The 117,363-nt window shown below is 34.1% G+C and overlaps 18 protein-coding genes and 1 pseudogene across 38 annotated transcripts; 11 read left to right on the forward strand and 8 right to left on the reverse strand.

Moving 5' to 3' along the window:
* The first annotated feature begins 2,429 nt into the window (after nucleotides 1-2,429).
* On the forward strand, nucleotides 2,430-5,962 carry LOC8258474 (zinc finger CCCH domain-containing protein 48). Its single transcript, XM_015729084.2, has 8 exons — nucleotides 2,430-2,567; nucleotides 3,125-3,908; nucleotides 4,150-4,335; nucleotides 4,429-4,536; nucleotides 4,764-4,919; nucleotides 5,147-5,326; nucleotides 5,442-5,539; nucleotides 5,618-5,962. The coding sequence occupies exons 2-8, from the start codon at nucleotides 3,126-3,128 to the stop codon at nucleotides 5,757-5,759; spliced, it is 1,653 nt and encodes a 550-aa protein (XP_015584570.1). The 5' UTR covers nucleotides 2,430-2,567; nucleotide 3,125; the 3' UTR covers nucleotides 5,760-5,962.
* A 141-nt stretch (nucleotides 5,963-6,103) lies between these two features.
* LOC8258475 (glyoxylate/hydroxypyruvate reductase HPR3) lies at nucleotides 6,104-10,167 on the forward strand. Of its 3 annotated transcripts, XR_007215016.1 has the most exons (5): nucleotides 6,104-6,849; nucleotides 7,042-7,574; nucleotides 7,948-8,158; nucleotides 9,323-9,690; nucleotides 9,878-10,167. XR_007215016.1 is itself a non-coding variant. In XM_015729018.3 (3 exons), exons 1-2 carry the CDS (start codon nucleotides 6,388-6,390, stop codon nucleotides 7,564-7,566), a joined length of 987 nt encoding a protein of 328 aa, XP_015584504.1. In that variant the 5' UTR covers nucleotides 6,104-6,387; the 3' UTR covers nucleotides 7,567-7,574; nucleotides 7,948-8,294. The 3 variants fall into 3 exon arrangements, 1 of the variants encoding a protein (XP_015584504.1); XR_007215017.1 differs by lacking the exon at nucleotides 7,948-8,158; XM_015729018.3 differs by lacking the exons at nucleotides 9,323-9,690; nucleotides 9,878-10,167 and having other exon boundaries at nucleotides 7,948-8,294.
* LOC8258477 (glyoxylate/hydroxypyruvate reductase HPR3) lies at nucleotides 9,559-11,993 on the forward strand. 8 transcript variants are annotated; one of them, XM_048371596.1, is made up of 5 exons: nucleotides 9,623-9,690; nucleotides 9,878-9,946; nucleotides 10,214-10,329; nucleotides 10,801-11,313; nucleotides 11,397-11,993. In XM_048371596.1, exons 4-5 carry the CDS (start codon nucleotides 10,843-10,845, stop codon nucleotides 11,925-11,927), a joined length of 1,002 nt encoding a protein of 333 aa, XP_048227553.1. In that variant the 5' UTR covers nucleotides 9,623-9,690; nucleotides 9,878-9,946; nucleotides 10,214-10,329; nucleotides 10,801-10,842; the 3' UTR covers nucleotides 11,928-11,993. The 8 variants fall into 8 exon arrangements, with proteins under 8 accessions (XP_048227556.1, XP_048227571.1, XP_048227553.1 ...); XM_048371609.1 differs by having other exon boundaries at nucleotides 10,828-11,313; XM_048371594.1 differs by having other exon boundaries at nucleotides 9,653-9,690; nucleotides 9,878-9,975.
* A 1,458-nt stretch (nucleotides 11,994-13,451) lies between these two features.
* LOC112536713 lies at nucleotides 13,452-17,655 on the reverse strand. Of its 2 annotated transcripts, XM_025159555.2 has the most exons (5): nucleotides 17,175-17,655; nucleotides 15,535-16,959; nucleotides 14,482-15,449; nucleotides 14,143-14,319; nucleotides 13,452-14,069 (listed from the first exon to the last, which is right to left on the reverse strand). In XM_025159555.2, the coding sequence occupies exons 3-5, from the start codon at nucleotides 14,626-14,628 to the stop codon at nucleotides 13,731-13,733; spliced, it is 663 nt and encodes a 220-aa protein (XP_025015323.2). In that variant the 5' UTR covers nucleotides 14,629-15,449; nucleotides 15,535-16,959; nucleotides 17,175-17,655; the 3' UTR covers nucleotides 13,452-13,730. The 2 variants fall into 2 exon arrangements, with proteins under 2 accessions (XP_025015323.2, XP_048231770.1); XM_048375813.1 differs by having other exon boundaries at nucleotides 14,482-16,959.
* LOC8258478 lies at nucleotides 17,644-18,810 on the forward strand (annotated as a pseudogene).
* Nucleotides 18,811-19,226: 416 nt separating this feature from the next.
* LOC125369043 (gibberellin 20 oxidase 1-like) lies at nucleotides 19,227-20,365 on the forward strand. The gene is made up of 3 exons (XM_048370432.1): nucleotides 19,227-19,430; nucleotides 19,513-19,786; nucleotides 20,139-20,365. The coding sequence occupies exons 1-3, from the start codon at nucleotides 19,227-19,229 to the stop codon at nucleotides 20,228-20,230; spliced, it is 570 nt and encodes a 189-aa protein (XP_048226389.1). The 3' UTR covers nucleotides 20,231-20,365.
* Nucleotides 20,366-30,091: 9,726 nt separating this feature from the next.
* On the forward strand, nucleotides 30,092-32,452 carry LOC8258480 (gibberellin 20 oxidase 2). Its single transcript, XM_002511716.4, has 3 exons — nucleotides 30,092-31,108; nucleotides 31,214-31,535; nucleotides 31,825-32,452. The coding sequence occupies exons 1-3, from the start codon at nucleotides 30,525-30,527 to the stop codon at nucleotides 32,086-32,088; spliced, it is 1,170 nt and encodes a 389-aa protein (XP_002511762.1). The 5' UTR covers nucleotides 30,092-30,524; the 3' UTR covers nucleotides 32,089-32,452.
* A 4,378-nt stretch (nucleotides 32,453-36,830) lies between these two features.
* Nucleotides 36,831-41,557, reverse strand: LOC8258481 (polygalacturonate 4-alpha-galacturonosyltransferase). 3 transcript variants are annotated; one of them, XM_015729004.3, is made up of 11 exons: nucleotides 41,404-41,557; nucleotides 40,970-41,130; nucleotides 40,433-40,467; nucleotides 40,278-40,337; nucleotides 40,015-40,149; nucleotides 39,812-39,875; nucleotides 39,679-39,725; nucleotides 39,244-39,578; nucleotides 38,758-39,115; nucleotides 38,008-38,595; nucleotides 36,831-37,451 (listed from the first exon to the last, which is right to left on the reverse strand). In XM_015729004.3, the coding sequence occupies exons 2-11, from the start codon at nucleotides 41,112-41,114 to the stop codon at nucleotides 37,176-37,178; spliced, it is 2,043 nt and encodes a 680-aa protein (XP_015584490.2). In that variant the 5' UTR covers nucleotides 41,115-41,130; nucleotides 41,404-41,557; the 3' UTR covers nucleotides 36,831-37,175. The 3 variants fall into 3 exon arrangements, with proteins under 3 accessions (XP_015584490.2, XP_015584492.2, XP_015584489.2); XM_015729006.3 differs by lacking the exon at nucleotides 41,404-41,557 and adding an exon at nucleotides 41,234-41,394 and having other exon boundaries at nucleotides 40,994-41,130; XM_015729003.3 differs by lacking the exon at nucleotides 41,404-41,557 and adding an exon at nucleotides 41,234-41,394.
* A 920-nt stretch (nucleotides 41,558-42,477) lies between these two features.
* Nucleotides 42,478-45,067, reverse strand: LOC8258482 (histone deacetylase complex subunit SAP18). Of its 2 annotated transcripts, none has more exons than XM_002511718.3 (6): nucleotides 44,797-45,041; nucleotides 44,544-44,576; nucleotides 44,195-44,305; nucleotides 43,314-43,409; nucleotides 42,914-42,985; nucleotides 42,478-42,823 (listed from the first exon to the last, which is right to left on the reverse strand). In XM_002511718.3, exons 1-6 carry the CDS (start codon nucleotides 44,893-44,895, stop codon nucleotides 42,791-42,793), a joined length of 444 nt encoding a protein of 147 aa, XP_002511764.1. In that variant the 5' UTR covers nucleotides 44,896-45,041; the 3' UTR covers nucleotides 42,478-42,790. The 2 variants fall into 2 exon arrangements, 1 of the variants encoding a protein (XP_002511764.1); XR_003080634.2 differs by having other exon boundaries at nucleotides 42,766-42,823; nucleotides 42,914-43,032; nucleotides 44,797-45,067.
* Nucleotides 45,068-52,772: 7,705 nt separating this feature from the next.
* LOC8258483 (agamous-like MADS-box protein MADS3) lies at nucleotides 52,773-57,173 on the forward strand. The gene is made up of 8 exons (XM_002511719.3): nucleotides 52,773-53,481; nucleotides 55,276-55,351; nucleotides 55,563-55,624; nucleotides 55,823-55,922; nucleotides 56,015-56,056; nucleotides 56,377-56,418; nucleotides 56,501-56,640; nucleotides 56,933-57,173. Exons 1-8 carry the CDS (start codon nucleotides 53,300-53,302, stop codon nucleotides 57,021-57,023), a joined length of 735 nt encoding a protein of 244 aa, XP_002511765.1. The 5' UTR covers nucleotides 52,773-53,299; the 3' UTR covers nucleotides 57,024-57,173.
* Nucleotides 57,174-59,787: 2,614 nt separating this feature from the next.
* LOC8258484 (probable fructokinase-6, chloroplastic) lies at nucleotides 59,788-62,504 on the forward strand. Of its 4 annotated transcripts, none has more exons than XM_002511720.3 (7): nucleotides 59,788-59,926; nucleotides 60,341-60,558; nucleotides 60,818-61,030; nucleotides 61,165-61,362; nucleotides 61,469-61,609; nucleotides 61,801-61,917; nucleotides 62,177-62,504. In XM_002511720.3, exons 1-7 carry the CDS (start codon nucleotides 59,803-59,805, stop codon nucleotides 62,309-62,311), a joined length of 1,146 nt encoding a protein of 381 aa, XP_002511766.3. In that variant the 5' UTR covers nucleotides 59,788-59,802; the 3' UTR covers nucleotides 62,312-62,504. The 4 variants fall into 4 exon arrangements, with proteins under 4 accessions (XP_002511766.3, XP_048225761.1, XP_048225757.1 ...); XM_048369804.1 differs by lacking the exon at nucleotides 59,788-59,926 and adding an exon at nucleotides 60,001-60,024; XM_048369800.1 differs by lacking the exon at nucleotides 59,788-59,926 and adding an exon at nucleotides 60,017-60,038.
* A 257-nt stretch (nucleotides 62,505-62,761) lies between these two features.
* LOC8258485 (MADS-box protein SOC1) lies at nucleotides 62,762-69,163 on the reverse strand. The gene is made up of 9 exons (XM_002511721.4): nucleotides 68,333-69,163; nucleotides 68,165-68,253; nucleotides 67,813-68,008; nucleotides 64,685-64,766; nucleotides 64,078-64,142; nucleotides 63,870-63,969; nucleotides 63,717-63,758; nucleotides 63,456-63,497; nucleotides 62,762-63,105 (listed from the first exon to the last, which is right to left on the reverse strand). The coding sequence occupies exons 3-9, from the start codon at nucleotides 67,992-67,994 to the stop codon at nucleotides 62,962-62,964; spliced, it is 657 nt and encodes a 218-aa protein (XP_002511767.2). The 5' UTR covers nucleotides 67,995-68,008; nucleotides 68,165-68,253; nucleotides 68,333-69,163; the 3' UTR covers nucleotides 62,762-62,961.
* A 4,576-nt stretch (nucleotides 69,164-73,739) lies between these two features.
* Nucleotides 73,740-78,449, reverse strand: LOC8258486 (lysophospholipid acyltransferase LPEAT2). 3 transcript variants are annotated; one of them, XM_015728890.3, is made up of 14 exons: nucleotides 77,887-78,440; nucleotides 77,612-77,792; nucleotides 77,455-77,514; nucleotides 77,009-77,172; nucleotides 76,851-76,914; nucleotides 76,663-76,731; nucleotides 76,353-76,448; nucleotides 76,209-76,253; nucleotides 75,621-75,691; nucleotides 75,441-75,507; nucleotides 74,802-74,852; nucleotides 74,415-74,525; nucleotides 74,266-74,313; nucleotides 73,740-74,111 (listed from the first exon to the last, which is right to left on the reverse strand). In XM_015728890.3, exons 1-14 carry the CDS (start codon nucleotides 78,321-78,323, stop codon nucleotides 73,941-73,943), a joined length of 1,635 nt encoding a protein of 544 aa, XP_015584376.2. In that variant the 5' UTR covers nucleotides 78,324-78,440; the 3' UTR covers nucleotides 73,740-73,940. The 3 variants fall into 3 exon arrangements, with proteins under 3 accessions (XP_015584376.2, XP_048235374.1, XP_048235377.1); XM_048379417.1 differs by lacking the exons at nucleotides 73,740-74,111; nucleotides 74,266-74,313 and adding an exon at nucleotides 74,594-74,654 and having other exon boundaries at nucleotides 74,481-74,525; nucleotides 77,887-78,449; XM_048379420.1 differs by lacking the exons at nucleotides 73,740-74,111; nucleotides 74,266-74,313 and adding an exon at nucleotides 74,594-74,643 and having other exon boundaries at nucleotides 74,481-74,525; nucleotides 77,887-78,448.
* A 1,245-nt stretch (nucleotides 78,450-79,694) lies between these two features.
* On the reverse strand, nucleotides 79,695-82,960 carry LOC8258488 (CRS2-associated factor 1, mitochondrial). 2 transcript variants are annotated; one of them, XM_015728896.2, is made up of 5 exons: nucleotides 82,291-82,960; nucleotides 81,208-81,335; nucleotides 80,774-80,999; nucleotides 80,559-80,686; nucleotides 79,695-80,426 (listed from the first exon to the last, which is right to left on the reverse strand). In XM_015728896.2, exons 1-5 carry the CDS (start codon nucleotides 82,748-82,750, stop codon nucleotides 80,214-80,216), a joined length of 1,155 nt encoding a protein of 384 aa, XP_015584382.2. In that variant the 5' UTR covers nucleotides 82,751-82,960; the 3' UTR covers nucleotides 79,695-80,213. The 2 variants fall into 2 exon arrangements, with proteins under 2 accessions (XP_015584382.2, XP_002511770.2); XM_002511724.3 differs by having other exon boundaries at nucleotides 82,210-82,956.
* Nucleotides 82,961-84,231: 1,271 nt separating this feature from the next.
* On the forward strand, nucleotides 84,232-87,946 carry LOC8258489 (subtilisin-like protease SBT4.14). The gene is made up of 11 exons (XM_002511725.4): nucleotides 84,232-84,604; nucleotides 84,690-84,781; nucleotides 84,873-84,970; nucleotides 85,085-85,228; nucleotides 85,297-85,402; nucleotides 85,623-86,136; nucleotides 86,256-86,353; nucleotides 86,448-86,672; nucleotides 86,755-86,863; nucleotides 86,933-87,146; nucleotides 87,245-87,946. Exons 1-11 carry the CDS (start codon nucleotides 84,509-84,511, stop codon nucleotides 87,784-87,786), a joined length of 2,238 nt encoding a protein of 745 aa, XP_002511771.2. The 5' UTR covers nucleotides 84,232-84,508; the 3' UTR covers nucleotides 87,787-87,946.
* Nucleotides 87,947-92,592: 4,646 nt separating this feature from the next.
* On the forward strand, nucleotides 92,593-95,457 carry LOC8258490 (subtilisin-like protease SBT1.1). The gene has a single exon (XM_002511726.4). It carries the CDS (start codon nucleotides 93,004-93,006, stop codon nucleotides 95,323-95,325), a length of 2,322 nt encoding a protein of 773 aa, XP_002511772.3. The 5' UTR covers nucleotides 92,593-93,003; the 3' UTR covers nucleotides 95,326-95,457.
* A 926-nt stretch (nucleotides 95,458-96,383) lies between these two features.
* On the forward strand, nucleotides 96,384-102,491 carry LOC8258491 (phospholipase D beta 2). 2 transcript variants are annotated; one of them, XM_015728924.3, is made up of 10 exons: nucleotides 96,384-98,432; nucleotides 98,863-98,979; nucleotides 99,284-99,478; nucleotides 99,688-99,936; nucleotides 100,055-100,123; nucleotides 100,242-100,392; nucleotides 100,608-100,756; nucleotides 100,974-101,150; nucleotides 101,637-101,834; nucleotides 101,940-102,491. In XM_015728924.3, exons 1-10 carry the CDS (start codon nucleotides 96,696-96,698, stop codon nucleotides 102,231-102,233), a joined length of 3,336 nt encoding a protein of 1,111 aa, XP_015584410.2. In that variant the 5' UTR covers nucleotides 96,384-96,695; the 3' UTR covers nucleotides 102,234-102,491. The 2 variants fall into 2 exon arrangements, with proteins under 2 accessions (XP_015584410.2, XP_002511773.2); XM_002511727.4 differs by having other exon boundaries at nucleotides 96,386-98,432; nucleotides 100,245-100,392.
* Nucleotides 102,492-102,780: 289 nt separating this feature from the next.
* LOC8258492 lies at nucleotides 102,781-105,156 on the reverse strand. Its single transcript, XM_002511728.4, has 3 exons — nucleotides 104,896-105,156; nucleotides 104,028-104,618; nucleotides 102,781-103,935 (listed from the first exon to the last, which is right to left on the reverse strand). Exons 2-3 carry the CDS (start codon nucleotides 104,614-104,616, stop codon nucleotides 103,031-103,033), a joined length of 1,494 nt encoding a protein of 497 aa, XP_002511774.2. The 5' UTR covers nucleotides 104,617-104,618; nucleotides 104,896-105,156; the 3' UTR covers nucleotides 102,781-103,030.
* A 2,886-nt stretch (nucleotides 105,157-108,042) lies between these two features.
* Nucleotides 108,043-110,275, reverse strand: LOC8258493 (transcription factor TCP9). Its single transcript, XM_015727389.3, has one exon. The coding sequence runs from the start codon at nucleotides 109,847-109,849 to the stop codon at nucleotides 108,824-108,826; it is 1,026 nt and encodes a 341-aa protein (XP_015582875.3). The 5' UTR covers nucleotides 109,850-110,275; the 3' UTR covers nucleotides 108,043-108,823.
* Between the last annotated feature and the right edge of the window lie 7,088 nt (nucleotides 110,276-117,363).

Here is a 117,363-nt window from a genome sequence, read left to right on the forward strand (position 1 = left end):
AGTTGTCTAGGAGATTAAATAAAAATTACGCCCGATAATGAACTATTCCACTATGTTAGTGCACGATAAAAATATTAATTTCATTTCTTCTTTATCCAATAATGTCTCAACTTTCCAATTAAAGGAATTATTATCAATGTTTAGATTTTATGGTGTTATAATGCATATATGAGAAAAAATCTTTATTTTTTACATATATGTCATGTGTGATATTTCTTTAATTGGTGTGACATTTTGCATGCATATGCCATGTCTTTTTATTATGTCCTTTGCATTAGATGATGAAATAATTTGATGTGTCATATGCTATATGCATGTTCTGTTTGGTTTTTATTATTTTTATATTTTTTTTTGATTATGTTTGGTTTATCTTTTTTTATAAATCAACATTTGTATTTCAGAATATACAGATTTTGATTTAATTTTTTTTATGCTATAATTTACCTTTAAGTATGTTTTTTTAGTTTATTTTTCAATAATTTAATATTTTTAGTTTATCTTAATAACAAATTAGTATTTTTGGTTTATTTTCTATCATGCTATGGTTACCTTGCAATATGTTATTTTTTATTTTTTATATTTTTATATTTTTTTACAATAAATCAATATTTTTATTTCAAAGTATTCATTTTTTGGTTATGTTATAGTTTACATTCAATTATGTTGCTTTTTGGTTTATTTTTACGATAAATTAACCTTTTTTATTTGTTTCTAGTATGTTGATTTTTTTTGGTTGATTTTTTTTTTATAACAGATCAATAATATTTCTAGGTTTGCTTTTTACCTTTCTTTTCAGATTTGATCTTTTGAAATCAACTCTAATTGATTAATCATCTTTAAAACTCCTATAAATATGTCGATTTCATCAATTTGGTTGGAAATCGACCAAAATAAATAAAAATTTGAAGAAAAATATAAAACTTTGTGAGATTTATAATTTTATTTTAAAGATTCGAAACTCACATTTTTTCTGACTTTTTTGAATATAGTTGTCGATTTTAGCTTTAAAATCAATTGTGAAAATAAAGTTTTATCAATCTATTTGTTTTTTATTTGATCTAGTGGATTTGTATTGATTTATTCTTTGGTTTTTAGATTTTACGCTTTATTTCTAAGAATCAGGTATTTTTTTTATATTAGTTTCAAAAATTCTAGGTATTTTTTATATTATTTTCAAAAATTCTAGTATTTTTGTAATAAGTCTTGGGACACAGTATTTTTGATAAAAGTACCCCATTTTCCATATTTTTGAAATTTTTTTATAATATATTTGTGTAAAATCTGAATCTTGTATGAGTTATTGATCCAATAATTAGAGACAGAATTGGCTAATTAAAGACAAGTTGGAATTGTTTTGTAATGTTTCTTTCAAGAAATACAATTAATTTTTATTAGTTTCTTTTGTCGCTTCCATTTCCTTCATAATTTTGCCTCTAAAGACAGATAGACGAGGCTCGATAACTAAGAGATAAGAGTACATTTGTCCACGACCGTAGATAATCTCAGAAATTTATTGACATAAATATGTGTTAGGGTTCAAAAAATTTCTTGACCTTTCTTTTAGAAAACTCAACTCTCTCTTATTAATTCTACATATTGCGTGCATAGAGTCGGAGTTAGACCCAAAGTAAACCTATAAATATTAACAGTAATTCATTTGAACTCTTATAAACAGATCTGATTGGAATATTACGATATTTTTCACTTGAAATTTTAACATCCTCTTCAAACTATAGTCTGATAGTTCGGAAATGTAACCCACTAAAGCGAGTCATGACCAAATCAGCATGAATTACTGACCTAACAACTAGAGATAAATTAAATCAACCACACAATCCAAAGTAAATGCTAAGTTTTATTAGTAATTTATTTAGACCCTTTTAAATATATTAAACCAACAATTATTTTGCTAATATGGATGGTGTATTATAATTTGAATATGTATTTTTATTTAATATATTTATACGTATTATAATTGATATGGTCTAACATAAAAATTAAGTAAATAAAATTCGGATATTTATTAAATTAAATTTAAATTAGAAGTATGTAAAAGATAAAAATATAATTTAAATATTTATTAAGTCAAACTTTTAATAAAATTGTAAAAGTGGTTAAATGGTGAAAATTCCGATATTTAAATACACATTCTGTCATATGTTAATTTAAGTTAAAACTAAAAAAATTGAAACACAAATAAACAATTAAACAGAAATGATAGGATTAGTCTCTTCCAAAATTTGATAGGATTAGTAATTGGTTCATACGATAACGTTTTTGGAAGAGACACTCAATTTATTTCGCTAAATATCGTGGATGAAACGCCAACCTATAGGTCGCCTCTCCGCTTAACGCTCACGCTATTAACTCCGACTGACAATTGGACGTCACGTGGCAATATCTCAGATCGCACGTGACTCATACCTATAAATATGAAGGCCTAGACACTGTCTGTGATTGTGCTACAGAGCTTTTTTCTTTGTAATAATAGCGACGACCTTTCTCAGAGATTGATCATTGGTTTTGAAGATTTCAGTTGCTTTTGTCTTCATTCGAGGCACATTCAGGTTCGCTTCTTAATCGCGTGCGTCTCTGCATTTGACTATTATCTCCATTTTTTTCTCGGGTTTGTTTCTTTATCATCAACCGCCGCAAATGGATCTTCAAGAAGTTATAATTTCGATGGAGTCGGTTACCGTGGCGATGATGATATCGATCAAATCTGGTTTACTTGCTCGTCCTTGGCAGATTTTTAGGGTTTCGTTTTTAGGTTTAATTGGATTTCATTACTCTTGTTTATTTTTAGCTACAGGTTCGGTTTAGGGTTAGGCATGCCGAACTGGTAGTTTATTTTCCTTTTCTATTATGGCAAGTTGATGGACTGTGGAATCAAGAAAAAATTAGGGTTTTATCGTCAACTGGTATGGTGTGCTTTTTAGGGTTTTCCCGTTGCTGGATGGATCTCTCTTTGGGGTTTGACACGTGGATAATCAAAAGATCTCTGGAATTCTAAGAATCTTTATTCAATGGTTTAGTGGTTTTGGCCTTTGTTTATGGCGTTGGCCAAAATATAATGGTATAACATCGGATGGTTTGCTCATCCTCGTGTTTTTGTGTTTTATAGTATGGATGCTCAGATCACAACCAGGACCAATCATAGAGTATTTGGACAGAGACCAGCAACCAGCAGAAACAGTGTTTGTCGATTCTGGAAGGCAGGCAAGTGCAATAGAAATCCCTGTAGGTTTTTGCACAGGGACTTGCTGCCTGCTAATAATAATGTCTACTTGAGAACACCTAAGCAATCCAATACTTCATTGGATGAACAGCAAAGGAGGCCTGTTAACAACGTTCCCAAGAGTTCACTGGCTTTGTGCAATGGACTTGAAAACCAATGTACCCAGAAAATCCCTAATCACGTTAATCATACTGATGTACCTAAGACCTGTTCCAAAAGGAAGACTTATTTGGTTTCAACTACCGAAGATGACGGTACAGAAGATAGAAAAATTAAGAAGCCATCAAAAGCTCAGAAGATCTCTATTCCTGCCACTGAGGATGTACCTATGAAGCACCCTGAAACCAAGACTTCTTTGGATTCAACTACTGAAGGTAATGAGGATAAAAGGATTTCTTCAGTTACAATTATTGAAGGTGATGCATCAGAAAAGAACGATACTTCCTTGGTCTCAGATACTAAAGGTGATGCTGCTGAAGATAAAGAGACTTGTTTGGTTTCTACCACTGAAGGTGCTGCTCTAGAAGATAAATCTGAGGTGGGCATAAGGAGGCCTTGTATGGACTGGATGTGTGGCACTTGTGTGAAAGGCGACGAGTGCCAGTTTTTACATAAGTGGTACTTTGGTGATTGGTTTTCAATGCTGGCAAGGCTCGGGGAGCACGACCAGGTATGTTTATTTTTTCTTTCAAATGTTCTATTCATGCATTGATGTTGGCCCTATTTGTATTCGCTTTTGCTAGTAGGTGCAGACAGAGTTATGTGTTCAATATCTTCTATTATTATCCTGAGTAAAAATGAATTGTCCATCACACATGTCTCTGAATAATTTTTCTTGGTTGAAGTAAATTCTTTTCCTATTTAAAATGGAAATAAAGGCTGAATTTCACCGATGGAATTTTCTATGCCAGGCGGTCTCTGGCATTACACTTCCTCCAAGGTGTGACAAGCTCTTCTCAGCCAGCAGTGATGGTACTGTACATGTTTGGGATTGCCATACTGGCGAGACTACAAGGGTGATAAGTCTCGGTGATGAGATTGGGTCATTAATCAGTGAAGGCCCATGGACTTTTATTGGTTTGCCAAATGTCATTAAGGTTAGCTCACACATCATATGATGTCCAAACTTTCATCTACTGGGGTTAGTTAGTGCTGTGACCTAAGTGGAATTCTTTTATGTGTTCTTGCAGGCATGGAATTTACAATCAGGGACTGACTTGAGTCTTGATGCACATGGCCCATTTGGGCAAGTGTATGCTATGGCTGTTACTGAAGATACTCTTTTTGCTGGGGCACAGGTAATTTATGTTATTGCAATTTAACAAATATAAAAAATTTGCATAGGAACTAGGAAATATTTTTATTCATTTATTTTATTAGTCAATAGTGATGATCTGGAAGGTTTAAGCTGATGAGTTGTTTTTTTCCTGTACATTATTTGCCTTCATAGTAAAGTATAGTACTCTTTTGGAGTATGTTTTTATGGTCATATATTATTCAAATCCTTATGTTTTTCGAAATGCAGGACGGTTCCATTTTGGTTTGGAGAGGCAGCACCGAGAGTCCAATGCCTTTTCAATTGGCTACATCTTTGAATGCTCATACTGGTGCTGTGATATGTTTAATCGTTGGAAATGGAGAAAAGAGGCTATATTCTGGTTCGACAGACGGTACAATCAGGGTAAGCCATGAATTATAGTTTTTGTTTGCTATTTTATCCTTTTCATTGCAACTTTGCATACAAGAGAGCTTTGATTGCTGGCCGTTGATGATATTTGATCTCAGCGTTTTATGTATTTTCTTTTCTTTTCTTTTCTTGGGATATGCTTGAAACTGTAAGCTTTGGATATTCACTGGGATATTCCTCTTCCTACCAACTCTCTAATTCTTCTTTCCATTTACTTTCAGGCATGGGATGTTGATACTTTACAGTGTGTCCATACATTGAATGAGCATGCTGATGCTGTGACATCTCTTATTTGCTGGGATAATTATCTTCTATCTTGTTCATTGGATCGGACAATAAAAGTTTGGGCTTGTACTGCTGAGGGCAACTTGGAAGTGATCTATACACATAATCTGGAACATGTAAGTTATTTAATTGACCTTTTTATATGCTTTCAGAAAAAGTAAAAGCAAATGGATTTGCTTCTTTGGTGAATTAATGAAGTCATATTGATGGTGAAATGTTGAATTGTTGCAGGGTGCTGTTACACTTTGTGGGCTATCCGACTTAGAAGCCAAACCAGTTTTATGCTGTTCTTGTAATGACAATTCTGTTTGCTTATTTGACTTGCCATCGTAAGTACTCTTCATAACCGGTAAATGAAAGGCTATTGTGCTTTTTGGCAGCTTGTCTCATAAGATATTCTTGTTCAGATTCAGTGAAAGGGGCAGGATTTTCTCAAAGCAAGAAGTGAGGACAATTCAGACAGGCCCCAATGGTCTATTTTTCACTGGCGATGAAGCAGGACTGGTGACTGTATGGAGACTAACAGAATCATATGGGAGTTTTCCATAGGATCTGCAAGTTTTGGCGACTCTTCTTTTAGTTTGTATGTTGAGGAAGGGATACAAAATGGTTGTCCCTTGCTGCATTAGTTTACATCTAGACCCCATAATTTTTGCTGGGGTTCTATGTAATCTTGTTACGATTGTTGACTAGAAAACATTGCTATTTAAATCCTTATGATCAATGAGATTGACTTCATTCCAGTTTTGCCATGGGAAGCATGTTCATGTAAAACAGCAGACTGTTTAGCTTAACTTTTTTTTTTTTTTTTTTATGAGAAATTGTGTTTTGAAGTTGAATCCATTTAATTATTATTATGAAGATTAAAGATGCTGAGTTGAGATGGTAAGAGAAGAAAGCAGTTCAGTGCGGTGGAATGACAATCAAGTGTAAAATCCTCATTATTGTTGAATAGTGATAGAGAGAGATTTAAAGTAAAAATATACTAATTGTTAATTAAAATTATATTAAGAAAATCATATATAAACACGAGTGTGAGGCATCTGGAACTTTTAACTTCTTATCTTTTCCTTGAACAATGATCCCTCCACGCCGCTATTTTGCTGTCGTCTTTTCTTCAACTCCGTGCTGATTACAGTCTCCCCTCTTGGCTTGGCTAAGCTCTGAAGAAAAGTAAATGGCATCAACCGATTCGCAAGAATCATTTCCAAAAGTACTACTCTTCATTAAACCACCAGCTTTCACCGTCATCGGAGAAGAATCCTTCACTTCTACTAAATTCCGTTACTTAAAAGCATACGAGTCACCTCTCCCTCTCCATCAATTTTTGGCCCAACATGCTCAGTCCGTACAAGCCATCCTTTCCTCCGGTGGTGCTCCCGTCACCGCCGACATCCTTCGCTTCCTTCCATCTGTCCGCGTAATAGTCACCACCAGTGCGGGCCTCAACCAGATTGACCTCCCTGAATGCCGCCGCCGTGGAATCTCAATCGCCAATGCCGGCGACGTGTACTCTGCTGATGTGGCTGATCTCGCAATTGGTTTGTTAATCGATGTTCTGAGAAACATTTCGGCTAGTGATCGCTATGTTAAACAAGGGCTTTGGTCTTCCAAAGGAGACTATCCTCTTGGCTTTAAGGTCGAAACCTTTGCTCCAACTTAATAGCTGTAATTTTTTGATTTTACAAAAGCAACTAAATTTCTCTATAATTCTTCGGGTTTTCCTTTAAATCCAATTAATTGTACTGAAAGATAAACTTGTTATACATTTTTTGCAAACTAGGATTGAATTATCTGATAAAAATGTAATCTTGCTAATTGGTGATTCCAGTTGAGTGGCAAGCGGATTGGGATTGTTGGATTAGGAAGTATTGGATATGAAGTTGCTAAAAGGCTTGATGCCTTTGGTTGCTATATATCTTACAACTCCAGGAAGCAAAAATTTTATGTATCGTACCCTTTCTATCCAAATGTTTGTGAACTTGCAGCCAACTGTGATGCCCTCGTCATCTGTTGCGGCTTGACAGACCAAACTTTCCACATGATTAATGAGCAAGTCTTTTCAGCATTGGGGAAGAATGGAGTCGTTGTTAATATTGGGCGTGGGCCTATTATCGATGAAAAGGAATTGATTAGGTGTTTGGTAGAAGGAGAGATTGCAGGTGCTGGATTGGATGTGTTCGAGAATGAGCCTAATATTCCTCAGGAGTTTGTTTCCATGAATAATGTTGTCTTGTCACCGCATTGTGCTGTCTTTACTCCAGAATCTATGAAGGACTTGAGTGAACTTGTGGTGGGGAATCTGGAAGCTTTCTTCGCGAACAAACCATTACTTTCTGAATATTTGGACGAGTGAATTCACAGGTTAGTTTCTTAAATTAGTCACCGCTCGGTCAGCAAACAAATGCGTGTTGTCTCTTGTAAAAATGACTGCTTTCTTTTTCTGAAAGAAGTTATCATATATTTATTCTGCTTTAAGCTAATAACAACATCAATTCTCTCTTAAAATTTCATATGGATATTAGAAACTACTTGAGCAATCCAGGTTAATAAAGTTTATGCGACTCCTCTTTAGTTATTTCCATAGTCACAGACTTCTTTTCCACGTGATACCAACAAGCAATGTGCTTATGAAGTCGAATAAAATTTGCTATAACAAATTTCTTGGTAGTTTGATGTGTATGCTGAATGTTAATAATTCTTTTTAGTAATTGCTGTGTAAGTTTTATGCATGCAGGATACGTAAGAGTGATGTAGTAAAGATGAAGAACTGTATTGTCACAGTTACGAACATAAATTACAAGTGGGACATCAGAATCACCATTAACAACAATTCGATTGTTATAGTGGGTTGGGATTTTTAATGTACGTAATTTAGCAATGATTCCTTATGTGCTAATGGCACATGAGTGCCTAGAAAATCTGAGTGCAGAGAAATGTATATACAGGTATGGTTAAACATGTCTGGTCAATGGTTCATTGTCGGCCTTCAGATGACTATGTTTTTATTCCAGTAATTTTCTCCTATAACATCCTTGATCTGCTATGTCAATCAGATATGAAAAATCATCTTATTTACCATGACGTAGAAAATGGACGATGCAGTCACTTTTTCATAGTATTGAGCTTGCTTTGGATTCGTATTTTTCTTATGTTAAGAAAGTGATAGAAGGGTAGTTTTATTCAAAAGAAAAAAAAAAGAAAAAGATAGAAGGATAGTTTTGTGCCTTCTGCTGAGTGAGAAAAGCCGAATACAGGATTAGGAATATTTGATCTTCCATTTTTACTCAAGAAGACAAGACTTAGATAATGGCCCTCAATGAGCTCTAAATTTAAAAATCTTGGAAGGTAAGTAGCATAATGAACAATATCTTTATTACCCGTATAATTACTGATGTCACCGTAAGTGAGAGGCAATAAGAGACTTTATTTTTAGTAGGAGCTCAAAGGATTAGTGTTTACAGGTTGTAAAAGCATTAGTCTGTTATAGGTGTCTTAGGGGGATATTTATAGGTGATGCGTTGGTTACATGCATGTCTGGTAGTGGTCCTAAGAACAAGGAGAAACATGAGTGCCGATTTTCTAGGGAAAATGCCTGTATGGTTGAGGAGTTAGTGGGTCACCTAGCGATGTGTTTACCGGGTGAGTTCCGAGTCTCTGGGTGGAGGCTAGTTCTCAACTAGCTTCGGGATTTGACTCTAGGCGAGTCTCCATCAATTACATTATTACCTTTTTCTTTCTTAAGTTCTGCATCTGTCAAACTCTTAGGCCCTTGAAATAGAATCACTCGAGGAAGGCCAATTAATTTATTTGTTAAGATCAGCCTGCTAGCTATCTTATTCTGAGACCGGGGCAGTCCTATGATAATTAACTAATAATTCCTCATCAGATCAGTCCAACTTTGGCTAAAAAGTTGTTTAGTGTTATTGTAGCTTGCATGTGATAGACACCTGAGCTAGCAAATTCTACTATTACCAAAGGCATGACCGATAAGTGAAAAGACTCTTGATAACCTGCTTGTCTTTCAAACTTTAACATCTAACTCTAACAATGGCACACCATCGTCAAAATAGCCTTGATTATCACCAACCATAAAAATTCTGCTTCTGCAGGTCCTAATCTTTGAAGTTTGAACCACCACCAGTCTTCATATTCCATCAATATCAAGTATCCCAAAAGCAATGGTTCTTGAAAGCATGGGAGTCTCCTCTTTCTTTTCACCAGTTCTTGACCGCTCATGTATATTATATCCAAGCTATGCTCTCTTCAGGCTCTGTGTGTCATTGTCATCTCCAGCTGTGGTCTCAACCACATTGACATGCAAGTGTCCGCGACAAGGGATTGCCATATCCAATGCTGGAACCACTTGTTCTGAAGATGTTGCAGATATAGCTGTAAGTTTATTAATTGATCCATCGGGAAAGATTTCTGCCGCCGATTGGTATGCGATGCAAGGATCCATGGACTACCAGGTCCTAAGGTCAGAATTTCACTCCTTAGTATTCCTTTTTATAAAAGAGCTAGCCTAATGTTTTCTAAGGAGCTCACTGCATTAGACAGCTTTGTGTGAACTTGTCATAGGCAATTTGGAAGCTTTTTTTTTTTTTTTTTTTGTTTTCTTTTTGTTTTGTTAACCTCTACTAACCCTGTTATAGATGATTAAACAGGATACAGCTCATTATCAAGTAGTCAAGCACAGTGGAGTTTATTTGAATCCTCGAGTGATCTTCAGAGGAGTGAGTGTCAAGCTCTGTAGCTTAGGATTGTGAGTGTGCTTCTTCTGTTGTGAAAATACTATAGGATAGGCTTGTATGCCTAAACTCGGTGCGTCTAGGACCAATTTTTACTCGAGTTGACTAAACTTGGTAATGGCAACCCTCAATGGCACTGTTTGCTAAAATTCTTGGAAAATAAGTAGCATAATAAATGGATTCTTGATACCCATTGAAATATGTTATCGCCATCTTATCGATCAAGGATAATCAAATTAATTTATTTGTCAGGCAATAATCCCAGTGTGATATAGGAATGAAAGGACAGGACTGGTGTTGATTAAAGTAATTCAGAAAAACTGAATCAAATAGGAAAGCCGACTTGAGATCGATTCCGAACCTCTCTGGTTAGTTAACCGAATTCTTTCTTCAGATTTTTATTATTAATCAGTGGTTAACCTATCAATTTAATGGGTTTGTGTGGATTATATATTTTTCAGAATTTTATCTTTTGTTTATTTTTTTAAAGATTTTTCAATTAACCCGTCATTATTGATTGATTTCTTTTGCTAAGCAAATTTGGTAGCTTTATATATTTTTTTGTTACGGAGCCGATTGGATTGTGAGATTTTGAATTTAACGTAAATCTATTATCTCTAAGTGAAAAAATAGTTTAAATCTATAAAAAAAAATTTTAAAAAATTCACTCTTCAATAAATTATATATCTCAAAAGTTATTTTCAACTGTAGATAATAATCTATTATTTTTATATTTAATTCAAATAATAAAACTTTTAAAATTGATGTAGCACTAAAAAATTTGGACAAGCTGGTTTGAAATGGGGCTTTATTGATAAACTCCATGGCCATAACTGCAGACGCGATTCTTGTTCACTATTTCTCAGCGGCTAGGTCTTATAATGGCAAATCATCCTCAAAATTATCAACAACCACAAAGCCTTCTTCCAGAGGTTCTAGTCCTTGAAAGATCACCAGTTTTCAAATTCCACGAACATCGACTGTCCCAAAAGTTCCATTTCTTGAAAGCATGGGAGTCGCAACTTCCTCTCCACCAATTCTTGGCCGCTCATGCTTACTCAGTCCAAGTTCTGCTCTCCTCAGGAAGAGATCCAGTCACCGCTAATAATATTCGGCTGCTCCCATCGCTGCGGCTCATCGTCACCACAAGCGCAGGTCTCAACCACATAGACTTGCAAGAGTGTCGGCGACAAGGGATTGCCATAGCAACTGCTGGAAGCTTGTATTCTGAAGATGTTGCAGATTTAACAGTAGGACTTTTTATTGATGTATTGAGAAAGATTTCTGCTTCCGATCAGTATGTTAGACAAGGGTCATGGCCTACCAAAGGAGACTTTCCTCTTGGCTTTAAGGTCTCTCTTTCCATTCTCTTTTTTATTTTTATTTTTGGGTTCACTTGATTGCTTCTTGATGTACTAACAATTATTAATTTCAGTTGAGAGGAAGACAAGTTGGGATTGTTGGACTGGGAAGCATTGGCTTGGAGGTTGCAAAAAGGGTAGAAGCATTTGGTTGCAAAATTATGTATAATTCAAGAAACAAGAAACCATCTGTACCCTATCCATACTATTCAAATGTCTGTGAACTAGCAGCTAATTGTGATGTTCTCATAATTTGCTGCGGATTAACAGACCAAACCCGCCACATGATCAACAAAGAAGTCTTTGAAGCACTGGGGAAGGAAGGAGTGATTGTTAATGTTGGGCGTGGGGTTATTATAGATGAGCAAGAAATGGTGCAACGTTTAGTGCAAGGAGAGATTGCAGGTGCTGGGTTGGATGTTTTTGAGAATGAGCCTCATGTTCCTAAGGAGCTCACTGTATTGAACAATGTTGTTCTGTCTCCACATAGAGCTGTCCATACCACGGAAAACTTGGTTGCTTTATGTGAACTTGTCATAGGGAACTTGGAAGCGTTCTTTTCCAACAAACCTCTTCTGACTCCAATAATTGCTATAGATGATTGAATATGATTCTGTATTAGATTTTAATTTTAATGTATGATGTTTATGAATTGCGATGATCGTTGAGAAGTTGTTGGTGTTGAATATTTGTTGCTGAAATTAATTAGTGGCTGCTAGCCAACTGTAGATGAGAAAGAAAATAGAACAAATGGGTCCTATTGAAATTGGTCATTGCCAACTGTAGAAGGGAAAAAGAAAATAGAACAAATGGATCCTACTGAAATTGGCCATTGCAATCATTCTCCACCATATGGAATTAAATACCGAAGTTGTTATCTTTTTGGGATGACTCGAAGTTCATATCTTTGAACAGGAAGATCGCTAAAGGTCCTTGCGTGTAGATTTTAGCTTCGATTTCATTTTCAAAATGGGGAATAATCAAGAACACAATCATAATCACCATTCGAATCTTAAAGCCGCCACCAGTTATGACCGTTCTTGGAGAGCATCAATTTAATCGAACAAACTCAAGTTCTTGAAAGCATGGGAATCGGGTTAAATGTCCTGTTGGTATCAAACCTTAGTCACTTATATCCAATTGGTACCAAACCTTCAATTTGTTTCTTTTTGGTACTACTATTATTTTTGTATCTTTTGCCAGTACCAATGAGGAATCCGACACTTATTTGCTGATGTGGCTGCAAGATTTATGAAGGATAACACACTACTTGCCACATCTGTTGCTGACTCAACAAACAGTTATCCAGGCCAACAATTAACAACATCTCAACCCCAAATAAATAACCCTAAATCAGGAAAATTTCCAATTTATGAAACCTAGTTTTAATTATTTCGATCGATTTACTTTCTCTAATAATCGATTTTGTAGCTTCCTTGTTCTTTATCTTGTCGAATAAATGGTTCAAGAAACAACAGAAAGTGTGTTTAGTGTTGGAGTTAAGCCACTGATCTATATGTGCATGTAGAATGGCAAGTAAAGCTTTGCCAAAAACAACTGAAAGTGAAGCTTCGTCTCTCGAACTGGAAGGAGACCTGGGCGCAAGTTTTGAGGATGCTCTCTAGGTTTACATTGATATGTTTTTAGTTGTAATGAAGGTTTCTTCTTGTACAGGTTCTTCATCTGTCATTTTATTAAGATAAGAATGGATATTGGTGAATCTGACTTTACAACTGAGCTGCTGAATGAGTACAAGAATGGATTAGTTTGCTAAATTCAAAACTGTAGAAAATGAAAGAAGAAAGAAGGAGCATGAAGTGCAGAATGAACCTGTCTAAGCTTGGTTGTTATGGTGTGGCTATGATTGTTATTTAGAAGATATACTTTTGTTAGCATAACTTAAAGATGTACTTTGGATACAGTAGTATTTACAACTACTGTTACTTATGTAATTTAATGATGAATGAATGAAATGATAAATAAGTATTTGGTTTTTACAGTAGTTGATTACTATTGCTTCATTTGAATGTTACTATTATGATAAATATGCACAGACATGTTATATAGAGCAACCCCGGTAACAGACAAATTGAGTGACAATGTAATAAATAAGTAAGGCTGTTGATTAATTTAAATAATGAAATCTTTAAACAAAAACTGAATGGATGTGGAAATTCCATCCACATGAACCCTACACCCAAAGCTGTCAAAAGCCATTACAAAAAATATGGATGTGGAAATTCTGTCAAACGACCACATGTTAGGTCCACACATATATTAACATATTAACAACACAACAACCAAAATAAACATTATTTTTTAGGGTTTCCAAATCTAATTCCTTTGTTCTTTGCATTTCCTGGAGGCACCCAAGCTCTTTTCTTTGTTGAAACACTTCCATCAATCTTTTATTTTTCTTTGTCTGATTTTATTATTGTGCTAACTCTTTTAGCCCCAACATCTTTGCTCAACAACCTTGGAGGTTTGAAAGTCTTTTTTCCCTTAGCTTCAGTTCCTCCTTTATGTGTTTGTGAAAGTCTTCCAATGCCCAGATCTGGTGGCAGCTCACTCAATAAATCATTAATGCTTTTACTCTTCTTGCTCGTAGCTTTTGAAGGTGATGTAGTAGAGTGTAAATGTGCTTTCCATTGTGAAGCATAATCACCACAATCAACTAAATGAGCTGGTATGCCAAGCTGAACTGTAGGTTTTTCTACTTCTTTTGTTGATGGTGTTACATTGAATAACTGTATAATAAAGTCTCAAGTTAGCATACAGTTGACATTACTGAATAAATATTAGATGTGACATATTAGTTACCTGTGACAATAGTATTAGTGGTGATAAATTGTTAAATATTGAAGCTGTTCCTAAAGGAGCTGTGCCTGTAGGAGCTACATGATCAGGTTGGTCATCTTCATGTGTTTGAACATTCTGTGCAGTATTTTCAGCATTTGATTCCTTTTTCTTTTGTTGTTTCTTTGTCTTCCTCATCACCTAGTATAAGAAAGAAAGAAATTGAAGGGTTAATACAAATTGGATGTACCAACTGGATATAAGTGACCAATGTTTTATACCAATTTGATATAAGTAACCAATGTTTGGTACCAATTGGATATAAGTGGAGGCATAATTAAATGAGAGGAATGACATACTTATATGCAGTTTTTTCCTCCTCTGTTGCCTTGTAGAAGCACCAGTACCAGCACCATGAAACCTCTTGTTATGGCCCTTACCACCACAAACTATGCATGTCATCACAGAGCCCTTCTTGGTGACCTTGCCATTTCTTATCAGACCCTTCATCTCTTCTTCCTCTAACCTTCTCTTTTTAGCAGGTTTGCCTTTTCTAGGTTTGATTGGTTTGGGGGGGTAAGACTGGTGGGGCAGTTACTTTGGGCCAAAATTCTTTATTGGTGGTTGGTTTAATCAAATGGCTGTAGTATTTTAGGTATGTTTCAACCTTGTAGAAGTCATGTATATAATATTCAGAGTTCTCATTGTTATACCAAATTGCACATACAGCATGACAACAAGGTATTCCAGTTAGATCCCACCTCTTACATGTGCATGTCATTTCTTGTTTGTCAACTACAAACTGTCCCCCTGGGCCAACCACTTGAAATCTCTCACCTCCAGACCACTCTGTTGTAAACATCTAGCAAAATTCTTTGGACTTTTCTAGTTTTTTCAAGATCTTAGGGCAGTAAGCAGATGCCACTCTTTTTATAGCATCCATGTTCTTATGTATCCTCTTCATTAATTTTGTTCTTATAACCTCATTCATAGCTATCACACCCTTGCTTTTAGCATTTAAGATAAAATTGTTAAAACACTCACATAAGTTGTTTAACAACATGTCACACTTAGCATCATTCCTAAAATGAGATCTAGACTAGTGATGAGGGGGGGATGCTATTCATGTAGTTATGTCCTTGATATAATGTTGATGCAAACTTCTCAATTATCATTTGAAATATCTGGACATAACTTGCCCTAACAACACCCCACAAAAGTTCTTTTAACCCTAGACTATTAAATTTCTTTCTAAAATTATTATGCACATGTCTAACACAAAACCTATGTTTAGAATGAGGGAATAGTTCTTCAATGGCAGGAATAAGACCCTATTCCAAAAGAACAACACACAATTAATACCATTATGCTAAAATATATGAAGGAATAGAAAAGGAATTTGTGAAGAGTATTTACATTCTGCTTGTCAGTCATAAACACCCAATGATAACTGTTTGTTATCCCCAAATCTTCAGCCAGCAGCTCCAAAAACTATTTCCAGTTCTCCTTGTTTTCTTTTTGCATAACACACCATGCCACTGGATAGATGCAGTCATTTGCATCTAAACCAACAGCTGTGAGAAGCTGTCCTCCAAATACTCCTTTCAGCCAACACCCATCCAAAGATATGAAAGGCCTATAAGACTTAAATCCTTCCCTCAATGCAGCAAAGCACACATACATACTGTTAAAAACACCTTCATTCAAATAAAAAACTATTATGCTTCCTGAATTACTTCTCAAGAGTTCTAACTTGTAATCATGAAGGCTAGAAAGCTGTTCTATCTCATCACCATTAATAAATCTCAAAGCAGCATTTCTTTCTCTCTATGCTTTCAGTCTGGACACTTCAACACCACAATCTTCTTTCACAGCTTGTATGATCCCTTGAATTGCCCAACTGGAATCAGCTCTAAACCTTTCAACATAATATTGAGCTATCCAATTGGCATTAATATGCTTATTGTATGCCTCTCTTGAATAGTTATGAGTGAAATTGGCTGACTTGATCTGCACTGTTTGTTTGTCTGAGTTCAGCAGGTAAGCCCAAATGAAAAACTAGCATCTTTTTTTGCATTTAGCCTTGAATTTCTACCTTGTATTTAGCCCAAATATAACCCGGTTTCTACTTTTGATTAATAAGCTCTTAACAACATCCTTGAATTGTTTGAAGGAACTGAAGAGCATTCCAATCTTGAAGCTGAGATTTGTCATGTCAGTCTCCTCATTAAACACAGGTCATCTCTACTTCCTTGAATCTGCATCACTGTCTTCAGATGAGGAGCATGACAACAGCTCATCTGATGGACCATATACTGTGGCATCTGTTTCTTCAGACAACTCCTCAGCAGGTTGCCTAGCACTTCTAAAACCATAAGGTATGTCCCTCTCAAGCTCCTTATCAACAAACTCATCAAACATGACATCATCATCAGCATCTTCATTCCTTAGGTCATAATCAGAGTCCACAAACTCATTGTCCTTTGAATCTCCATCACTATTCTCACTATCCTTACAGCTGTCATCATCCATATTTTTCACAGCCTCATCCAATATATGCATTAATTTAGAACCCTCCACAGCCATTTCCATTTCTAAGGCATCCCTATCAGTTTCAAGGCTTCTCAACCCATCACTCATACTCTTTGTAGGATCCTTCCAAATAATAAGCTTTCTTTCAGGATTCAATCCTAGTTCTCTAGCCATTGAATCTATTTCTATCCTAGAGATCTTATCTGAACTACAAAAATCCACAGCTCTAATATCCCATAGCTTAGGTTGACCTCTACCATTAACTCCATAATCATTGCCAATACAAACTGAAGTAGTCGGAATTAGGCGCTGCAAAATAAATTAATTAAACAAATATGAAACAACCACACACAAGCAGTATTAATAAACAAACATCATCAACATTCAACTAATAAAAAAGAATTAGGGAAAACCTAGCCCTCTGCATTGTTAACTTCCAAAGAAATGCAGCATGCATTACGCATTGAAAGATGCAAAATAACTTTCAATAACAATAGAATAACTAGCGGCGCGCTTGTACTTACCGTATAGTGGTGGGTCTTTGGCTTTCTCCCTTGCTCGCCAGTCGAGTGTCATTGTTCCACGATGTCCCAATGTGCAGGTACGAAGCAGAAGGTCAGAGACAATAAACAAAAGATTCAGAGAGTGTTGACAATGAAGGTGGAATTCGAGCGGTTTACGTTGATTTTTTAGGTTTGGTATCAACGGTTACTTTTGGGTTAGATTAGAGGATGAAAACAATTTGATCACGATGTATTTTAATTTATAGCTCAAATTAAAGATATTTAGTTAATTGCTGACTAGGATAAAGTGAAGGAGTCAGTAACATATGTGGCAAGTGGTGTGTTATTTTTCGTAAATCCGGCAGCCACATCAGCAAATAAGTGCCGAATTTCTTATTAGTACCGGCGGAAGATAAATAAATAATAAGAGTGATATCAAAAAAAATAAATTATAGGTTTGGTACCAATTGAAAAAAAGTTTTAAGGCTTGATGCCATGGCATTTAACCCCGCAGGAATCACCACTTCCTCTTTGCCAATTCTTGAACGAACATGCCAACTCAATACAAGCCATTCTCTGCTCCGGCTCGGCTCCAGTAACCGATGAACTACTCCAGCTGCTTCCTTCCGTGAGGCTTGTTGTCATGGCTAGTGCTGGCACCAACCATATCGACTTAATAGCTTGCCGGCATCGCGGAATTTCAGTAACTAATACTGGGGTTGTGTTTTCAGACGACGGTGCTGACACGGCTGGGGGGTTGTTGATTGATGTGTTGAGAAAGATGTCTGCCGTTGATAGGTATGTGAGGCAGGGCAATGGAATCGAGAAAGAGTACTATCCACTAGCTTCTAAGGTCATATTTACATCTCCTTTTAATCTACGACTAGTTTTCTTTTTGTATGATTTCTTTTCTATTCAAGTGAATTTCGTGAATTGCTGTAAATTTCAGCTTGGAGGTAAGCGAATTGGGATCGTTGGACTGGGAAGCATAGGCTTACAAATAGCAAAAAGATTGGAGGCTTTTGGTTGCTTTGTTTCTTACAATTCAAGAACAAAAAAGACATTTGTTTCATACCCATTTCATACCAACGTCTGTGAACTAGTAGCTAATAGTGATGCATATGTTGTGCCTTAACTGACCAAACCCGCCATATGATCAATAAGGAAGTATTGTCTGCATTGGGGAAGAAAGGAATCATTGTTAATATTGGACGTGGGGCTATAATTGATGAGAAGGAAATGGTTAGGTGTTTGATGGAGGGAGAGATTGCAGGTGCTGGATTGGATGTGTTTGAGAATGAGCCTCATGTCCCTAAAGAGCTCTTGGAAATGGATAATGTTGTTCTATCTCCGCATAGGGCTGTGTTTACACCGGAAGCTTTCATGGCTTTGTGTAAACTTGTGGTGGGGAATTTGGAAGCATATTTAACTAACAGACCCTTGCTTTCTCCAATCATGGATGATTGAAATTTATTTAACGATCTGCAAAGTGAAAGAAGGTAAGTTGGTTAATGCTATGCTCATATACATGTCATGGAAAGTTCTAGCTTGGAATCTTTCGAATTATCAATGTAAAATTAACTGATTGGTATCAAACTTTTACAAGATTCTATCAATTATTGAGATTAATTCAACTCAACATATTTAATTCTCTTTACACTGTCTTAATTTACAGTGTCAAATGGATGTACACTCCTTACATGTCTCAATGTTTTCATTATTTGATATCTATTTCTCTTTCATCCTAGTTACAGAAAGAATGCGGACAAAAAATAATTAAGACTGGGATGGTGGCTTTGGCTTTTCTCTCATCTCCATCTGAGGCTTTTTTTATTGAACTTTCTCCTACAGCTCCTTGTTCCCTTGCATCAGTCAGTATCCTCTTGTGTCCCTTTTTCTCATTTGCAAAAACGCTTAGCAAGATTAGCTAGGCACTTTCTTGCCAAAAATCATACACACGATATTGCATTTAGTATTCCACTCCATCAGTGCAAAACATGTCGCTGCCTGAGCCTCTCCAGCAGATAGACCATTCAAAGATTGACAAACAGCCCTTGCTTTTTTCATGTCTCAATGCTTCAAAATCAATCTGACATACCCTCGCAGTTCATTCTATCTGAACATGAACTGCCATGCTTCAACTGCCCAGAACTTGCAGTTACTCCCATTGACTTGGGGAGCTTTCTATCTGGAGACTTCCTAGCTGTATCAAAGGCTTCTGAGCAAGTTAGTGAAGCATGCAAGAAACTTGGGTATCTTCAGGCTTTTAATCGTGGAGTTGATTTACATTATAGCAAAAGCTCATGAGTAAATGGGCATGTTCTTTGGCATGCCACTCTCAGAGAAGCAGATAGCTTAGAGAAAGTCGGGTAAGCAGTATGGATATGCTAATAGCTTCACTGGCAGGTTTTCTTCCAGTCTTCCACGGAAAGAAACACTTTCTTTGTCTTTCTGCTCTGAGAATCAGTCCAAAATTATCCGAGCGTATTTCTTGAACATAAAGGGAGATAATTTGGAACAATTCGGGTACGCATTGAATAGCGTTTTAACATTTTCTATCATCACCTTTTTATATGCTGAAACATATGCCGTGGTCTCGGCTTTGGGAGTTACCAGCTGTTGGTATTATATCAACTTTTGAGTCTCTAGGACTGTCCTAATGAGGCCTCCAATGGTAGGAAATTGTATATCTATAATAAAGTCTGGCCGTCTCTGTTATTCAATTGTCATGAAATTAAACTCTTTAAGAAAAATGCAACAAGGATAATCATTAGCTGCAGTTTCGTTTTGCATATATAGTAATGTGTTTCAAGAATATTATAAAGCTAGCAGTCTCTCCCTTGAGATTATAAAGCAAGCTTTTGGGGACAAGTCTAGGAGTTGACCGCTCGTATTTTCACAGAATTTTTTGAAGGAAGAGATTGTTCCATGTTCAGATTAAGTTAGTAACTTCCTTGCCTAAACCCTGATTTAACTTTGAAACAGGATCTCACTGTGATCCCACATCCTTGACAATTAATCATCAAGATGATGTTGGCGGCCTCCAAGTTTTCATCCGGAAGCCTTTAGTGAACTGACAAATCCGAGTCCCATATAAAGAGTTTTTTTTTTTTTTTTCTTTTTTTTTTTTAAATTTTCGTTTTGATAATTTCAGGCTCTATCCAATGGGATTTACAATAGTTTCTCTTACAGAGCGGTGGTAAATAACAGGAGGAAGGAAATTTCTCGGTTTCTTTTATCTCCTCAGGTGGCTAAGCCACCAAACGCATTGCTTCAATCTGGAAATGCAACAAGTACTCTACTTCACATATTCAGCAATGTTAGAATTCCCCCAGAAACATTATAAGGCGCCTGACATGAAAACCCACAACTTCGACACCAAAGCAACTTAGGGTGCGACAAGTGATTGCAAAAATAAGATTAAAACCTTGCCTCTTTCCTTTTTATCGTTAAAGTCGATAAAATTATTTGAACGACAAAGAAGAGTTGTTTCTTTTTCTTGTTTCCTTTCATCTCCACCAGTCATTTTATCTTCAACAAAAGCATTTTCTCCCATTAAAACGACATTATTAAGAAATTCTTGATATATGAGCCAGACAGAGCACTTTGGATGCTGCTGCTATAAATTAGTCTTTTGTAGCAATAAAATTGGTTTAAATGCGTCATTCCCTTGATTTACGTGGATTACCATAAGTAAAATATATTTTCTAAAGTGAGCGTGCATGGATTATCACTCAATTCAGAAAGGGTCTCGATTTCGCACACAAATTTAATATCAGCAGCTCATTTTACCAACTTATAATCATTCGTTACGTGTGGGATAGAAGCCTGGAAAACTCTTAAGAATTCAACAGAGCTGAGCTGAGCACTCTTCTTGAAAGGGCTCTTTTTTCTTTGTCCCCTTTTTTGTTTCTCTACTTAAAGAGCCCCTAAAGTTTTCTACTATTACGGTTTGGTACTGCCTCAAATTCTGGGCCATCTGCTATGGACTGAACAGTTCTTGAAGCTCAGCCGATTGAAGCCCAGAAAAGATCATTTCATTCTGATTCACAACTCAGAGCCTACTGCCTGTGTAATGCATATGTACCGCAAAGAAAAATTACCCAGTCAAATATTGTTCACAATTGTTTTTAAATATATACTAGTTCTTTTATTATGTATTTCTTTTAATGATTCATTGTTTTTAGTAATATTTTATTTGCACTATGTATGTATACAATAAAAAAAATAATATTATAATTTATTTGTAGATATTAAATAGTTAATACATATTTAATTATTTAAATTAATAAAATATATATTAATTATTTAATAATTTAATGTGTAAGTAGAAAAATATACTTAATTTAGATAAAATATTTTCCAACTCTGTTTCTTATTAGAGAAGATTCTCATTATGATCAGTGCCATAGCATGATGAGGAAGAATTTTACAATCAGTATGCCTGAAACACTAAATGCTCCAATGGAGAGAAAATACATGACTGTCATATGAGGTGGAAAAAAGATTATAAAAATAACTGAGAGACAAGACAACTAAGAAGAATGAGATAAAACAAATTGAGACATAAATTTAATTAATTAATAAAGAAAGGGTCTTCTGTCAGGGAAAATAGCCGACGAAGTGTCTGAAGAGAGAAGTGAAGAAAGTAAGAATTGTGAGGAAAGAGTTAGATTAACGAACGATGAATTAATATTGCTGGAAACAGACAAAATCGTTGTGTCAACATGACAATTCTTCTTGTGTTTTTCTTTTTTCCTTAATTTGGTGTAAGAAATAGGATCTACCAGTCTATGGCGTTGAAGATATGATCTCATCAGATCAAACCATAACGGTTTTGCCTACTTGGACCAACACTCATAAGAATCAAATTTCTTTTCAATCAGTTGGAATTAATTATATATACATTTGTCGAACCCAAGATACTAGCAGAATTGGAAAATTGTAAAAATAATAATAATAATAATAATAAAAGAAGAAGCAACCCTTCACTGATTATAGGGAATCAGTGGCATACAGGTAAACTGTTCCTTCATTGTGTTTTGTCTGTTACTAATTCAAACATAAGAAACAACAAAAGATTAAATACTACTAAAATGGTAAATTATTGTCCCAACGATAGGATTATACTAATAATAACAAGTGGTATTATTTAAGATTTTGAAGTAGAGCTTTTAGATAGCGATTAGAGGGATCAAAGGGACGTTTAGTTTAATTTAAAGCAACATTGTGGAAATCGCTAACCACCTAACATCTTTGTTGTTTCTTTCGTTTTGTAGCTTCTCATATTTAATTCAACTTCATTAATTATTTTTATTTTTAATTTTTTTTAAATAGACTTGATGTCAAGACCTCATTTGTGGGTCCGTGACCGGCACTAAAGAATGGATAGGCGTAAAGCCACCGAATCCCGTAGTAAACATGATACTCACTAACTCAATTAAATCTCATCTCATTTTACTGATGCCACAATTTATTTTAACCGTTAAATTTTACATAATTAATTCGGTCTGCCAGAAGAATTATCCGAAACTACAGAAAATTACAACTGATATATATCAACTATTTCTACTGCGGAGAATCTAAGATTTTACAAATTAACATACCAAATCAATTACATCACCCGATGATGAAGGAGTCAGGTTACTTGAATAAAAGTCGCGGGAAGACTAACAGTCACAGATATGAAAAATAGTAAAAATTGAGATTGTCAATCTCGAGAGTAAGTTAAAATCATATATCCAAATATAATTGCAAACACATCAATAACACATCTATTTAATTTGAAATAAACATTAGGTCATACTTAAATAAAATAGTTTTCACACACTACGGGACGGAGTACTTCAGTAGAACCCTAATCCCAATACTAACATCTCGATCAATCTCAACACTGACATCTCGACTAATCTCAACTCTAACATCTCGACTAATCTCATTCCAACAGAATTGGTGCCCAGAGAGCGAAGCTCGACCAGGATCCTTAACTCCAGCCCGGTCACTTAATGTTCACTATCAGTCTTAGCCTTTCGGCTCTCTTATTCTAATAAGACTAGAGTCCAGAGAGCGAAGCTCGACCAGGGACCTTACCTCCAGTCTGGTCACCTAGATTTCCAAATAAGCGGGCACCCAGAGAGCAATGCTCGACCAGAGACCTTTACTCCGGCAACCACACTCTACTAAGCCTAAAGAGCGATGCTCGACCAGGGCATGTCCTAAACTTTCCTTCTAAATTTACTATTTTACCCCTTTTCCATCACTTACAGATTTATATTGGTGCACTCATCAAAATACTATGTTATACTGTCGTCCCGTCCCGAGTCAACACAAAATCGATAAATTCAGTGATGACGAACATGATATATATGAATGATAATTAAATGAATAATTTAGACTTGCAATCAATTAATCACAATAAATATTAAAAATTTGTGCATGCCACGTGCATAACAGATATATGACTTTAACTCACAGTTTTGACGACCTCCTATCTCTGCTCCGATGCCTCGGGTGGAGCGAGCCGAACAAACGGATTATCTAATCACGGAAAATAATTTATCAATAATACTGAAACAATTGATAATTAACCCTAGGTCTAGATTCTTACGTCACGACCCCACCCGTGGGCCCGTGACCGGCACTAGGGAATGGGTAGGATTAAGGCCACCGAAACCCGTAGTAAACCTGACACTCACTGATTTAAACAAATCTCATCTCAAATTAATATTATTAAAGCCACAAATTATCTTAAATGCTACATTTTACATAATTTAGTCGGTCTGCCAAAAGAACTAGGCGAGACCTCAAACTCAGAAAATTTACAACTGATACATCTACTATTACTACTGCGGAGAATCTAAGATTTACCAATTTACATACCAAATCAAATACATCACCCGATGATGAAGGAGTCGAGTTACTGAATAAGAGTCGCGAGAGGACTAACAGTCACGAATCTGAAAAACAGTAAAAATGAGACTGTCAGTCTCGAGAGTGAGCTAAAATCATATATCTAAAACAGTTTCAAACATTTCAATATCACATTCATTTAATTTTAAAAATAATTAATAAATCACGCGAACCATACGTGTCATGTTAAGACATATGTGTCATGCCATGCTTAAACAAAAATTATTCCACATGCAACGGGACGGAGTACTTCAGTATAACCCTAATCCCAACTCTAACATCTCGATTTATTTCAACACTTATGTCTCAACTAACCTCAACTCTAACATCTCAAACCTCTCATTCCAATGAGCTGGCGCCCCGGAGAGCAAAGCTCAACCAGGGACCTTACCTCAGGTCCGGTCACTTAACTCTCGGCCTTAGCCTTTCGGCTCTCTTATCCAATAAGACTGGCGCCCCGGAGAGCATAGCTCGACCAGGGACCTTACCTCCACCGGTCACTTAAATTTCCAAATAAGCCAGAGAGCAATGCTCGACCAAGGACCTTACTCCCAAGCAACCACACTCTACTAAGCCCGAGAGGCGATGCTCGACCAGGCGGAGTCCTAATCTTTCTTTCTCAAAATTTTTACCTCTTTACCCTTTTCCTATCTCTCTCATATTATATTGGAACACTCATCCAACTCCTATGTTCTACTGCCGTCCCATCCTGAGTCATCATGCAATATTAAAATTGGTGATAAAGGAAAAACATATTTAAATAGTAATGAAAATCATCATGAAAATAATGATAATAATTAAATGAAAAATTAAAATTGCAAATGAATAATCACAGTAGCAAATCAAATTTTATGCATGACACGTGCATAAGCGATATATGACTTTAACTCACAGGATTGGGCGACCTCCTAGCTCTGCTCCGGTGCCTCAGTTGGAGCGAGCCGAACAAACGGACAATCTAGTCACGGAAAATAATTTATCAAAACGCTGAAACAATCGATCTTTAATCCTAGGTCTAGACTACTAGGACTGATTGTCTAAGAATCTCGACTCAGGAGAATTCTACCGAAAATCCGGCAGAACCTCCCCTACAACACGAACATTACCCCCCGTAAAAACGGGTCCAAGACCTGCCAGAAAAATACTCCAAATACTTAACGATTCAAACAATAGGAGTCGGGTCCCCAAACTTCACTATTTCCTGACTCCGCCACACAGCACAAAAACACGACTATGGCAGGCAAACTGACAATTATTTATGACTCACAATAATCATCAAATACTCAATATAATCCAATAGACACAATTAAACCAAGAATTTCTAAAATTAACGGGCCAAAGAAAATTACCGAGGGCTTCGGCCGCTCGGGTCGACTAGCCTCCGGTAGCAGTCAGATCGACGATCCGAACACACCATCGGACTCACAACGACGCTACCGATGACGATCCCGCCCGATTTTCGATCCGACACCCGATCGTCCGAAAAAATTTGCGGACGATCACGGCCGTCGATTTGCAAACGGAGCCCGATCGCCACAAAACCGGTGCCATCGCGAAGCTTGAGCTGAGGAGAGTCGGGATACGTCCTCCGATCGTCCATCCTCCGCCGGAGCTCGCCGGAAAAACCAGAAAACACGGCTGCCACCACTTCGCCAGAACTCTCTCCTCCGGCCACCAAAACCGACGCCGCTGCCGCCAAAAGGAAGCTCTCTCCAAGGGGAGCTGATCGCCACCGAGATCGGCCGGAACGGCCTTCGAAAGCCGCTGCCACACGTCGCGCGATTCCGCCACACGCCGCCCGCACCGAGCTCGCCACCGACGCCTGCGGGCTCCTCTCTCTCTCTTCCCGTCGCGCTCTCTCTTCCTTTCTTCTTCCCCGATTTTCTTTCCTTTCAATATCGACATTAGGCCCCCGAACTTTTTCTTATTGCAATTTGGTCCCTTAACTTTCTCAATTACTTACAATTTCATCCTGTAGAATTCCAATTTGACCCCCAAACTTCTTTTTAGCCTTTCAATTAAGCCCCTAACTATTTAATTTGGGCCAAATCCGAATTATTGAAAATACACAATTACAAAAATACCCCTGACTGACATATTTATTTACAAAAATACCAAGCTCACAAATTTCCATTAAAACACCATAAAAATAACATTATACTTTCAATCCTTATTCCCAAAATAAATTTTCAATTTAGTCCTAACACACAATTAAATTAAATAATCAATTTCCAACTTAAAATTTAATACTAATAATCAATTATAATACCAATTTTCCCAAAATTCTTTTATAAACATCCTTTACAATTCTACCATAATTTTCCAATATATAATTTTACTTATATAAATATGCATTTGGAAAAAAAAATTGAATAACCAAAATATAATCATTTCTCAAATAGTTTACTTAATTAACTCCTTAAAAATCAAACTAATTGGATATGGAAAATAACTCATTTATTTATCTAACATGAACATTCAAAATTTGTATTTAAATCATTCCAATTAAACCGAATAAAAAATAAAGCTAAAATTAACTTAAATAAAAACTCATTATTAAATATATAAAAATTCCGGGTGTTACATCTTAGGACTGACTGTCTAAGAATCTTGACTCAAGTAAATTCTACCGAAAATTCGGCAGAACCTCCCCTACAATACGGACATTTACCCCCCATAAAACGAGTCTAGGACCTGCCAGCAAAACACTTCAAATAATCAACAATTTAATACAACGAGAGTCGGGTCCCCAAGACTTCACTATTTTTCCCGACTCTCCCACACAACACAAATCACGACTATAGCAGGCAGTCCGACGACCAAACACAAATATAATATAATACTCAACACAAATCAATAAGCATATAATAAACGAGAGAATTCCAAAACCTACGGGCCAGAGAAAAATTACCGAGACGCTTGATCGCTCAGTTGACTTTCCTCCAGCCGCTGGAGTCCGATCGAGGATCCAAACACACTATCGGACTCGAAACGATGCGCTGTTGATGATCTCCGTTTTTTATTTTTCGATCCGACTCCGAATCAACCGGAGGAATTTACAGACGATCTTGACCGTCGATTTGCAAACAGAGTCTGATCGCCACGAAACCGGTGCCATTGCGAAGCTTGAGCTGAGGAGAGTCTGGATACATCCTCCGATCATCCATCACTCGTCGGAGCTCGCCGAAAAAGACAAAAAATGCCACTGCCAACACCTCGTCGGTACTCCTTCCTCCAGCCACCAAAACCGACGCCGCCACCACCAAAAGGAAGCCCTCAACTCACCGGTCAAAACAAGACCGACCTCGCCACCGGAGGGGACGGGCAGGGCAAACTGGCGCCCCCTTTTTTCTACTCCCTAATGCCGCCATCGCTATTCTGACTGCGGCCAGAAGCATATTTAATTACAAAAATACTAAACATACAAATTTTTATTAAAACCCCATATTAATAAAATTATACTTTTAATCCTTATTTCAAAAAGAATTTCCAATTTAATCCTAACACAATTAATTTAATTAATCAATTTGCTAAACCTTTTCCAATTAAAATTTAACACCATTAGCTACTTAAAATACCCTTTTCTCCAATAATTCTTTTATAAAATATCCTTTCCAATTTCTTTCATAACTCTCAAATTAATTAAATATATTCATTTGGGAGAAAATTTTGAATAACCAAAAATATAATTTATTTCTAAAAAATTTACTTAATTAATTTCTTAAAAATTCAAACTAATAGGATATAGAAAATAACTCCTTTATTTTTCTAGCATTAAAATTTCATTAAATCATTCCAAATTAAATCAAATAAAAATAAAATAAAATTAATTTAAATAAAAACTCATTTATTAGTCATTTTAATATTATCTTTATTAAAGAAAAATTCCGGTGTTACACTTGATCTATCAAATCATTTATAAATAAGTAAAATTACATGTTAATATGTAACATTATTTATTAAATGGAGCATTTACATTGATTGATGTATTTATAACCATTAATCACTATAATTAAAACTAAATAAGTCACTATTACAGATATTTTTATGTAATTTTTCTTTGTTATATATATCTACGAGTTTCTCATAACTGATAAAAAAATAATACATTAATACAACCACATATTCTATAAATGTCTGAATTGAAAATCATAGAAATACATTAGAAACAATCTTTGCCACATCAAATTGAAAATGAGACGTGGAAGTTCTTTCACTGTAATTCTGATATGGTGGATGAGAATAAGACATGGTACATGCATTCCAAGACTCTTTAAAAACTAATTTATTTATGATGATCTAATTCATAGATTATGGTTATGCTTTTATAGTATTTTCTTTAATATAAGAAAGAAATTCTAAAGGAGAAAAATTACATCAAAGCTAAAAATCCTTCAATTAATTCTTAATACATGATGTGATATCATCACTAATCAATGCATAACTTAGTTAATATAATATGAAATTTATGTATCAACTATTATTAAAGATCATGTACGTGGATATGCTGAAAATGAATATTTAATGACTTGAGATAGTTACATTAAGCTACCAAATGCAATGTCTTAATAATAATGTTATTCATATATGTAATCAAGCATCATATTCGTATTTTTAGAAATGTCTCTTTTTGTGTTTTTTTTTTTTTTTAATTTTCTCAACGCAGCGATTATTAGAATCTCATTTATAATATATCAAGAAAGTAATTAAACAAAGCAATGGATACGTGGTCTATTATAAGGCGCACCATAATAACCCTCATAATTATATTTAATTCTCTCTTTATAATCTTCTAAATCTGGAACAAAATTGCTTAAGCAATCCAAATAATGTCCGAAAAAGAAGAGTAAATGCATATATGAAAAGCATAAGGTCTTATAATGGGATGGGCATATAATAAGGAGATAGCATCTTTGTGGGTCAAGTCAAGTGGAGTGGCCTTTTCAAGGAGAAAGGTACGTACTGGCTATTTTAGATTTGAGTTTGGGCAAGAAAAAGTATCCAAATTAAATAATTAAATAAACAGGCTGAATATGCAAATTGCATGGCATTCAGACAGACAAGCATGAATATATATTATATATTTTTTTATATAGAATTAATTTGCATGGTTGCAATATCATGCAAGTTATTCCACTCTCCTTTTATTCTGGGCTATTATATGGCCAGCCATTCGAATTTGGTGTTTCCGATTGGACAAACGTATCATGAAATAATGTATACATGATGAGTATAATTTAGTTATTTTCTTAATTAAAATGATTTTTTCTTTTCTTTTTATCATGGGTGAAAGGGTGGAGGTTGAAACTCAACCATAGATAAAAGATAAAAGAGCAGTCTTGAATTATATTTTGAATAAGAATATCGCAGCATACATTGTTGGTCTAAGAAAAAGACTAGTACTAAATGAAGGGGCCGGGAGACTGTCATCAGGAGAATTCCACATCAATCAACATCAGCAAGCTGCGCTATGGAATCAACCGCTCAAATGGGCTGGGACTTTCGCATGAAAACGAAAGCCAAGTTGTGAGTTGCCTTTTGAGGTCAAATTTCTTCTGTTAGCTTCTCGTCTACTTAATAATTAGTGCTCTCCAGGCTGAACTATGTACGATTTTTCATTGTTTAGAAACTTGCAGCTTAATATAAAGCTGTTTTGCTTATAAATGTATATACAAAAACGGCTAATCCTTTCCATATACATGGATACGTATAGAGTTGTTTTGCTTTACTTCTTCTATATACTGTATGTATCTTTATACCCTGTTTAATTAAAGGGAAAATTCTCCAGAATTCTTCACAACTGTAGAGGGGCAGTTAATGCGACTCGGGGAGTCGACCATTACATACTTCTCTAACACTGGGCAATGATAAGGGTTAATATGTATATCTCTATAGCTATATGTATATATATATATATACAGGCATCACATGTATCTGTAGTAAAATAATATAATTATATATGTAGGCGGCAGTGAAGTGTAAGTAGGTCCATCACACAATGTAACATGTACATATCTCAACCAGAATTGGTGGGAATTTATTTGGCATCTGAGGGAAGAAGAAAACCTTCTTTCTTGTAGATCTTATGTACCTCCTTTTTTTTAGAAATAAATAAATAAATTGGATTTGAAATTATAGTTGTGGAGATATATAACTGCAGTAGTATTAATATATCATCTCTAACTATGTAATTTATATTGTAGTTTGTGAAGGAGAGTAAGTAATAGGGACGAAGGATGAGACTGGGTAGCACACTCTCAAGAAAGGAATGACGCAACAGTGAAACCGATAAGATTCCAATTTTGTTTGGTCACCGACCTCTCCAAGGAACGGCCTTGTCTTTTCTTTTTCTTTCCCTCTCCTACTTAATTATCGCTCTTCTCTTTCTTTCCTTCTCACTAACCGACCTCTTCTCCTTGTTTAATTTTCAGTTTCAACTTCAAACTGAATCTTACATTCTGTATGCCTGTAACTGTTGATCAGAGTGATTCAAACATGGCATTGTCTCCTCCTCCTGCTCCTCCTCCCCATCTAACACTCCCACCAAAGTTCCAGGAACCACAACAGACTTTGGTTTTCGATGCGTCCATTCTTCAACATCAATCCAACATACCTTCTCAGTTCGTTTGGCCTGACCATGAGAAACCATGCCTCGACTCTCCTCAGCTTGCAATTCCTCCTATTGACTTGGGTAGCTTCCTTTCTGGAGACCATTTGGCTGTATCAAAAGCTGTTGAGCTAGTTAATGAGGCATGCAAGAAGCATGGGTTCTTTCTAGTTGTTAATCATGGCGTTGATTCGCGTCTTATAGCGAAAGCTCACGAGTATATGGAGATGTTTTTTAGCATGCCCATGATGGTGAAGCAACGAGCTCAAAGAAGGATAGGGGATCACTGTGGATATGCAAGTAGCTTCACTGGAAGGTTTTCCTCAAAACTTCCATGGAAAGAAACGCTTTCTTTTCGATATTGTGATGACAATAATTTCTCCAACATTGTCCAAGAATACTTCTCGAACGTTATGGGAGAAGAGTTCAGACAATTTGGGTAAGAACAGAGCATCATTTTATTCCAAAAGTTATGAAAATGAAAACGGTCTTCCATTTCTTGTTTATCATCATTTTCTTTAATTTCTTGATTTCCTTTGAATAGCAAGGTGTACCAAGAATACTGCGAAGCTATGAGCACACTCTCCCTTAGGATTATGGAGCTTTTGGGGTTAACTCTAGGAGTGGGGAGAGCATATTTCAGAGAATTCTTTGAAGGGAATGATTCCATAATGAGATTGAACTACTATCCTCCTTGCCAAAAACCTGATTTAACTCTTGGAACTGGTCCTCACTGTGACCCAACTTCCTTGACGATTCTTCATCAAGATGAAGTTGGTGGCCTCCAAGTTTTCGTTGATGAAAAATGGCATTCTGTTCATCCTGATCCACAAGCTTTTGTTGTCAACATCGGCGACACTTTCATGGTAAGATCATCAATAGACTACTAGCTGCATTCACCCCTAGCTACGGTTATACTAAAATCCTAAGTTTTCGCATTTTGGAATTTATGATCACATGTATTTGTGGGTTTTGATGGGTGTACAGTTTTAGAGATAACTCCAGAACCACTGTGAGCTAATACTCATGGGTGTAGTTAATAGATTTGTCTCCTTGGCCGTGGCCGAGAGGTTGAATAGGGTCGTAGCTACATGCAAGGGTATTAGTTGGTGCGATAATAAATTTTTTTACTTAATGAAGTTTTTGATATTTCAGGCTCTTTCAAATGGCATTTTCAAGAGTTGCTTGCACAGAGCAGTGGTAAATAATAGAACAGTAAGGAAGTCACTAGCTTTCTTTCTATGTCCAAACATGGAGAAGGTGGTGAAGCCGCCAAAGAATTTGGTCGACTCCAATAATCCAAGGATCTATCCAGACTTTACATGGCCAGCACTGCTAGAATTCACCCAGAAATATTACAGGGCAGACATGAAAACCCTAGATGTATTCGCAAACTGGCTGCAGCAAAAGAAGAGCTGATTTTTTTTTTTTCTTTTTGGTTAGACCTATGAAAGTACCATTTCTATGCTCAACAGCAGTGGAAAAGATTTTCTAGTCGTGGTGGGTCTATCGGGAAAAAGGCAACAGAAACACCAAAAACTAGGCCAGCTGGTTTGTGATTAGGTGTTTAGTGTGTTAGTGTTGGAGAGAATCATATCAAGTAAAGAAGCCAATTAGGAATAAAGAGTTTGAATGTGCTCCATAGCTTCTTTCTATTTTATTTTTATTCTCTTTTTCTTATTTATGAATGTACGCTTGTCTTTTGCCTCTATGATATTTGCCACGACCATTGCATTGCATGTAAAATCAATTAAGCCCTTGATTATATGTCTAATATTACATATTATGTACCAATTAATTTTTAAATACTTAATTGTTTGGCCAACGAACTGACAATATACACGTAAAACTCACATCTCATTGTTTAATATATTAAAAGAACACTAGATAAGGATTTTTCATAATATTAACCAACATATAATAAATAGAATTTGGAATCAACAAAAATGCAAAAAGCTTTAAATGACTATTTAAAGTAGATATTCTTTGTTCTTCAAAATCATTATTGTTGAAGCTTTATTCTAATTTTAATTCAATGCACATGACATATAATATCTCTTTCTTATTGGTCTGCATGCTAATTTTAACTATTATTATTTTATTATTAGCGATTTCAATTGAATTCAAACTCAAGATCTTACCATATTAAAAAAAACAATTTTGGTTTCAATTGAAGTATAGCTAATAGCGTGCGTGAAACATTTGATTATTATTTGGTGCTGCACAATGAATAAAATCTTCCCAAAGTAGACAATGAAATATAAGCTAATATGTACGAGCTAGAAGAATATTGAGTATGATGATATGGTTGTATTAGGGTGAAATACATAATCTCTCTCCTTAATAATATGGCTGGAGCATTAGGACCACTAAGAGAGAATAAAGACGCACTGTGCTGATGTGGGGGGGGACACCTCTTAATGTAAGCCCGAAAACCAAATAATCAGATGCCCATAAGATATTAAATCTTGAATGCTGCGCTTAGTAGTGTTCAAATAATACATTCTTTGGTAGCCTTTAAAACTGCAACATGCAAGATTTAAGGTTATAGAATATAATCTCCTTTTCAAATCTTTTGGTTTTCTGTCAATCCATTTAAGTTCATTTCCATTAATTTGTAATTAGAATTTAATGAGCTCAGCTAAACGAACATGGTTTTGTTGGAGGAAGCAACAGATGTGGAATAACACACACCTTAAGAAAACACAGGTTTCATATATCATAGTATCTTCCCATTAAACTTGCAGGGAGGTGTATGAAAACTGTGTGTATTTTTCTCTTTCTAAATGCAAAAGAAAACAAACAAACCAAACCAGAAGCACTACCTTCAATAAATTTTTGTGTTGCGAGCAAAGAATGGAAAGTTAGCAGTAAATCGTACACTTTATAGTAATATGTTATTGGGTTTTAAAAGGTTGGTCGGTCCGCTTCCCTATATCTGGCAAAACACATAGCAAGTTTAAAAGCTACTTTTTGCCTGTGTCATTTGTGGGTGCCCTAGATCACTTTTGTATGTACATATTATTTGTATAAGCAAATTCTATTTGAAGCTCCAATATTTCTGGACTTTCTGATTGCACAGCTATATATAGTCACCCATGTGCATTAGTATTTGCTTTGATATTTAACAGACCTAGTAATAAAAGAAAATGAAAACCTCTGCAAACTTGATAATTCTTTTCGTTTTTCTAATCGTCGTTAATTAATGCTCCGCTGAAAATTGAGTAAGATGGCATCAGAATTTATCTATTTTATCAAAATCTAAGTGCATGTTAGCTTCAAACTGGCCGGCGTGGATTAATTTTTCTTAACTCAATTCTAACTTTAGACAAGAATTGAATTCGCTTTTTCTTTTTCTGTTCACTTTTTCTAGGATATGAGCTGTATATGACAAACACCTCTATCAGAAAAAGAAAAACACCTCTCTTTCATCCAAGATTAAACATAAATTCAGTTAGCATCTTGATTAGTGTTAAATGAAAAATCCCACTAATTTAGTCTTCTGATGACTTAGTCTAGTGATAGAATTAGATTTGGGATCAAATTTCACCAAAAAGCTTTATCAGAGTAAGAAACTCTACCAATTTAAAAACTTGCAAATCCCCATGCTCTAAAAAAAATCCAGAATAAAGTTATATTTTTATGATGGAAAAAAAAAAAAAAAAAAAAAGGAACAGAAAAAGGGTGTGAGTCGTGCCTTGCGGAAGATGCACGTTCATGGTCTACATTAGGCATGCAAATATCACAAAAGTGACAGTATAGAACCTGTCAACTGCCAGAAAAGGTGGAAGTTAGGGCAATAATGGACGGGTCCTTAACTTGATGATTACATCTCCATGTGAAATTATGTAAATACTCCCCAATCCAGCCATTAACTTTATGATTTAGTGTCAAAAGTTAGTGCAGTTACGATAATTATGAAGATAAAAAACTCTGTTAGAAGGACTAGAATTCATGAACATAAGAGCTACCACTGAAGTCCCAGACGAACAAAAAAATATGAAATGAAAATAGAAAGTACAGAACAATCTATAATGAAAATTATCTTCTAGCTATACTCAAGGGTAGAAACAGTAGGAATACCCTTTCAAAGAATCGGCATCCACTATCCACTACTCAGTGGAGTTTTTTCAGAAATTTTCCATCACCATCATATGTGGAGATGGTGGATCAACATCAGATTCATGCCTGCCTTTTCAGCACTCATTAAAATGTCACTTCTCTTGTTCAACAAATTAAAAAAACGCATGATGTAACTATCAGATCTTGTCTGTACAGAATCCTTCAAATCTATCATTTCTAGTCCATTTCATCTTTTCTTGTATGTGGGATTTTTCTTTTTTGATTACATTGTATGTTCATTTCTTTTTTTATAAGTAACCAAATATCTAGTAGCATCTTTGTTACTGCACTTCGAGGACAAAAAGAAAACAAAAAGATATCATACCCAAGGAGGAAATACAGGGCAAAAGAAACTTGGGTCAAATAATGTTTTCTATATAAGAGTTATCTAATTGTTTGATTGCATAAGAAAAGTCATAAGATTAATTGTTGATGTTGTCTGAGAGTATTACTTTCTTTTTCAATAAAAAAAGATTAAGATACTTGAAACTCATATAGTTTTAGATTTTAAATATATTGATTGAATATAAAAAAAAAAAAAATCAGACAAAATAACGAAGTTGAATATTCTTTTCAATGAGCATCCGGTGATCAGGGATGAATTTAGGCCGCTGGTGGCTGGAAGTAATTACTGGCAATTAATATATTAATTGACAGACATTTAATTATTTTTTGTGAAACAAAATAAACCCATAAAGAAAAGATCTTCCAACAAAAAGATGACACGTTCCCTAATAGAATTGACCTCTACCATAGAGGTGCCTACAAAAGCAAAATAAGACTAAAAAAGAAAAAGAAGGATGATTATTGGTAGTTAGGAGCACACGATTCTCGCCTAGACCCAAGTTATATAAAATATATATACCCATTAAAGTTGGAGACTTTGAAGATGAGATTCTCTCCGGACAAAACCAATCAGTTACATAACTTTATCTTCGATATATCAAAGCCATTCTCACCACTGCATCAGTATCCGTACATGTTTCTCAGCCTAGGCAAGGATTGAGCCTTTTGGTGGATGGAGGTATCAGTCGTGGAGATAATGGGAGGCAGACATGATTGTTTTATACAAGATAAAAAGTTTGAAAAAGGGAGAAGAACTAGAGATGTAGACTAGGAGGTTCGTGAAAGATACTGCAACTAGAATAACAAGGCTTTCTTTTTTAAATTTTTCTTGTTTTTTGTTAACTAGTTTAAGTTGGATGCATTTCAAAGTGCATCTTGAACAACTCTGACCCTGGATGCTTTCTCTTCTATTCACCGCACTCGAACAGGATCTAATTTTAAAATGATGACTGACAAGCAGTCGGACAGTGGATGAAAGAATATTGCAATTCCAGCATTAGTAGAAAGAAACACATCTGCACACAACGAAAGAAAAAAAAAAAAACATGTTTCGGAACAGAATAGTAGATCAGGCATGTCGCTTTACTTGTAAAGAATCGAGTCATTTCAGACGGTGCAAAATACAATGAAACAGAGTTACCTATTTTCCTTCTTTTCAAGTCAGATCAAGATCCAGGAAAATGAGAAGTCTCATCTGTACGAATGTGTAAATAAGTATTTTAATCATATGAGATGATGGCCTGAAACTTGCTGATTACATTTGACTAATAAGAATAATCAGAACACCCCAAAACAGCTTTTTATATACATAAAAAATTATTTATAGGCAAGACAGTTAAATTCCTAATCTCCAAGACTAAAACAAAATTTAATTGTTCGGGTTCACTATACAAGTCTCGATAATTTAGGGCCAGAATTTCTGTAATCTCTTTCAAGGCATCAGTAAATGGGAATAACACGGAATTTCTGTCAAATCTCGTATTGATTTCACACGAAGTACTTAAAACTCTGACAAGACCAAAAAAATTCTTTTGCAACAAACACCATAATTTGCAATTCCATCTTTAGTTCCCCAATCAATAAAAACTAGCACAAGCACTCATATACCGAGAACACAAACCCCCCATAGTTAAGCCTTTGCAGTAAGCTAACGGGAGTTGGAAGGGAAGAAAATCCATGATACTAGTGAACCATTGTCAAAGAGAACAGAAAATTAGCATTTATATGATGTTTACTATTCCTGTTCAAAATTGAAGAGGGGCAGGGGGCCGAGAAAAAGAGGAAGAAAAGATCGACATCTTAATATTTCTTTACAGGTCAATAATGCACTAAATCTATTACCTAGTTTGAATGGATACCAGACAGTGAGAACAAATATGATGAATTACAAAGAAGAATAAACAATTAATGTGGATAGAAGGAACACAGCATGGAAAATTCAACTGCCTTCCTTGTGCAGATAAACCAATCATCTGGCCTTAGATTTGCATACAGAGAGGTAAACCATTTGGGTGTCCCTTGCTGGCTTATGATCAGGTTCATTCACTTAGGTTGCAGTTGCGAAGGTATGAATGGTCATACTTAATGTACTTGGTCCAGTACGACCGATATTTTGTCATAGCTATCTCCAGCCATGGCTTCATGTTGCCATTGTAATGCACGACTGCTGCATTTTCAATCTCCTTCCGATCAATGCTTGGGTTGTAGCCTAATCCGAGCACATGCCATGACTTCTGAAGTGGATGTGTCAACTTATAAAATGTAATCAGGCCAGGAGGTAATGTCCCGAGCTTCCAGAGTACCCTATCTTCATTCTTATAACCAACAAAATAGCAAAAGAAATCAGAAATAACAGGATGGATAGTTTAAAATAGAGAGGTAACCAGAAATTTACTTCCAATATATTCTAATGTCAACAATACAAGCTGCACTCCAATCACTATCTAAATTCAGGAAACAACTTAGAACTAAATCATTGTTATGGCATCATTTTTTGAACAAAAAATTCTATGTTAGTAAAAGCAAATCTAAAATACAAGAGATGCAGAACTGGACTAGAAAACTTTGTTATTTCGTTCAGTGCAAATCACTTTATGATGCCATGGCTATCAAAAGGGAAGCACAAAATAAAGAATGCGAAACTATAACCAAACATAGTTATATCATTTTTATAGCATCCACTTTTCGAACCAATGGTACCAAATGGATAATGCAAAGTACTAAATAGATGAGATACAAACTTTGATCTCAGCAAACTTGCAATTTCATCAAAGTGTATACCATTTTAAAATTAAAATGGCAAGCATGAAAATCTGTATATCAAAGCAGAAACAGATAACAGGATCAATGCATAAGGTTTCAAATACTCACCATGTTTTGCCACTTGTGATATATACCAGTGATATCCTGCTTTTTCCATTCATCAAGATCAAATATGTTCATCCCATATGCCCAACCACAATCATTCGGGTTAAAATTTCTAGCAATATGGGGATTTGTAAAGTTCAGGTACTTATCAAACCGGTGAAAGCTTTCACCGCAGGTTTCCACTGCCCCATTCACTTTTCCATTCAGATTTACTGACCACAATCCAGTTAAATCTTTCTGAACAACAATGTCATCATCAAGAAACAGGATCTTATTCAATTTGGGGTAGACCTCTGGAAGATAGAATCTCAGATGATTAAGCATTGAAAGATACTTTGGGTTCCTATACTTCAAATTAGAAGAACCAGATGAAAGAGATGTTGGATGATTTGCCTTGAAGTAATACTCTTTCATTGCAGCAGACTCGAGCTGCCTCAGAACAGGACAGTAAGATGAATTAAGCCACTTGAAGTCATCAACATTTTCAACATGAATAGTAGCCTTCCCTGGAGGATTCAATAGAAACCACATATTCATAGCTCCAAAGTTAAGCTTATCGGTAACAAGATGGAAAACGTGTTTGGAAGGATCCTGCAGTACATCCAAAAAGTATTTTTGAAGACAAACAAAATAAAATCCAATTTCAGAAATGATAGGAGTCTTTAAACTAAATCTCCCTTCAAAGTTGAGAGTCGGAATTGTTTGTTTTTGATTTGGGATAGAGCATTTGGAACCACAGACTAAGAAAATTACCTTGGCGTTTGTGATGGTTGAGTTGACAACAACTGATGCAGCCAAGACATTGTCAGAGAAGAGAGCATAATGGTAAAGATTGGGATTTTCCAGATTCTCACTTCTGGGGAACTTTCTCTTCTCTGGAGGAAGGAGATAGTATTCAATTGTCAGGTGCATAGACAAGCAATGGATTCCATTTGGAACTGTTTTGGCAGCTAACTGACTCAGAAAAGTGCTCTGTTTTCTTAAGCTCCTAACTTGTTCATCTGCTGTTTGAAGCATCGCTCTGAGCTTTCCAGTAACCAACTTGCAGTCAAACAATTGCTCTCTCGCTTTGGACAAAACTTGGCCCATAGCTTTTATTTTCTCAGGCGCACTAAACATAAATAATGTACATCTTAGAAATTCCCAATTAAAAGCATTGGAATAGCCATCAACACTCAGCATGAAAGGAGAAACAGAATATGAAGATTATTGAACACATTGACACCAAATTTGAGTTACCTGCGTTGCAGATCAGAATCAGTTGTTGCCTCTCCCAAGGCACGTTGACTCTCTTTGAGCCGAGCCTGTAATTCTTGATGCAAGTCAAGCTTTTCCTTCATTTTAGCTAAACTGATATATACTCTTGCCATTATCATCTGATCCCGCATTAAACGTACTGTTGAATCAGGGTTCTCATTCTCATTGTCTTTCCTCCATATACTGTATTTGCCCAGATAAGCAGAGTCAACTGATTTAGAACGTTCAATGGCTGCATTTTCCAGTTTCAAAATCACTTCATTATCTTGCCGCATCAAGTCATTTGCACGCTTTTCACGTCTTTTCTCTCTCAATTGCTGCAAAATTTCACAAGAGAATTAGTTTACAAGTCAGACATTGTAAGAGCCCAGAATAACTTAGGTAACTACTGAACAACACAGACAAGATAATACTTACCCTTCGAGCTAGTTTATCAGGTGTGTCAATGAATTGAGAATGATCATCTGCAAGGGAAAAATAGAACAATACCGGATCAAAAATGCAGTCAAGAACCAATAACTAATAATAGTTGACTGAAGAGAAATCTTACCAGAGATGCCATCCGCTTTGCCTCTCGGTGCTTCTTGCTTGGATATTGTTACTGTTTTATTTGGCTACAGGAGTGATAATAACCCAAAACAATCAATAATATGAGACTGAAAGTTGATATGAAATCTACACAAAAATAATAAGGGAGATACAAAAAAGTTGCATCATATTCAAGTCAAGCCACATTAGGGTAGTTATTCTAACCTCAGAAGTGGCACTGTTCTTGACTGGTGCCTCCACCCCTATAACTTTCCATGAAGCTGACAAATTGTTCTTTCTGAAAGAGTCAAGACTTAAAGGCCCCATATCAGCAGTGCTCGCTGTGATAACATCAATTACCTATAAGGTTGCTCAAATTAGAAGGCCATGGGATTGAATTATGAAACTAAAACCACCCTGTCAACATTTAACGAAACCAACAAATATAGACTTCTCATATGCAGCAAACCACACCAACTTGCACTTGCCTCTTTTGAGAGAAGAGATTTAATGTGCTGCAAAGCCAACCGCTCTCTCCAATCCAAATCCTGCTCAATTTTCCTTTCTCAGATGAGTATAAAACAAGACAGAGCAAACTTCTAAGATAACAAGCATAAGAAGATAATGATTTTGAAGAAGCTACCAGCTTGCTGTAACCAACTGGAACATTATTTTGATCTGCAAAAGCGACAGTAATCACTTAATACAAAGGGCACAGGGATATAACCAGAACCCAGCAATAGAAAACAGACAATTATGATTAAAAGGACAACCACAAACATTGAGCCAATAAGGTGAAACTTAATTTGAATAGTCTACAGAGATCACAACACAACGCAAAGCAGAAGATTATCAATCTCAGGTCTCGGCTTAGGCTCCCATACCAAATAATAAGGCACTATACAGAGAATTTACTGATGTTTTTGAATTGATTTAGCATAATACAGAAAATGTGTTGGTTTACACAGTAATGCAGAATTAAAATCCAAAAACTAACCGGAGTGTGAAATCACAACAAACATGAACAGCAAAAATTGGCCCACGTGTGAACATTCAGACGAACAATCAGCAATATTATTTACTTCATTACAAAAACTGGACAAGCAAACAGCATAAGATCTATCGAAAATGCAGATTAAGATGTTGAAATTAAGCAGTACAGAAAGAGTAAAGAACGGACCAATTGAATCGATGGCATACAGACCTCGACCGAAAAAGAAAATCAACGGTGCCAGGATAGAGAAGAAAATAACAAGAGCAATCGGCAATCGAGATCCACCGCCTCTGTTCCTTCCGGAACCTGATAATCCTCGCTTCAACGCCATTTTATAAATCAAACACCTAACAAACAACGAATCAACACAAAATTAAAAACCTAAAACTTGCATAACTAAAAGCGAGAGAGATAGAGAAGAGAATAGAAGAGAGTGGAATGAGAATATACAAGTGGAATTGAGAAAAGATCTAGCGGGAGTGCATTGTTAAGCGAAGGATAATGACAAGAGTGAGAGTGTTAACAGAAAGAGAAACTAATAATGAAAGAAAAGAAGAGAGAGAAACGTGTAAACGGAGAAAGTAAAGTGTTATTATTGGAAGCCAACTCTCTTCTTTTACCTTCGTTATTTTATTATTATTATTATTTTCTTTAGATCAGTAAGAGCAAGCTTTCGTTTTTCTGATTCTGTTTTCCTCTCTCTCCCTCCCTGCGCGTGATTAACGATAATGTATGAATTTTTTCTTTTTTGTTGTTTACTTGCACAAGGGAAAGGAAAAACGCAAACAGACGATGTCGTTTTAGGAGGCCGACCGACATACTCAACATTATCTGACTTTCTCTGTTTTTAATTAAATAATCTTTGCTAATCGTTAGCAATTCAAAGAAATGGTAGTTTTGGTTCCTTATCATCAGTAACAGAGAAATAACGGTGGCAATTTTTGTTCATTTATCATACATCATTATCAACAGGAGGGAAAAAAGAAAAAAGAATTAAAGGAGTTCCAGCTTGCATTGTGTTTTTAATCGTACCTACAAGATGTTGACATGCAAATGGTTTCATTCAAGTTGACCCAAATATTTGTCTGATCAATAGAACCAGCACAAAAGTCATTTGAGTTTGGCCCAGTTAATATCGTTGCCCAGAAATGAACAGGAAGTAAGTTGTGGCGGTACACTTGTGCTTAGAAATAATACAAGATTTTATTGTCCAACATTGCTTTGTTTCATGTTAATAATTGACTCAAAAGAACCAACAAAATCTATTTCCTGAATTCAGTTTTTCTTTTTGGCTATATCATATTATCAGATCAACTTGAGACCACGACAGAAGCTTGTTCTATCCCATAGAAATTCTCCCTTACCGCTGCTAGAATACATGAATGAATTAATGATGTTAGGAAACCACAGATAATGGAACAGGTTTTCATCTACAGTTAAGATAAAATTTCAAGGATGAGTTTGATCATGTTAAAACAATCATCTTAGGGGGATAAACACTAACCTTTTAACCACCGCTAACAGTGTCAGTCGTTAATCTTTGTTGGAACTTGGCACCATACACCACGACAGTGGAAAGTAAATTACCGGTGCCCTCCAGATTTATAAGGAAATCCGTATAACAGCAATTCAGAAACTAAAATGCCTATCAAAGTCTGGATGAACGCCAGATATGTGATGTGAAATAACAGACAGAAAAAGCAAGGCCATACTAAAATTCCATTGATGCACATACAATTAGTACAGTTCATTCCCCTGAAGCCTCACAGCAGTGGCTTCAAAAAACTCTTAACAAAGTTCAAGCTGCATGGGATAATTACTCTAGCGTCTGTTTACTTGTAACATTGTGATTGTTTGCCATGGCTCAGCAATTTCTAAAATTTTTAAGTACTTTGGCAACTGCAACATGTTAGCATCTTTCTGATCACCCCTTGCATCTCAAGCATAAATCAATGATCCCAAATCAACCTGATGATGCACCCTTTTGAAACCGCAGCGAAATCTTCTCTACAGAATTGCAACATCCAAGTAATCTCCAATCTGCAAAAGTGAAGAACATGTCAACCACAAATCCCATATGCAAATTATTTTAGAATAATACATTATGCCAAAACGAGCATTCTTGTATACCTGGAAGCCAAGCTCAGCCAATGCTTTGCCATCATCTAATTTTCCACTTCTATTGGAATATGTCTTTCCCACCTTCATGAAGCAATGAAATTTTCCACAGTGAGAACCTTATGATAGATCTGACATACACCTCAAAATTCTCAGCTTGCTTGCGTTAATGAACAGTGCAGTACACTAAAAACTATTTTCACATCTAAGGGACTTCCTTCAGGTTCTTTTTTTCCTTCCCCTCTGTTAATTGGAAGTGAGGAATGGGAGGAAGACATAATCGAAAGGAAAAAAGAGAAAATCGAAAGGAAGATGGTAAATTTAGGGATCTGTACATTATCATGCTTGAGAACATGAAAACGAAAATCATCCATACATGCAAGAGGGAGGGAAAAAAAGCAAAGTGATTGACCTCTCGCACCACGAAACGTCCATTTTTGTCAGGATATACAAAAGCAAATGAAAGTCTAGCATCTCTTCTCCTTGCTGCTGGAGCCACCTCTTTGACCTGTGAACGAAATCAGATTAAAGTGTGGAATGAAAAGACTGCAACCAGAACTGTTCAGTGCAGAAAATAATTAAAAGAAATAAGAACTTTCAAGAGATGGTGCTCAATGAAGAAATCTAAACCAAAACCTCCAACAAGAGGCAGAAAACCATTAAAGGAAAAGGAAGCTACTCAGCCAGACAATGTGATTCAATCAAGCGTCCAACTAAGACTAGAGACTGTCCCAACGAACAGTTTAAGACAAAGCCACCCTGTCACACTGTGCACATATTCTGTAAGGAGGGAAATAAACAAATTAAGAAGATGGCTCAAAACCTAGCCTTATTCAAAGGAAGAAGAAAGCAGTTTTAATTAGTAATTGGGAGTAGCAATACAAGTTACCATTGAGGTGGAATTCATAACAAAGGAAATCAGGTATTCAGGTCATTTTTAGGTGAGACATAGGTGGCGTGTTACTGACAGCTACTTCTCATCTTGTGACCAATTTAAGACTTCCCAACCACCTTGCAGTTTTAGCCTCTTCAAACACTATAAATCTATGAATCATTGAGATTATGACTAGAACTGTATTGCTTAGATGCTGAGATCATTCTTTTTGGTGCTCCGGGACCTGTATGAGCTTCAAGACACTCTTAAACCTATGAGCAACACCGAGGTTTATGAATTTCTCCTACCTACTGTCATACTCAAGCTGAGGTTAAAGCCACTCAAAAACATTAAGCAAGACTCTGAAACCTCCCATTAAATGAATATAAACAGAGTAATGGTAGATGATTTGTACGAACCAGATCAGTTAACTCTCGAAGAGTAGCATCCTTCCATGTGTAGATTTGGACCTCATCCTTGGGCTCCTTGCCTCTCACGGCAAAATCTTCCTTGGAATGATGACTCCCTATCTGCAGCAAATTAGGCAAGTGAGAGCTTAGAGTAAATTTTCCATATATAGCTCGCAGTTTAGAGTTCAACAAGAATTAATCATTATATCCATAATTGAGAAAGAGTTTGTGCCTAGCCCCTTCCATATTCTGTCTTAATGATAATTCGCAAATTCAAGTTCTTATTTAACAAGTCTTTACAAACTGAGCAGATAGAAAAGAGTTTCGGACAAGAGCACAGAACAGTGGGAGCACATACCTTAGTAAAAACGCGAAGCAACAAAGGACACGTCTGGAATCCCAATTGGAGAGAATACCCAAAGAAGGAAGAAAAAAAAAAGAAATGCATTAGAGTAGGTAAAGGAAGAGTAAAAAATAATTATAAATGCAACACATAGCTCTTATAATAGATGTAGATGATACCATATAGTTGATGAACTAAACTAAGCTACATAATTGAGAATTAGGCAATAAAACCCTAGAAAATCAATGAAGAAGAGTTTGTAAAATACCTTTTCACGATCAACAGGCTGAACAGGAGGAAGACCTCTAGGAGGAGGGCCCAATGGCCTTCCTCCAGATCTCCTTTGTACCTCTGATACTCCCGCCATCTTTATTCGTTTTTATTTTTTCTCCCAATGGAACCGCAGCGCCGAGTCTGGTAGTTCGTTTCCTTCAGCTGCCGATACCGGTCAGCTTCAGCTACGCTAGTTAGTACTACGGCCTAACAGAGCAGACTTGGGCTTGTCTCCTTAAAGGCCCTGTTATAACTTGGGCTTTGCGAAAAGCAAGTTTCATGTACGACGCCGTTTCCTCGCTGTTTCTTTACCGATGAATGACCGTCGATTGAAATGGAGGGGTCACTACTAGTCACCTGTGTATTCTGATTGTTTAGAAAACAATTGTTTAACTTTAGAATACTGAAAGATGTATTCAGTATTTTCGTGCGGTCAATCAGTCAAAGGATCAAATTGTTGTAGAATCATTTACCCTTTTGCTTAAACCAATTTCCTTCCTTACGTTTGTTATTACAAAGATTCTATTAGAGCAGCAAATGAACTAAATTGCTCTCGACTAATTGAAGCTAAATTCAGCTCGGTAAAAACGCGTTTGAGTTCGTTTATCGGGATAAATAAGTCGAACTCGAGCTTCATTTTTAAACTCGTTTATTAAACGAGCAGAGCTCGAACTTAATAGTACTCGACTCGTCTGAACTCGCGAGCTCTCTCATTATGGAAGTTTGGCTCAGCAAAAATTCATTCAAGTTCTTTCTTCAAAATAAACAAGCCGAGCTCGAGTTTTATTTTTGAACTCGTTTATTAAATGAATCGAGCTCATGCATAGTAGTGCTCGACTCATCTGAGCTCGCAAGCTGAACAAATATATTTATTATTTACTGTATGAATAAATTTAGTGATTTTTAAATATTTTTATATTTTTATTAAATTTAAATTTTAAATTAATTTATATAAAAAGTTATAATTTATATAAAATATTTTAGAATATTATTTTATATAAAAATTACATATTAAAATATTTTATATAGAATTAATTCAAATTTTATAATTTTTTTAAATAAATACATTAAAAAGTTATTGTAACTGCGATACTTTAAAATTCATTTATTATATGATACATTCCTATAATTGTAAATCAACCAAATTGAGGATATTTTTAACTTGTCCCATTTATTATGGAACGGAGTTTAAGTTAGGAGTCATTTTATTACTTATAGTTTACGGGTGGGTATATAGATTATAAATTGAAAAAAAAAAATCCATTATTAAATTACACAAACAATATACTTATTACAAAATACTTATTATTTTATTTATTATATTTGATATAAAATTATTAATTTTCTAATTTTTGAGCCAAAACCGCTGGCAAATCTAATCAGTCGAGATTTAGCTCATTTTATTAAACAAATTAAGTGAATTGTTATAATGTTGAATTTTGAGGGCCGATTCATTTGTAACCATAGACATGGCACATGTATATAATAAAACCATACCTCAAATGCAACTATATAAATATAGTGGTACTGGAGTAAGTTGCACTTTCACCGGTCCTTATAGCAGATGCAATTAGAATGGTATTAAACTGCCCTTTTGATTCTTTTTTTTCCATTTTTCTTTTTAGGCTGTTTAAATAAAAGAAAGAAAAATTAACCTCCAAGAAGCTTATTTAAGGAAAAAGATGTAGAAATAATGAAAGCATATCAAATATCATCATCAAAATGGATATGGGGAATCCTGTCCCAATCCAAACTCCACCACTTTAGAAGACAATCCTGAGGAAGATTGAAAACCACATGTACCCCACCCCAGCCCACCCCACATGAACTGCAGTGCCCATGAAAGAGAGAGGAGGACCCATTTGCATATAAAGTTTCTTTCTGGTTCATAACCCATAAGACTGACACTAGCAAGAAGGTGCCAAATATTCCATGGCTTAGCTAAACATTTTCACCTAATAATTTTTCTACAAAAACCCACCTTATAAGTAAAACATAGGAAAATGCAAATGAATATTAGTTTCGGAATAGAGACAAAAGATAATTCCAAGCAAGTCCCATTTGACTGTGTACTCATTGTTCCCTCTTCAATATAAGGAAACAAACATAGCATGCTTAAAGTCTCGCAACTGAAAGCTCAGCTGAAAGTGAAGGTTATTGCAAGAAACAGCAATTTGCATTGAAGAACCCTACTCACCCATCAAAGTTTTCTGTAAATGGTAAACCCTAACCAACTCCACCACCTCTTTGGGTCCTTCTTGCAAATAGGACCCCCTAGTCTGCTTTGTCTTGTCCATAGGTAGTTGGATCCACTAGGGAGAAAGAAAGAAAACATAGATAAATTATGTGTGTCACTTTAATGCTATGACCATTACCATTCATTTTAATTTACCTTTTTTCTTTTTTCCAACCCTTATCCTATTTACACCTCTTTGTGGTTAAAATTTTGGGAGATGGGGAAGGATGGATGACTAAGTGTTCTACATTTTCAAAAGGCTATTCACATGGGCATGCCGATTATAGTCCATAAAGAAAAATTTGCAGAAGGTAAGAGCTAAGTACTGTGTTGGTGGTTTAGGCAGTACAACTGAGCATGTGGAGTAAAACCCGACCACACATCTATCATCTAATTCTGAACACTTTGTGATAGTCCAATCCAAGATAAAACTTAGGCTGACAATCTTGATTTTTCAGTTACATGTATATATCGTCAAACTTTCTAGTGATTGAGTAGTCCTTAGAAATATAAGTAAAAATCATGTCCGCATTGACAACTATGCCGATTTTCGCCATTAATTTAAGTCTCACTTCAAACTTCATACAGATGAACTCATTAATGTTGAATGTACATAATTAATTTTTATTATTTGGTATGATAGAGGAGTGTCCACTGAATCAACACATTGGTGATATGAATTGGATAAACATGGAGAACATATACAACAGGCGCCGGAGAATAGGCAAGAAAGAGTTGGGTCATGGCAGGGTGGACATGGATCGTGGAGGCTCCGACCGAGAGAGAAACGTCGATCCATGTAAAAGAGAACCTCAAGCTGTGTGGGGGCTCATTTTCGTACTTCCACTCGCGACAGATGGAAAAGGATAAGGATATGTAAATGAAAGCCTTACCCATGTGCCCCACGCTGCATCCTTTGTACCTTCACAGATTTACAATTAATACAAAATCATTTACATATACTTATTCTTAAGATTAGCTTCCCAGCTATGGATCTAATGCTTGTTTTCCAAATATAGATATTTAGTGTTTTACCTTTTAATTTTTATTCATTTGAGGTCCGACGACCACAAATTACATAATATAACAGCTATTTTTTATATTCATTATTAATTTCGGGCGCAAATTTGAAATCTTTACAAGTAAATATATATATATATATATATATATATATATATATGAGTGTTTTAAATATTAAAATTAATACTTAAATACAATAGTTTTGCTCATCCAAATGTTATCCGGTTGATAAGAGGTATGAAAGTATAATTAAGTCCATATGGCAAGTTGCAGAAGTTAGCTCCAATGAACACTCCATATTTAACAAATGGACATTGTCTGATCAACAGTTTAGCCTTCTTATATGCGTCCTTGGTTTCTTCTTCTAACTGTTTCCTGCACGTTTTGCCTAGCTTTATTTATCTATTTTGCCTAATTTCCAATTCTTATCTTCTAAATATCCTATAAAGATATCAAATATATCATCAACCATTTCCATTATCTGCAGTCACTCTCACATAGAATGAATAAGAATTATACCGTAAAGATCGAACTATTTTGTGTATTTATATGCGTTTATAATATGCTATTTATAATAAAACAGGTTTAATTATGAAAAATAAACATGTAGTATTGCTAGTCAAAAACTTTACAGTTTCGCCTGAAAACTGCATAAATTAATTAATATTAACGAGGATTTGAAACAAATCATTAATGTGTCTAAAATGAAGAATTGAATTATACCTAAAACATATATTCCCTCTATTCAGGATTTAACATTTTAAATCTAAAAAATTTAACATTTTAAATCTAAATATGGTAAAACATCTTTATATTTTAGGCCAGATAAAATTTATAACCTTGAGGAGGTTATAATTTAATGGATGTTTGAGTACTAAATTTTTTTTTAACTTAATATTTAATTTTATTAGTGAGATCATAGAAATAGGAGATAAAATATGTTAATATCTTATTATATTATATATATAAGATTAATGAAATAAAATAATACTATAATAAGACAAGACATAACGTAACATATACTTTTTAAAGTTATTTATACAAGTATTATTATATAGAAGAAAATTTTCTTAAAATGAGACTTAAAAAATGTATAACTTACTATGATAGAGAATTTATTCCTATTTATAATTGACTCAATTTGATACCATAATATTTTGTCACTATATAAAGGTTATTCATTTATAAAAATATTACTATAGAGAAGTTTTATTATATCAAGTTTAAGAATTTTAAATCTGAAATCTTTCTGGAATTTATTTCTATAAATTCTCACTAGTTTCCTCATCATTAGTATTTTTTTTCGCTTATTTGAAGATTATAAATTATTCATCTATATAAAGGGATAAATTCTATATCTTGATTATAAATAATAGGAAATTAATAAAAATAATCAAGTAACACACATATTAAGAAAAAATTCTTACAAATGACCAACTTGTATTTCATGAACTTGTAAAACCTTTACATGAATCTAATTGAATAAAAATTATAATAATCCATTTCTCATTCTTTCTCATTATAAAGGGATTTAAAGCCTCATTAAGTAAAAAATTAATAAATCTTTATATAAGAAAAATTATTGTATAGGTTTGATGTATATTTCCGATGATCGACACATAATCATTAATTTTAAACGATGAAGAGCCATACAAAACATAAAGAGTAAAAAGAGTGGTTGGAGGAGAGGGGGGAGGGGAAGCCAAAAGAGGAAAGATAGAATAAGAGGATGAGGGCGAAATATTAAAGAAAGCTGAGGGGTTGTTTAGCAATAATAACAAGTCTAATTTTTGTAAGGAACTGCTATCGCAGTATTGCTATATGCATTACTGTTAAAACTACACGCCATTTTTGTAACTATATCCCAATGACTTATGACTATAGCAGTTGCATGCTCACATTGATTGCCCAATAATTCATCTACTTTATTCTCGAAGGAACAGGGGACACTGATGCTGATTTATCAGTAAACATTAATGTCATTAATTTTTTGGTATGAGATGTCTATAATATCACCCTACCTATCTATTAGGAAGTACATTAATTAATATAATAAGTACTCTATGCTTAAGGACACCCAGAACTTAAACTAATAAAATTTTGATACTTTGATTTATTTTCTGCCAGATTTTGTAGAAAGATATTTGTTATTGATGGGATTATAATTGTAATTGGATTGAATCTAAACTAATGAGTGTATCAAAATAATGCTAAGTATTAAAAAGAATATGAATTAAGTAAGAACATTGGCTTAGGTTGGTAGGTAGGGTTAGGATCCCTCTGCAACAATACAACAGAGGCGGAGGCAAAAGGGCTGCTAACTTAATACAGCAGTGGGATGAAGACGTTGCAGGCTAGATAGATCATCTCTAGTAAAAAGAAGTTCTATTAGAAATAGGCACCGAATTAGGTGGACTATTGATGCCAACGCTATCCTCAAAATAGAAACCTATATATATATATATATATATATATATATATATATATATACTATCTTACTTCCTGTTATTATTATTCAGTGCCACCCGATTTATTAACAAAAAGCTGGGCCGATACATGTTCAAGGATTGTACTGATTCAGAACTTCGGTGAACTCGTAACCCCCAAAATTAATTAAAAGAAAAAAGAAAAAGGGAATTGTGGGGGACTCGCAGCACATCATTTATATTCTGAATTTGCTCTGATTGGAAGAAACAAAAAGAAAATTATTAAATAAAAATGCCCAAAATATCAACTAGAATTCGTATTTAATATTTCTGTTTTTAAGAATTCATAAAAGAATTTATTCAAATTCTATTATAGTATCAGCATAGTTATTTCGGTAAAGAATAAAGAAAAATAATTATAAATATTGAGATTTTAATTAATCAAATGTTTAATTATAGTTATTTTGATATTAATCAGACCGGAATTCTATCAGATTCATCATTTAATTGATTTCTACTTTAATCAATTAATGTAAATTCTATAAATTCTAATGAAGAGCACAAGTGATGTGTCTTTTTTAGTATTCGCAAGTGCACGAACCGTTCCTATAGTAAGGGTAAGTTCACCACGAGGTCGATCTCTCAAGAAACTATGATGCCACTTATTATAAAGACTAATTATCAACATAAAACAATAAAAGTAAATCTAAACACTCTAAATCGTATGTTTAAGAGGATAATGGTCATAAAGTAAAGTAACTAAACAATAAATAAATATGCAATGCAAATGCAAATGCTTATGATCTAAAACTATATACTAAAAATAGTATTTAATCTAGCCATTTACTTAGTAATCTACTTGTTTTATTTTAAGCCTAGATCTAATGAATGAGATGGTGATGTGCCTTTTCCCTAAATCACTCAAGCTAATGATGCAACTTAGGTTTCTTATACCAACATAGATTAAAGTAAATGATGGTTAACTAACAATAATAACTGAAACTAATAAAGATACGAAGGTAAAGAAATCATTCATTAAATAAATAAATAACAAGATTCATGCAAAAGTAAAAAGACTAAACTAAACACTTATGAAAACTAGCCTAACATATTTAACCCAATGATCATGGTATTAAATAGAGAGACATAAAACAATAAAATAAAAAGCTCCCTCAAGATCCAGAATTTCTTCAAGTAGGAAGAAGATTGGTCATCAGTCTCCACTTCTTGAAAAGCTCCTTAGATCCTCAAAGAACAATGAAAACTAAAACTAAAATGTTTATAAAGAACTGTAGAGAATTATGGAGAGAATAATGGTGGCCGGTGTAGAGAGCAGTTAGGAAAAAACTCCCCTCCTTCTTTTTTCTTTCTTTAGAGTTTTGCAGAGAATTATATAGAGGATAGTCCTCCTCTAAATAAATCTCTCTAGAGATGAGTATACTAATATAAGTCTATCTAAGAGATAAGACTTAAAGTATCTTAATATCCACCAAATACTATTACATAAATAACTCTTAATATAAATCCTAATAATTATACAAAATAACTAAAATATCCCTTGAGCCTTATAATTAGCAGTCCATGCATCTTAATTTTGGGTCTTGGCACGAATATGTTCTCTTAAGCTTCTTTTAGCTCCATATTTTCCTCTTCTTGCTAATATTTCTGAAAATAGACAATTAAGTTTAAGTGAGGTAAAAACACATATTTTCACCATTTTATATATAGAAATATATTATTAAAGCTTTAAAATACCTTTAAACATCTATACATAATTTGGACCGATCAACAAGCATACCCAGCATAGAGGAAGCATATAAAATTAATATAATGTCTTTACCACATGCCACGTACAATTGAAAAATAAAAGTCAAAGGAATAATATCATATTTGTGAGTGTGATCATCAGGTAGGCTTTTCCATGGAAGTGAAATTTTACTTTCAATGTCTTTGTCTTGGGGCGGGTTTAGTAGGAGCCACAAAAGTTTGCACTGGCAGCAAATTGCTTTGCGTGTTAGCTCACATATACACTAATAAGTATATGCTTCAAACAATCACAGTCCAATCTCATCCTATTTTTCAAAAGATATCTAAGTTACATTATTTCTTTTCTTTTTGAATCTGCTTCAAATAAATATAATTCATTTCACTTCTCTTAAAAAGTCGAATTTTGAAATATATTGAGAATTAAATAGAAGTAAAATATTGAAAAGCATGTAATTTTTCAACTTAAACACTTCATATCTCTTAAATTGGAAGTTGCAAGGTTTTTCCAAGAATTAATGGAGTCGTAAGCAGGGTGGCTTATGTTATTGACCAATGTGGAAGTGTGTACTCGCGCATCAAAAACAGCGCGTAAAAAGTGAAATTTTATTAGCAAGAAACTGAAGGGAACTGTACTGTAGCAGTAGCAGAGAGGAACAAAAAAAAAAAAAAAAAAGAAGAAGAAGAAGAAGAAAGGGAATACTAAAAATTAAAGGAAAAAGGGATAAAAAGAATAAGAAAAGAAGAGAAATACTGGGTTGCCATTTTCTTGTAAAAGAAGATCCAGCGTTACTTCTCTGTTACATATTTATATAGGCAGCAGTAGCAGCAGGACCCTAACTTCCACTTCTTACACACTAGCAACTATAACCTATTACCTTTATAAAGAGTTTGTTCTCTTCTCACCTCCATTTTTGTGTAACACCAAAATCACCCCTTCCAAAACAACACACAGATACAGTATACATACTTGCATCATCCTATAGTCTTTTTATTATATATAAATATAATATCTCAGATATTGTCTTCACAGTACGCAGAGAGAGAAAAGAATGGGAAGAGGAAGAGTAGAGTTGAAGAGGATAGAGAACAAAATCAATCGCCAAGTGACCTTCTCTAAAAGGAGGAATGGATTGTTGAAAAAAGCTTATGAGCTGTCTGTGCTTTGTGATGCTGAGGTTGCTCTTATTATCTTCTCCAGTCGTGGAAAGCTCTATGAATTTGGTAATGCTGGGTATGTTTCTTTCTTTCTTTCTTTCTTTCTTCCTTCCTTTCTAGCCTGATCCATCGTAATTTCTTGTTTTGGATTCTCGGTGGTTGTCGTTTCACTTCTGATAAAGATACTAACTAAAGAAAGGGCTTTGTTGTTGATTGTTTATAGTTCTATTTTTCCTTTGTTAAAAATCATTTCTTTCTTTCTTCTTTTTTATTCTTTTCCCATCTTGATAACTTGCTTTTGTTTAAATCCCACTGTTGTTTTTATGTGTTCTCTATGTGGTTTCTGCTTGTTATGTGAAATATTATCTATTTTCCTTTCCTTTTGTCTTTAAAGATTCCTGCTTCCTGGTTTCTTGATACCATGGTTTCTTCTCATGCTTGCTGGTTTTTTCTTCTTCTTCTTCGTCACTCAAGTTTTCTTAATCGTCTGACTCTGACATATATCTCTTTCCTCTATCTAAAACCTCCCAACTTTATTCTCCGATTCTTGTGCTCCCATGATTTCTTTCTGGGCTTTTGGGTGTCAGTCTTTAAGGAGATGTTTTGGACAGTTTAATACTCTGGGTTTTACAAGTCATGCCCAATGATGGATCGACACGTTCCATCGTTCTTCGTGTAACCCTTACCTCTCCCGAGTCTTGGGTTTTGAGTGTTGCTTTAATTGCTAAGATAAGGGATGCGAAATCTACACAGTATCATAATCTCTTTTCTTTCGCCTGAAACGAACCACCGTCTGATTGAAAATCTGTTTATTAAAAGTCCAATCACTGATGGAGGTCGTTCTTGGACCTCTGTGCAAGATCTAGGGTTTCTCTTATGTTCTTATCTTATCTTCTGTCTCCTCTCCTTAACTTTTCCCTTTTTACTTTTATCTTCTTTCTTATTTCCCTTTGGTTTCTGTTTCTATCTCTAGATAAAAGGTTACCCTAATCAAATCATTCTGAAAGGTCTTGCAAGACTGAAGTTAGTCTTCATTCCTCATGTCTTTTTGATCCTTTGATCTTCTGGTTTTATTCCTGTTCCTCGCTCTCTTACACTCCATAATCAATTATAGTGCATCAAGTGGGATCCTTTTCTTTTGCACATGCTCTCTTTTGGCCAGATGGCTACCAAACTTTTGATCTTTTATGTTTTGGTTTCTGTTTTCTACTTTGCACAGTTTCTTTCTCGGTTTGAACTGGTAGATTGTACATCTCAAATACTGACTATATTAGGTCAAGAGTTTGTCTTCACCTTTTTCTTTATATTTTTCTAGGTTGTTTCTCTCTCCATCTATGATTTTATAATGCATTAGTGATTTCCTTTTGCCGAAAAATACTAGACAAGCAGGGAAAATGTCGTCTTCTATGCCAGATGTTGCTTAAAATTGCAATGAGTCAGAAGTTATAAAGAATCTGGTGAATTAGCATGAATAAATGCTAGGTTAAAGCTAACTGAAGTAGAAATTACAAGAATGAACAGTATTAAAAGTAATTGTGATTCTGAAAAATAACTAAATGTTTTCATCAAATTCTGCTGGTCTCAAGACTGTTAATCTCTAAGTTCAGAAAGGAGACGAAGCATGACCAAGAAAGAAAGAACAAAAAAAGAAAGCCTGTTAAAAAGAAGTTAACTGCGAAGATTTTTATGGTAATATTTTCTCTCCTGAGGATAACATGGAGAAATCAAAAACATTATTGTAAATAAAGAAAGGTAAAACTTACGGGGCGTGTTGTAATCATTTCATCAGTTATGCTCAAATATGCGAGCTGGTAATAATGCTTTTGCGGTTTAATACCCAAATAATGTGTTATTATTCATTTTTTCGCAGAACAACCAAAACCCTTGAGCGGTATCAACGTTGCTGTTTCACTCCTCAGGATAACAGCATTGAACGTGAAACACAGGTTTGTTTTCTTCCGGAATCTTTTCTGCAAGCACATGAACATGACATGCCGTTTCCATCATGAGAATAAGTTTCCATATTATGATTAGGGTGCTTATATATAGACAATGTAGTATAGGATTAGCTTTGTTTAAATTAGGATATTAGGATTCTTTTTCTCAAAATATTTTCTAACCCTTTTTTTTTTCCTCGTCTTTGGTTTATTAATACAGAACTGGTACCAAGAAGTGACGAAATTAAAGGCAAAATATGAATCTCTTCAACGCACTCAAAGGTTGTAAGGCTTCTTATTCTTTCATTGTTATATGCCTGCAAGACTGCAGCTCATGCTATCTTAATCTACTGTTTCTTAGGAATGCTGTTGCATCTGCTCATTCTGGGTCCAATTCATACTGTTAGCATTAGTTAGGCCTGTTAATCCAAAAGGTGGATTTAAACCATATAAACTGATAGTGATTTAATGTTCTATAAGGCATTTGCTTGGGGAAGATCTCGGGCCGCTAAGTGTGAAGGAACTGCAAAATCTCGAGAAACAGCTGGAAGGAGCCCTTGCATTAGCTAGGCAAAGAAAGGTGCGCACCTCAATTTCTGTCTATCTAATTTAATAACCTCATGCAATATACATTAATATGAATAAAATATTCTTCATCGTTATTAACTGCAGACGCAGATTATGATTGAGCAAATGGAGGATCTTCGCAAGAAGGTGAGCAAAATTGCGTGAAATCATTAATAATTTAGTATCCTGTAGAGTGCTAGAGTTGCTAGGTAGCAACTTAGACAAGAGAAGGAGACATTAATATACTGCTATAAATTTTTCCTTTTATACACACGCAGATATTAAAAAATGGAAAAGTAAATCCCTCAAACAAGACAAAATGGAAAAAGTATTTCTAACATGTGTGTGTATAACAAAGTTACATATTAAAATAGGTTGAACTGTGCTATAGTATTTGGTCATCCTCGCTGGTTCAGTAGTAGTCTTGTTCTTATAATGATTGTTTGCCTTTTGCTTTACTTTGACAGGAGCGCCACCTTGGAGACTTAAACAAGCAACTCAAATTTAAGGTTGTGCTCTACTAAAACAGTTAGATCAGCACCTCGTGATGTCAATTTGAGGTCACTTACATTCATATATTGCATATTTCAGCTTGAAGCAGAAGGGCAAAATCTCAAAGCCATTCAAGACCTATGGAATTCTGGTGCAACAGAAGGAACAAGCAACTTCACTTTGCATCCTTCTCAATCCAACCCCATGGAGTGTGACCCCGGACCAGTTCTACAAATAGGGTACTACTAATTTCTTTTACGCATGATAGTAATTAATTGCCATAAAATGCCAACTTACCTCTAATTGATGTCAGTTTCAAAAGAATTTCTTTACCATTTACAGCCGTAAAATACAGGCGACACTGGTAGATTGCGTCAGCATTTTCTTCTGATACACTTGGGAGCATTTGGTTATATTAAACTTGAAGAAGAAAACAAACTTAACAAATTCTACGGTTAATGATAGTAGTTAAGTCATTATTGAACAAAGTAAACTACTGAAGAAAGGTTATATTTTTGGGTGTTTAAACAGGTACCATCATCACTATGTTCAAGCTGAAGGATCTTCTGTTGGAAGAAACATGGGTAGTGAGACTAACTTCATGCAAGGATGGGTACTTTGAAGAATTTATCAAACCCCGAATATGATATGTATGCTTTGAAATGTCTAATGGTTTTTGGATTTGGCATTTGTGATATTTCCATGTCCTGATGTGTAAGGCAAGAACATACTTATTATTTTATTATCTGACATTAAGACACTAATTCTCAGATGCTTCTATTGCGTCAATTAACGAAAGAAAAATGACTAGTTTAACTAGTTATTATAAATAATATTGTGGTAACTAATTAAATAATTAGTTTTTATTATTAATATATAACTATTTATATAATGAGTGAACATATGTATTGCCCCTAATCAAAATATTATCACATATATGCTAAATGAAAAACTGAAGTTTCTGGAAAGCTCGTAATGTGAAGTCCTTTTCATAAAATGAGAAAGTTTGTGTTTATACTAACTGAATAATAAATAAATCAACAATTAACTATTTAAAATTAATAAATACATTTATTTATTGATTTTAGTAAATAAATATAATACAGTATTAACAGGTATGTGAAGTTAACAGGGGAGCTCAATCCGTTGCTTATTACTTTGGAGCCTGCGGGTAATAAAGTAGTGGGTGAAGGGAGGACAGCTTTCTGGGTTGAGGGACAGCCACCGGATCCCAGTATAGAAGGCAAAACTCATTTGTTATGCTGGTTGAATGAATAGTCAAGAAGTTTCCGTTAAAAACTGGTACTTCATATTTGAATTTAGGTCTTGTTGACTAAATTATATTCGTTGTAAATGTTAACTTTAAAAAATGACCGGCGCTATAACTACATGCACAAAGTAGAATCATTTATGTTTATATCCATAGTTAAATATAATTTCTATTTAGTTGATCTATAATAGTCCTTAAATATTTATTAGTTGAAAGATTAAAAATTAATTTTTTATTATTCAACGAGCATCTTGTATTTCATAAAAACTAGGAGTAATATGAAACATGAAAAATAATGCAAGAAGTATATAATGATTGGCGGCAAAGCTCTTGATTGATCAACGTGAGTGAAAATGTTGCACAGAGAGAATCACATTGATACTAAATCAGATCGAGCCTGAGATCTTTTTAAAAATGGAAAGATCTAGAATAGAATAGGTGGTCAACCTCCTCATAAGGATTTATGCACAAACAATGAGAAAATCTTTATAAGTTGTATTCTAGAAAGAGATGTTTTTATGTCAGCGGCAGAAATCTAAATTCAAGTTGTAAGAGTGATTGTTCTTGAGAAGTGAGAAGTCTTGAGTTCAAACTTACACATCTATATTATACGAAATTTCGTTTTTATGACAAGTATAAGAGAATAGTATATGGCTTCTAGGAATAAAAGAAAAATATAATTCCACTAGCGTACAATGTCGAACTCCAGATCCATCTCTCCTTTAATAAGATTTGTAATTAGTTTTTAGGACAAACATCCTCCTATAAATAAAAGCAAAATATAATTCCTTTAGAGTGGGATGTCAAACTCTAATAAAAATTATAATTAGTTTTTAGTATAAACATTCTCCTATAGATAAAGAAAAAATATAATTTCTCTAAAGTGGTTTATCGAACTCGAGATCCATTTTTCTTTTAATAAAAATTATAATTTATTTTTAGTATAAACATCTTATTAAAAAATTTTAACGATTATCTTAATAAATTATGTTTGAATTTTATCTATTATAAGTAAATAAAATCAGATGATAAATATATTTAAAATTTAAAACTTTGGGATAGATGATCCATTTATGTATATTTTCTTAATATGGTTGTCTGATATCCACATGATGGTTATTTATAGCTCGATCCCAACTAATAAACTTATCTGAATTAATTATTTTGCGCAAGCAATTTGAGCTAAAATTTAATTAACTGTCATAAAAAAGATTGATCGATAAATGTTAGTCTAATAAAAAAATATTTTAGGCATTATTCTTATTATTACAAAGGTAGAACAAGATATTAGCAATAGGGAGTCAAAAACTAAAACAATATATTAATTGTAACTAGCGTGTTAAGTATAGATAAGATAATAATCGTATCATCTAACTTAACTAAGTCTTGAATTCGGTTTTTAAATATACAATTATAATAAAGTTCTTAAATCAGTATTTTAGAACATGCAATGATTATGTCTAACATACATTAAATTGGTTAAACTAAGTAAATAAAAAAAGAATAATATTTTAAAAATGGGTTGAACTAGCTCGTCTAGTCGAGAACTAATTGTCAGTTGGTTATGTCTAATACTTAAAGCTCGAATTATATTAATCCGCTATAATTAATTATAAATATTTAGAAATATAAAAAAATAGTTAAAAAGAATTATGGAATTTGTCTGACCTGACTGATGGCTCGAGCATTGGCCAGCATCACCAGGTCTATTTTTGAAACGTTGATTGTAAAACATCACCTTGTAGTTACTTCAGGATTCCGATTGTAAAACAATTTTGACGAGGGTTCAAATTGTAAGAAGCATCATATATTTGGGGAAATTATGTAATGCTTCTTAGTTTTAATTAGCGAAAAGATCACACAAACACAAGTCAATCAGTTGTAAGTAAAGAGAAAAAGGTGGAGTGGAGTTTGAACCAGCTTTACCACAATAATATCTCTGATTACAGAGACGATCATCAACCACCGCTATAAGAATGACAATTTAACTTGGAAAGATATTTTATTTGGATTCCTATATGGTTTCGGAAGATTCAATTAACGGATTATGAAAATTTTGTAAACAAATTCAATCAGAGGCCGAAAATGTCGGGACCTTCTGTTTTAAAGGCATAATTTGTATAACGAAAGAATGAATGTACGATCCTGCAAGATGAGAGGTTGCTGCTTTCCCGTGAAGCTTGAGCGCTCCTTCAGGACCCCATCTTCTAAAAACCTCGCTAACGATAATACTAATACTAACACTGCCTCCAAGGGTATATCTTTTATCTGTATCTTTCATTCTTTGCAAGAAAACTTTTTGAGTTGGGATTGCTATTGTTCTTTTGATGCAAGCATTCTTGAAGAAAATGGGGTGAAATATTCTAGGTGTTTTGATTCTTTGATATTTTGTGCTCAGGCAGGCAGTCTTGGAATGACTGTTTTATTAATTTGAATTGGATTTTAATCTTTCTCAATATTGTTTGTTTCTTGTGCTTCCTGTTGGTTTCGATCCTCTCAATTTTCATTATGTTGTAGGTAACCATTCAGCCTATTTCCGTTTTATTGATGTTAGATCATTCTCATGACGAAGACTTATATCCTTTGTAACATCGATTAGTTACTGAGATTATACAATCTTTTTGGTAGCTGTCTCTGGTCGTCTAACCTTGAGAGTTTGTCCTGTATAGGGTCTTCCAAGGATCTTATTCCAAGTATGAATAGACCAGGATCCGAGAAGAATTCACCAATTGTCTGCTTTGGGGAGATGTTGATCGACTTTGTGCCAAATGCTTCTGGAGTTTCTCTTGCAGATGCACCTGGTTTTAAGAAAGCTCCTGGTGGAGCTCCTGCTAATGTTGCTGTTGGGATTGCAAGATTAGGAGGGCATGCAGCTTTTATTGGCAAGGTGCAGCAAGACTCCTTTTGATGCTTCCTTGTATATAATTTTCCACAGATTAGTACCTATAAATTATTAGGATAACACCATGCATAAAATCTTGATGGGCAACGTTATACATTACAGGGTATATGGTTTTCAATTGGTTGTTTAAAATGAATGGTATTTTTTTCAAAGATGCTAAGAGCACGTTCTGCTGAGTGGTTATGATCTGAAATCATCTCAAGCAAAAATTTAACTGCTCGATCCATCACAATTTGCCTCTCAGGTAGGGGAAGACGAATTTGGATGCATGCTGGCTGATATTCTGAAGCAAAATAATGTCGACAACTCTGGCATGCGCTTCGACTCACATGCAAGGACAGCACTAGCATTTGTAACCCTGAGAGCTGACGGTGAACGTGAATTCATGTTTTACCGTAATCCTAGTGCTGATATGCTACTTCAGGAAACAGAGCTTGATCAAGACCTAATTAAGAAGGTAGAAATCAACAATGTAAAACATGCTCTGGAGCCTTAAATAGTGCCTACATTTCAACTTGTAGCTGACATGCCATTTTGTTCTCTATTTTTTTTTTTAAATACTAAATAATATATATATATATTATGATGCAGGCAAGTGTATTTCACTATGGATCAATAAGTTTGATTCACGAGCCTTGTAAATCTGCCCATCTTGCTGCCATGGAGATTGCCAAGAAGGCTGGTTGTATCCTCTCCTACGATCCAAATTTGAGACTGCCGCTGTGGCCATCAGCAGAAGCTGCTCGTGAAGGCATTATGAGCGTATGGAAACAAGCTGACATTATTAAGGTACACGGTTCAACCATTAGAGACTTCACCATAAGGAAGTATCAGTTCCAGCATTTGTGTTGTCAACGGACTAATGTAAGTCATGGGGATCATTTGAGAATTGCAGGTAAGTGAGGAAGAAATTGAATTCTTGACTGAAGGCAGTAATCCATTTGATGATAAATTGGTGTTGGAGAAGCTTTTCCACCCCAATCTTAAGCTCTTACTTGTCACTGAAGGCTCAGAGGGATGTCGATATTATACACAGGTTAGCTGCATGCCAAAGACTACAGATGATTTTTATCATTTGGTTGGTCCAAAAGTATTTTTGGGCATTTAAATTCTTAGGCTTCTAACGGCTTTAATTTGCTTCAGAAGACCACAAAATGAGAGTTTTATATGCTATCGCACTACAATGTTCCCCCTAAGCAGATATATCATTTTTGAGTTGGGATGCAGGCATTCAACGGTAAAGTTGCTGGTGTTAAAGTTGACGCAGTGGACACAACTGGTGCAGGAGATGCCTTCGTGGGTGGAATATTGAGTAAATTGGCCTCAGACATGAATCTGTATAAGGTAAATCAAATTGCTTCTAGTAACACTAGTTCAAAAATCAGGATGGGCTAAGCCTCAAGTAAATGTGAATCCCGAGCCCATTTTGGCAAAAGCTAGGCAGGCCCCTTCATTCTACGTTATGCAGTTTGTTGAAATTTATAGCAAAGATCATTTGGGACCAGCGTTGATCAGTTTTCATAAAAATGCTCTAGCTGGTCCCGTGAATAAGATTTGGCATGCTAAAAACAAAGTGCATATGCAATTTGAATTTTTATGACAGGATGAGAAGAAGTTGAGCGAAGCTCTCCTGTTTGCAAATGCCTGCGGTGCTATCACAGTTACCGAAAGAGGAGCTATTCCTGCCTTGCCCACAAAAGAAGCAGTTCTTGAATTTTTACACAAAAGAACTGCTTGAGAAGATTCATGGTACCATTGTCTTGCCAATACAGCTAACAAGTGATTCTATGGTATGCTTGCAGAGCTGTATCTACAAAAAACTATGCTTTCTCGTCCTTGCATAAACACTTGTTTCTCGAGGCCCAAACAGGACTGATATGTGTCGTTGAATTCCTTTTCTTGATTTAAAATTTATTTTCTTATTTCTTCCATTTGAATCCATTAGATCGTTCTATACTTGACCTAACGAATCTGTAGATTTTAACAGAAAAGGAACAAGAACATAAAATATTGAAACAAATTTCAATCCTAGCAAAGAAAAAATTAGAAAAGTGGATTAATCATGCCACCTCAGTTCCATTGATCCAAGTGAACAAGAATGCATGGATCGTTGATTCTCTGAAATATGTAACTATTGATAATGACAAAAAAAAAGAGCAGAAATTAGCAGGGAAATTGTAACGAGATGTAATATATAGAACTTAGTAGAAGTAGCTTTTTTCTCTTTCAATTAGTAGTAACAAATTAATCAAGTTTCTTCAATAAATAACATATATTACTCTCGTCATACAAATGCCCTTATTATTGCTTCCTGATACATGATATACTATATGTATAAATATAAATATATTTTCAATAGTGGAATATGGCATTTTGACAATCATCAAATCAATTTCTTGGAGGAAAGCGCTTCGTTCTTGTTTCTGGTGGTCCAATGAAAAGTTCAGTCTCCACATCTGAAACTGGGCTACCTTCTTCGTATGGTCTATTTTCTTCCTGCTCTTTCAAGCCTGGCAATGCTTGGACACCACACTGTATAAAAAAAAATTAAAAAGAAGAGATGGGTACTTTCTTAATTTTTGTTTAGTGCAATATTAATGGTTTTATAGGATCAATAAAAGTTCTCATGGTATAATTGGGGTAACAAGCCTTGCTTAGATCTGGTTTATTGGCTTGGATTCTATTTTTCTTCTCTAAGAGAAAGTCCATATCTGGTGGCTGATCGTATACAAAATTTGATGTAAGATATTACAACATTCAATCCCATTAAGTTGTCAAAATCCAAATTCCTTTCTGCAGCCAAATGGCATCATGCAAACTACCATTGTTGATAATGTAAGAACGATAAAAGATGACCAAGAACAGTGTGCATAAATGTTTACCTTTTCAGACAGCCTTGCATTTTCAGCTGCCAATTGTTTCTCCTGAAGTATATGTAAAACACAAAACCCAAAGATCATTGAATTGTTGAAACCCTATGGAAAATTTGGGTTTACATAAATGACGAGACTTTATTTTTGGGTCAGAACTCAGAACCTCCTTGCACAAAATGAAGTGTAAACTTCTCTTGAGCTGCAAGTTCTTGTCATAAAAGTGATGGTTAAATTTCGAAGGGGACGCAAATGTGAATCAGAGATGCTTACCTTTTCTTTTAGTTGCTCAATCTGTTCTTTGAAAACCTGATTCTGAATACAGAAAAAGAGGGGGAAAGGCGTTTTAACCAATAGAGGTGTATAAGATTTCAAGCAAAAACACAAACCAGTGGGTCTCTTTTTTTTTTTTTTTCTTTTATTAACCTTTCTAGCTCTGATGCTGCTTACACTCTTCTCCAACTGTTGTTCTATCTGTTGTAGTTCCTCAAGATTGCATGAACCCAAACCTTGTCCTAGTAGTTTCCTGAATCATTACAAATTTAATCTTCAAAACATGCTCTCAAGTTTTAGTCATTAGAAATGAGTTCGTTGGGTCAAAATGAAAACAGGAGTTTAAGCTAGGCATTTGAACCTTTTCGATACTTCAAGGAGCTCTATCTTCTTCATCAAGTTTCCAGCTTCGGACTTCAGTTGATGCTATTTCAAATTTAAAAGGGAGAAAATTAAGAGCATATCCATTGGCAATCACAAAGACAAGTTATAACAAACAGTGAAAGAAAGAAAATTTTCGTATTATTCTTGGTACCGATAAAAACACGGATTAAACATGCATGAAATTTATATACGTAGAACATGAATACAAAGACATACACAAATCTCTAGGCATGCATATAGACAGAGGTAAAGATGCCCTAAATTAACCTACAATGCACATACAGGCGAGCTACTTGGTTAACCAAAAGGAAAGGGAGTTCCCTTCTGTTTGATGCCATAGCTGCAATCTAATAATCTAATTTTAGTTCAGCTACGATCGAAGTACAAATCTTATGTGGAGACCATCTAGAATTCAGTTTCAAGATTTCAACAAGTGCAGAAAAGTCTTTAATATGGCATGAAGCAAGACAAAGAAAAAGATTCTGGTGAGAACAGACATTATTACCAAAAACGAACAATAAGTTTGGATAGTGGAAGATATGAAGCTTGAAAAATTCAATCCATCAATAAAAAAGAGAGATAACCTGCATGTTTTCATCAGTTGGCTTCTTGTTGGTTTGATGCTCTTTGACATGTCTACGATAACGCTCAATTGTATCCTGCATGCTGAATATCAATAACAATCCAATGAATTTTTTTTTTTTCTTCTTAAAGCAAAAGGAGATGGGGCGCCAAGGTACTAGGCAGCATGCAGCACAAAGGTCACTATCACTCAAGAAAAAGGCGACTCAGTAATACTATATTCGATTGAAATTTATTAAAAAAGATTATTTCATTTGAGAAAAATATACGAGAGGTGAAGTAAAAGAGAAATAATAAAATTGAAAAAAATATATTAATATTATAGAATACATTGACAAATTAATATAGAATCATTTGAAAATTCTATCTATTTTTGTAGAATTTAGTTTACTTATATCCTACACAAATTTGAATATGTAGAATTTTAGATTAACTTTTATTTCATTTAAAGTTTATAAATCTTGAATTTGTAAATAAATTTCATAAATTTTATTGATTTCAACTAAACACAATCTAAATTAAAATTTCAATAAACGCAACAAAATATGCTCACTTCCGAAAAGTTACTGGGTTCTTTTGAGAAATTCTTAACTACAATCTATCTACCTAAGTATTTGTTATATTAAAACTACTCCTATATCAAGATTACTTGAAGCAGTTGTTATGCATCTCTTACAGTGAAGAAGTCCATATAAAAAGAGCAACCCCATTTTGAAAAATTATTAAACGACAAGACTTCCAATAACAAGGAGGCCTGTTGAAATTTAATATTGAGAAAATGGAAGTAACGAATTCAATGAGTTAAATTAAAAATAACTAAATATATACTTTAGTCTCTATATAATGAAGTACTTAAGATAGTTAATTAAGGGTAATTTAAATGCATTTTAGGACATTTTACTTTTTCGAAAAGGCAAAGCATCTCTTTAGTTGAAGCAATATGATTTAACCCTAAACCCTAATCATGAATAAAAGAGTTAACGAACTCTCTCCTGTAGAAACTATTTTCCAATATGCAGATGCCGATTCATAATTAAGGAAATGAAAGATCATTTTTGTAAAAGTCTTAGTGTAAGGAAAGGTTGGTTGCACTACTTAATATGGCAATAAGATGATATTGATTCATTGACGAATAAACAAAGACTATAATGGATGAGAAAATGTTATCATTTTTAATCAAGAAAAAAGTGGCATAACTAACCTTATTTTTCAACTAAGAAAAGAATAAAGCACAACTTTTAAAATAAAAGAAGATAGAAATAAACAATGGTATGAAGTTACAAATATATCATTTGTTAAGTGATAGCAAGGTTTAAAAATCTAAAAGGAAAAAAGAAAAAAGGAAAGGAAACAACAGCAGAGAGGAGAAGAATTGGGTTTAGCACTGTAGATCAAGATTAAATGGAGACTATAGACTTAATTAGTCAGAATGTATTGGCTTTCATAAGCCAAAATCAGTATTATTATCTGAGGATAAAGAGTAGAAAGTAAGGGAACTGGGAAAGACTATTTGCCATAGGCCAAAAATAATGCTAAAGGCAATATACATACACGCAATGTTCATTAAGCCTAATTTGAAGATATAAGATTCCACTTAATGGCATGACAGATGATAATAATTTAAAATTTTATTTTTCCAAAGAGAAAAAGGCTATACAAACAGGCACTTATTAAGTTCCTAACTAAAGTTAATTCTATAATTGAGTCGTAATCAACCACGAATACCAAAACTAAATGGCCATTCATCCAAAATAGGGGGGATAACAGTTATACGCACATTTATTTGCAAAGGGAGCACCCTAAAAGACTATCTTACTGAACTTTAATTTTCTGACAGTGCAAAAAGTAGAGCAGCAGCAGAAACGTTTGATAAGCTACTACATCTTAAACTCTTGTTCTTCTTGATTACTGTCTTTTCTTCATTATGCTTTATCAAGCTTACTCCTGTGTACTGCCCTTGATTTGAGCTTCTTTAGCTCTTCTCAATAAAAATGTGATTTACGAAAAAAAAAAAAAAAGAAACTAAGAGAGAAGAAATAAAGGACAAAACTAAACATGCTAATTATTTTTAACTTTTTTTGGTGTATTATTACATCTGACTTTCAATATTTTTGGTGTATCGGATCAATCATCATTTCACAGTTCATAGCTTCTTCTTCTTCCTATTTTGGTAAAGAAAACGAAATTCAAACCCTTCTCCAAGTATAGACTAAAGACTACATGGTGCCCTATTCATCATGTCAAACAATTTGATTGACAGAATACAGCATCCAAGAATCTACCAGCCAATTCCAACGTATAGGCCCCTACTACCCCAACAAAACAATCTTCTCTTTCTCCCTCTCCGCTTTATGCCAGCAATTAGCACACTGCAGGTTGTTCCATGCTCCACGTTCATCTTTATTTTAACCTTGTAAGGAGTCTTCTGTTGAATCAGTACAGTCAGAAAATTACGCCACTTCTTTTTCTCCACTTCATTTTGCTAGTACTAAGCCTTACATCAGTGGCCAAAAACAGTGTTTCTAAACGGTGATCGGTTACTGAAAATATTGGGTAATATTTGTAGTTCATTAAAGGGTACTATATCAAAATTAAAATCCAGTAATAATTAATTAACTAATTAATTAATTAAACTAAAAAGAGTTCAGATATGAGTTCAATGTCCAATCCTCCTAGTTAAAAAGGAAAATAAAAACACCTAGCAATAAGTTAGGCCTGATTATCGGGCCTGTGAAGATGCATTCACATATATATCAATCAAATCATCTGCAATAGATAGACAGTTGTCTTGTTCAGATACATCATGGGGATTGGGAAACCCAGACAATTAGGAAAGAAATAGAGTTTAGAGGTGAGCTTATTATTAGTCTTTTGTTCTATTCTCAAAATGATCAATGATCCCTAACAGCAACATACAGACTTAAGCTATGTTTTGTTTCTGTGCGTGTAGTAGTATAGGCGTACTGTACATATATAAGAGAGAGAGAGAGAGAGAGAGAGAGAGCTCATGCATAGTGCAAAAATCATAGCCTCGGGTCAATGAAATTAAAAGTTATAGAAGAATTAAAAAAAAGACACAAATGCAAGAACTATGAAAGAAAAGAAAAAGAAGAAGAAAGTAGCTAGTTACCTGGAGCTTGCAAATTCATAAAGCTTCCCCCTTGGAGAGAAGACAATAAGAGCAACCTCAGCATCACAAAGAACAGATAGCTCAAAAGCCTTCTTTAGCAACCCATTTCGCCTCTTGGAGAAGGTAACTTGCCTGCTTGTGGCGTTTTCTATGCGCCTCATTTGAGTCTTTCCTCTCACCATCTCTCTATACCTTTCTACACAAAAAAAGCCGGAAAAAAAAAAACTCTTTTAACTTTTTTTTTTCTTTTTTCTTTTTCCTTACAGATTTTATTTAAAAATTGAAACCCTTAAAAGAAAGCAAAAGGATTGCTGTTAGTTTAGAGTTAAAAAAGATACTGAGAAAATCTTACCAAATAGACTATACCCAGAAAACCTATTTCTAGGTAAAGAAAGGAATAACTACAAACTCTGAGATTTTGCAAGCGAAGAATCAGATACCCTGTTACAGAGGCAAGAGTCTTCAGATGGATTGATTTTAAGGAATGCTATTAACTAGATAGAAACATATATACACTTACCAGATAGACAATAGCTTTTAATGGAGGAGTGAAGATAACCCAAAAGGGGAAGGTAGATAAGGAAGTCTGAGAATTCCTATCAATAGGAAAGTTGTTATAGAAATATATAAAGATTGTAACTTTGTTGTTGATTGATCTAAAGAAAACAAGGGAAACCACAAGAAATGTTCTTGAATTCCATGTAGCTTTCAAACAAGCCAAATAGAAAAGATTTTGTGGAAAAAAAGAAAGAGAGGAAAAGGACCAAATGGAGATTTGGAAATCTTACCAAATAGGCAGAAGCCCAGAAAGCTTGAGATAAAAGAAGATAGGGAAATAGATGCCAAAAGAAGAAATGAAAAGGAAAAAGAAAAGAAAAGAAATTCTGATAGATTCTGAGTAAAGACCAAACCAGAAAGAAAGATGTGTATATATATATATATATATATATAATATAATATAATATATTAACACAAAGAGAGAAGAAGAGGGTAGCTGTTTATTTTTTCATGTCTTTGGTGATTGATTGATTCTAGGTTATCTTTAAAGCAGCAAGCACCCACACACAACCACCTTTCCTTATTCATCTTTCTCTTTCTCTCTCTGCCAAAGCTATTGAAACCCATTTAAAGAAACCATTTTTTTACCTACATGACTATGTATTGGTATTATTATTGTTATTACTTATGTTGCTTATTCTGTGAAAGAGAAACCTCATCCTTGCTTATTTTGGTAAAGCCCACGACAAACACCAAAAAGAGCAAATTTAGATGAAAAGGAAACCTAAAAAGAAAAAAAAAATGATTAGAAAAGGAAAAGAAGAAAAACAGGTAAGGTAAACCAACAAAAAGAAAAACAAGAATAGAGAAACTTGAAGCGAAAGTCCAAGAAGAAAAGGAAAGTAAAAATAGTTTGTTTTGTTTTTCTGATAGTGGTGTTAAATTAAAAAAGAAAGAAAGAAAGAGAAGATATAGAAAATGGGAAGGAGAGAGGGGGATAGTACATAGTTAGAAACAAGTCTCCATCGGTCCGTACAAGTACGTAAGGAAGGTAGCCAATGAGGAAACGAAAACGCATAGGGAAGTGATGATAAACTTATCTGCCATCGACACTTCTACTTCTTCTTCACATGGAGAGATGGGACCAATGCGTACCACACTGTGAGCACCCCCTCCCCCTTTCCCTTTGTCTATTTCTCTTTGCTTTTTCACTATTCCTTATACGTAGAAGCATCATATATATATATATATATATATTTAATTTCTACTACTAATTCTTCTTGCTTCTCTCTTTTTTTCTTTTTCTTTTTTAATATGTTTTTCATGTTCATCTTTTCTGTATATGGAAAATGTTAACATCATCCTTTTCTTCATTTGTCCCGCCAGGCATACCTCCAAAAATATGCACTAGCAACACCATGCCGCCTTTTCTTTTTCCCCCCTCTTCTCTTTTCTTGTTGCTGCGTGTATTTGTATAATGTGACCAAATTGACTTGTATTTATATACACCTGGGGATGATCTGGTTTCTCAGAAAACTTGAGATCCTAAAAGTTTCTAAAACTTAACAATTTCAACTTTTATTTAACTATTTTTCTTTGTTTAATAAGAGCTTAACATTTCTTCCTTTGTCTAGCACTTTAGAATCAGTATCATTAAATCTTAGCAATAACCAATTAGAGTAAAACGTCTTGTGTATGCATACATCAAATACCCACTTCGGAGCGTCGAATATTGTAGCTCAAGCATGTCGCTGGGTCACCTCGTACATCTGCTAAATAAGATTTTTCTTTTCTTCTTTTTCTTTTTTCCTCATGTTTTCCTTTTCTTTTCAATTTTAGATATTATAAAATTTGTGGGTATATACAATTAAAGTAAAAATATTTGTAGTCACGTGTGGAGCAGTGACAGTTGTCGGTGAGATGGGTGTTTGTGGTGTTAAATGCATAGGATTGAGTGGTGTTGGGTGCGGTCCCAACATAAGACCCATAAGGCTCTCTCTGAGTTCATTTGTCAACTTTTAAATGAGAAGGTTAAGGTTAAGGTTACGGTTATGGCAATGGTGTTTGAGGGAGGGGACCAATTCGCGTGCTATTTCTTTATTACTACCAATCTGTTGGATGTCATTTTGATCCTACGGTCCATATTCGTTGTTGGAGATATTCCTACTTCTAAGTCGCCGAACTTGGACGTCATTCCCAACGACTGTCCTTGCGTCACTGCCATGTATTTAATTATCTTAGCTATTAATAATCTTTGTTCTAGATTATTATTTTACTGATAATTATTTCAGCAAATGTGTAGTGTATTAGGTTTTGTCCTTTTCTAACTTTTAAATATAAAATTCTCTTTAAACTAATAATTATAGTAAGTGTTTTTAATGCATTGAGATTATCAAATTAAAATAATAGCTCATATTTATGTAATTTTAATTATTAATTTAAAATAAATTTTTGAATTTTTTATTTAAATAAAAATTATCCATTTACTAATATTTAAATTTTTAATTAAATCTCAACTGTAAAATTTTAAATTAAAAGTGTTAATTACATACATAAATTATCATATTCAACTTAAATATGAGAAGCTTGCAATCTATTTTTTCAGTTTATAATTTCTAATGTTAATATAAATAATTTGACGAATGAAATGGTCCGGCTCTATTTATAAAAAAAATGAATCAGTTTATTAATATTAATTCTATTTATATTTTTCGATTTATATATGTATTTTATAATTGTTTTCCTTTAGATCAACAAATAATAAGTACTCCTACGCGTATATACTTTTAGTTTATTATTTATAAATAAGTGAAGTATGAGATACGTTTAAATAAAAAGAAATATTTTTCTGTTTTTTAGACAAGCAGTAAATCTTAAAGTTAAGAAAGAGACCTAAAAACAAAATCAGGAAACCTAAAAGATTTGTATTTAGATAGTGTATTTAATTAAGAATTTTTTAAAAAAAATTATAATTTTTTAAATAAATTACTTTTAAAGAGTTTATGATTTGATGAATGACTTTCACAAATTTTATTTAAAAATATTTTTATAGACCTTGATAGATTTTTATTAATTTTTATAGGCTATTATTTATCTATTATTTAATTATTTTAAAATAAATTTAATCATTTTACTTTTATTATTTTCTTCAATCTTTTTTTATTACTTTAAAAATTATTCCACATAATGTTATATATAAAATAATAGACTTCATTTCATTGTTATATTAAATTCATTGTTATGTTAATTATTTTTTATCTCACAACATTAATACTATTTATTTTAATTAAAATTAGCATATTATAATTTGTCTCCAATTAAACCACTAAATTCATGTTATACTCATTATATTTAATTTATTACTTATTTGATAAATACTTAAGCCAATAATAATCACGCTTATTAAATTATTTGATAAATACTTAAACTGAAAAATTATGCTTACCAACATAAAATATTATTCAAATAATCTTTCTAATAAAATCTAGAAGTCTATATATGGTGGAGTTGTTTGCTCAAAATAATTCATTAAAATTTTTATTTTAAATTTATATCTTTTACGAGGCCTTTTTAAAATTAAAGTAAAAATTTTTAATTAATTTTTTGTATATGTGAGTACAATAAAATATTATTAGTAAATAATTTTTAACTTCTAAAATTTTATCATTTTTTATATATTTTAAGATGAAAAATTTAGTAAAGAGAAATGAAGACAATAATGCAAGAAAACTTGAAAAGAAGAAAGATGAATTAAAAAAGAAAAAAAGTTTACTGAAATTTTAATGAAAAATCTTGAAATTTTTTATTGAATACTCCGATGACTTATACAAATTTTTTAAAATTATTATCAAATAAATCCTGAGTGTTGAACTCCGTCAAAATCTTTAAAAGTCTTAATTGAATAAACTCTGGTCGTATCAGAATGATACGGTCTATAATGCCTGCCAAAACCTTTTTTACATTGTTTGGGAAATTTATTATATTTCTCTAAATTACCAACAATGATAATAAAATATAAAAAAATAGCACTTTTATCATTTATTTTAACAAAAAAATATTTGTTTAAGTAGAATTTTGAGAATGGAGTCAGGGATTGGTTACAGCGCTGCCACGCATCCAAGAAAGAGCGCTAATTGAATTGACGACAGGCTGCAATACCTGAATTGTTCATCCAAAATCTCTGGAGAAATGCCAATACGTACGAAAAGTGAGGGCCTCTAATTATGTTTCAGATGCAATGATTTTGCTAACAACATCTCATTCACGTCAGATGCCATCTACAGAAAGAAAAATGAAAATTTAGTTATGCCTCTTAGTATTATGCTTCCAACTTATTTATTATAAAAAGTTTTAAGAAAATATCTAAAGAAATTTATTTTAACTTGACACTTAGCTATATAAAAAAATTGAATCTATTTAAAATTACGAGCCAGTTTAACAAAAACAAAGAGAATTTTTGTATAAACATACCTAATAACACTCTAACCCAAATTACTTTTTTGTATGCGTCCCAGACATTAGAACAATCACGTTCCTACTTATGTTCGGATTAATCGAAAACAATGTAATTTCTCACTTTCACGCATAGATTTACTTCTCATCTCGCTTGATGATCAAGACTCTACTATATCTTAATTGTTACTTGAATAGGTAAATGATATATCTTAGATTCCAATGAAGATAACATTTCTCTTCTGTGTGTTAATTAGAGTTTCAAAAAATTAAAACATGTAAGAAATAGGCAGAGATGTTGGAAATTTTCAAATGAGCCGCCCTCGTTCAGAAAGTCCATTAATGAGAAGAGATTAGGGGAAGCTTGGATTGGAGCCAATCCGTACAATGAAGAGGAATAAATCTTTTTAATGGGTTAGGTCCCATGCTTCGACTCTGAAGAGTGATAACCTACAGCACTGCAATGTCAAGATTTTGTGCGACACGTTACCTTAACAGTTAAATGCAGGATAGATCCATAAATATATAATATTACAAGATTTACTTCTTTCTAACCTCTTTTATAATTCCACATCGTTTTAATAATTCTTTTATGAATAAATGCAATTAAATTAATTACTATTAGCAATATTATTTTATAATTTTCATAAAAACATAATAGCAAAAATTACGGAACAAAGAGTGGGATTGGCCTTAACAATAATGTCTACCATAAGAAATTCAAAATTCTGGCCTTCGACGAGGAAAAGAGAACGATAAGTAATGTTTTTGAAGGTTTGGCTGGACTTCGGAGACTTATGATAGGAAAATGAGTTTGAATAGGTACCAGATGTTTAATAATTTTCTTTTACTTGTTTGTTTTTTTCTTTTTTTGACTCTTTGCCACTTGAATGCTACCGTTGCAAAACGCAAGGTACCAAATAGTCACAAAATTAAACCACCGGATTCAAATTTACTACTAGTGCAGATGGTAAAGGCAACTGAATGCCCGAGCTGATTTAAGGGAGAAAAAGAAAAACAAGAGTTATGACCATATGTTGGAGAGGCAAAGGCTAAAAAAACCCTTTGGCCTCTCTCTCCCCATTCAAAACAAAACCAAGACATCAGGCAGGGGGGGAATGAATGAATCACGCTTTAAATCCAACCGGCCATTCAAGTAAAGAAACAAAAGCAAGACATCACACTAACTCTTCTAACATCCTACCCCCACATTCCAATGAATCTTTGTACACCAAACAAGGCCAAAAAAGTGCTATCAGCAGAGGATTCTTTTTCAGGCAACACATAAAAGTTTCCTTGCTAGCTCTCCCATCATCGTTGCCACCAAATAATTTGAAGAGCTCATGAATCTGCAAGTAATCAATTGGATGCAGATTTCATTAGTTTATAGTCGACTATTTTTCCATTTTCCCGTAGGCAAAAGACATTGAACACTTTATGAAAGTTTTAGAAGAAAAAGCTTGTTTACATAATTTCTGCACAGTAAAATAAATAGCATATTACCTCCGCATCATCCAAGTCTGGGATTGCAAGTCTAATGGTATCTCCCAGCTAGGTCCAAATACAGATCAGAAAGGCAGAATGTCATCAGAATTCACCGCAATAAGTATAGGGAATTAAATAGGTAAAAGAAAGAACAATTAACAATATACTTGTTCTTTTGAAATTAAGTTATCTTCTCCACCACTGCATCTGGTACAAGCTAATTCGCAGGTTTGTCTGAATAACGGTTGCTTCATGACATGAGCAGACCCATATAAGAACTGCAAGCATTAATATACAATCAGAGAGTAAAACATTAATAACTGCAACTCTTCCTTGACATGTTTACCTTTATTCTAGAGATAACAAATCACCAACAACACTTCATTTAAAACATATCCGCATGCAATCTGGAGAAGCTCATGTCCATATAATATTCATAAAAAGATGATAATTCATGTTCCAATGATAATTTAAATCTGAAAACAAAGCAAAGCAGGTGGGGAAGGACCTGCATCTTTGCTCACACCAAGCAAAAATCGATCAGAAGAAATTACCTGTTTGAATGTGATTGAACCGATCTTTTCTACATCAACGAACCCAAATATCTGTAATCCAAATGCAAATAATGGATCAAAAACATGTGAAGTAAGTTGGCATGCATGACCAGATTCAAAATCAGCAACTGCAGTTTATAAACCATATTGCAAAACAACAATCCAATTTTCTCATGTTTAATACTTTGAATCCAAGCCAGAAACTGAAACAGCTATTCCCTTCAATAGTCAGACACCCATGCATTCAGGATGTAAAGTTAATAGAACTCCACATAAAAGTTAAGTTCAATCTCAAGGTATAAAGTGAAGAGAACCGCACAAAACCTAGGTTCGATGAAAGTAAATGAATCCTTGGACAGGATTTAAATCTAGCCAAGAAACCAATTAGTTGCTTCAGATTGAATGAAAGAGTAAAATACTAAAATATCACTACCTATGACTAACACCCGAGAGAGAGAGATGTAAAGACCATGAAATTAAGAAAACAATTATGTCAGAATCACAAGCTTGCAAATAAGCATTCATCCCAAGATAGAATATAACCTTTTAACCTGTTTATATGTTGCAGTCAAGCGATATAAAATTATAGGCAATTTAAAGATCAGCAAATAACATCTACTTTTTATTAAAATAACTCACCTCTTCCAAAAGACTACAAGTCCTTAATCTCATAGCCCTCAAAAAATCATGGAATTTAACTCGACCACTGTAAAAAGTAAACAATAGTCAGAACAATATATTGCAGTCTAATAAAAGTACAAACCCTAAACAACACTAAGTAATATTTTCTTTAGCTACAAACAAGATATAACTTAGTACCTCGGATCTGGATTCATAGACAGAAACTTGTCCAGAAAGTCCACAGCTTCCAAGCTACTTATATGGTACAACTAAAAAACAAAACAAGCAAACCATCATTTCCGCAAAATATATATGAGATATAAGCTGCCATTGGCAACTCCACCACTTAACCAGCATATGCAGGGCTTATTTGTGAAAAACATAGACACTCTTGACTTGCAGAAATTAGATGATACATACATGTAAAGTTATTTAGAAACATTTGATGCATCAAATTCAAAGAATAATACACATAAAAAGGAGATGCCACTGAAAACAAAGTGATGCAGTCTATTAACTAATACATGTGCGATTCATTCCCAGTGTATAACAATGTTTAAGTTGGCTATTACATAACAAATATGAATTAAAAGATTTAGAAGAACATCTCTATTTCTGATAAGTCTGCAAACAACTGGCTTGGCCACAGTTAACAGAAAAAGGAAAGTAAAGCATGAACCTATGATCACAATGAAAAAGAAAAAAGAGAACAGTTTCAGTTTCTCGTTCTTTGATAAGGAAAAAAAGAACAGTGCAACAAAATAACATTACAGTGTGAAGACTTACTGATTCCACCTTAGCCATTTCAACCATGTAACTCGATGGCTTCTCCTGCAAAAACAACGACATAACAATAATTAGTTGCCATCCAAAATGTTTGGCACCCTTACATTGCTGAATTAAAACAGAAAGATAAAAATATATGCATACCTGCTTTGAATGGGATGCTTTCATTAGAAGCATCAAGTCCCCATACGAATGAAATGTTTGTACAACATTAAGAGCACTTGCAATAGAATGGCTAGTCTGCATTGACCCATATTTCATCAGTTAATCCACATTAAGCATTATTATGGAAATAAATGTTTGAGTATATAGATCTTTGAGGGTAACTACTCCTTCCAATGATGCAGATTAGATCATGGACAGGAGTCCTTCTATGCTTGTGTGTAGACATAATAAAGTATGGACTGATTGAACTGAAACAATGAATATAGGTAAATTGAAAGCAGTCACTCACCCTCTTAGCAAAATGGACGGGATTTTCTTTACAGTTATCAAGGGGTGAAACTATAGGCAAGTATTCCACCTGTTCAATTCAGAGCAAAGAAAATTAACTAAGTCAAATGAAACATAGTTTCATGGCATCATGTAACCTAGTAACCAAGAAGAGATATTGAACAAGCAGGGGCTGCAGGGCAGTAATACCTCCATGAAATTGTGAAACTGAGTGAACATCCTAAACATGAGCTTTGCCAATGAAATATATCCCCTATAAAAAAATGGCAAGAAATAATAAGCAAGATTGATCAGAGATGGTTAAAGGCACCAAAAAGACAAAGTTATGCACATGGTGAATCTCCTACCAAGATTGGTCAAAGTGAACATGGGGATAGCGAACAATCACAGGTTGGATGGCATAACCAGGGATGAATGCACCGAGTTGGAAAGAAATAACGACGTTTCCATTAGTTGTCGTGCCCTCAGGAAACAATAGCACGCGAGGAAATCTATCGCATGAAGCCTTTCTCTGTATTCAGATCCTTGAAAGCACATTTCTGTATCAAATAGCTTATAAATTGATAAAAATCATTTAAATCTCATCATGCAAAGTAAACACAGTGGACTCCTTGATACTCATTTGGCACTTAATGTCTTAAGCAATTCCCAAAAACAGTTGAACCATCAAAGTAGCCAAATACGAAACAAAGGCAATAACAAATCAAGGACATTCAGAAAGCATCAGAACTGAAATATATTTAATAATAAGATAAGAACGGAATAGTAAAAAATAAATGTAGAAACTTGATACCTTTATTTCATTAACAGCTAGTTTTCTTGATGATTGTGAGAACCTATTAACATATATCACCTGAAAAAGCATCAGAAGCAAGACCACAACTAAGAAAAATAACTAAAACCACAGAGGTGTTTATTTGTTTATCCAACATAACCAGAGAACAGTTCACCTGCATAGCTCTAATGATAGTACCGACAAAGGGGATAGAATCATGCGACTCAGCAGCAACAATTGTAGGGAACAATTCATAAAAATAGAAAATAGGTTCAATATAAGATACATGATTAGATACAACAATTGGAGCAATCTCTCTTGGAGCTGGGTTTCCTTTCCTTTTTATCCAATGGTAACTGTACGCATGATTAAATGGAAATAAACAAATAGAAAGGAAATCAAAATCGCTTAAATAAGATAAAATAAAGTAAAATAAAATAAAATAAATACCCAAAGGAGAAGAGAATACAGCGAGCAGAAAACCTAGTAATCCACATTAACCTGGATCGCCATTTAGGCATGGGATTATTTTTATCTTTCCATCCTCCAAGAGCTAATTTAGTAGCAAGGTAACCTACTAACAAACAAGCACCAAAAAGCACCAATCTTGCTAAAGCAATAGGCAAGCAAATCAAAGACTTCAACACCTCATAAACGCCCTCAATTTTCGGCGTGTTGTTTCGAAAAGGATCCACAGTGGAGGGTGGAGGGACGGATAAGAAATCGGAGCCGAGAAACTCGAAAGGATTGCGAAGATTGTGGCTACTGCTGTTGCTGTTGTGGCGATGGTAATAATGATTGTGATTATCTCGGATAGAGAGGATTACAGGAGGATGATCGGACGGCTGAGGTTGAAGGAGAGGGGAGGAGAGGCTGTCGTCCGTCATGGGTTTGAGGACAATATTGGAAATGCAAAATATGAGAAGAAATTGGTGCAGAAGAGTAGAGAGAGATTGGCTTTTCCACTACTTTGGAGGACAGCAAGTGCGAGGGAGAGAGGATAATAGAAAAAAGATTTTTAATATTTGGCCACGTGCTTTCCATGTAGGCCTTCTCAGTCATTGTCTGACTGTCGCTTTATGCTTTTTTGAATAAAATTCCATATTTTCTGCTCTACGTTTGCTTAATTTTTACTTTCATTTTTATTAAAGAAAATCTTTATATATTGATTCATATAGGCCATTATGAACAGTCATCTTTTTTATTATTATTATTATAGGCGGAGGCATAACTAAAAAAAAATTATTTTTCTTAAATTAAAACAGACTAAAGTGAAAAAAATATAATATTTTATGGAAAAGAATTAAAAAATTATCCTTCCGGTGTAGATTTGTAAGAATATCAATTAAATGGGTCTTTCATTAGCTAAAATACAAAATAATAATACTAATAGATCTGAAGCTACTACAGTATATCTTCAGAACTATTATAAATCATAATTATTAAAAATACAGAAAACATAACTTAAATAATAATAATTTATTTATTTATTATTTCCGGAATTTAGCATAGCTGTTGCAGGAGAAGAGGCACGTAAGCAAAATAAGACGAAAGGAGCGTGAGGCACATGTGCCACTGCCACTCTTTGATCGCCAATGCAAAAATTCGCAATGAAGCCAGCAGCACCCAATATTTTAGTTTAATTGTCCTGTGGATCCCACCTCGAGCTAGGAGTCCGCCTCCTCACCTGTCAATCTCGCATTCACATCTGAAAGATCCAAGCCCAAACTCGTTCTCCATCCTTATGCACTAAACGGCGGGGATGGCAACCGCTCCCCACCCATTTAATATTTAACTGAATCCGAAATCCTTAAAATCAATATTTATTTGAATCCATTCTAAATAAGTTTAAAAAATGACATCTATAATCCCAACTCATCCCAATTTTTAATAGAATTACTCCTAAATTATTTGAAACCAATTAAAGACCATTTAGAATAAATGACTATGTAAGGTAGCTGTATTCTTCATCTAGTATCTTGTTTTTTTTTTTTGTCACAGAGTATTCTTGACCTAGTACATTTACCATGTAGCATTTCAAATGACATGCTTTTCTATCTATTCTTGGTTGCTTTTCTGTGTAAAGGTATGAGCAATTATATTATGTGTGTGAAAGTAAAAGAAGTTGGGTAATCTCTTCTTTTATAGCATCCAAAATGACAGCCTCAATCAAAAAGTATCCTTTTCGAATATTGTCCTAAGGTATTGGCACTTAATGTATCTTAAAAAGTCTCAGGTTCAATATATGGAGAACAAAATGAAAAAAAAATTATTAATGAATCTAATAAGGTAAAGTACACGCAAGTACCCTTTAAGATACATATTAATAAACAGGTAACAGATTCGAGTACCATGTATCCGCATCCGGCTACATAAACGGATTCAGGTAGCGGGTATCCGTGCGGTCGAACCCGAACCCGATACGGATATTAAATTTAATCCCAAGCCAGTTTATCACTATCTAAGCCATCCCTATTCGGGCTCAAAATATGTAATCAAAAGATAAAGTACACTTTACTCTGATTTACACGCAATCCTGTTCCTTGTAATTCCTCTCCTTTTCCTTCTTTTTCCCCTTTCTCTCTCTCTCGCTCAATATTTCTTTTCCCCCCCTTTTTTGGCTGGGAAGAGGTGAAAAAATGCCAATCCCCATTACTCACTCCAGTTAGTCGAGCCTCTTCTAGATCTTCTCACGCTGCAAAATGTTCCAAATTGCACAAGCATCAAGCCCGACACAGAATGTGAAACTTGGAGGTGAATAAGCAGCATGAAACAAACTACTCCTCATCGCTGCTAGAGTAGAAATCTTGATGGTCATTGCTCTCATCTGAGCTACAGCTTTCTTTGCTATACTCCTCATTGCTCTCTGGATCATCAAAACATTCCCTGTCCGCAAAGGATTGTCCATATTCTGGTGGCTTATAGTCCTTCCCTCTCCATACCACAATCTGCTCCTTCTCAAATGTAACAAGGATACAAGGAACCAGATCCTATAGCAATACTAGAAACCATTAGACCTCCGAGGAAGACAAGTGCGCAGGCATACAGATATGCAAGTTATAGAACCTTCAAGTTATTGCTATTTAAACAAACTGCAAATTCAATCACATCTCAGTTTTTACCCTAAGTTTGCAGCCTATTTTCTTGTAATCACTCTTCGGAAGGCCTTGGCAGTCTATTCGAACCAGCTCATTGACGAGAAAAGCATCTCTGACCATTGGTACCAGACTAGCATAATAACCATTTTTGGCTGCATTTGTAATTAGAAAAAGTTAGAGAACTGAGACCACTGGGAACAAGAGAACAAGACAAAACATTATACCCAAAAACGATATACCAAGCTTTGTTAAAGCAGGAACAGCTAGCCCTTTCTTCCTCATTTCCTTTGTTTCCTCAATGCTCAGGCCTTCAATAGTAGTTTTTATCAACTTTGGATATATGGGTTCATGAGGTCTCCACATCATCAACGGAATCACAGGCCTTTTCTTGGGATGATAGTTTCTGCCTCTATATAATACAAGTAAACCACAATGTCTGTGAATGATTTTCCCAAAGGTTTTATCCTGTGATACACAGGTTAAATTAGAATGGAAACTCTCTTACAAGGAAAAATGTGGTTGTAGACATTCAAAGAGTAATACTTAACGTCACGGTTATAGCAACCCATGGTGCATAAACTCATGAGAAATAGCAGGACAGGAGGCAAAAGAACAGATAAACCAGGAAAATGAAAAAAGAATGGTTTTGCCAGATTGGAAAGAAAGAAGCTACCTCGAGCTGGGTGCACACATTTTTCATGTCAACAGTGGGAACACCTAGACACTTAATCCTGACTGCTTCAGCATGTTTCCAATGGTTATGAATGTCATTCAGCATGTTGTGGGTTAAACCATCTCTCCCTACAAGTGAACATGACAGGGATTTATAATAAATGGAAAGCAATTAAAATAAGAGAAAATTTTCAGCAAATTTATTTTAAATTTTGTAGGAGTTTAGTGCAAGCAGACAACATAACAGATATTGTACTTGGGAAGTTGCCAGTAGTCAACATCATTGGAATGACACTCATTCAAGAACCATTAAGCTCTTATAGTATTGTGTTTTGGGGAGAGACTTTTGAGGTACCTAGGTGAGACAAAGTTCTTAAATAAGGTCGATGAACAAGTTTGACAACATTTAACCCTTGAAGAACGGATTCTTCATTGCTCCTCGCTCAGTTGCTAGTTTCTATATGCAGGAAACTGGGAATAGCACATTCTGCTCTAACCAAAGAAGATAAATTTCAAGAAATTTCCAGCTCTCAGCAAATAACAAGCTCGTAGAGAACTTTTCATACCAATTCACTTGAGAGAAGTTTTACCTGTTTAAAAACTCTTCTTTCTCAGAATACTACATAATGTCTGAACAGAGTAATTAAAATCAAGAATTTTAATGAGTTGTATAAAAAGTGACTTTGACATGTAAACAAAGAGAAAAAGAAATTGTCTTTCATAAAAATTTTAGATATTAAAACCATTTCTCATTCATTAATAGCCCAATAATAAATCTGATACAGTTAGAATTTATTTTTCCCTAACTAACATATCTTAACTTTATCCAATTAATATCTAAACCCAAATTTCATACATTCAAAAATTTCATCAATTAATAAAACAAACAATTTCATACAGCTAAGTATAAAAAAATTTGCACAATTACCAATTGCAAACCTTTAAACCCTAACACTGTTATAAATAATCCCAAAAAGAAAAAGAAAGGAAGTAAATCGCATACCAAGGTTAATTTGCTTCTTAGTTTTATGCCTTTGACAACTCTCGACCAAAATTTTTCTCTCAGCATTAGTAAGTGGCTGACCTTGAATTTGCTCTCTCCACCACCGTCTCTTCTCCTCCAAATTCGGATTCTCTGACCCATCCACAAACTTTAACTTCGGTTCAACAACCGGAGCACAAACTCCAGTCCATGCTCGGTCAAGACGGTCTGGACCAAATGGAGAGTACTTAGGCTCTCTAAGTCCAATGGGCCTTACCGACTGAGAGCTCTCCGTGTAACTATATCGGAAATCAAACGGAAGATCTGAATGAGTGGGTTTTTTCCCGTTTCGGTCGAGTGAAGAAGGTGGACGATATAGAGGCTTTTGCTTTTTCTTAGGAGTTGAATTAGGGTTTTGATGGTTTTGAGGAGAGAGAGAAGGTGGGGGCATAAAGGAGTACTGGTCATGGAGCTTTGACGAGGCGGAGGCCGACGAAAGATAGCGTGAGAGCAGCGTTGGATACGGTGGTTTCTCGCGGGAGAGGCGGTTGAGAAGTAACATTAAGGTTTTCCCTCTATTCCGTAGAAATTAGGGTTTAAGGATTATTGTTGTCTTGTCGGGCTAGTATTTAGTAACAGAGGAAAATGGCGGGGATTTTGTAACAGAATGCAGGCTAAATACCCAATTTGCCCTTTTTGATCGTTTAAGATATTTTAAGGTAAAAAGTATTTTTTTAATTTCTTGAATTTTTAATTTTTATTTTATTTTATTGAGTTGTTATATTTTTATTTTTACCCATATTAAAAATTTAATAATTTTTAATTAAAATAAAATTAAAAATATAAAAATTTAGTAAAACAAATAAAAGTGTCATTATATATATATATATATAATTTTTAATAAATAAAAATTTAATAAAATAAATTAAAATATAAAAAATTTTGGATTTTGCCAGATTTTAACCACTAATAAATAACATACGCGTGATGACAAGATAGACAATGCCAAGATTAAGAAGTTGAATCACCACTAAATTGTAATACTTTGCTTACAACTAAATCACTTGGGTGGTAATTAATTTAAAATATTATTTTCATATTGCCCCGGCTGTATTATATCCTATTGTACATAAAGTAATTGACATGTTGGGAGTAATAATAATTTCTTTAATTTAGCATTCACAGTCACTTTAACTAAGTTAGATTATGACTAATATAACCTTTATAAGTGATAAACAATAATATAATAAAATGTAATTATTATTTATCCAAGAATTGTATTGTAATGTACGAGAACTAGCTTAAGAAAAAATTGTTAAGCTCTAGATTAATTAATTGAATTGATTTTTTTGTTTATTTATTCATTTTCAGTGGGTAAAGCATCATATATTTTATTAGAGATTAATTAAATAGACCAAATCTTGATGAGTGGACAAGTTTTAATTAACTGCATTAGCTCTTGGCTAGAGATTGAGATGAAAATCTCTCTAAGATAAGTAAATCCATTTGTCTAAATTGCCTATTTGGGGAACTTAAAGCTATCCTCATTTCTTGTTCTTAGGTATTCACTTGCTTGAATTAGAATTGAAGGAAAGGGGGTTGTGATGTTATTGGCTCTTTATTTCCAAGCAACTTCTCCTTCAAATTTGACATTTATAGTAAATCAATGTTATGTATATATAAATTTAAAAAATTGTAGTCATTGTAAAACTTTGTCAGTTGCATTGCTCCCATTACATCCGAGTAAAATCATGGCACTTGGAAATTAAGAAAGCAAAGTCCTAAGGCTCTTCATATATTGTAAAGGGCATAGCCTTCTCCACTACTTGTTTGTTTGATTACAGCTTGAATATAGTCTCCTCCACAAATGTTAGTCACTAGAAGATTAGAACGTTCATGATAATAAGAATTGTCTTAGAAAAAACCTGCCCGCTAATGAGGGGTTGCCAACACGTACCTCATATTTCACATGGATTGACCTATTGTCAAAAAAATCACAAACAATAACTCTTGTCAACAATGCACACAGATATGAATTCTTGTAAAAAGGTATTACAGACATGAAAGAAAAATAGAAGTGTTTACAGGAAAAGAAAAATGGCTAAACATATATAGTTATACAAGATGAAGCAATCCTTGACATCGACTAGAGCATTTTTGTTATCTTTTAAGGTTTCTAAACCCCTAATACCTCAACATCAAAAATACCCCAAGATGTTAAGTTTACGTTTCCTATTCTTATCCCTTTCCAAGGTTTCTTAAGCTGCTGCTATTAATACACAAGAAGCCATAGACAAAGCCACTAATCCTGATAGCTAGTATGTCGAAAGAGAAAATTTTCCCCTCTCTCCCTCTTATCTTGATCTTGACCTTGACAGGGCTTCTTGCTGCAGAAGCCGGAGATGGAGATGATAAGGTCCAAAATTTGTTGCTTTTCTTAATTAGCATGCGACTCGTCAATTTTCATGGTAATAATAGTAGTATTGATGTTAAATGAACAGGAAATCTACATTGTTTTTCTTGGAGATCAGCCAGTAAACCATATCTCTACAGTACAAAAACATATAGATATTCTCTCATCTGTCAAGAGAAGGTAAGTTCACTTCTCTGCGCCATCTTCAGTCCCTTCTTTTCTCGGGCAATATCTAGATATATGCTGTTTTTGACTCACCTGTTTCAAACAGCGATGATGATGCTGTGGACTCAATCGTCTACAGCTACACAAAGAGCTTTAATGCGTTTGCAGCAAAGTTATCTAAAGCTGAAGCCACCAAGTTATCAAGTATGTAAAGTAATCAATCGTGTAGTCTCCTTCTTATTATCCTTCTTCTATACAGTGATGGATTCACGTTCTTGGATTAAAGTTCATGAGGTTGTTGTTGATGTTTTCTTGCAGGCCTGGACCAAGTTCTTTCTGTGTTCCCAAATAGGTACCACAAGCTCCACACTACCAAATCATGGGATTTTATTGGACTTCCTAACACAGCAAGAAGAAAGTTGAAAATGGAGAGAGACATAATTGTTGGTCTACTTGATACAGGTATTATTCGAATCTCCCTCTGTTCTGTTCGATTATTCAACTAATTATTGACTTTGTTGGTGTGACAGGGATTACCCCACAATCTGAGAGTTTCAAGGGCGATGGCTTTGGTCCTCCACCAAAGAAATGGAAAGGCACTTGTGGTCGCTTTGCTAATTTCTCAGGATGCAACAAGTAACTTCCTCTCCTTCCCGGCTCTTTCCTAAATTCCTCAGGATTTAGCAGAAGGCACTTTTGATCATTTCTTCTTTAATTTCTTAGAACCTGATATACAATATGAGTTTAACATTGTTTTTCCTTACTTCAATTGTTTATAGTCACTGAAATCAAGAAATTCTGCATATTTTAACTTCTGGATGATTTCTTTCTGTCCACCTTATTTGGGTACTTAAAGCAAACTTATAGGAGCTAGATACTTCAAGCTGGACGGCAATCCAGACCCCAACGACATATTATCTCCAGTCGATGTGGATGGCCATGGGACTCACACCTCTTCAACCTTAGCAGGCAATGAAATTCCCGATGCAAGCTTATTTGGGCTAGCAAAAGGTGCAGCTCGTGGTGCAGTGCCAGCCTCCAGGGTAGCAATGTACAAAGTATGCTGGGCAAGCTCAGGCTGCTCGGATATGGACATACTTGCAGCATTTGAAGCTGCCATAAACGATGGTGTTGATGTTATCTCAGTTTCTATAGGCGGAGCAACTGCTGATTATGCAACGGATACATTTGCAATAGGTGCATTCCATGCCATGAGGAAGGGTATTATTACAGTGGCCTCTGCTGGGAATGATGGACCAATGTCCGGCACTGTGGCAAACCATGCCCCATGGCTCTTAACCGTGGCTGCTAGTGGGATTGATAGGCAGTTTAGGAACAAAGTTGTGTTGGGTAATGGGAAGACTATCTCAGTAAGTTCTACAAATTCATTTTCGGGTATAGCATTTGAAGTAGTAGCATGATCCAGATTAGAACTTGACCTTTTCTCCAGTTTAAGCACATAAGCATCAATCCTGAACCTTTTGTGCAGGGAGTTGGGGTGAACGCTTTTGAGCCAAATCAAAAATTATATCCACTTGTTAGTGGAGCTGATGCAGCGACTAACTCAGCCAGCAAGAGCAGGGCAAGGTAATCAATTATTCGTCAGGCAATTAAAATGGAAATGGAAATTGATAAAAATCAGTTATGTATAATGATATAAAACCAAAAAAAAAAACTGCAGGTTTTGTCTGGATGAATCGATGGACTCTAACAAGGTGAAGGGCAAGCTCGTTTACTGCGAACTACAAATGTGGGGTTCTGATTCTGTCGTAAAAGGAATTGGAGGGGTAGGAGCTATTATTGAAAGTGCGCAATATCTGGATGCTGCCCAAATTTTCATGACGCCAGGGACGATGGTTAATGTCACTGTTGGTGATACCATTAATGATTATATACATTCCACAAAGTAGAAATACATGCTTACTTCTGTCATATCAATTTTGAAATGTCTGAAATATATATGAATAAATTATCTTAGTTTAATGCAGATCACCGTCAGCTGTGATATACAGATCCCACGAAGTAAAAATCCCAGCTCCATTTATTGCTTCATTTTCATCTCGTGGACCAAATCCAGGATCGAAACTTCTCCTCAAGGTACTAACAATGAAGTAATTTACTGTTTCAAAACTAAAACCATCTGCTGATCATTTTGTAACGCTGCAGCCTGATATAGCAGCACCAGGAATTGATATTCTGGCATCTTACACTCCCTTGCATTCACTAACTGGCCTGAAAGGCGATACGCAGTATTCAAAATTCACACTCATGTCTGGTACTTCCATGGCCTGTCCGCATGTTGCTGGTGTAGCCGCCTATATAAAGTCATTCCATCCAAACTGGAGTGCAGCTGCTATAAAATCTGCCATTCTGACCACAGGTATTTGCACAAATCCCCAGATAGCTTCTGTTCTCTAACAGATATCTCAACGTTCATTCCCACAATGACTTACATTTTCTATGAATTCTTTTATCAAGCTAAACCTATGAGTGCAAGAGTAAACAGCGAGGCGGAATTTGCCTACGGTGCTGGCCAATTGAATCCGAGTAGAGCTAGAAGCCCTGGATTAGTGTATGACATGGATGAAATGTCTTACATTCAATTTTTATGTCATGAAGGCTACACTGGATCCTCTCTAGCTGTTTTAATTGGCTCGAAATCCATAAATTGTTCCTCGTTGCTACCTGGACTTGGCTATGATGCTATTAACTATCCGACTATGCATCTGAGTGCAAGAAACGACAAGCAGCCAACAATTGGAGTCTTTCGAAGGACAGTAACCAACGTAGGTCCTTCTACTTCCTTTTACAATGCCACCATTAAGGCTCCTAAAGGAGTGGAAATTACAGTAGTTCCTGCGAGTCTTTCTTTCTCTCGTACCTTGCAAAAGAGGAGTTTTAAGGTTGTGGTTAAGGCAAAGCCTATGTCAAGTGGACAAATCTTGTCAGGTTCAGTTGCTTGGAAAAGTTCTCGTCATGTAGTAAGGAGCCCAATTGTCGTTTACAAGCCACTGGACTAATAATCGAAATTAGACTATCAAACATACGCAAAATTGTACGTAGCAAGAACATTAAGGATTGAACAAAAGAGAAGAAAAAAAACTTAATGTATAGTGCATTGGTGTATGTTTGTGATCTTATATGCTCATATAATACGGGAAATTGATATTTCTTGCTAAATTATAGATTCACTACTTTGATTCCCCCCAAATATGATCAGATCTGATTAATGTTTAACCCTTACTTTGTCCTTGCGTTGATCTATTGCAAATCCAGAAGACAACAAACGCAAAGAATAAGTATGCCACAACAAATCCTGACAACCCTTTCTCTCCTTCTTAATGTTATCATGCCAAGGAATTGGTAGATTTTTTTCTCTGTTTCCAAAGTACAAAAATGCAAAATGGCCTGATGCTATCTGACGTCAGTGAGCCAAAATCTCATCTCATGCACAAAACAATAAAATAGAAGGCCCAAACAATGTGTCTAAAGAACAATTCCTATGCCATAAGTAAGTAAAAAAAAAAAAAGATTTAAATATTTAAAAGTTTATAATGATATGACCTTTATCCATAAGGTGTCTTGGGGGTATTTATAATGGTTGTCTCAGAATTCAATTTCTTCAAAATCGTATTACTGAAGTTGCAGTGGGATAAGGGCTTCCAATTTTTTAAGAAGAAGAGAACGTGACGTGTAACTCTGGCAGTCGTAATCAACGTGTAGAGTGATCTATATTTTGGCAAACTCATGGCTTGCTTGAGGTTATCAGTTTAGTTAAATATGCAAGATATATGTATCTTCGCATTTAGCTTAACACAAAGGTAATTTGCGAATAAATTTCAATGGTTTCTTTTCAAAACCCTTGTTTTAGGTAACGTGCCAAAATCTCCTACAGGAGAAAAATTCTATATTAGTAAAAAGAAGCAGTTGAAAAACTTTTACTAAAATAAGAAGTTCCATTTCCATATACACTGGGGAAGACCCCGTTACATTCCAGGCTGGCCCTTCCATGCAGAATTTTTACCTGTTCACATTTGTAATTTCATCTTGAAAAAGAGAGAAAAAATCAGGATTGTTTCCTGAATCTCGATGGTATTCCAAGTTGTCGTATGGAGGACTAGAGAGTGTTAGAATTTTTTATTTTTTTTTTCCATTTTCAATCGAATTACAGAAGTAGGAGGATGATCGAAAGGGACAGTCTTTTAGATGCAATCATAAAGAACGTTGCCATTTTATGTGGGCTTTTGATGGCAGCCCTTCTGATAATTCTTGGAATAGTAGACCATAGGAAGGAATTGGAAGACTCTAAAACTCCACAACGCCATGCAGCGGCTACATTCTTTTTTGTAATTCTGGTGATTTATTTTTGCACTTTTGTTGTTTTCGCAATAATTCAATGCGTAGATGGCTTCAAATTAATGTTTAGTTCTCACAAGATTGCTCCAACGGACCCGGCGGAGCCACCAGCATTGGTGGCTCAACCTCCGCCCCTCGCCCAACCATGATTATCAGGGTTTTTTCTTTTTCCTTTTCTTTAACAATGATTCCAACAAGATAATCGAATCCAACACATTGTAAGGAATAGTTAGCTTTTCATCAATAACACATGCAGTGAATGAAATCAGTTAGATATATTTACAGATGTTTGTATTTCATTCTTGGACCAAGCAAATACCGGATGATTATAAGTTTTCTGTTGATGAATGTGGTTAGACCAGGTTAGTTAGATATAATAGAAATATTAAATTTGTCTGTAAAAAATAAAAGTTAAAAATTCACTATAATATGACTTCTCATTTACATTTTCCTCTTTTCTAACCTTTAGGCCATGAATTATACAATTAGAGGGTCCTAAGTTTATGAGTAGAATTTGGAACTGGAGTTGGTATTTATGTTAGAATCAGGGTCTACTTCTCTATTCTGGCCTAGGCCAACATGCTTTTGCTTTCTGGAGGAAAGCAGACCAACATGCTTGATCATAAAGAAAAATGATGTTGCTATTCGGATAGAGAAAGCTTCCAAGGAAAGAATTCAACAGGCTTCAATATAAAGAATAATGTAATACAAGTAAAACGTTATTTTTTTTTTTTTTTAAATATAATATTTATTCCTAAAATTATTGCTGTTTCACCTTAGTTGGGTCCATAAAAGCTGTTGTTTTGAAGGCAGAGATTTCTAATTTATTTCCATTTTATGAACCAGTATTTGAGCTTAATTAATGAAATAGAAAAGCATATATTACAAAATGGAATTAATGAAATTATAGAGCTCACAGTAGAAACGAGGCACCATTCACTAAAAGGAACTAATAAGAAAAAAGAAAAAAGAATTAACTGATTTCTTGGGTTGGCACGTGTGGTCTCAAGTCTCCAACTACCTCAATTTCAGTATCGAGTGGACACGTTTGTAACCGTTACCACTTACCACTGACTCTGAGGCAAAATTAGGTGGACCATTAGCTATCTGCCATATGGGTCACCAAGACTCAATGCCCAAAAAGACCTTTTAATTCTGTCCGTCAAACCCACTATCACGCCCATACCCACGGGTGCCATTTTTCATTTCGAGATGTAAATCTTAATTTGAATAAGATTTTAATATTCAAAAAAATCCTTATTTCTATAATGATAAAGGAGGCAATACGCAAATGAAATTAACCAATTGAGTCTCATCATCTATTTTCTTGATAATTAAAGTAAAAAGTAAAATATTTATCTGGCTAACTAGTGTTTTTATTTATAAATAATATGGTATTAAGTATTTAAAAAGAAAGTTAAGTGTTCAATAAATTATATTTTATTTAAGAAAACAATATTAAAATTGGAAAGAATAAAGCTCTTTCCACTTATTCTTTAAAAAAAATTCTAAAAGGAAGGCTAACAATCAAAGATAATTTTAATAAAAAATTAAAATTATAATTACAATTTATATGAAAAAATTGTACAATTAGAAAAAGAAAAATACAATTACCTTCGATAGCAATCTCATCGATATTATAAATCATTAATTTATTAAATTTAGTTATAATCATTAAATAAAAATTTATTAATAAGATAATAAGGTGCTTTTTTTACAGGTAATACATATAAAAAATTTAATAAGTCACTGATCATACAAATTTGAAAAAAAATAAATTAATTCTACCTTTTGATGAACCGTTTGATAGTAGAAATTTTATTTATTTTTATATAAAAATAAAATAATTTACCGTTTATTATTTTGTTTCCTTAAATCATTTTTAATTAGTAAAAAAAGTCTACCTGAACCGTTTGATTGTAAAAAATTTATTCATTCTGAATTCTTCCACCAAAGTATTTACAATAGGTATGCATTTGCTTTTTCATGATTATTATTCCATTTTTTATCCATAAAATAGCAATCTTTAATCATCAATTCTCTACCCCTACTCATATTCCCTCCACATAAAACTTACTTTCTTCCCTCTTTCAAGAATTGTAAATCCATGGACCAATTCAAGTAAGTTGATTCTAATGGTGTGTGTTTGATTGAAATTTATTAATAAATGCATTTTGTTTGAAAGAAAATATATGAAAAAATAAAATAAAATAGAAATAATAAAATTATGATAAAGTTAAAAAAGGTTTTTTGGTGATATAGAATACAATGACAAACTAATATAGAATTCATTTAGAAATTTTGTATTTATTAAAATTTAGTATACAAATTGAATATGTAGAATTTTAGATTAGCTTTCACTCCACTTAAAGTATATAAATTTTATATTTATAAAAAAATTATATAAATTTTATGGATTTCAACCAAACATAATATAAGACATCGAGAAATGACACCATTTGTTAATCCTTTATTCGGATTAAATATAGATTTTGCATGATACAATTTTTGAACTAATAGTATTGCATTGGAGTACAATATAATTGAAAGGGTATTATAGGATTCGTTCTCCTAAATGATGTTTTGGCTAATTGTTGCATTTAAGGAGGGGAAGGAACTGCATTGTCATGTGGTGTTTTGTTCAAAAGGCATTGCTTAATATGTATCTTCTGCGTGGCTTAATTAATATGGCTCCTGAATTCTTTGAAATGAGTTATTAAATTCACTCGTAATACAATGGATTTCTGGTCACAATAGAATAAAGTAATGTTATGAAACTAGGAAACTTTTTCTATGACATGGAGAAGAAAACCCTTGACAGTATCCACTTTAACCTATTTCATAATTTAATAACAAGAGTTACAGTTCTTTATACAGAATCTTATACTGTCTTCCTTTTTTTATTTGTTTTTTCAGTTCAAACTCAAATCACTGTATATTCTTTTTATATTCAACATAGTATTTTTCTATTGATAAACATATTTGTCTAATTTTTTATTTTATAATTTGATTTTAATAAAAATAGATGTGGCCTTAAGCATTTATATATGTGGTTTAATGTTTTTTCTTTGAACTCATAATTTATGCCATTTACAGTAGAGTTACCGTTTGAGAAGTTGATGCGTCAGGACATATTTATGCTATAATTGGATTTTAAATAAGTAAACCTTTGAAAATCTTATTCTGATTCTTTATTATTGGTGTTCTTTTTCGGAAAAAATCGACATGCCCAGTTATATATGGAACATGTAGAAGCTTCTTAATGCAGCCTTTAGCGCACCATTGAAAGTGCCAACCACAGGTGTAGTTTGAAAAAGATAATAAATCAACTATCTATCTGCTGCATCACAAATCACAAAACACAAAACACAAAACAATGTCTGAATATTTTCCATTTCTTATGATACAACAGTAAAAGCAAAACTTGTTGGTGCAAAATTGTGACTACAGTATGTCAAAGTTCTTCAAGCTCTGTGCTGGGGTGTCCCACAACCACAAGCCCCCATCATTCTGTAGCTCGTGGAGGATTGATCATCTATATGGCTTTTCTGCGCGCGCACTTGAATCCATTGCAAGGCGTGCACTTTCATACACAAAAAGAGATGCCATTTTTGTTGAATGATATAATGACCACAATCATGAACAAGATACTCAAAGTCATCCACTCTTTTTTCTTGTTTTTGAAGTCACCTACTCTCTTGCTTCAGTTTCCTATATAAGAAACTACGCGTTCTCGGATTCCTCATACATTCTTCTCTTTTGTTTAAGCACAGACAAAGCTGAATTATATACTCTCTGTCTCTCCACTCTATTCAAATCATTACCCTTATCTTTCTTATATACGACTGCCTTATTTTATTTTTATTTTTACAGCAGGTAGCATGATCTTGAGGATATCCTTGCTGTTGCTAGCCTTAGTGGCTACATTCTCAACTGCTTCAATTAACAAACAGACATATGTAATTCATATGGACAAATCCAAGATTCCAGCTCCATATCACTCTTCGGGAAATTCAAAACAATGGTATGAATCAATGATTAATTCCATTGCTGATTTCCCATCTCAACGCGAACACAAAGAAGATGAAGAAGAGGATGATGAAACGGGATCTCCTCAGATTCTTTATGTCTATGAAACTGCAATTTTTGGGTTTGCTGCGAGGCTCTCTACAAAGCAAGTTCAACGACTTAGCAAAATTAATGGTTTTCTTTCCGCCATTCCTGACGAAATGCTAACCCTCCACACTACACACTCCCCTCACTTTCTTGGACTGCAAAGTGGTGAAGGGCTTTGGAGCCTTCCAAGCTTAGCTACAGATGTTATAATTGGAATTTTTGATACTGGAATCTGGCCAGAACATGTTAGTTTCCAGGATGCAGGCTTATCTGCAGTGCCCTCTAGATGGAAAGGCGCATGCCAAAATGGCACAAAATTTTCACCATCAAATTGCAACAAGAAGATCATTGGTGCAAAAGCTTTCTTCAAAGGCTATGAATCCCTTGTAGGAAGAATCAACGAAACAGTTGATTACCGATCCCCTCGCGACGCGCAAGGCCATGGAACACACACTGCATCAACTGCTGCTGGTAACCTTGTAGACAAGGCAAGTTTCTTCGGTTTAGCGAATGGCTCAGCAGCTGGAATGAAGTATACAGCAAGAATTGCAGTTTATAAAGTCTGTTGGTCATTAGGCTGCACCAATACTGATCTATTGGCAGCTCTAGACCAAGCTGTAGCAGATGGTGTTGATGTCCTATCCCTCTCTTTGGGAGGTACTGCCAAATCTTTTTATAGTGACAATGTTGCCATAGCCTCATTTGGGGCAACCCAAAATGGGGTTTTTGTTTCTTGCTCTGCAGGAAATTCTGGTCCATCTACCTCGACTGTAGACAATACCGCACCATGGATCATGACAGTTGCTGCTAGCTACACCGATCGAAGTTTTCCAACAACAGTCAAACTTGGGAACGGACAAATTTTCACTGGGGTTTCTCTATTTTCTGGCAGAGCAACCAAGCAATTGCAAATTGTCTATGGGACAACTGCAGGTCACATAACAGCTAAGTATTGCACGAGTGGCTCACTCAAAAAGCAACTAGTCAAAGGCAAAATTGTTGTTTGCGAGAGAGGAATTACTGGCCGAACCGCGAAAGGGGAGCAAGTGAAATTGGCAGGAGGAGCAGGAATGCTACTAATTAACTCTGAAGGTCAAGGCGAAGAGCTTTTCGCAGACCCCCATATTCTGCCAGCATGTACTTTAGGAGCTTCTGCAGGTAAAGCAATCAAAATGTATATTAACTCGACTAAAAGGCCTACTGCTTCAATTTCTTTCAAAGGAACAACATATGGCAATCCTGCACCGGCAGTGGCTGCGTTCTCATCCAGAGGACCAAGTGCGGTTGGACCAGAAGTGATTAAGCCAGATGTGACTGCACCAGGAGTGAACATTTTAGCAGCTTGGCCACCAATGACTAGCCCATCTATGCTCAAGAGGGACAAAAGAAGTGTATTGTTCAATGTACTTTCAGGAACATCGATGTCATGCCCTCATGTTAGCGGCCTAGCTGCACTACTAAAGTCTGTCCACAGAGATTGGTCACCAGCAGCAATCAAATCAGCACTAATGACCACAGCTTATGTTCTTGACAACAAAAATCTTCCAATTGCTGATCTGGGCGCCAATAACTCTGCATCAGCTACGCCTTTCGCCTTCGGATCAGGTCATGTTGACCCTGAAAGTGCTTCTGATCCAGGCCTAATATATGATATTACAACAGAAGATTATTTAAACTATTTGTGCAGCCTGAATTATACATCCGCTCAAGTATTTCAAGTGTCAAGGAGAAGATTCAGCTGTCCGAACAATACAATTATCCAGCCGGGTGACTTGAATTACCCGTCTTTTGCTGTAAATTTCGCAGGCAATGCTCAAAATATCAGCAAAACGTTCAAGAGAACAGTAACAAATGTAGGCACCCCTTCATGTACTTATGCAGTACAAGTACAGGAACCCAATGGAGTATCAACGGTGGTCAAGCCGAAGATTTTGAGGTTTCGAAACTTGGGAGAGAAACTGAGTTACAAGGTAACATTTATTGGGTTGAAAGAAAGAGATAGCAGAGAAAGTCATTCTTTTGGGTCATTAGTTTGGGTGTCAGGAAAATATAAGGTCAAAAGTCCTATTGCTGTAACTTGGCGATAGTTTTTGGCATGTAGGGCAGACTAATCAGGAACCCTCTAGATTCACAATTCAAAATCCTTCGTAAGACTGCAAAAATTGCTTGCAGCTTCTTTTTTATGTGCTAAAAAATAAAAGAAAGATACTTTTTCTGAACCTGAGGTTTTTAATATTTTAAAAATTGGCCAACGTCAGTTGTATCTTTTCAATTTTCTTATCTCTGATAAAGTTTTAACAGGCCAACAATGTATAATCTTTTTAAATTCTTTCTCCTTATTTATATATATGCTTCCTTTGACCAAAAAATTGCTTAAAAAGAATGAGAATTGCAAACTTGTTTAGGTTTCTCTAATATGATGATGTACTGAAGCAGAAAAAGGGTTCCTTTAACGGGATAGAAGACATAGTCAGTCATCAACAAGGTCAAGGGAAAGTACCTTGAAACTTCACGAAAATTGATTATATACACTGATACAGACACACAAAATACATTGCTTTTATTTGGTTTTGCCTCGCGCCATGAAGAAGAAGAATTCCTGAATAGCATACCCAATACCCAGGTTAAAACCTCCCTCCTCTTCTAATTCTTGAATAGCTTCCACTGACTAACATTTTACAGGAAATTGGTCAAAAACAATATCTCAACTTTGAGTTGGAAAGATTTTTTTTTTTTTTTTATTACTTTAAGCACTTAACTGTTAATTCTCTAATTAAGATTTTATTAAGTGGGTAGGCATATGAGAACTAAGACTAAAGTGAGCATTTACCCAAAATAATGGATCTTAATAATTTGATCTCCTCTAAAGTAAAGTATTAAATTATCTCCCATAAAGTAATTGACTTAATTAAACTTACGTGTTCTAGCAAAAGTTGAAAAACAATCTTTAACTAAGAAAAGTTATATACATCCTTTTATTTATACAATAAATCTATAAATAATAAAATATATTAATAGTATTAAATAACTAAAATAGATATTATTTATTATTATTATTTAAAATAAAATATTTATAAAATGGTCACTCATTTATATTTTTATTGTATATACCGATATCCGGCAAGAGCGAGTAAGTCTTAAATGGTTTTTTGTACACGTTGTCAACACGAACAAGATTCAAGATTTATGAAACCTGACCAAGGACAGGGAAAAAGCACTTTCTTCGTGTTTTCTTTTTCTTCTTTGAAGATTCCAAGAACTGCCATTCTACCTTTTTTCTTTATCAAACCCAAATTCATTTGTACAAGGTAAATTTCTGTTCTTTTAAAAAAGTTAGAAACTCTCTCTTGAAACTGATTGATTACTAGAAAAAGAATCAATCTTTGACATCTTTCTTACATGGGTGAGTTTTTGGTTATGAATCAAGATTACTTCTTTTGATTGATTGTCTGTCGAAATGGATAATAATAATTATGGATCTGCATCTTCTTACCCATACAATAATCCCTACCCATATCCTTATCATCATCATCCTCCTCCTCCTCCTCCTCCTCCTCCTCAAAATCCTGCATATCCACCTCCTCCTAATTCAGATTCATATCACCCCTCTCCAAATTACCCATACCCTTATACTCCTTACACGTATCCACCACCGCCACCTGCATACGCATCACCACCACCACCTGCATACACATCACCACCACCTCCACAACAGCCACATTCAACCACTCATTCAGGCCCTTTAGATTATTATCACCACCATCATTCTGGGCCTATCCCCTATCCATATCCATACCCAGCACCATCTCCAATTCCACCTACACCTACCCTTCATCAACATGGTAGTTTCAATTACAGTAATTCTCAGTACCAACACCATTCAAGTCAAGATAGCACCTTTCGAGGGCCTTCTTTATCTTCTCATCAAAGACACGATAGTTGCCCTCCTTTGGGAACTGCATCGAATCATGATAGTCACAATAGTCATAATGATACTGCCAATTCTTACGCTTCTTCTGCTTACCCTCCTTTGGATGATCTGATGAGTAATATGCGTTTGAATGAGAGTAACAATCACCCTTCTGCTCCTGCTTCCCCACCTGCACCCTCAGTAACATCAGCGCCTGATTCTCCTGTCAGTTATCAGAGTTCTAGTTTTGGACATGATAGAGATTTTTATGGTTATCCCAATACATCTGGGGCTTACTTTGGGAGGGTTGATTCTTCTGGTCAATACTCTGCTCCTCTTTATACCCATTCCGGCTCTTTTAGTGATTCACAGCATAGCCAAAGTACGCAGATTGTGCCTTGGCAGAATACTAAAGGATCTTTGAGGGTTTTGCTTTTACATGGGAATTTGGATATTTATATTTATGAAGCCAAGAACCTTCCAAACATGGATATGTTTCATAAAACGTTGGGTGATATGTTTAATAGATTACCTGGAAATATAGGCTCCAAGATTGAAGGACAAATGAGCCGGAAGATTACTAGTGATCCCTATGTTTCAATATCAGTAGTCGGTGCTGTAATTGGGAGAACTTTTGTGATTAGTAATAGTGAAGATCCTGTTTGGATGCAACATTTTTATGTTCCTGTAGCACATAATGCTGCTGAAGTGCACTTTTTGGTTAAAGATAGTGATGTTGTTGGTTCACAGTTGATAGGAGTTGTGGCCATACCAGTTGAGCAGATATATTCAGGGGCTAGAGTTGAGGGAGTTTACCCAATTTTGAATAGTAATGGAAAACCATGTAAACCTGGAGCTACATTGAAAATTTCGATTCAGTACACCCCAATGGAGAAACTCAGCATATACCATCAAGGTGTTGGTGCTGGTCCTGATTATTATGGAGTGCCAGGCACATATTTTCCTCTTAGGAAAGGTGGAACTGTGACTCTTTATCAAGATGCTCATGTCCCAGATGGGTGTCTTCCAAATTTGAAACTTGATCACGGGTTTTCCTATGTGCATGGGAAGTGTTGGCATGACATCTTTGATGCAATACGGCATGCCAGGCGTTTAATTTACATTACAGGATGGTCAGTGTGGCACAAAGTTAGGCTGATTCGAGATGCTGATCCAGATGTCACATTGGGGGATCTGCTGAGGTCCAAGTCCCAGGAAGGAGTAAGAGTGCTGCTTCTTATCTGGGATGACCCTACTTCAAGGAGCATTTTGGGATATAGAACAGTAAGAAACTTTCCTGTAAATGAGCATGTAATTTTGGTCGAATGCTGCAGCGTTGCTATTTGTATTCAGCATTGTCTTATAGGAAGTATTATTGTTTGTCATTCTTATAATCACTGTTTTATATAAGCCTCGATAGTTTTAAGGTTAAAACAATTAACATGAGACTGCAATTTTTATTCCTGGAGTACAAGATGACAGCGTGATGGTTGTTGCTGAGTGGTATTCTCATTGTTAAATCTTTTTATGACCGTGCATTTTTTGAATTTATGTTTTTGTGTAGATACACGGTCCTGTACAGAGTTACTGTTATTATATTGTAATTTTTGTTAATATATTATATGTGCATTGCTATTCTACATAATGTATTGGGATTTTGACTTTAAAGGGAAAGTACATTTTTCATTTTAATTCTTTGAAATGAATTATGCAGGATGGAATTATGGCAACGCATGATGAAGAAACCCGACGTTTTTTCAAACACTCATCGGTACAAGTGCTTCTTTGTCCTCGCATTGCTGGAAAGCGACATAGCTGGGTTAAGCAAAGGGTTAGTTATTTGTTAACAGAAGTAAAATTTGAGCTGTATTGATGCTTGCAGCATTGTATATCAGACATCGTTCTTCTTCTTCTTCTTATGTTCAGCCTGTGAAGCTATTACCTAGTGCAAGCTGTTTTATCATATCTTATGGAGTTCATTTTGGTATGGGAAAGTGAAACAGCATTCTATCATGATAATTATTGAGAAATCTTCCTTAAGCAAGCTTTGCCCTTTTCTTTTTCTTTAACATAAAAAGTTGATGCAGAAACTGGAAATTTTTTACTATATTTCTTCTTACTCTTTCAACTTTCAGGAAGTTGGAACTATTTATACACACCATCAGAAAACTGTAATAGTAGATGCTGATGCAGGCAATAATAGAAGAAAAATCGTAGCTTTTGTTGGTGGACTTGATTTATGTGATGGGCGATATGATGCTCCACACCATCCTCTATTTAGGACACTACAAACAGTGCATAAGGATGACTATCACAACCCCACTTTCACGGTAAGGACTTCAATTTTATCTGTCTCAGCAATTTCCCAATTGTGATTATGTATATTATTCGTTAGTAAGTATCATTCAGCATATAAAAGCTGATTGGAACTCTGGGATCATATTGCTAGAGTTTAACAGTAGTTGCAGATTTTATCTTGAAAAGGTGAAATCAATTCTTTTTTTCTCTATTAATTACATAATTTCTGTTACCCAAGCAGGGTAATGTTACCGGTTGTCCAAGAGAACCATGGCATGATTTGCACAGCAAAATTGATGGCCCAGCAGCATATGACGTTCTTACAAACTTTGAGGAGCGTTGGTTCAAGGCTGCAAGACCCCAAGGGATAAAAAAACTAAAAATGTCATATGATGATGCTTTGCTAAGGATTGAAAGAATTCCAGACATCTTAGGAGTTTTTGATGCCCCTTCTGTTGGTGAAAATGATCCCGAAGGTTGGCATGTTCAGGTAAATTGTCCAAACCTTGGTCCAATGATCAAGGACTGAGGTGGGATGAGTTTGGTTTTCTTATTTGGTTATGTAGTTTGCTGTAGTATATATTTCTGTTTCCCTTTTCAAAATGCAGATTTTTCGTTCAATAGATTCAAATTCTGTTAAAGGCTTCCCAAAGGATCCAAAAGAAGCCACAAGCAAGGTGAGCGAATATTTGGTAATGGTAATTGGTTTTCCAAATATCTTTGTAGCCTTTGCAAGTGTGTATTATGCATGTAATGATCACTGCTTGTGGAAATTGATTGCTCATTCTGTTGTAGCAGAACCTGGTGTGTGGGAAGAATGTCCTCATTGATATGAGCATTCATACAGCCTATGTGAAGGCCATTCGTGCTGCCCAGCACTTTATTTATATAGAGAACCAATATTTCATTGGATCATCATACAACTGGAGTTCATATAAAGATTTAGGTGAGAAGATTTTTCTTTCTTTTATGAACCATTTTAAGATTTGTTATGTGGTCAATATGGAAAAACATGAATGGATTTAGGATCAATTAAGAAGGATTGTGAAATTAAAGGCACTAACACTAAAAAATAGAAGTGATACATTTCTTTTCAATTGCGCCATCATAAGGTTGTATTTAGTGGATGCAGCACTTTATTACAATGCTATCTTCTTGCAGGCGCTAATAATTTAATTCCAATGGAGATCGCACTTAAGATTGCTGATAAAATTAGAGCAAATGAGAGATTTGCCGCCTACATTGTTATTCCAATGTGGCCAGAGGGTGTTCCAACAGGTGCTGCTACACAAAGGATTCTATTTTGGCAGGTGAGGGCAATGGCTGTACCACCAATTAAGACCTATATTTTGGTTACAAATGCAGGCATCTACTATTAGTAGTATAGTAGTGCTTTTGTTGTCTGAATTATTAAAGAATGGGGGCATTTCTTTTGAGGAAAGATGATGATAAACTGACAATATAATGTTCGTGGATGTGACTTGAATTGCTGCATTTTTAATCTTGGAAATTTATGAATTGATGCAGCATAAAACCATGCAAATGATGTATGAAACAATTTACAAGGCTTTAGTGGAGGTTGGACTTGAGAATGCATTCTCACCTCAGGATTATTTGAATTTCTTCTGCCTCGGTAATCGTGAGTTCACAGACACTTGTGACACTTCAGTGGTGTCAAGTCCTACAGCTGCAAACAATCCTCAGGTATGCTTATGCCTGGAACTAATTGTTTGTCTCAGTCGATGATATTGGGATCGCTTCTCTGCAAAGAGGAGTAACCTCCCAATACAAGGGGTCAACTATGATCTATTTTATGGGGGCGTTTGGCTGTTTGGTTGTCGGAATTTGAATTTCCCGCTTAAAGTTTCTTTTCCAGGCTTGGCTTGTACAGATCCATTCAACTTGTACTCTTACATTCTCGTGAGAAAGTAACTTCCTTCCCCACCCTTTTACAAGGAAGTACAGGAAAGTACTTCTCTTTGTAGATGGGAGAGTAGAAGTGAGACCCACTGATTCAGGAATTCAACATTTCTGGGAATCCAAATATTGTTGACAAACCAAACCCGGGAATGTTACATTCCCTAGTGACTTATCCAAACAATTCCAGGAATCCAATGCCTTCAATAATTCTCTCAATTGCTGCCTTATTTTCTTCTTGATCCAAATACTTGTGAAATATTGGATTTGCAGGCTCTCAGTCGGAAAAGCCGGCGATTTATGATATATGTCCATTCAAAAGGTATGATAGTCGATGATGAGTATGTGATATTGGGGTCTGCAAACATAAACCAGCGGTCAATGGAGGGCACCAGAGACACTGAAATCGCAATGGGAGCATATCAGCCTCATCATACCTGGGCAAGAAAACAGTCTAATCCATATGGACAGGTAAGTTAATTAAATATTTCATATCCTAGAATTTAACCAAAGATGCAATTCCATCTTGGAAATAAGAAAAGAAAAATAGTCATGTATATAAATTGTGCTTTATAGATACATGGATATAGGATGTCACTGTGGGCCGAGCATGTTGGAGGTATTGAGGGCTGTTTCACACAACCGGAGAGTCTTGAATGTGTTAGAAGAATTAGAACTCTGGGCGAGATGAACTGGAAACAGTTTGCAGCCGATGAAATTACAGAGATGAAAGGGCACCTGCTAAAATACCCAGTTGAAGTTGATAGAAAGGGCAAGGTGAGGCCAATTCCTGGATGTGAAACTTTCCCTGATGTGGGTGGAAATATAGTAGGTTCATTTCTTGCCATTCAGGAGAATCTGACCATCTAAGTAGAATTTTTACAGGCAATAGAGCATCTTGAAAGTACAAATTTTGATTTACCTCCTTGTATACATTTGTGCTGTAAAAATCTCTAGCTCTTCCCCTGTGTCTGGAGATTAGCATTATATTATTCAAAAAATTGTTAATTCTTTGTCTGTATATCTTTAATCCTTGCTTACTCAAGTGTTCCTTCTTCTTACTCCATGAAGATGCTTGTATATTTGTATATATGTAATAAAGATGACAAGAGTCTGAGACTTTGCAAATTTTATCTGGAACAAGCATAAACCCTTGAGATTCAGATTCTATTGGTACGTTCACTCTTTATTGTGGAGCTCAATATCCCAACTTTCCATATGTGTTAACTCAAGGGTGTCGCCAATCTCAATGATTAGCTGTGCAGGAAAACGATGGATCTGGGAAAAAATTTCATTTTTCTCACCCATTTTACCCCAAACGCGGACTTGAAAAATAGCTATGCTAATTCAAGAGAGAATTCCCACCCTAATTCAAGAAAAGACAAATAGAGCATCAAGAGCAAACAGAATACCCCAATTTCAGAAAATGCCCACCCATCGTTTCGTTAGTCACTGCACAAGTACAACCAGGACATCGTGAACACGCTATTTGCTACAATTACAAAAAGAAACTTCTCCCCTGTTTTAACTTGCTCTATAAGTGACAAAAATGCGGCCATAACCAGATGAGATTAAAAGCCTGTATTCTAAGGAATTCCTCTAGATATCGACCAAAGAATGAATGCCAAGTCATGGTAACGAATATACTTTATGGGAGCATAGACAGGTTAACTGCCCAAGCTTGCATCTTTATCATCCGTTGATGACACATTCACAAGCCTGGCGCGTCTAGTATTCGAGTCCACCTCTACTCTGAGACCAAGCCCAGAAAGCTCAGGCACCTGAACAGTTCCTTGAAGCTCCAATTCAGCTACTGCTTTCTGATTTTCTACATTCCCTTCCAATAAGTTCCTCACACACCATAATCCCCACTCCCTTAAAAATGGATTATCTTCATCTGTCACACACTGTTGTAACAACAGAGGAATCATATCCTTCTGCCTAATCTCATCTTGCACATTGTTTCTTTGAAAAGCACAATTACCAATGACTGCAACAATGTCTCTCCGAAATCCTTTGTAAGGGCAGGGTTTATAGGAGCGTGAAGAAGCTGGTTCATGGTTCTCATTCTGTTTCATGGCTTTCTTGATCATTGGCGGAGGCTCAAGGTCATGAAGCACAAAAAGAAGTAATTCTAGAAGTCCATTAGACAAAAGTGTATCAACGACATCCACTGAATGATACAGGCCACCCTTACCATGCAGGGCACATGTGTCTCTTAGAATGGTCAGTGAATATCCAAGAACATCAACCGCAGCAGATCCTGTTGGAAGACCAGAATTGCCTCTTGACACAAAATCAACAACCCCAACAGATCTCTTAAATATTCCAAATACACACAATGCAAAATCAATTGAAACACTTATATCCTCAAGTCGTTCATTCAAGATCTCTGATACAGTACTCAAGAGATAAGCTTGTTCTGTTGAGAAAAGGTCACTACTTGAACTTATACCTTCACTGTTTTCAGAATCACCAGCACAATAAAAACAAGAGAATAGTTTATAAAAGTATTCTTCTTCCAAACAGATCCTCGAGAGAAGCAGTTTAAACCAATCTTCTCCATAGCCAACTGGCAGAAAAGCAATCCCACAAACAATCATAATATGTACGGCAATTAAAAGCAAATAGATCTGAATAGGATTTACAACAAATCAGCCATACCTACAGAGGCAGTCCTCACAATCTCAGCCACAATAGCCAGCCCTCGATCTCCACAGAGCTCTAAAACGAAGCCAGGATTTCCATCACAACAAGTATAAATTATCATACAAAGAGGATCACAAGTACTCTGACTTCGGTTCTTTGCAAGCACAACAAACTCATCAGGGAAAAACCAATGCCAAATAGCTTGCTGATGTTTTTCTCCAGCCAAAGATACATTAGCCAGAACCTGCAATCCAAGCCGAATAATCCCATAATCCGGCTCATAAACAAGTCCCGCAGACCGTAAAAGAGTAGAAACCATCTCCGGTCCATTTAACGCTACAAAACAGTTCTGATTGGTGATTTCTCCAGCGCACAGATTTCTCAGGAGTTTTAAAGAGAGCGTGAGAAACTGATCTCCAGACGGGTAAGAAATAGATTTGAAAAGCTTCAGCACTAAAGGAAGGACATCCTTAGCTGCAAGGTTAGCACGGCCATCATCAATTCTTGAAGTTTCGATAAGAATTTCTAATGCTTCTTTTAGATCATAAGACTTTGAAGCCCTAAACAATAGTTGGAGGAGATCTTCTGGCAGAGACAACTCCATTGCTGAAACAAAAATTACTATCAAAATTAATCCTTCACAGTAATATAGAAAAGAAACAAATTGAAACTTAGAAAAACATTTAAAAAAATATATTTCGATCACATAGCACATCAGAATTTCCGTCAAAAACCCTAATACTGAAAATCTAAACCCTTAACAAAATTAAGCCTTAAACGAACTTTAAGAAAAAAATGAAAATCAATCCATGTGCACAAATTGTTGTATAAATTTCACAAGATAATTGATAAAATTTAATGTTAATCATGTAATGATACTTACTTAAGTTTCACAAAGTAACGTTTAACCTAAAATATCTTCTTCAATTGACCCCGGAGACAAAATTGCTTAACAGCATGATGCAAGGCGGTGAAAGAGGGAAGGGAAACAAATTTGAACAAGCGTGCGTTCCATACTGATGTCAAAGCACGACGCAGTATAGATCATAGCCTTAAAACGCCGCGCTTCAACTTTACAGCTGGAGATGGCGCAGTATAGTCTAGGGTACGGCTCAAGAACCTCGCTCGCACTTCAAGGCCATATGCGCGCAGTGGAATGGAATTCACTTTCAGGCCCAATAGCTGAGTCCGCTGTATATGGATCATCCATTTCTTCGATCCGGGCCAAAGTTATTAAGGATAAAAATATAACTGTTAGTTACTTTTTTTAACAATTAATATAACTGTTAATTACATTCGCTTAATCTAAGATTTACAAGTGACCTGTTTTTTCCATATATATTAAACCTAACTATTCAATCAGTAATGTTTATTGTGAGTATTGTCTATGGGCCAAGCATGGTAGGACTCCTATTGTAAGCACTTAGATCTGTGCTTTAAGATTATACGCTTTTAATCTGTATAATTTCAAATAATATGACATTACTTTTTAATTAAGTTTTTATTTTATATATGATACACAATCTATTAAAAAATTTATATTTAAATAAAAATATTAACACCGTATAACATTGATTAAGATATTTTATTCTTCCGTATAAATAGATTTTAACATATACATTTAAATGAGAAATTCATTTCTATGGTGTATTTTCTTTGTAAAGAATATGTTCTTTTTAAATTTTTTTAATTTATGATTTTCATTTATTTTACTGAAAAATAACCAAAAATCAATTACAATCGTAAATTAACAAAATTCAAAAAGTGATATTTTAATATTTTAATAGAATAGAAATAAAAAGCATGGAGGTTTCTAATATTTTTTTCTTTCGAAAAACCATCCTTTGAAGTGGACCCAGGCAGTAACCACCCTCTAAGTTGGCCCAAACTTTGAATGGAAAGGGCCCACAATCCCCAGTAATAGAGGCGGTAGAATTGAAAAGGTCAGCCCCACATCAAACAATAAAAGATCATAGGATAGAATGCACGGTTCAGATTATCTGTATGCCATGCGGCAAGCGTACCGACACGCGGGCGTTTGAATTTGAAGGAATATCCACGCCATGTGCCAAATTGGCACTCTTCCACAGCTTCGTCTACTTTTTTAACTTGATTTACTATTTCCCGCCCCAATTTTTTTTTCTTAAAAATCGGCGGTTTTTATATTTTTAATTTTATATAATAAAATATATATTAATCATTCAATATTAAAATATAAAAATTGAACATCACAATTGGAGAATCAAGTTGAATTCGAATAATACTCACAATATTTATTTTATATATTTATATCTTTAAATATTTTACTATTATTAAATAATAATTAACAAAATAAAATTTACATTTAGATAAAATTTAATATATTTACAAAAATTAATTAATTTACTTAAATTTTACAGATTAAAAAAATAATTTAGATATAGTTATGAATAGACTATAAAATGAAAATTACTTAAACTCGTCCTTGTACTATTTGATTGAGTAACAAATATATATCTCTAAAATATATATATATTTATTATTTATTTTATTTATATATATATATATATATATATATATATATTAATTTTTAAAATTTAAATTTTATTAATATGAATGTTTAATTTTTAATACATAAAATTTTTATTTTAACATATAAAACTTAAATTCACGTGTAATTTTATAAATTTTTTTATTATTTTATTAATTCATAAATTACACTCCTAGTTAAATGTTGATTCTAATTATATTAATTATATTTTAATATTATATTTAACTAATAAATAATTTTTAATTAAATAATAATATAAATTTTATTTTAAAAATAACATATTAAAATATTTTCTTAATATTATGTTAATTAATAAGACTAATTTATAATTAAATAATTTTTTAATTTTAAAAATTAACGTCTTAAATAATATTTTTAATATTATATTTAAATAATAATTTTTATTTTAGAAAATAATAATATAATTGTATTATTATGTTAATTTATATAATATTAAAATTAATTAATAAATTTTTATAATTCTAATTTATAAAATATTTTAAAATAATTAATTTATTATCAATTCAAAATTTTATAAATTAATATTGAATATTAAAAATATTATTAAATTATAATAGATTTTAATTTGATTATAAAATATCAATAAATCGTACAATGCAGACAAAAGATTTTGATAGAGAATTCTTCTCTGCACCGAGCGAATTGCCTGCATTATCACGCCTAAACTTCAACATAGACCGTACACGTGGACCACCAAATGCTGATTTGATCCACAATGTAAAAGCTGGCAAGTGTAGTATAGATCCAGCTTCTGATGGCCTTTTACTGTGGGCCACAATACTATACAGTGTATGGACACACAAAGACTTGCCCCCCTACAACTCAAGTCAAGACTGTAGGGACCCAAAACTAATCCCCACCTTTGGTTACTGTTACCGGAACCTTTAAAAGGTTAAATATCCCTAAACATGCAGTTTAGAATTAAAAAAATTTAATTTTAATTTCAAATAAATAAATAAATCTGTTTAAATACTAATTAAATTTAAATTTAAAAAATTTATAAATATATATTACAGTCATTGTTTAAATTAGTTAAATAAAATAAAAGTTTAAATAGACTAATTTTTTATATTTAAAACAAAATTCAAATTTAGATTTTTTAGATTTTATGTAATAAATTTTTATATCTTATTAAAATAAAAAATAATTATTATTATCAGCCAATTTACTAAACTATAATTAATGCTGTTATTACTAATTTATTTAAGATTTTATTTAATTTTTAAATAAAAATAAAAATTAGTTGTTAAAATAACAAAGTTTAAACTTATTTAGTTTTAAGCTTTCATAAAATGATTTTATGGACGGGGAGTGCGTTGTCTGCCTTTCTTTTTCTCTGTCCCTTTTTCTATGAAAAATCATTTGTTCTTTTTTCCCATAAAACTAACAAAAAAAAGACCTGTGCTGGGCTCCACGCTGCCACCATTTCAGTTTGGTTTTTACGGTGATTTGTAAATTAATTCATCAGGAACAATTAAATTAAGCAAAGATAATGTTAATTGAGAGGAGATATTGAGATTTAATTGACTAATGAAAACTCAAGTGAGGAGGAAAACTTTAGCATGTTCCAGGGTGCATTTACATTCGTTTGCAACCCCCCCACTCAAGTATTAGAAACCAAGTAAAGATTTGGCATCCGATGCCAACATCAAGCTCACGTTTTCTTTTAACAAAGCAAGTAAAGCTAAGCCCCACTCAATGTCAAAAAGAACAAGGACCCCACGTGTCAGATCACGAAAGGGACGACCCCACCTTATACAATTAAGCACCGTACACGTGTCCCCATCTCCAGCCGACTGATCTGCTCTTTGATCGGACCACCGAACCAACCCGATAGGGACCACCACGCGGCTGCCTTGGAAACAATGCCCCCAAAGACGGTCCCCCTGGGTCCCCACTTTAACTTTGGGGCCCGCGCCCCATCACATGACAGAGCGATGTGGCTGCCCCACCCTTTTTTTGAAAAATTTCTACTCTTTTTTGCATTTGCACGGTCCACGGAGCCGAGTCTACCTTTGCAATATATGGTCTGAATTTTGACCCACCACAAATGGTGGGACCCGCTCTCCGTCCGCCTAATCCGTCCCCACTTCACACGTGCACACCTTCAAATTTCCAGCCCTCACGTGAGCACGTGCTGCTATCTTCCGCACATTTACCAAGGCAAAATTTCGAGCTCAAAATGAACTTGTTAATGGCGGATACATACACCAAAGGATTAATAACAAGTCACCAATGAATAAAAAGAGGCAAGAGCGAGTTAATGCTTCGAAGATCGAGTCATAAACTGGAGCTCTTGTTTATCGTAAATCTCCAAGGAAAAGTCTCTAAGCATCTGTGTTGTTGTTGTTGTTGTACTAGTGGTGGTATTAGAACTAATAGGAGCAGAACTTGAAGTTGGCGCCATAACTGACGTGGCTTTTGCAGGTTTAGAAGTTGAAACAGCACTTGAGCCCGAAACAGGCACAGCAACTGCTATATTAGCAGCTTGTTGCATGGACGACACGAAAGACGATATTGGCCTCGCTGAAATATTAACTAGAGGCGTAGCTGCAGCTTGAAACGCGAATATTTGAGGCTGATTTGAAGGTCCAGCTGCAGCCATAGGTGGCACCATGAAAAAAGCACCCGGAACGACAGCGTTCGATGGTATGGCCCACATAGGAACTAAACCCTGAGGAACTACTGCTTGTTGCGGTACAGCCACCGCTTGAGGTTGCTGTGTTGTTATAGGAGCGAGAGGTGCAGAGACTGAAACGGTGTCGGTTATGTCAATGTACTCGCTATTAGCAGGTCGTTTACGCTTCTTTTTAACTGAATTAGGATCGTTTGGTTCGGAGCTTGTGTTGGAGGTTGTAGGGATTTTAAGGGTCCCATTAACTGACATGGCAATAGCAGGAACAGTACCGGTACCGGTGGCCGCGATTATCGCTGGCTCTGCGTGTTCAAGTAGCCACCTAATGGTCTCTCCATCTGATTTATGACCAAGTTCTCTTGTGAGTTGAAAGATCCTAGCAGCACATGTTGCCGGCATTCGGATCCTTCTGCCCCTGCCCTCTACTTTCGTGTGTCGGTCTTTAGTGGACGCTCTTTTCGGTGGAACCGTAGTTAACGGCATCCTGATGGCTGCCGGGACGTGGACGGCGACCGGCATGACTCCTAATGGAGCAGGTGATGCGTCCTCTAATTCAGGCTCTTCCTTTGGAGTAACCGACTTTGTAGGTGAAGCGGCGTTGTTGTTTCTGTCATCATCTTCATCGAGTTCCTTTTTATGGAAGGTTGCCATGATCAAAAACAAAACAAAACAAAATAATAATAGATAGATATATATGTATAGAAAGGTGTTTTAAAAGAAGAAGGAAGGGGAAGGAGGTATGCAAGTAGTGGTGAGTAATAAGACGGTGAAAAGGAGGGGATAAACTGCTTATTTATATACTGTGATTTGAGAACAGTGAAGGGCGTAATAGTTTGGATGCGGGAAATCTACGGTTATTTGCCTATCACACGAACGGAGTTGGATAGACGGGATGATGACACGTGGTGGACCCAATCCGCAGGATTATGTGCCTATCTGTTCTGTGGGGTCAATGTTGTGGTGGTGAATGCTGATGGCTCCACTGACCAAAATTAGTTACAGTTATTCTTTTTCTTTTTCCTTTTTCCAATTTCTTTTTGCAACCTGGACTCATATAATATTCACAGGCAAAAGAAAATAAAATTCTCCTCTCAGGGATAAATCATAAATGGCAAATACGGATTATTCTTTAAGTAAAACATTAAAAGATGCAACGAAAACTCCATTACTTTCTTGACTGTTTCATGTTCAACAAAACAACTTTCACTAAAGAACTTCAAATTTAAAAAACGCATTCTTCCATTCTTTTAATTAATTTGATGGTATCTAATACAGCTATTAACCCATTTACGTTTAATTGTAACTTCAACGGAATTCACAGCTTCTTTATTTGTTTGTCCCTTTTTCTTTTTTACTGTGCCTCCTGAGTTTTTGGAGATACCTTTAACGACTGATTTACTTTAATAAAATTGCTGATTTGATTTTAAAAAAAAAACTCATATCGCTATTAATTCAAAATCTGAACATCACCACACTATAATTTAAAATTTAATTGTATTTTACATTACCGTGAAATTTATAGAATTTATAAAATATATTCAAAAATCTAAAATTTATGTATTTTGAATAAAAAAAATTAATTTAAAATTTCTGCATAATTAAATTATGAATTTTATATTTTTAATAATTTTATCATATATTATTTTAAAATTTTATAATAAATATTCATATTTTAAATTTAAAAAAAAAATTACTTTCTAAAGATAACATTTAAAATTATAAAATATAATAAAAAATAACATAAGAAATCGACTGTACTACTAAAAATATAATAATTATGAATCAATTAAAATATTTCTTTTTAGACTATCAAATTAGTAATTAGGCTATCAAATTATTTTTTAATAAAATAAATAAAATTTTCAAATGAATTTCATATTACTAAGTCAATATATTCTATAATGATTTGATAATTTTTATAAATATAACTAAATCATTCCTATTGGTTATTTAATTAATCGGCTAAATTAACTTATATCTTTTTTTATAATGATTTTAAAAAATAAACTCATAATATATTTATTGGCATAATTTTTTCATTCCAACCAGCAAATATAATTTTTTAATTTTTTTTGTTCAATAGAAAATATATGATTATTAACCTTCATATAAATTCAATTCGTAAGCGGTTCTAATTTAAAATGGTATCGCGATAACTACAATAACTCTTTTTCTAGGACATAACTATAATTAGTTAAAATTTAAAATAAATAGAATATACTTATTTTATAGGTGAGAGGGGTAAAAATAAGTATTTTATAGCTGAAGAGGTATATTCCGGTTGTTTCGTTCTCTCAGCATGTCCCACGTCAATTAACTTTGTCTCTTTAGCTTGCTATATCACCATCCGTTGTCAAAAATTAGACTAAATTGATATACTTTTATGTACTTTTGATACAATTTTGATTCAAATTAAAATCTTAATATCAAATTGATATATAGTGCTAAAGCTGGTACCAGCTGGACAATTACCCTCCAAATATTTTACCCCTATCACCTATAAAATACTTATTTTATTTGAGATCAGAAATATAAATAAAACAAGAATGCGAATAATTATTATTTTTATATATGTTATTTAATTCAGTATAAATAATAATGAAAAACTTAACTTCTAAGGTGATTTTTTTATTAGAAATAATTACGTGGCACAACTAAATTTTAGTTGATGGGCACATGTTAAGAAAGTTGTAATGCTTCTTTAACAGGAACTCAACTCTTTTAATGCTCATCCACAGCCCTCCACTTATTCATAACCGCAAACTTGAGAAAAGAAATAGCATTAAAAGTGGGAATTTGATAATAATAATAATAATAATAATAATAATAATAATAATAATAATAATAATAATAATAATATCAAATTAAAATTAAATAAGTAGGCATTGATAACACATTAATGACATGGTAGTGGGACCAGACATACTTGTGGCCCCAATCAGAAAAGGAAAGTAATCGTTGCAAAAAGTAGGATCAGAGTTAATTAATAATAGGAATAGGATGCTTACATCCAACACAGCCGTGCTATCTAATGCTTCCATATATACACAATTTATCAAGCTGTGTGCTATTACTTGCCTAAAATCAGGCTACCCACTCTACTCTTTTGTATAAATTAAAAAAAAAAAAACATAATATTAATTCCCAATAAATATAGAAAATATCTTTTTATTTATACTATATCATTATTTAGTTATCTTTCAATGAAGAATATTAATAAAATATTTAAATTATCTAGATTTTATATATTTAATCGATACATATAAATAATTATATGAACATGAAATGTTTAAAAAGATTTCAAATGACGGACCAATCGCCTCCACTCGAGTGGGGTCAAGTGGTTCCCACAATTTTTATTTTCTTAAAAATTAAAAAATGTTGTGGATATTCTTATAATGCCTCCACTAAAAAACTTGATTGTGACTTCTTCATTAAGAGTTTAATTTTAATAGACTGATCCTACTAATTTATACCTTAAATTTTAGCATGTTATAAGAAATTCATAGTGCTTATATTTCAGGGATGTTCTTATAGCAGTATAATCCCACTAAAAGTTGAAGTTTAACTATTTCATCCTACAAATTTCTACCTTCAAATTTATGTGTTTTGAAATTTTAAAATTCTTATATTTCAGGAATATTTTTAGTATATTTTCAATACACTCTTTATACATATTAAATTTATTATTCTAAAGAATTATCTCATAAAATGACAATTCAATAAATTTTTTTTTTAGAAGTTGTATTGATCTCACATTGTTTGGTTACTTGGCTGTTATAATGTATATAAACGGATTGGACACACTCTTCCTTTAAACTAGCTTTTGGGATGAATTCTACCCAATACCATAATAACTAGCTTTTGGAATGAATTCTACCTAATACCATTTATCATGGTATCACAGCCAGCATTTTTTCTGTGATGGTGGGTTTAATCCCGGCCCATTTGTATGTCACGCTAAGCGTGAAGGAGGCTACATTACTTGGTTACTGAACTGTTATAATGTATATAAGTGGATTAAGCACACTCTTGCTTTGAGCTAACTTTTGGAATGAGTTCTACCCAAACCCATTTTGTTATTCTAAAGAATTATCTCATAAAATGACAATTCAATAAACTTTTTTATTCTTTAAATATAAAATAAATAGTCAATTTGTCTCTCTACAGAATCAAACTCGATTCTTTACTCTATATTTAATAATGCTCTATAAGTCTCTATGTATTTAATTTAATTGATATTTGTAATTATTAGTTTTTATCGGTAAAAGTCATAAATAAAAAATAAAATTGTTAATGCTTATGGAAATAAAAGCAAAATACATAATAAAAATATAAAGAGTTTATTAGACTTAATAAAACATTTTACTCCTTATATCTAAATATTCTTTAAAATACTATTTTATTATAGAAATTATGCATTTTAAAATAAAAAGCACCATCATGATGCTCTTATAGCAGTATAACCTCACTTAAAGTTAAAATTTAACAATTTAGTCCTACTGATTTATAGCCTAAACATTAACATTTACGAAATTCATGTCAGCATATAGAAATATATGTATATTCTATAACATTGTAATAATTTATAAACTTTACTATTAACATTTTGAAAGTTATATTCGTTAAAGAATTATTATAAAAATATTGACTGATGATTAAAGGCACGTGATTAATTTTGTCACTTCCAAGTTGGATGGTAAATAATGAAATGAAGAAAGAGTAAATCTTGTAGTTTTGGTGCTCCCACTTGGAAGACACTCGCCTTTTCTTTTATAGGACATGTAAACTTGATTGGTGCTAACCAATGGTTATTATAATTAATTATACATTAATAAGAATATATATTTATAAATTTATAGTTTATAAATAATTGTTTATTTTCTAAAAATCGGATGTCATTTATTTATAAAAATAATTAGTTTTTCTTTTGATTATGAAAGTATTCTGTGTTGACAATAACTAAATACATCACATGTGTCAAAATTGTTGAAAAGTATTTTACAAGTCTCAAATGGATATTGCTAAAAGTTCCTGGTATCTGTGAATAAAATTGGAAATTCAATTAAGATATTACAACAAAAGAAAAGTACAGCATCATTATTAATAAAAAAATTATTTATCTTGCTTTATTTAAGAATATTATTTACTTATTAATAAATAAAGAAATTGAGAAAAAGAAAAAAAAAAACATTCTTTTACTCATATTTCTTATTTTAAGTTGTCAAGCTTTATAAATTTGAAAATATTTTATTCCATAAAACAATCCAGTGAAATAAAATTTTAATTGAATCTTTTTATTCTTTAAAGAGAGTTAAATAGTACTTTTCATTTAGATTTTAATAAAAGATATAATTTTTATATATCTATTAGTTGATATTTCTAATTATTTTTTATTGATAAAGATTAAAAAAAAAAGAACTTACTAATTTTTATAAAATAAAAATAATTAAATTTATCTTTTACATTCAAATATTGTTAAAAGTATTTTTTTTTTGAAAGGAAAATATTTTTGAAGTAATATTTATTATAAAAAAATAATGGTCTTTGCATTTAAGATGCTATTACTCTAGTATGCATAACTAATTTAAGTGAGCGCACCTTTATTGTAATCGGTATGGTTCGCAAGGGAGGCGCATACTGTGTTACTATGGAGGTATTTGTATGTGATCATAGCCAAAGAACTGTGGCAGACAAAAAGGTAGTGGATAGTATCAGATGAGGTCGATCCTAACGAGCATCACGTGAGAGCAAAATGAAAATTGTCTTTGTTAAATGGAAAATGACAAAAACCAAAGTTTGAATCCCCACTTTTTATTTATTTAATCATCACAGGGGACTCATCATCAACCATCTCTGAGGCTGCATATACACACCCCAACTTGTAGCGTACGGTAAAGATATATCTAAAAGGAGGGACCCAATACCAATCTGTCAATACAATAGCATTGCCATTACCATCCATCAAGTGGATCCCACCACACAGTGTCTAAGTGTGTGGGTTAGATTCTTCCAAAAGGTGGACCCTAACCCACAATTGCAAATTGTGGTGGGTCCCTGCCATTTTCACTGGTCTATCTAACTAATGAAGCGAGAAAAAGAAAAAAAGAAAAGAAGGAAAGTCCAATTACCTCGTGGGCCATGGCCTCATCTCTTTGGTGTGGTGTAGGGTCCCACCACAAACCCTATGGTCACAGACCCACTTGTCCAAAGTGGTCCCTACTTCCTAAAGGGCCGTTTTGTGTTGGGGGACCCCTGCAATGCGTGGATCCCACGTGTGTCTTGCGTTTATACATGGACCCCACTTACGCATGCTTTTTTTTTTTTCATTATTTTTATAAACAATTTACACCAATAAGCTTTGGTTAGTGCGTACCACCACCGGCCATTGGGAATTTGGCACGTCATTGTTTTGGATATCTCTTTTTGGTAGGCAATGGACCGTATGTACAAATACAAAATTGACCGAAATCCTTTTGGTTGTCAGGATTTGAAGGCCGAAAAGAAGAGGATAATAAGGAGGGGGGGGCCAATAGCCCATAAAGACCCGCAAAAGTATGGGAGAATGGCACTGTAGAAGCTGAGTGAGTAGCTTATAAATTAGGATTTACTTTTATATCTTATTTAGGAAAAGGGCTCTTAAAGTTTCGATTAGTCAAATTGGACCTCAATGGTTTTCCTTTTTAAACATCTGACCCTGTTGTCTCTGAAATATATAAAATAAAGCATCTTTAATAGTGCTTTTTTAAAATAAAGAATATCATTTATATATAATAATAAATATTTTAAAAATTTAAAAGATAAAATATTTTATCTAAACACAATAGACTTCCAATATTTTATTCTATATTATACTTTTTTTATTAGTTTAATGGTTTAGTTTTTTTATTTTTTATTTTTACCAATAATTATAATTATTAATTAATAGAATATATGAAGATTTGCAATTCATTTATTAGGATTAAAATAAAGAGCAAAGTTGGACTCGGAAAATATAAAGAGCCAAACTAATTTTTCACTTTATATATTAAGATGAAAGAGTTTTATATTTAAAGAATAAGAAATCTATTTGAGTTTTATATTTAAAGAATAAAGACTCTCTTATAATTAAAACATTAAAACATATCCATTCTTTTAAAACACATCATTTATGTAATAAAGAATATATTAAAAGAATTTAAATATAAAAAATTATTATTTAAAATATATTTTTCTTTATTTATATATTTTTCATAAATATTTATAGTTTTGTTCTTTATTAATTTTACTAATAAAAAAATTATAATTATAAATATCAATTAATAAATACGTAACAATGAATAATGCATTTATTAAATTAAAATAAATAGTAAAATCCTATCCTTCATATGCGGTAACTAAATCAATTTTTACATTATTTATTTGAAAGTAACAGAAATCAATTTTATTTAGAATAATTTTTTAAATAATTTGATATATATATATATATATATATATATATATATATATATAAAGAAAGTGTTGACTCTTATAAAGAGCTTAATTCCATTGGAATATATGAGGCTCGAATGATTCCTATTAACTTTTCCTTTTTCCTCTCTCTCGTTTATTTTATTATTGTTCATTCCATAAATGCTAAAAATATTTTATATGTTATTATGGAGGTATGTGCCATTTATTTTAAATTAATATGTATTTTACTTCTTTATTCGTGATATATATATGTCGGTATTATATATTTATTATGCTTTCCTATTGGCTCCACTAGTGTTAGTGAAGAAAAGATGACATAATTAAAAATAAGCTATTTTTTACTTAATTTTAAATGTGTGTACAACAAAAAATAAAATAATAACATGTACGTATATAATTTTTATATATATTTAATTATTTAAAAATAATATATATTAATTAACTATTGATTAATGTACAAGTCTAGACTATATAATTTTTTATCTAAAAAAATAAATAATTACATTCATAATGGGGGCCGATGGCTTGTTATAAAAAAATTGTTGTTGAAGGATACGATTAACTTGGGGGGGCTAAATGACATGTTTTATAGATAAGATTTAATTGCAAATTAAATCTTTAAAAATTGCAATTAGAATTGCCAACTAGTATTTTGATTTTTCATACTAGTGTGTTAGATGAGATGTCTGAGCATTAGACAACGTGTCAAAATG

Source organism: Ricinus communis, chromosome 1 (assembly GCF_019578655.1).
Source record: "Ricinus communis isolate WT05 ecotype wild-type chromosome 1, ASM1957865v1, whole genome shotgun sequence".
Taxonomy (NCBI): Eukaryota; Viridiplantae; Streptophyta; class Magnoliopsida; order Malpighiales; family Euphorbiaceae; genus Ricinus; species Ricinus communis.

What these genes read in the sequence shown, in the direction of transcription:
- LOC8258474 (XM_015729084.2), top strand. Translation starts at nt 3,126, where the DNA reads ATGGATGCTCAGATCACAACCAGGACCAATCATAGAGTATTTGGACAG. An exon ending in GGCTCGGGGAGCACGACCAG is followed by an intron (nt 3,909 to 4,149) that starts GTATGTTTATTT and finishes TTTCTATGCCAG; the next exon opens with GCGGTCTCTGGCATTACACT. An exon ending in CGACAGACGGTACAATCAGG is followed by an intron (nt 4,920 to 5,146) that starts GTAAGCCATGAA and finishes ATTTACTTTCAG; the next exon opens with GCATGGGATGTTGATACTTT.
- LOC8258475 (XM_015729018.3), top strand. Translation starts at nt 6,388, where the DNA reads ATGGCATCAACCGATTCGCAAGAATCATTTCCAAAAGTACTACTCTTC. An exon ending in ACTATCCTCTTGGCTTTAAG is followed by an intron (nt 6,850 to 7,041) that starts GTCGAAACCTTT and finishes TGGTGATTCCAG; the next exon opens with TTGAGTGGCAAGCGGATTGG.
- LOC8258477 (XM_048371599.1), top strand. Translation starts at nt 10,843, where the DNA reads ATGGCAAATCATCCTCAAAATTATCAACAACCACAAAGCCTTCTTCCA. An exon ending in ACTTTCCTCTTGGCTTTAAG is followed by an intron (nt 11,314 to 11,396) that starts GTCTCTCTTTCC and finishes TATTAATTTCAG; the next exon opens with TTGAGAGGAAGACAAGTTGG.
- LOC112536713 (XM_025159555.2), bottom strand. Translation starts at nt 14,628, where the DNA reads ATGAAGGGTCTGATAAGAAATGGCAAGGTCACCAAGAAGGGCTCTGTG. An exon ending in AGAGGAGGAAAAAACTGCAT is followed by an intron (nt 14,320 to 14,481) that starts ATAAGTATGTCA and finishes TTCTTATACTAG; the next exon opens with GTGATGAGGAAGACAAAGAA. An exon ending in CACTAATACTATTGTCACAG is followed by an intron (nt 14,070 to 14,142) that starts GTAACTAATATG and finishes TTTATTATACAG; the next exon opens with TTATTCAATGTAACACCATC.
- LOC125369043 (XM_048370432.1), top strand. Translation starts at nt 19,227, where the DNA reads ATGCTTCAAAATCAATCTGACATACCCTCGCAGTTCATTCTATCTGAA. An exon ending in TTCAGGCTTTTAATCGTGGA is followed by an intron (nt 19,431 to 19,512) that starts GTTGATTTACAT and finishes CAGATAGCTTAG; the next exon opens with AGAAAGTCGGGTAAGCAGTA. An exon ending in CAGCTGTTGGTATTATATCA is followed by an intron (nt 19,787 to 20,138) that starts ACTTTTGAGTCT and finishes ACTTTGAAACAG; the next exon opens with GATCTCACTGTGATCCCACA.
- LOC8258480 (XM_002511716.4), top strand. Translation starts at nt 30,525, where the DNA reads ATGCCTGTAACTGTTGATCAGAGTGATTCAAACATGGCATTGTCTCCT. An exon ending in GAAGAGTTCAGACAATTTGG is followed by an intron (nt 31,109 to 31,213) that starts GTAAGAACAGAG and finishes TCCTTTGAATAG; the next exon opens with CAAGGTGTACCAAGAATACT. An exon ending in ACATCGGCGACACTTTCATG is followed by an intron (nt 31,536 to 31,824) that starts GTAAGATCATCA and finishes TTGATATTTCAG; the next exon opens with GCTCTTTCAAATGGCATTTT.
- LOC8258481 (XM_015729004.3), bottom strand. Translation starts at nt 41,114, where the DNA reads ATGGCGTTGAAGCGAGGATTATCAGGTTCCGGAAGGAACAGAGGCGGT. An exon ending in CAGTTGGTTACAGCAAGCTG is followed by an intron (nt 40,338 to 40,432) that starts GTAGCTTCTTCA and finishes AAAATTGAGCAG; the next exon opens with GATTTGGATTGGAGAGAGCG. An exon ending in AATCTCTTCTCTCAAAAGAG is followed by an intron (nt 40,150 to 40,277) that starts GCAAGTGCAAGT and finishes GCAACCTTATAG; the next exon opens with GTAATTGATGTTATCACAGC.
- LOC8258482 (XM_002511718.3), bottom strand. Translation starts at nt 44,895, where the DNA reads ATGGCGGGAGTATCAGAGGTACAAAGGAGATCTGGAGGAAGGCCATTG. An exon ending in AGCCTGTTGATCGTGAAAAG is followed by an intron (nt 44,577 to 44,796) that starts GTATTTTACAAA and finishes TTGGGATTCCAG; the next exon opens with ACGTGTCCTTTGTTGCTTCG. An exon ending in TGCTTCGCGTTTTTACTAAG is followed by an intron (nt 44,306 to 44,543) that starts GTATGTGCTCCC and finishes AATTTGCTGCAG; the next exon opens with ATAGGGAGTCATCATTCCAA.
- LOC8258483 (XM_002511719.3), top strand. Translation starts at nt 53,300, where the DNA reads ATGGGAAGAGGAAGAGTAGAGTTGAAGAGGATAGAGAACAAAATCAAT. An exon ending in GCATTGAACGTGAAACACAG is followed by an intron (nt 55,352 to 55,562) that starts GTTTGTTTTCTT and finishes TTATTAATACAG; the next exon opens with AACTGGTACCAAGAAGTGAC. An exon ending in GGACCAGTTCTACAAATAGG is followed by an intron (nt 56,641 to 56,932) that starts GTACTACTAATT and finishes GTGTTTAAACAG; the next exon opens with GTACCATCATCACTATGTTC.
- LOC8258484 (XM_002511720.3), top strand. Translation starts at nt 59,803, where the DNA reads ATGAATGTACGATCCTGCAAGATGAGAGGTTGCTGCTTTCCCGTGAAG. An exon ending in TACTAACACTGCCTCCAAGG is followed by an intron (nt 59,927 to 60,340) that starts GTATATCTTTTA and finishes TGTCCTGTATAG; the next exon opens with GGTCTTCCAAGGATCTTATT. An exon ending in ATCAAGACCTAATTAAGAAG is followed by an intron (nt 61,031 to 61,164) that starts GTAGAAATCAAC and finishes ATTATGATGCAG; the next exon opens with GCAAGTGTATTTCACTATGG.
- LOC8258485 (XM_002511721.4), bottom strand. Translation starts at nt 67,994, where the DNA reads ATGGTGAGAGGAAAGACTCAAATGAGGCGCATAGAAAACGCCACAAGC. An exon ending in TATGAATTTGCAAGCTCCAG is followed by an intron (nt 64,767 to 67,812) that starts GTAACTAGCTAC and finishes ATTGATATTCAG; the next exon opens with CATGCAGGATACAATTGAGC. An exon ending in CAACTGATGAAAACATGCAG is followed by an intron (nt 64,143 to 64,684) that starts GTTATCTCTCTT and finishes AATTTGAAATAG; the next exon opens with CATCAACTGAAGTCCGAAGC.
- LOC8258486 (XM_015728890.3), bottom strand. Translation starts at nt 78,323, where the DNA reads ATGACGGACGACAGCCTCTCCTCCCCTCTCCTTCAACCTCAGCCGTCC. An exon ending in CTATCATTAGAGCTATGCAG is followed by an intron (nt 77,515 to 77,611) that starts GTGAACTGTTCT and finishes ATGCTTTTTCAG; the next exon opens with GTGATATATGTTAATAGGTT. An exon ending in AGTTTCACAATTTCATGGAG is followed by an intron (nt 76,732 to 76,850) that starts GTATTACTGCCC and finishes TGAATTGAACAG; the next exon opens with GTGGAATACTTGCCTATAGT.
- LOC8258488 (XM_002511724.3), bottom strand. Translation starts at nt 82,750, where the DNA reads ATGTTACTTCTCAACCGCCTCTCCCGCGAGAAACCACCGTATCCAACG. An exon ending in TCCTGCTTTAACAAAGCTTG is followed by an intron (nt 80,687 to 80,773) that starts GTATATCGTTTT and finishes TTACAAATGCAG; the next exon opens with CCAAAAATGGTTATTATGCT. An exon ending in AAATAGGCTGCAAACTTAGG is followed by an intron (nt 80,427 to 80,558) that starts GTAAAAACTGAG and finishes GTATTGCTATAG; the next exon opens with GATCTGGTTCCTTGTATCCT.
- LOC8258489 (XM_002511725.4), top strand. Translation starts at nt 84,509, where the DNA reads ATGTCGAAAGAGAAAATTTTCCCCTCTCTCCCTCTTATCTTGATCTTG. An exon ending in CCGGAGATGGAGATGATAAG is followed by an intron (nt 84,605 to 84,689) that starts GTCCAAAATTTG and finishes TTAAATGAACAG; the next exon opens with GAAATCTACATTGTTTTTCT. An exon ending in GCCAGCAAGAGCAGGGCAAG is followed by an intron (nt 86,354 to 86,447) that starts GTAATCAATTAT and finishes AAAAAACTGCAG; the next exon opens with GTTTTGTCTGGATGAATCGA.
- LOC8258490 (XM_002511726.4), top strand. Translation starts at nt 93,004, where the DNA reads ATGATCTTGAGGATATCCTTGCTGTTGCTAGCCTTAGTGGCTACATTC.
- LOC8258491 (XM_015728924.3), top strand. Translation starts at nt 96,696, where the DNA reads ATGGATAATAATAATTATGGATCTGCATCTTCTTACCCATACAATAAT. An exon ending in CAGCTGCAAACAATCCTCAG is followed by an intron (nt 101,151 to 101,636) that starts GTATGCTTATGC and finishes TTGGATTTGCAG; the next exon opens with GCTCTCAGTCGGAAAAGCCG. An exon ending in AGTCTAATCCATATGGACAG is followed by an intron (nt 101,835 to 101,939) that starts GTAAGTTAATTA and finishes TGTGCTTTATAG; the next exon opens with ATACATGGATATAGGATGTC.
- LOC8258492 (XM_002511728.4), bottom strand. Translation starts at nt 104,616, where the DNA reads ATGGAGTTGTCTCTGCCAGAAGATCTCCTCCAACTATTGTTTAGGGCT. An exon ending in TGTGAGGACTGCCTCTGTAG is followed by an intron (nt 103,936 to 104,027) that starts GTATGGCTGATT and finishes CTTTTCTGCCAG; the next exon opens with TTGGCTATGGAGAAGATTGG.
- LOC8258493 (XM_015727389.3), bottom strand. Translation starts at nt 109,849, where the DNA reads ATGGCAACCTTCCATAAAAAGGAACTCGATGAAGATGATGACAGAAAC.